General features: G+C 39.2%; 1 protein-coding gene across 1 annotated transcript; it reads right to left on the reverse strand.

Annotated features, from left to right (window-relative positions):
* Positions 1-4,435: 4,435 nt before the first annotated feature.
* NXPH2 (neurexophilin 2) lies at positions 4,436-117,707 on the reverse strand. The gene is made up of 2 exons (XM_082690253.1): positions 117,001-117,707; positions 4,436-5,338 (listed from the first exon to the last, which is right to left on the reverse strand). Exons 1-2 carry the CDS (start codon positions 117,049-117,051, stop codon positions 4,595-4,597), a joined length of 795 nt encoding a protein of 264 aa, XP_082546379.1. The 5' UTR covers positions 117,052-117,707; the 3' UTR covers positions 4,436-4,594.
* Positions 117,708-144,179: the final 26,472 nt, after the last annotated feature.

Below are 144,179 nucleotides of genomic sequence, written 5' to 3' on the forward strand. Positions count from 1 at the left end.
GACAATCAAACGCATTACATTTCCATTCACTGAAAGTTTTGATTAATTAAGCTGGGGTTAACTATAGCTTTACTGCAAGTAAAAATGCATGACTTCATTCTCTATTTTATAGACCAATTAATTTAAGATTCTTTGTAAGGTAAAATTGGACCTCCAGGCAATTAAAGTATTTCACACAATTTACCTAGTTCTATGAAAATATATTTTCAGGTGTTATAATCACTGGAAAATTCTGCCAAATGTGGTGTTTTACCGCTGTTAATTCTTAGCCAGTCATACCTCTAATATATCCCAGGGCTCTTATCTTTGGATATAATGACTCTATCTTGATTTTATTTTTCTATAGTGGTTAGTTTTTAAAAATTTTATGTTCGTAGGGAAATTATAACCTCGAAGGTTTTGGAGGGAGAGCATTTCATGTTTAGTTTGCCTTCTGCATCATGTCTTGTTATACAACCACTACAGTTTTTTTTTTTTTTTAAAGATTTTATTTATTTATTTGACAGACAGAGATCACAAGTAAGCAGAGAGGCAGGCAGAGAGAGAGGAAGGGAAGCAGGCTCCCTGCTGAGCAGAGAGCCCGATGCTGGGCTCCCAGGACCCTGGGATCATGACCTGAGCCAAAGGCAGAGGCTTTAACCCACTGAGCCACCCAGGCGCCCAGACTGCAGTTATTTTTGTTTCATCTTGAAAATCTGTCCCAATTTACTTTTCTTATGTAACACAAAGCCTGAGATTAGGAATCAGGTGACATGCATTTCAGTTGGGTCTGCCGCTTGCTACTGGGCATATTCTTTTCTATGATGGTGCCTTGGTCTCCTTGTCTGTCCAATGAGGGAGCTGAACTAGAAGATAGGTTGCACTCTCTTTGAAGTTCTACTACTCTTCTATATCTTAATATTAGGCTATCACTTTTTATTTGATTATCAACCTATTATTTTAATTTTTGTTATTAAAAGGGCCTGTTCCTTTATTTATTTATTTTTTTGTTTTGGAAAGTATTTTCAGAAGCTTACTTGAACCAGCATAACCTAGGATGCTTATTAAGATGTAGATTCCTCTAGTCAATGATACCGTAATAACATTGTATGATGACAGATGGTAGCTACAGTCATAGTGAGCATAACATAATGTATAGAGAAGTTGAGTCACTATGTTGTACATCTGAAACTAATGTAGCACTGTGTGGCAACTATACTTAAATTAAAAAAAATTAAAGGTTAACAAAATGTAGATTTCCTATAAAAAGTATATGATCCCTGTAGCACATTCACTAAATCGGGCTTCCTAGGTAAATAGTTCTCTTAGTCGTTAAATGTGTATACGGGCCACATGGGGATCTTGTTAAAAAGGAAAACACCTAATTCAGTGCGTCTGGGGGTAGGACGTGGGATTCTGTATTTCTAACAAATTTAGAGGTAACACTGCTGATCTGTCCACCACACTCTGAAAGGCAGGGCTCTCAGAGCTGGGGCTGCCCCTCCAACCTGGCAGAACCACGTCTTGAGCGAAGACAGAATTAGCCAGATTGTGGAATGTTTAAAATGTAGCACTCATGCCTAAATTGTAGCATGTAGCATCCAAGTCATATAAAGTAAAGTAGAAAGGTGTTGCAGAATAAAGATGAAAGACTATAATGCAATATGCATCAGGTGCTCTTATGGGCGGTCATATCAGAGAACTATACCCTTTGTTGCTGTTATTGTAATCATGAGAATGCACTGAAATTCCAAGTACCCAGCAGTAGGAAGGAAATTGTTCCCTTTTTACTGATTGCAGCTTTGCTGGATGCTGTCCATAGGCTCTTTCTCTCATTGCCCTTCCACAGAGCTTACAGAGTCTGTGGCTGATATGATCACATTGTTCTTAGTCTTGGAAATATGGTTTCTTTCCTGATTCAGTGTGATGAGTAAAAAGATTGGTCATGCTGAAGGGGAAAAGGTCTTCAAACTAATTTGCTTTCTAGTAAGCAGCAAGCCTGCAGAGCCCCTGGAAAGACGCCTAACATCTCCCTGAAGATTAAATTTCTGCTAAGTTTTTTTTTTTTTAACTTAAAACATGTTTATTGAATTATAATTGACATATAACATTATAGTAGTTTCAGGTGTACAATGATTATGTTTTCGTTTTTAAAAGTGTCTATTCTTTAACTTTTGAAGAATTTGTAATTGTGTGTACAGTTAGCTTACATGAATGTCCTTTCCCTCAACTGTAATATTCAAAGGCAAAAATGGTTTTGTAGAAATGTATGCATTTGCATGTTTAAATGGGATCTGATTTATATTGTGCCAAGTACCATTACTGGCAATTATGTAGTCTTTGAAATGAAATTATGACTTAAAAATGTATGTGGCATATGTTCTACTCCAATTAAAAAAAATATGCCTAGGGAAACTTTCTTTCCTTTTTTTTTTTTTAATTCCACAAACCCTGCTAAAATCTAAGAACTGTGTAAACCGATCTCCATTTTTACCCTTTGCATAGATATGTTTATATTACTCAACATTTGAACATCAGAGAGTTCTTAACCATATTTCATGTTGTAATAATAATAATGATAATAATAATTAATATCAATCATAATAGAACCTCACACTCGTAGAGGTCTCATCAGGTTTCAGGCTACATGCCAAGTGCTTTATATGAATTATTCTTTTATTCTACATTAATGTCTTCATAGTCAAGGTGCTTTGTTTAATATATACATAAGGAAAATCATAAGGCTCACTTGGGGATCTGTGCGCATGCGCACACGCACACACACACACACAAAACCCTTGTGAGAACAAAACCAATAATAGTCTTAAAAAAAAAAAACCCTGAAGTCATGTGACAGATTTAGCAAATTCTTTTTATTTACATAGAAATGTGTACACATACTTTCTCTGTACACAGAAAATTCTAAGTATATATACATATATGGTTCCCACGTATTTTACAATAAATAGTATTTTAATCCTGTCTATAGATGAAAATAAAAGGATGCCTCAAAATATTTCACACCAACCACAAAATTACGAAAGCACCTGATGAACTCAGAGCAAAAATTTCAAGCCTGTACTACCACACACTAAGCCTAGTACATTTTTTTTTTTTTACAAAAGACAAAATCAAACACTGTACAGAGATCACCAGTAAACAGAAAGGAATGGAGATGCAAAATAGAGAACAGAGCTGTTGGCTCTTCAAACAATGTAGAAAGAGCATTTTTGTTGGTTAGACTTGTCTTCTTTAAGTTTAATGTTTTACTTCAATTGGTATTTTACAGATAAGGGGGCAAAAGTGAACACCTACTGTAAAAAGAGTAACCTTTCCATGAGTCTTAAGAGTTCTAGAAACCTTATTGCTGGCCAGCCAGACCCTCTTTCTGTGTTGATGCAAAGATCATTCACATCTATGTTGCAGGACACCTGTCCACACCCCCGCCCCGCTCCCCCCCAGAGAAGAGAGCAATGCTCCAGCAGTGAAGCCACTTTAATTTGGAAGTGATTTCAAAAGCCTGGTGAGTCAGGTTGTTGACACTTAATAATAATCAGTCATGTTTCAATATACTCTTTATCTCCAGGTAGTGTTTGATCCCCACTCAAATAATTAATGAAATGCAAAGAGGACTTAATCTGGGAGGCTAGAAATAATGAATCCATAATCCTGGAATTTTGTCAATCCACTTCCAATTATTTTCTCTGTTCTTGCCTAGAGAACAAAATTGCTTTCTCTCAGTTTCGGAGTTGTTCTATGTGTGTATATAAACTCACACTATCAAATGAATAGCATGAAGTTATAGGTTATAGGGTAGAATGCAGATTTTATGGTACTTTTGGCAATCTCATGGCATTGAATTTGGCAAAAGAATCTAAAAACATCATGAGCTTCATGACTGTGGGACTGACTTAAAATATACTCGGGTTCGCTTTCCCAATGCCCCATATTACTACTCAGATGAGAATCCTAAAGATGGTGGCCAACCCAGGACTAAGTGTTTAAGTCTCATCCCAGCCTAGCTCAGATAATCATGTGTTTAGTTCCACTGTGGCACTGTAACCTCACACATGGGTTTTGAAACAAATTTTACCCCTTCATCTCTCATATCAATAACAGCACTGATGTGGGGGAAGGACAGATATAAAAAAAGAATTCAATGTCAAAAATGTGATTCATCTATCAAATGCTATCTTTTCAGTTACTTTACTGAATCTGCTAATTTTAAGGTAACCTTCCAAAACAAATTTCAAAGGCAGGCTCATTTCAAGAGCAATGTGTATCACATGCATAATTCGGTTCTTTTTCGTTACATGTTTCTACCATTGATGTTGATTTTAGAGAAACAACAATATTTCTAGGACTTAGCCATCCTACATGAAAGTGATGGCTTCATACACAGTTTGACTTTTCAGATTAAGGTACGAGCGAAACAAACACATGTCACATTTAAAGATGTTTCTTTTTCTTTTTTTTTAATTTGAAAGCCTAATAGGGAACTAAGGTTCACTGCCAGAAACAAAAGGGATCCTTTACCACGAAGAGTTGGCCTTGGTTCTTGGTCATTCTAATGAAATATGTATTCACCCCTCATTTATATCACTGTTGGAAAGATTCAGCCAGAAGATAAATATGGAGTCTCACTATGGTAATTGTAGTCAGGACAGACTTTTTGCACAAGTTTATAATCAACACTGTAAAAGGCAATGTAAATGCAAATGACCTTGAAGGGTTTGGAACACAACCAAGACACATGGCTCTGAGTCTGCTCCTGGTAGCAGATCTTCGATGGGTCAAAGTTGCACAGGGCAGTCTTCTTCGCCCGGTCTGTTTTTTCATATTCAATGCGACAATTGAAAGATTTGGATTCCTTGGTCTCCAAGGTAGACTGCGGGGAAACTTCAAATTCCACCACTTTGGAGGGGGGTACCAAACTCACTGAAACATTGCCTAGGCCTGTGGAATTATGTCGGAAATAAACACTGAAGGTTCCATTTCCATGGTCAACAATTTTTCCTGTGATGAGGAGATTGAGTTTAACAGTTTTAATGTTGGAGTGGAAGTCGCCCCACCCAAACATCTTCTTAAATTTTCCCGTCTTTACTATTGGCCTCCGTTTAGTTCTTGCCAGTGGCTCCTGAACCTCCGTGACATTGGCCAGCCAATCCCAAAAGTTTTCCATGCTGTCCGCATATGCCAAGTGTCCAGGCTTTGAGACAGGAGACTGTTTAACAAACAGGCGCAGAGGATTGATGATCCTTGAGTGCACCACGTTTCCAACCAAGGTCCCGGGAGCATCTTTGTCTTCCCAGTCCAGCCCCTCTGTGGCATGCACTGCCTTCTCACTGTCACAGAATAGCTGTTTGAAAAGAAGAAAGAGAAATAAACTTGAGGTTAGGCTTTGAGCACACACACTAAAGCCAAAGCAAAGGGGAAGTGCTTGCAGTATTATTTCAATTCTTGACAAATAGCATTTCACTCACAGAGCTGGGCTCAACAGCGTAACAAGATGAGCATCTATTCAGGCAATGTAAAATCGTGAGCACAAAATTCAAATTAGGAAGAAAGTATTTCATTTTAATGGGTTAATGTGGTTTTCATCCCTGCTTCCTCATATTTATAATACTATCTTTTGAGATTGGAGGAAGTAATATATTTTGGCATCTCATTTCATAAAAACATTCCATTTGTGTGGTCTTCTCTTTCAGGTAGAAGATGACTCCCCAATGCTGGTTGAAGCCATCTGAATGCAAAATATTGTACTCTTTTAAGTCTTTTAAGTATATTTAAGTCTTTTTTTTAAGTATACTTAAGTATACTTAAGTCTTTTAAGTATACTTGGAAATATTAAGGATATTATTACATTCAAAGGCTTATGTCAAATAATTTCATAGCTTTTAATATAATTCCATCTCAACCTCTGTAATAAAAAAAAAAAGGAGTATGAATAGTAAGAGAAAGTTCTACAAAAGTTTGAGTTGAAAAAAAATTTCAAATTTTGTGGTCCTAACAGAAACAGAAACAAATTAGAAATGTTTATTTTGAATTAATAACAGACCATAGATTATCCAATAAATTTTATTATAATTGAATTCTATACCCTGAAAGGATTGCTAAGAAAGAATGCAAATTAGTTTTATGGATTCCATAGAATGTGGTTCAGATCACACCCACTGAAACATAGTACTTTATCTGGATCTGATGTTTCTTCTTATTCTTTTTGTAGTGCAAGAGTCCCCATAATTTCTAAAAATCAATTAGTTAAGCCAATATTGATTTTGAGGGATGGAGTCATAATATATGAAACTGTTGCCTGGAGTGAATATTTATGGATGAGTTATAAAGTCCGGAAAATAGAGGTTTCTAGTGGAAACACAGATAGCCTCTTATCTCTAATGGCACAAACCACTCTGGTAATGATTCTCCAGAAAACTGTCAGCATGATGAAAAGGATGAGAGAGAAGTGAAGCTGTATTTATGAACTGTTTCCCCAACCCTTTCAAACTTGGCAAAGTGCCTAGTAAAAGTAGTCTCAGATTATTACAGAAATTATTGCTTTCAATCCAATTTTTGAGGGAAAAAAAAAAAGAAGACACAGCTTGGATTATAAATATTGTACTCCACCATATGGTAGAACTTAATAATAACATGAGGTTATCTTCTATAGATTCATGAGAGCTTAGAAGTTTAAGTTCTAATAGAGTTTTGTGAAAAGTGTTTTCAGCTATACCTCAACCCCCTAAGATCACGTTAGAGTCTGAAAGCAAGGACTTCAATGCATGGGTTTTTTCTTTTTGTGTACTTTGGGTGAGGAGGTGGGGTAGGGTGCGTAATATATTTGCCTCTGATTAATTTCCTGATGGCTTTTCTTCTTCATGTCTAGTATTTTTAAAAATTCTTTTCCCTTAAATTACTAAGGTTTGGCAGAAGGGCAAACTGAAACAATGCACAGTCTTACTATTTTGAGAACCTAAATCTGTGCAACCTTCTTAGAGGTTTATGTATCCTGAGTTGATACTTCTTTCCTCTGCTGATGTTGAAAGGTGAGTATATTCACCAGGAAAAGAAGAATCCTTACTCTGGATTTCTGGCTCAAAATATTCTGGGTATCTCTGACAGTGAGACTAGCTTTCTGATTTTGAATATATATATATATTTTTACATTTTTATTTTTTTTTCAAGATTTTATTTATTTTGACACAGAGAGATACAGTGAGAGAAGGAACACAAGCAGGGGGAGTGGGAGAGGGAAAAGCAGGCCTCCCACAGAGCAGGGAGTCTGATGAGGAACTTGATCCCTAGACCCTGGAATCATGACCTGAGCTGAAGGAAGACACTTGAAACTGAGCCACCCACGTCCCTTTTTTATTTATTTGAGAGAGAGAGAGAGAGAGAGAGAGAGAGAGCAGGAGTAGAGGAGGGGGAGGATAGAAGGAGAAGAAGAAGCAGACTCCCCGATGAGGTGGGGCTCAATCCCAGAACCCTGGGATTATGACCTAAACCGAAGACAGAGGCTTAACCAACTGAGCCACCCAGGTACCCCCTATTCTGAATACTCTTACTACGATGTGTAAATCTCATTCAAATCCTTTGGTACTTGCCCATGGGGTTCAGTGGAGGCTTCAGTTATGACTTAAGTTCCCTGAGAGCTGACTGAAGAAGCCTGGTCCAACTGACATGCCACCCTCTCCCCAGCAAGACGTCCAAGGACACATGGGCAGGTAAGAAACCCCTTCCTGATCAAGGTCCTTTTTCTCTTTTCTGTGGTTGTGATTCTTGTTGCCCAGAGTCTACTATCTGTTTTTCATCCATTTCCAGTATTTCATGAGATGTGCTTTGCTTAGTCCATGCTGATAGACCAAGACATATATTTCACTTACTGAGAATCTTGTCTGTAAGAGCTTTACTTCCTGATCTCTACTCCCAGACTTGGTACAGTTTACAAACTTCTTTTCTCACTCCTGCCTTCCTTCCTCTCTTTGATAGAGTAAATCTTTTCCAACATTTTCCCCTTCTAAATTTTTTTTTTTTTAAACTCAGATCTTATCTTTATACACCATGCTGTCAATCAATGTTTTATTAGCAGGACTAAGGCTGATTTTCCATTCAAAAATATTTTTTTTTGCTCATAAGTATGAGCACATTCTTTGCTCCCAGGGGCAACATGATCGTTTTTTAGCTCCCTCAAAATGTTTGTTTTACATTATACATTTTCCTGAATTTTCTACCTGGATCATTTTTTCTCACTTACTGCTTGGCCTGATTTTCTCCTTACTTTTCCATTATTGAAAACTTATAAACATGAATGATGAAAACCTCATTCAATGACAAATAAGTTTGAAAGTTGACTGGTATTGGCCTTTTACTCATCATAGATGCCATTATGAGACAGATGTTAAGAAATCCTCTTACCTCTAGGACTTCTGCTGTGCTGGTTCTGAGATTATTCAATGGTAATAAGAAAAACAAGAATAATAATACTAAAAATTCATTTACTGAGTGTCAAAAAAATATGAAAACTTTCTTTTTAGTAATTTATGTTATACAAATTGACCCAAACATATGTGACTAACCCTAAGAAATTAAAGTGTAAAAACAAAAACAAAAACTAAGTTTATCAAACAGATAACTTATATGCAATTATTTGGTTTTAGAAAGGCTCTTCAACCCTTCAGAAAATATTTTTCATATAAGAATTTAAAATGTAATTTGACTTTTAAAAAGTATATTCTAACACAATACTCTACAGATTCAAACCCATTCAAGGAGCTCATGATTTTAAGGTAGGCTTATATAAAAACATAATAAAATGTAACTAATAGCACAGGCCTGTAATTGGTCCCTGCTCTTGGGAAAATACTAACAGTATTTTAGATAAAAGACATTTTTATATAAAAAGTAGATATACATATATTTTAATTTTTTTACTTTGCCCTAGACCATCACTTTACTTTGACAACAACGTTAAACAAGTTGAGAAAAGCTGTGTATAACTTCATCTCTTTATTACTTAATTTTTTTTAAAGATTTCATTTATTTATTTAAGAGAGAGAGACAAAGAGTATAAGTAGGGGAGGAGGCAGAAGAACAAGCAGGCTCACCATTGAGCAAGAAGCTCAATGCTGGGCTCCATCCCAGGACCCTGAGATCATGACCTGAACCAAAGTCAGACACTTAACCAAGTGAGCTGCCCAGGCAGCCGTTTTTTACTTCAAAATACATGACAGTTATCAAAAATACTGATTTCCAAATCTAAATCCAAATCTCAAAAAGTTATCAAATAATGAGAACAGTGTAATTAAATGGGTAAATATATTGCTAATTGTCCTACAAAGCTGACAACTGTACCTCCTCTCCCAACTTACTGTCCCTTTGGTATAACATGTTCAGCATTCCCCCAGGAATATTTTGTTAAGATGAATGCATCACTGCTGAGAGGGTACCCCCTTCTAAACCAGGTCTGCAAAGATAGGTTGTATGATCCAAGTCTCCAAGGCTCATGCTTAACATCAAAGATCTAAAGAAGGATGACTAGGGGTTGGATGAACTATAACCCTGCCCCACACTCATTCATACACTCCCAGTATGGAAGCAGAACGGTGGAAAAGGCACAGGCATCCGGTGCCTGGTGACCTCACACCCCTTACTTGAGTGTTTGATGTGAGCCCATTTCCTCACCTATCTCTCTCTTGCTGATTGATTGTAAGGACCAAATTTTAAAAATGGATGGAAATTACCGAGCCCTATTTCTGGCAAAAGGCATTCAATGACTGATGGCTCTTGCACGGTCCAATGGATAGTACCATGTTTCCTATTCAAGAACTGTCTTCAAAGGGTTGTATGAATTCTTGCGCCTTCAGGAAGCTGATTAATGGTTAATCAAGCAACTTGTTCGGTGCCATATAATAAATTAGTGACTGAGTAGAAAACACCTTTCTCAACCCCAGAACATCAATCATTTCCTCATGTTTCCACTCTCACTGGCATCTGAGTCACAGCCAGATCATAGGCACAGGTGAGCTCTCTTTGCCAACAGAACCTGTTTGTGGATCTTTGATTCCAACCTACCGAATGAGTCAGCGAAAGGACATGCTGGGAGAGTCTGGAGGTGGTTCTGAATCTGTTGGCTAACACTCTGTCCAAGTCAATGTTGTTAGATGTTATCTGCAAAACACATGGTTGTATCCCTTTGCTTACTTTTCTATTTGCTGTGGCTTTCTATGGCTATCACTGCTTCCTTTGGTCCCATCATATTACAATAATAATGCAAAAATATTTAAGCGCAAGCAAACCCAAAATGGAGTTTCAAAAAGGGAGAAAAAAAGGAATTGCTGTGCTTTATCTGTTTGAACATTCCCTGATTTCCACACATTTATCAAAGTTTAAGTAATTTATGTCTTGGCAGGGTGTATCAATTTCACAAAGCACACACATTAGCGAGATACAATGATATCATATTAGCTTTTTCTGCATCTTACAGAGGAGCTCAGAAAGATTAATAAAAGCTCAAACCTTCATCAATTAAATGAAGCAGGTGGAAGGGAGGGAGTAGAGAAAGAAGACTGTATTTCATCTCAGTTCTTTGTTTTTAGGGGGGGGAAGCTGGCAGGTTCAAATCATTCATCATAACAAGCAGGAGTTGAATTTCGCTGATAATTAAATGCATTTTTTCCCAAGAGACAAAGAAGCTGCAATGAATTTTATAGTAGCAGATGTGAGAACTGTCACGAATTATGGAAATAATTTATAAACTAAAAAAGCATTTTCCTCTGCAAATACTATATCAGAAGATCCTTTTAAAAACTATATCTGTCATATACTTTTCAATAAATGATTTATTTTATAGTAATTTTAGTTTTATAGAAAAATTTTGTCATACAGAGAGTTACCATATACCTGGCATCCCACTGCCTGTACTGCTAACATCTTACGTTATGTGCTTGTAACAACTAATGAACCAACACTGACACATGATTATGAAATGAAGTCTATAGTTGACTCGGATTTCCTTTGTTTTTCCTTAGTGTCCTTTATCTACTCGAGGATCCCATCTAGAACCCCGCATTATGGCCATCATGAATCCTTAGGTTTGTCTTGGCTGTGACAGCTACTTAGTCTTTCCTTTTTTTTTTTTTTTTTTAAAAGATTTATTTATTTATTTATTTGAGAGCTAGCAGGGGGAAGGGAGGGACAAAGAACCTCAAGCAGACTCCAGACCGAGCATGTAGCCTGACACAGGGCCACATCCCATGACCCTGAGATCAGGACTTAAGCTGAAACCAAGAGTCGGACACAACTGACTGAGCCACCCAGGCACCCCAGTCTTTTCTTGTTTTTGATGAAATGGTATGTTTTGAAGAGTACCGGTTAGGCATTTTGTAGGATGTTCTTCAATTTGAGTTTGTCTGATTTTTGTTCCATGATTACACTGGGGTTATAGGTGGGGGAGGAAGTGCCATTTTCATCACTTTATCTCAGGGGCACATGTTAGCAACATACTTTATTACTGTCGAAGTTATTCTTTCTATTCTGGGAGAAAAGATCCTTTTTTCAAAGTTTTCCTTTCAGAATTTTCATAAAACGTGTTCATTTTTGTTATCATAAGCTTAGTTTAATTCACATCTAATTCAGTGGCACTTGGTTTAGGATTATTGTTATTTTTTAAACCGGTATTCTCAAGCCTTTCAGTTTATAACTATTGAATCACTGAATTATCTAAAATAACCTAAGAGTTGTTTAGGAAGTCATATGCTCCTTATAAAGTATTTCAGCAATACTGTATGCTATACATTTGCCTGTCCTCGTGATTAGTTATTTTGTTTTTATTTAATATTAATTTCTTAAAAACTTGGGTCCATTTCAGTAACTGAGAGCTCAGTCAGAAGAGCTTATTCTATCAATATCTTTCATAGAATTAGATGCTGACTATAACAGGGTCAACTGTCCCTTCTCTCAAGTTTGAAGCCGGCCCACCATACTTGTCTCTAGACACCCCCAGTGAGTCTTATCAACTCTTGAGATGAGGCACTCTTGGTGTCTGTTTATCAAGGGGCATGGAGCTAATGAAAGAAAGCCTCACAAAAGAGCATTCTATATTCATAGTACTCCGGGTGCTAAAGGATCATGAATGCTATGTGCTCTCACTTGGGATCTGGGGATAGTGAGACCTTTGGCATAATTATGAGATAACCCTTTTCTCGACGTCTATCATTGTGACAGCTTTGCTTTTTCTCTGTAGCTGCACGCTATAGGGCTGAGGAGAGGAGATTTCTTTACACACAGTGCATAACAGAAAGGAAGTTAAGGGCATTTAAAGCTTTGAGCTTCTGGGGTTCAAATTCCATTCAATCTATACCATGCCACTATCTGTCCAGGTAGTTCTATCTTATAGCATTTTGAGCAGATGGTGTTTTCATTTGAAGAAATGCCAGCAGAAGAGATCTCTCCACCAGCCCTGCGGTCCCGGTCCAGTGTTTAACAGTTACAGCTGACACATTTATTTTGTTCCCACTAACTCTTCACTGACATGACACCAGGGGAGTAGGAAAGGCTTGAATTTCTTAAGTAACTGAAGCTTAGCACTTGAAGCTCGCTGCTTCTATATATAGTTCTCCTGACTTAGCAAGGCCAGACTGGATGACATTAACATACCTTTCTTAAGAAAGTAGGAAGCCTGAAACAGCTTGGAAATGTTTCCACAAAAATTATTTTACTTTTGGAGGAGTAAATTAATTGCCTCACTGGCTTTTGCCTATACCTGCAGCCAGATGAATGTGACTGGACTCCTTCCCACATTGCATTTACAAATGACTGGACTGGGAGACAAAATGGAAAGTCCCAAACAAGTCCGTCCATTGTCGAAAAGAATCTGTCGGCATATCCTCCAGCAGCTGAATTTGCCCAAACAGAAAAACTGTTCCAAGAGTGATGGAATGAATGAAAGAAGCAGACACAAGGAATTCAATCAGAATATGTTAAACACTACAGCAGGGAAGAATGAGGCATGGAAATAGCAGTGCTTTGATTTGCTGCAAGGAGTTGGGGTCAGAGCACTGGGATGGTAATCTGGCATCATCACTTATGATCCCATCATCCTGGGCCAGTCATGACTGTTTTTTCAATGGTAAGAGTAGAGGCAGGGAGGGTTGGAGTTGAACTTGGGAGAGAAGGAGGTCCTGAGGGTAGCAAGTGAATCAGGGTGAGGCCGCTCTGTGGGCAGGACACTTATAATGACGTGAGTTCTATAGTCCAGAGGATTGAGGAGACACAGAGCCGTGGCCAGAGATGTAAGCGTTCATGTTTAATCACTGACTGAACACCTATTTATGGAGTGCCTTCCAGATGTAGCATTTATGCTCTAGGTATTGAGAGAACGTTGCTCAAGGGGCAGATAAAGTTTCTGCCTTCATAGGATTTGTAGAAGAGCAGGAACAAGAAGAATAAATCATACATAAATCTCACTTATTTATGCTTGTCATAAGGGCCAGGAAATTTATCTGTATATCTATACCTGTATCTATATCTATACCTGTATCTATATCTACATATATCAGCACAGCAGGAAGTCAAGAGCCCTAGTCCTCAACAGGGAGAGAAACAGCACAGGGAGTAAATAGAACCATGTAATTAGTACCTTTATTCTGATGAGAGAAATGAAATCCAAGATTTACCAGTTGATGATTGATAATGAATAAATCAGTGACAAGGAAACATATTGATCTTGGTATTTATACTCCTTTTTTCCTACTCTAAATTATGTATTGATTTGTTTATAATTACTAATGAGAGTATGATAACATTATAAGACAATAGTTATATTTCTTCTAGTGAAAGGTTAATTTTTTTTCTTTTTCTTTTTCTTCTGCCCCCCCCCCCAACTTTATTGAGGTATAAATGACGAACAAAATTGTAATATGTTTAAAGCAATCCATGTGAGGATTTGATACATGTTGACAGTGTGAAAGGATCCTCCGCACCCAGTTAATTAACACATCCCTCACCCCAGAGTTACCTTTTTAGGGGGAAGGTGAGTGAACCCTTAAGAAAGGGTTCTTGGCAAATTTCAATTGTACAACACAGTACTATATATTACAGTTACCAAGCCGTACATTAGAACTAAAGAACTTACTTGTCTTATAACTAAAAGTACATGACCACCTCTGTTAACCATAAGTGGACTCCAACGTTCTCAGCACTGAATTCCTGATTAGGAAGTCTAGTACTCTTAGGTAGCAACGCTAGCCAGCCTGGGCTTTCACCCTTAAACCTCCTACGAGATGCTGAAGGTTTATAATACCTTTGACCCTGGAACAACATGGGTTTGAACTCTGCAGGTCCATTTATATGCAGATATTTTTCAATAAATACCATAGGGTACAGTAAATTAACTTTCTCCTCCTTATGATTTTCTTTTTTTTTTCCTTATGATTTTCTTAATAACATCTTATTTCCTCTAGCTTCCTTATTTTAAGAAAGTAGTACACAAGAATATATAACAGTATATAACATACAAAAATAGGTGTTAATCTATTGTTTAGGTTATGGGTGGTAAGTCTTCCAGTCAATAGATTACTAGTAGTTCAGTTTTAGGGGAGTTAAATGTTATATGTGGATTTTTGATTGTGTGGAGGTCAGCACCCCTAACTTACTGTGTTGTTCAAGGGTAACTGTATACATTCTTGGGTTCTGGGAGAGTCAGGCCTTTGCCATGATTATGTTATAGCTCTTTCCTATAATACTATATAACTAATACAATATATATTAATGCTGATTGATAATAAACTAAGTATGTTCTGGGTAAGTATTCTGAAATAAGGTAGGTTTGTCTTTATGTTTCTAGGTGTGTGAAAAGATGCTAGTAGACAATAAATTTGAATGATATCTATGATTTTCACAAGAAATACTGATTGTTCTAAATAAAAGGAAGAACAAAACAAATATTTGTTTTCACAATCATAGCACTGAAAGACATCTATACCTCAAGAGGATGTTTTCAGTTTTCTGTGTTTACAATGAATATATAGTATTTACAGCTCACACTGCTTTACCATGAAACACTTGCCATAATATATATAACACACAATGCACAGATTATATATATTACCTACCATTAACAAGGAAGGCCATACCCTTAACTGTTTCATACTGCACTAAAAATATGTAGTCCTCTGGGGGCACCTGGGTGGCTCAGTGGGTTAAGCCTCTGCCTTCGGCTCGGGTCATGATCTCAGGGTCCTGGGATCGAGTCCCGCATCGGACTCTCTGCTCGGCAGGGAGCCTATTTCCCCCCCACCTCTCTCTCTGCCTTCCTCTCTGCCTACTTGTGATCTCTCTGTGTCAAACAAATAAATAAAATCTTAAAAAAAAAAAAATGTACTCCTCTGTCCATTAAAAGAAAAAAAAATCCGAATTTCCAGGATGAAGCAGAGGGAACCAAATGCTCCAAACTTGTGGATTTGTACCAAGCTGGGAGAGTTGGCTTTTCCTTAATAACAGAAGTGGCATATGCTACAAGAGATAAATTGATACCAATCTGTACAAATATTTTTTAAAGGCAGCTGGCTTGCCCTCCCTTGGATATCCTGGAATCATTCATTAATGTTCTTTTCGAGTGACAATCACTGCTAAGTGCCAGTTTGGAAGGAGAACTGGTTTGTTTAATAGCTCTGTTTATAATGTTGTTCATGATGGAATCCATGTAGCTGGCCATTAATTATTTTACTGAGGGTATGAGTCTACGCCAAGAACCCCCAAAGTGACCCCTGCTATACAACCTACAAGTGGCCCACAGATGCCATTATAGAGCTGTATATTATAGAGCCAATAATGAAGGTGGTCTAAAGCCTTATCTTTGTTGCATATATATAGCTTATATAATTGCACTGCTTTAACAATTCTGTCCTGTATCTTGTGGTTAAAACTAAAATGACAACCAGCTCAGCAGAAAGAAAAAAAAAAATCCCTGTCATGATCAAACTCAGCATCCCATTAAATTTTTTATTTGTAAAGGAATCTTGGAAAGCATTTTTTTCTGAGTAGAAATTTTACAGATTATCGTCACTGCCGACAAAATAGAAGCACGTACCTGATGGACAACACACAATGTTATATTGATGATTAGTAGTGTGGCTGGCCCTAAAGTCATATTTCTGGGGCTCTATTACTGAACTGTCACAGCAGATTAAAAGAAGAATGACATAAAGGGAATGAAGGATGGTAGAATCAAACCTGTATCAATATATTAATTGTGCCTATTAATTTTTTTGTGGCAATAAAGTGGCATTGTTTCAAAATTCATTTTGCATGTTGAAAAACAAATGTTTGCTTAGGAGAAGAAAGCTAAACAGTGGACATCCTTCCTTTCTGCTGAGTGTAGCAAATTCATTTTACCTTCCAGATATCTTTTAATAGCTACCCTTTACATTTTTCTAAATTGATACAGGAACTAACAGGAAACATAAATGTGAAGACAGAAATCTTAGCAATAAGAGCCAAAAAGCTAGATTGCAATGCTTGGCAGTAGTTTTATTGCTAAGGTTAAATATGGCAATTCCTATTTTATCCTGATGACAGTAATCTGGAAAATCAATGACATAACTTCTACAAAAAAAATGCACGCACACACACACACACACACACACACAGATACACAGAAATATCATGTGTATAAACACATGCGTACATGCACGTACCATAATTTCTGAAAACATTTAGGGGAAATGGTGTGAAAGGAAACTTAGATTTCATTTTGTATTAGCAAGCTAAATAAAAGGGGCTCTTAAACAAGCATGAACAGGTTAGAAACAAATGTTGAGGATGTCCTGTGGGAGGGGGCTAAGTGTCACGACAAGACCATGCTTCCAGAGTGAAATGGGGTCAGACTGTAGTCTCCATTACTGCAAGTTTTGCAAAGTCAAACAAGGTATTTATTTATTTTTAATTTTTTTTATAATCTAAGAGAAGAAAAATAGTCCATTTGCAGTTTAAGGAATCAATGCATCAGCACGTGAAGCGGTATTGTTTTCATCCATGTGTCCTTATGAACTGCACCCAAGTTTTTTTTTTTTTTTTTTTTAAAGATTTTATTTATTTATTTGAGAGAGAGACAGTGAGAGAGAGCATGAGCGAGGAGGTCAGAGAGAGAAGCAGACTCCCTGTGGAGCTGAGAGCCCAATGCGGGACTCGATCCCGGGACTCCGGGATCATGACCTGAGCCGAAGGCAGTCGTCCAACCAACTGAGCCACCCAGGCATCCCCCCACCCAAGTTTTTAACGAGAGAGAAAAGCTTCACGTGATAGGAACACATAAATACTTCTCAAATATAATGCCTGGGAAACATGAATCCGTGTGTGTGTATGTGGGGGGGTGTTAAGAATTTATTTATTTATTTGACAGAGAGAGAGAGAATACAAGCAAGGGGAGCAGGAGGCAGAGGGAGAGGGAGAAATAGGTTCCTCGCTGAGCAGGGAGCCGGATTTGGGACTCAATCCCAGGACTCTGGGATCATGACCTGAACCTAAGGCAGCCAGTTAACCACTGAGCCACCCAGATGCCCCATGAATCTGTGTCTTCACCTGTAAATGTTGGCATTTGAAAGGGAAATTTACCACAAAGGGAAAAACAGTCAAAGGAGGAGTGGAAATGCCACATATCGCTATTTCTATCCCTTTAAGCAGAGTTTCGATGAGGGATGAGGAAGCACATTGTGGGGGCTGGGTACAGAGAGAGACAGGAGATGGGGGTTAGAAGTGCACATGTGCAGGGCTGTGTACTTCACCATCAAATCCTTTTGATATTTCAGTCTTGAGGTACAATTAGTCTGGCAATTAGCATGCACTGTCTGTGATGGTTAATTTTAAAATTTCTTCTTCTTCTTCTTCTTTTTTTTTTTAAGGAATCTTTACACTGGTGTGGGGCTCCGACTCACAGCCTCAAAATTAAGAGTCATATCCTCCACGGTCTGAGCCAGCCAGGCACCCAGTGATGGTTAGTTTTAAGTGTCAGCTCCGCGAGGTGACAGCGTTCAGTTATTCACACACTAATCTAGGTGTTGCTGTGAAGGTATATTGTCAATGTGGTTGACATTCTCAATTAGTTGACCTTCTCTTTTTCGTTCAAAATGTTCAGTGTTTATTGGTTTGTTCTTTCAACAAACACATGATATTTATTCATTTAAAATAAATCTTCAAATGGTTTTAGATATATAGTTTGGTATTTCACTTAAATGCAAACATTTGCAGTGTACTGGAGATTTTTACATGATCCTACATAAATGTGCTGCTTTATTATGACACAATATAAATGTTTTAGAAAATCAGTGATAGTTTCCATATGATAAAGTATCTATTTCACAAAGAACACAACTGCATTATTACTCATGTAAATGAAACTGATAACAGTGTTAAAATTATTTTTTGCAATAATCATTCCTAATATTTATACTGAGAATTACGGTCTTCATAAATAATCTCATTTGATTCTTATACCTATTTTGTGAGGTGTGGTGGGCAGAAGATAGCCTTGGAGAGCTTATGAGGGGTTGTCTAAGGTCCAAATGTTGAAAGGCAGCAATAAATACAGAAATCAATTTTTTATCAAGTCACTGTTTTTTTCACACTAATACTCTAATGGGTCTGACACCAAAAAAACAACTTGATCAACATAATACAAATAATATGATATAATATAAACTATCTACCTTACAAATAAAAAATTTCTTTTCACTACAAAATGTTTATTCTAGAAAATAAAACTAAGAAAACTAAAAATTAAAGTCAGGTAAATAAATATTTTAGTATTTATATTTATTTTCTTAATATGTAATACAAATGATACATCAATGTGGAGGTTGAGAAAAATTAAGGCCATCCCACCTCAGGTTTAGCCTTAGCATAAGTACAGCCATCTTAGCTCCAGAAGCCATCTCAGACTCCTGTGCCCAAGGGCTGAACTTTTCCCTACTTTACTTTAGTTCTAAGGACACCCACCCTGCTTTAGTTCCAGAGACCCCCCCACCCTGCTTCAGTAACAGGAAGCCCCACCCTGCTTTGGTTCCAGAGACCCCCACCCTGCTTTAGTAACAGGAATCCCCACCCTGCCTTAGTAACAGGAACTCATAAATACCCCTGGCCTTAACTAAGCTCGGGGTCCAAGTTCCTACTCCTCTGTGCCGGGTATACTTGGGCCCAAGCTTAAGCTTGTCGAAAAAATCCTCATGTGACTGCATCAGTGTTGGCTCCTTGATGGTCTCTTGGATGCGAAAACGGGTACAACAACCTTTTGTAAAGTATCTTTAATTACTTTTAAGAAAATACATTGTATTCAGTTGCATACACCTTAAATGCTTTAGAAGAAAAAAATCTCACTATTGCTAAGAGTAAAAATCTGGGCCCATTTTCTCTAGACCTCCTCCTTAAACCTTCCACACTTTGTTGTTCCATCATTTGTCATCCAAGTCCAAGTCAATTATTTGGATCATTTTGGGCAGAACCAAACTTGTTCTCTGGGATGGCTACATCCTTGAAGCCCAAAGAGGTCTTGTGGGCTCTAGTCTTTGTATCCATGGCTTTGCCTTCCTTCTTCATCTTGACCCTTCCCTCTAAAGTGCCTTAGTCCAAGCTGGTGACATTTCTGGTGCTATGAATTTCTTAAAAACACATCAGTTTCCTGTGTCATTCACTGGGGTCCAAACCATTAACAAGAACGTCCTCCACACATCTTTTCTGGATAACTGTATCTATTCCTGGTTTCTGCTGATGTAGTTGATTGGATCCATGAGTCATAGACCTAAAGTCTTTAGCAAAAGCACTCACACCTTTGGTGTTCTCCCCAGAGTCCATCATTTGACTCTAAGTAAAGGAGATTATTCTTCTTGTTGTGGGTGGGCACTATCCAATCAGTCGAAATGTCTTAAAAACAAAATTGTGGTTTGCCTGAGGAAGAAGAAATTGGGCCTCAAAATTGCAGCATTAACTCTTACCTGAAAGTTTCTGGGGCCTGCCCTACAAATGTCAGACTTGGCACCCCCACAATTGCAAGAAGCAATCCCTTGAAAGGTGGCTTTTTAGGTTTCCATTTATCTACTCATCTACCTGTCTTTTCTTTATCATCTCTCTAGCCTGTTGATTCTGTATCTCTGGCTAACTCCAATACACTACCTTTTAATTTCAATAATTATGTTCATGTGTAAATATCTTATTTCATGACTCATTTATGCCTCTTGCTTTCTTATATTGTCCATCGAACCCAGCAGAGGAGATACTTGATCGTGATTTCATCACAAGTTCAGATTTAAGGTCAAGTGTCTCCATGGTCTCCCAAGAGTAACCTGTGCAAGTTCAAAATCACTTCACCTGCCATGTTGTTTGTTATGATCATTATTATTTATTTTTTACTTGACTCTTCCTCTTGTAGACTCCTTGAAGGCAGCTGCTCTGTTTTGCTTGCCTTTACGTTTCCAGCGCTTATCTCAGTGTTTGATTCACAATAAGCGTCCAATGAAAGCTGAGAACATAAATCTGACCAGCAGTGTGTAACATCCTGGACCTTTCACTACTTTTTATTTCCTTAGGTTTTACTCTTAGGCCACTTTGGAAAATGTTCTAAATCCTAAATAAAATGGAGTCGATAAAGTAGTCAAGTAGAAAAAGTAGGGGAGACAGGGAAAGAAGAGTTACACGTTGGGAGAATGGAACTGAATAAGCAGAAATGATAATGTGGTAGAGGAAGAATGAAAATTAAATAGAAAAAATTCAAAATAATATTTGAAAGTTTTGGCAGGAATTAATGAAAAACTTAATTTAGAGAGTATTATTAAAAAAAAAAAAAACTGAATTCTATTACTCTCAAGGGGTACTTATTCCCGTGACTGTCTTCTCCCTAGAAGTTGAGATTTACTCACAAATCTCTATTGTTAGTCCTAACTTAACCTGGAGTTCAAGATTTATAGATCTAGCTTTCTAACAGACAGGTTCACTTTAAAGAAGGATAGTCAGGAGAAAAGCAGGCAGAGACAGGGGCCCTGTCCTAAAAGTAAAATTACCCTTAAAAGGAAAAGATCTCATCCTGTTGTTCTAGGCTTTACTCAGTGCTACAGCCTTAAATCTTCCTGCTAGGAGGCCTTACAATATGTATTTAAAATAGTGGAAGGGAATGGTTTTGGGTGTTTTTACCCAGGCCCAGGGGCATGCTGAATAGCCAGTCTAATATTTAAACAAAGTGCTTGATTTGGTGGCCTGTGGCTGGAAGGTGCACCTTAGGGCAGTGGGGCCACCACCCCCTTGATCCCAGAGGCTACAGAAACACCACCTTGGAAGGAGCCCCTCCACCTCTCTCACTTGAACAACCACCTGGTAAGTAGATGACAGGGACGTGGAGGGTTAATCAGATTAAAATAGCCCACATCAAAGAGCCCATAAAACATCCTAGATTTAAATATCAAATTGTCAATGTTTCAAGTCCCCTCCCTCTTCTGGAACTTTGTACTCTCAATAAAGTCTGCTTTGCTCCCCACCATTCTCCCTCTGCTCTACCTCTTCGTTCTTCTAAAGGGCACAACCAAGAACCACGGGCACTAAAGGAAAAGAAAGCTTGCAACAAGTTTAGCCATGGAAAGTACACACCAGTTTATAAAACTCTGTAAAACATAGTATGATTCCTTTGTGATAGTGTAAGTAGCAGTTAAAGATAATGCAGATAGAAGGTTTTTTCAATGGGGGGCGGTCAAGGGAGCTCTTTGTTACAACTCAAATGATTGCAACATTGCTTCAGATAGTCTCTACTAGGCTGAAGTTGTGCTCACAGAGCCCTGAGGGCTTTCGTATAATTGCAAACAGACAACTTTCAGTCATCTGATACTGGCTAAGATCACTCATGCCTTCTTTCTTCTCTGTGTCTGAAACCATTTGCAAATAGGATCAAATCAAAGTCTTTTCTGTCTCTCTGGAAAATGCTTGAGTAGCCTTCCCTCTGTTCTCTCCACCTCCTTCTCCCAACATGTGGTTCAGATAGTCCTGGGGAAGGTCCAACAGGATTGTCCTGGGATCAGGAGCTGGTTCAGGCCCACAGACAGTGGCCCTGGCTCTCTCTTGAAACACTTTCGGTCAAGCCACACCCATCATCCATCAGGTATCCAGCCTGGTGCATTTTCTAAGATCTACTGGGATTTGATTGTGAGCCTTTAAAAATCTCCCTGTTACCTAAATTGATGCCTTCACAATTAAAAGCAGTGGAATGTGTTTTTGTTTTTGCTTTGCCTCAAAGTAAGGTTTGGTAGAATTTTAATACATACAAGAGACACCAGTGTTATTTACTAATGCAATTATATGTGAGTTCAAATGTGTAACAATTATTACAAACTTCATGAATGAGAGTAATAAGGATCTTACACATATTACTTGAAATCGGGGAAGTAGAGGAGTACTACAGTCATATGAGCCTCAGAAGAGCTCATGGCAACATCTCCACCGTAGAGTGTCTTCGACAATCAGTGGACTTGGTCATTCCCCACCCCAATTAAGAATAAAAATTGAGAACTAAGTTATCTTCATTCTTTGTTGAGAGCCTTTTCTAGTATCCTTACAGACTATTAAGTGAAGACCCAGAAGTAGTGTAGAGATGGGATTTGGTGGGCCCACCACTCTACTCCTATAATAGTGCCTGAGTTGGTTGGTGTCCCTTCGTTAGGCTGAATTATCTTAAGATACAGACATTTTCTTATCCTTCATTCTATTCTCAAAGCCCCGCATTTATTTTATGTCTAAAGTGCACATGTAGTAAGCATACATTGCTGAAAAAGTGTAATCCTTCATATAAAGTGCCAATATAATTTAAATAGTAACAGAATGACTTGGTTAAGTTTTCCCAGGAGACTTTGTATATTGTAAAATCATTCTTGGGCTGCACCCAAATAACCATGTAACATTTTTAGATAATCGGGGATCAAATTCAAAAAGTTTAACTGTGGTTATTGTAGGGAACCTGGAGAGAAATGCCACACTTACAGAAGGAAGAGAATGGGATGCTACAAACAATGTTTGATGGGATCCTGGCCACTCTGGCCCTTGGAGACTCCAGCATAATCCCAACCTCTGGGATCCAGCAGAAGACAAGTGTTGTTAGGCTTAGCTGAGGAGTACTGTCAGATTAGGAAGGGATCTGGAAAGGGGATGTTGTGGCTTCCTCCATTTGATTAGGGAAAGGGAAAAAGACTTCTGTGAAAAGTGTCCTTTAGTGACAAGGGGAGAATTGGTGCAGCATCCACTGAATTGCTAAGGAGAGAGTATACTTTTCTAGAAGTGTTCCCGTCAAATAAAGGACTAGAGAAAAAGATACTTAGGTAAGTTACAGTGTTGTGGAGAGATCTGATTTTTTCAGACTAAAAGTGTTTTGGACCTGAACCACATAGATAAATGTTCCATTTCTCACTGTACTGCCCTTGGCTTTTGTAGACACCTTTAACAATCTATTAAGTAAGTCAGAATACTTAATAACCAGTGGACACCTTCCTGATGTGTTATTGGGAAAGAGGAACTACCAGTGATTCACTAGGTCTTTACATACAAGTATTAAGAACTAATCAACCTGTTAATTAAACTTGGTTCAGATTGGTGCTTATTGAACAACTATGATGTAAAGACCACTTGGGGAACATTCCCTCATTAAGAACTTGCAGTGAAATGGATGGGTAGCCTGAGGTGGTAGCAGAGGAAGTGGTTAGAAAGCAAATATCCAGAGACTGACAAACTTGAAATGTGAACCTATCCTCAACAGTGCCCATCCCTTATTCAATAACTGGATCGTTGTGCTCATTTCCTTTCTGAGTTCCTTCTTCAAACATATTCTCCTCCCTTTGCTGCCTTATCTTTCCTACCTGGTGCATCTCCCTCCCTCCACAATTCAACCCAGATCCTTGTGTTATGCTTGAAGCCTTCCCCTGTCTTCACCTTTTTCCATCTAATTCATCACTAATTCCTGTATTCTGATCTCAAATCTATTTTATTTTATTTTATTTTATTTTGAGAGAGAGAGAGAGAGAGAGAGAGACAGAGAAAGCAAGTGCACAGTTGGGGAAGCAGAGGGGAGGGAGAGAGAGAATCTCAAGCAGACTCCCCGCAGAGGGTGGAGCCTGACTCAGGGCTCGATTTCACAACCCTGAAATCATGACCTGAGCGACATCATGATTTGGGACATTTAACTGACAGAGCTACCTGGTGCCCCCCAAATCTATTTTAAATATGTATCCTTCCCTTCACTTCTGCTGTCTCCTCCATCAACAAGATGATCTCTCTCTCCTGGACACCTTCAGAATCGCCGGTGTCCAATCTTGACCTTTCACTCATTCTCTGCATAGTGACAATTATACAACCAGGCCATGTTCCTCCACAGTACAAACTTGCCAGCATATTCCACTGCATTAAGAATAAAATTCAGACTTCTCAAATGGTTAGCAAAGTCCTCTGGTTATGACTCCTTTTGCCTTTCCAGTGTGCATTCCACTTTCTCCTGGGCAGACGTCTTCTGTCTACTCCTCGTGAAAACCAACAGAGAACTTTGCTCATGGTCCTTATCGTAAGACATATTAATATTCTGACTCATGTTGCCTTTTCTCACTAGACTGTAAGTTTACTTTGGGTTTCCTCTTACATGTATTCCACACACATTTCAGGAACATCTGCACTGCAGCCACTCGGTTGGGCAATGAGGTGTAGTGGTGAGTAAGACAGTCACAGCTCCTACTTTCCGGAGTGTGGTGTCCAGTGGGGGAAGACTGAGATGAAATTTGTAAGCAAATGCATTTACAAAATAAATGCAAGCTGGGGGGGGCGGCAGTGAAGAGAAGAAAACCAACAGAAGATGCACCAGAGAATAGGATTAAGTGTCTTTAGAGGGGGTGGCATTTAAGCTCACGTGGACAGAATTACAGGGACAGTGCAGAAGGAGTGCTGTGGGCAGAGGGTCCAGAGTCCAGCTTGTGAAAGGCCTTATGACAAGATAAAGCTCGGAGAATTCCAGGAATTATATGGAGGCAGCTAGCGGCAGGAGAAAGGGCATGAGGTGATTTTGGAGAACCAGGCAAGAGAAGGGTCAAGTCATTTGGCATCAAGTTGAGCATCTTGCTTGTAGGAAGTGTTTAGCAAATATTTGTTGAGTTTTCATGAAGTGACTATACACCAACTACAAAATTCTACAGGTTTAAGAAATTGAGATCCTTAAAATTATTAAAAAAATAGAGAACTAAGTTCTCTTCATTTTTTGTTAAGAGCCTTTTCTAGTATCCTTATAGACTATTACGTATAAATGAAGACCCAGAAGTAGTGTGGAGATGGGACTACTGCAGAGGACAATGCCAGCTTCTATCAGGCACACACTGAATGTGACTGACATGCATGAATCAACAGTCTTTTTTCAGAATGTGTGACAGTGAGTGACAGTTTCCCAGAATCTATCCACACTCTTAACGCAAATGCTGTTCTCTGCCTGAAAGCTCCCTCGTCCCTTAATTCCTCTGGGCTCTTTATGCCCTGTGTTTTCTCTATCAGGGAAACCTTTCCCAACTATTGGGCCCAAATTATAACTCTCTAATATATGCACTCTTAGAACAGGCAGGTATCAAGTCGAACTACTCTATTTGAGAGACTGGGTGTAGACATTCTGAAATTACATGGTGAGGGCAAAGAGCCCATTGAGGCCAAACTTCCAAGGCCCTTTCATGTGAGTAAAGCCATCCTGAGCTCTTCAGAGCTGTTCAAGTGCTACGGGGTACCTCCAAGGGATCCCAGTAATTGCCACTCAAAGCAAAAGACTCCATCAACTAGCCCTGTCCAAATCTTGGATCCACGATATCATGATATATAATAAAATGGCTGTTGCCTTAAGATTTCTACAAATTTTGAGGCTTTTAAAAAAAATTTATTCATTTATTTGACAGACAGAGATCACAAGTAGGCAGAGAGGCAGACATAGAGAGAGGGGAAAGCAGTCTCCCTGATGAGCAGAGAGCCTGATGCGGGACTTGATCCCAGGACCCTGAGATCATGACCTGAGCTAAAGGCAGAGGCTTAACCCACTGAGCCATCCGGGAGCCCCAGGATAGTTTTTTTTTAATGCAGTTAATAAGGGAAACATGGAGGGCGTGTCTAAGTCTGTGAGCGGAAGGAGTAGGAGCCACACAGGTGCAAGCGCTAAAAAGATAATCGGAGCTTTGTCCTGCAGATGAGGTTGTGTGTGTGTGGAGCAACCTGCAGCCTTAGCCTGGGTGATTCAGCCGGAGTCAGTCTGATTTATGGATCCCACACCGAGCCTGAGGGCTTCCCTAAACTCTGCTTCCAGGATTTCACAGTCATCATTGGGATGGTTCCAGAAAAGTCCAGACTCAACCCGAAGCTCACCTAAATATGGCTACCTGAGTCCAGAATGCTGGTATGACTTCCATAAGACATGTGCCTACCACCAAGGAACCAATGCCAGCTCCCGCCAGCCAGTGCAGTTTTGGTCAATTTACTTATTTCAAGGATATTCAAGAAACATGTAAGACAAACTCCAATGTTAAGTAACCATCCCTCTGTTTTTTTGCTTATGAATTCCTAGGTAGCTTGGGTCTTAATCAGTCAACTTTTTGCCCTGAAGAGGATTCATAAAGGTTAATTCTGCATGGATATCTAAAAAGAAGAAAATGATCGAGTATATATTGCTAAGCCAGGTCAGCAGAAACCAGGTAAAATTCAGGATCGTTGGTTTTTATTTATTTAATATATACTAACAACAGACATCATTTTTTACAGGGCTTATTTGATCTTTAATAGATCTCACTCCTCATCTTGTTATGACCTAATTCTGAAGAGTGGGTGCTTCATTATATTTGGAGATTTGCAATATTTATAAAGGAATCATATTTATAGAGGGCGCTAGCAGAGGAAAAAACAATTGGAAGAGGACTGGTTTCTTAAGTCAGTTGTCAGAGTCCCAAGAAAGTCTTTTTCAAATAAGCTCAAGTTTTCCCCCTCTTAACAAAGTGTATGTAGGTTGCATTTCCATTTCAGGCATTTCTTAAAAGGCGATTCAAGCAAGGAATTAATGATTAATAACATTTAAAAACCTTCCTGTTTCTTTTCCATTGTATCTCCTTTTTTACTATCTTTGCTTGATTTGGTTTCATGAATGTACTTATGCTTCTCATACTTTGTCTCTCAGCATAGCACACACATATACAGGTAGTTAACAGGTAGTTACCTGCTCTGTACCATGGTCAGCAAAAAGGGGGCTAAAGAAAAATAGAAATCACCCACTTCTTCACCACCTAGGCATCTGAAGGAGAGCACTCACTATTACAAAAGTGTGAGTGGTTCTCTATTACTGGCTTTTGGTCAAGTTAAAAATTTAAGGTAAGGGCTACGCTTGCAAGTACACTGGGTCAAGTATGCTGAAGATTAATTCAGATGCTCAAAGAGCATGCAAATCAGCAGAATTTGAGATTATGCTCTGAGATACCTGGTGAGGATCAGGAAAAGCATATTCAAAACTTACAAGTCCTATGACCTAGCTTATTATGTGCACCTCTGAAGTTTCTTTTACCAACTAGTGAGAAGGTGTTTCCATATAATGTATATATTCTTGATTGTGGCCAATTCTTGATTTCTTTCTCCCTCTCTCTCTCTCTTTTGCATCAAAGGTGTGACTATCTCTAAACAGTAAGCTATGTATGAGGTTTTGGTATATCTGAAGGGCTGTCCAACAGAAGCCAGGTGAGATTTATAGTGGTTTGCCCTAGGTCTATGTATGGAGACAAGAGGTAGGCAGATCATAGTTTGGTAAAAGGAAGGCACTTTTAACCAGAGGACTGCCCACCAATAGAACAGCTCCTATGAGAGTGTTATGGGTTGGACTGTGTCCATGGGTTATGGGTTATGGGTTCAGCATGTCCAGCCCATGCTTAAGTCCTAACTTCTGGTACCTGTGAATGGGATTTTATTGCAAATAGCGTCTTTGCCGATATAATCAAGTTAAAATGAGGTCATTAGGGTGCACCCTAACCCAGTAAGACTGGAGTCTTTATGAGAAAAGAAAAAACACACAGGTAAAACTTGGGCAGACAGAGACACACAGATGCAATCTCTCAAGCTGGAGGCAGAACTGGAGTTCGGATGCCACTGGCCAAGGAACACCTGAAGCTACCAGAAGCTGAAGCAGGCAAGGAAGCATCCTCCCCCAGAGGCTTCCAAGGTGTTGCTCTTGCCAACACCCTGATTTCAGACCTGGAGGCTGCAAAGCCCTACAGAGTCCATTTCCGTTGTTCTAAGCCACCCAGTTTGTAGCACTTTTTTTATGGCAGCCCTAGAAAACCAATGCAGACAGTGGATTCTTCTGTCCTCATCACTCCAGATATTAAAGCAGAATATCTGAGGTTGTAAGGGAAATCCATAAATTAACTAAGCAAACAAACAAACGTTATGATTTTTCTAGTCTCCAATTACCTTCATTTTTAATATGCTTTCTTATGGTCTGTCAATGATACTGGAGGCTCTCAGATTATAAGGCTATATTACCGTTATTATTTAAAATGGTTGCCGAAGTTCTGACCAATTCAATAAGGCATAAGGGAGGTAACTGGAAAAAATCCTGGTAATGAAATGACTACATTATCACTAGTTGTTGAAAACAATAAGTTGCATAAGTAAGGGATCCAAGGGAATCAAATGAAAAGGATTCAAAATTGATACTAGTCCAACAAAGTAGCTAGATAAATGATTAATAACAAAAATAAATAATTTTCTATATTTTAGTATTAAAAGTACTAGAATGTAATTTGCAAAAGATGCTGATCATGGTAGCAACATCAAGTTTGACACATGTAGAAATGGCTTTAACAGGAAATATCTAGGACTTCTATGGGTAAATTTACAGAACTTTACCAAGAGAAACGAGTTCTCTTGTTTCTCTATGTGTCCAAACAAGTGGACACATAACATGTGCTTGACTGGGAAGAATGGATTGTGTGAGGACATCACTTCTGGCCAAGTAAATGTATACCTTTTATGCCATTTGATCTACAAATCCTAATGGGATTTTTTGGAGAATATGAAAAAATGATTTTAAAGTCCACTCAGAAAAAAGTACTAAACACCTCTTGATATGTATAAAAAGTACAGATTAATGAACCTAAAATACAAACACAAACTAATAAATTGCTTTGAATAAATATGGTAGAAAAGAGATTCATATCTTACCATATGAAGAGATTTTAGATATCATTAAGAAAAGAGCTAAGAATTATGATGGAAACACAAAAGATACATAAATTTCACAAGAAAAGATATACAAGTAGCCAATGAATATTAGGATAAACAGGTAAATACCTACTTAAAAGTAATGACAATATTTTCCAAAAGTTAAGTTGGCATGGAGTTTTTAAGGTGACACAATCACCGAAGGTTGGGAACATGCCTGGAAAAATAAATAAGATGTCATCTTTCTAGAGAGAAATTTGGGCACATAAACTAATAGCCTTAAAACCTGTGATACCTTCAAGCCCACTATTTCATGTTTAGGAATTCAGTCCAAGGCAAAATAATGCCCAAAACAATGGGCCAAAATAGAGAGCTCTGAAATAAACCCATATATATATTTGATTCATAACAGAAGTGCCAGAGTAATCGAATCAGAAAAGAGTAGTCTTTTCAACAAAAGGTGCTGAAATACCTGGATATCCACATGGGGAAAATGAATCTCTTACACCAAACACAATAATTAGATAAATCCAATAATTATTGGATCTAATGGATCTTAGATGTAAATGTAAGAGTTAAAACTATAAGACCTCAAAAAAAGGGAAGTAATCTTCAGCCAAGGTTTCGTAGGATATAAAATCCAAGGTTTCTTAGGATATAAAAAACAAAAAGTATAAAAGAAAAAAAATTTAAATTATATGTCACCAAAATTCATATGATCTGTTCTTTGGAAGATGCTGTTAAGAAAGTGAAAGACAAGCCACAGACTAGGAAAACATATTCACAATACATTTAACTTACAAAGGGTTCATATCTAGGATGAGTAAAGAATCCATTCAACTCAATAGTAAGATCAACATTCCATTTTTTTTACAAAGGGAAATGGTTGAGCAAAAGAAGATGTATTTCACTACAGAGACACAAATGGACAATATGCTCTTTTCAAAATGTTCCACCTCCTTAGTCTTCAGGGAAATTAAAATGAAATCTACAAGAGATAGCACTACATACCCACAAGAATGACCAAAATGAAAAAGACTGACAGTATCAGATGGTAGCATTAGTATCAGATGTGGACTCACTAAAATTCCTGTACATTGCTGTCAGGAAAGTAAAATGTAAAATGCAACTTTGGAAGGCAATCTGACAGTTTCATATAAAGTTAAGGACATACCTACACTAAGAATCAGCAATTTTACTCCTATCTATTTATCCAAGAGAAATGAGTATGCAGGCATACCTCAAATATATCGTGGGTCTGGTTCCAGACCACTGCAATAAAGCAAATACCGCAATAAAACAAGTCAAATGAGCTTTTTGGTTTTCTAGTGCATATAAAAGTTATGTTCGAAAAAAGTAATTTTTATACTCTACTGTAATCTATCAAGTGTGCAAAAGCATTATGTCCAAAAAAGGTATATACCTTAATTTAAAAACACTTTATGGGTAAAAAATGCTAACCATCATGTGAACTTTCAGCGAGGGAGGGAGGGTCTTGCCTCAATATTGAGAGCTGCTAACTGATCAGGTTGTGGTTGCTGAAGGTGGGGTTGTCTGTGGCCATATCTTAAATTAAGACCACAGTGAAGTTGGCCATATTGACTGATTATTCCATGAGCAATTTCTGCATAGCATGCAAGCTGTTTGATGGTATTTTACCCACTGTAGAATTTCTTTCAAAATCGGAGTTGATCCTCTTAACCTCTGCCACTCCTTTAGGAACTAAGTTTACGTAGTATTCTAAATCCTTTGTTGTCATCTCAGCAACTGTCACAGCATCTTCCCCAGGAGTAGATTCCATCTCAAGAAACCACTGTTTTTTCACATCCATAAGAAGCAATTCCTTACCTGTTAAAGGTTTATCATGAGATTGCAGCAATTCAAATATAATAATAATGAAAAGGTTTGAAATACTGCAAGAATTACCAAAATGTGACACAGAGACACAAAATGATCAAATACTGTTGGAAAAATGGTGCTGAGAGATTCGCTCAACACAAGGTTGTTGTAAGCCTTTGATTTGTTAAAAAATAAATAAAATAAATTAATTAAATAAATGCAATTATCTGTAAAGTGCAATAAACTGAAGTACAATAAAACGTGGTATGCCTGTGTATATCCAGACAAAGACTTAAACACAAATATTTATATCAACTTTACTCATAACAGCCCCAAAATGAAAACAATCCAAATATCCAAATAATGGACAAATATGAATGATTAAGTAATGGATAATCAAATGGAAAATAAAAAAAAAAACCATTAGATAAAAAAGTAATTCTCCAAGGAGAAATATAAATGGATAATTCCATGCAATGAAATGCTACTTAGCACAAAAAAAAAACAAACTACTGACTAAGAAAATATGAGTCCATATACACTGCATGGTTCCATTGATAAGAAATTTTAGAACAGGCAAAACTAAGCTATAGGCAGGTCAAAGGTTGCATTTGACCAAGGGGTTGGTGGTGGTGTTAATTTCAAAGGGACTTGGAGAGAAGTTTTCCAAGTGATGGAAAAGTTCTATACCTTAATTATGGTGGTAGTTACACATGTGTACATATCTGTCAAAACTTTCAGAACTGTTCTCTAAAAATAGTTAAGTCTATTATGTGTAAATCATATCTCCTATAAGTTGATTAAAAATTTAAAAGAAATGATGCACACAATTTATGTACAAGCCTATCAATTATAGCATTATTCATAATGGTAATAATATACTGTGTATACATTTAATGGAAGTAATAAAATGTAACTGATATGAGGATCCATTAGAGTAATGTAAACAAAGAACATTTAATAACAAGAAAAATGAAATGTTAGTAAGTGGGAAAAAATGACCCATTTTTGGAAGAAACCAATTTATATACACATTAAAAAATTATTGGCAGGACCAAACAAGACATACAGATGGCCAACAGACACATGAAAAGACACTCAACATCACTAATCATCAGGTAAATGCAAATCAAAATCACAAAGAGATCTTACTTCACACCTGAATGGCTAGTATCAAAAAGTCAAGAAGGAACAAAAGCTAGCATGGATGTAGAGAAAAGGGAACCTTCATGTACCATTGGTGGGAATGGTGCTGATGCTGTGGGAAACAGTATGGAGGTTCCTCAAAAAATTAAAAATAGAAATACGATATGATCCAGTGATTGCACTGCTGGATATTTACCAAAAGAAAACAAAACCAGTAATTTGAAAAGACATAATGTGTCTCTCTGCTTATTGCGGCATTATTTACAATAGCCAAGGTATGAAAGCAACAGAAATGCCCACTGATAGATGAATAGATAAAGAAGATGTGGTATATATGTGCCATAGAATATTACTCAGCCGTATAAAAAAGAATGAAATCTGTCCATTCACAACATGGATGGACCTAGAGTGTATCATGCTCAGTGACGTAAGTCAGAGAAGGTCAAATACCATATAATATCACTTACATATGGTATCTAATAAACAGAACAAATGAACAAATAAAAAAAGAGAAATAGATTCATAAATACAGTGAACAAGGGGGCAGGGGATGGGTGAAATAGGTGAAGAGGATTAAGAGGCACAAACATCTAGTGATAAATAAGTCATGAGGATAAAATGTGCAGCATAGGGAATATAGTCAATATATTGACATAAGAACTGTATGGTGACAGATGGTAAGGACACTTAGCACAGTAAGCACTGAAGAATCTACAGAATTGTCAATTCACTATATTGTACGCATTGTACACATATAACATTATATGTCAACTATACTTCAATTTAAAAAATTGGCAAGAGTAGAAAAAAATATTGGCAGGACAAGTCGCTAATTGGTTGTCTCAGGATAATGAATTCTTGGTGCTTTTCTATGTAGTTGCACTATGTTTCATTTTCTACATTAAATCTGTACTACTATTCTAATTCAGAAAGAATTAAAAATGCAAGTATTGAAGAAAAACAAAATAAAAATTATAAACTGACAAAATAATTCTCTTTAGATTAAGTATAAATGGATAATATTAACAATTTAATAAAACATTCAACCTTATTACTAACCAATCAAGTACAAATTAAAGAACAGATGCTTTTATGACTAATGAATCAGCAAATATAAAATGTATGAAAACAGATTATGTTTTTAGAATGAGAATATCTACTGCTGGAAAGGATATTTTCCCTACTTTGTTATGGCAATATAAATTAACAGAGTATTTCTAGAAAGTGATTTACAATATGAAAAAGCCTTAAAATTCCTCATTCCTTTTGATGTAATAATTGCACTTCTGAAGTATTAGCCTTAGAAAATTCTTTCAAAATACAGCTGTGATGTATGTACAATGATGTTCACTACAGTGTTATTTATACTATGATAAACTACACACAACCAAAATCTCTAAAAATTTATGAAAATTGCTAAGTGATTTTGATACATTTATTTAAAAGCTTATTAACTGATTTTTAAAAATGATACGGATTTTAATAATGTGGGGGAATGCTTACTTCTATAATGTTAAGTTAAAATGGCTACAAAATTGTCTATAAGGTATTATTTCAACTATATTATATTAAAAATAAAGGGACAGAGGTTAGAATAAATATCCTAAAATACTTATAGGTTACAACTAGGCAGAAAAGTCACTGATGATTTTCCCCCTATTTTTTAAAAAAGATTTTATTTATTTATATTTGTGCGTGTGGGCACAAGAGAGAGCACGAGTGGGGCCAGGGGGGTGGGTAAAGGGAGAAGCAGAAGTCTGGCTGTGCAGAGAGCCCAATGTGGGATGGATCCCAGGACCCTGGGATCATGACCTAAGCCAAAGGCAGAAGCTTAACAGACTGAGCCAACCAGGCACCCAATTCTCCCCTTATTTTTAATGTATTTGTATATTTTGAAAATATTCAACAATATAAATAGGTATAAATACAACTACTCCCAAATAAAATTCTGAAGTTAAAATATGTCCAGACCAAGATTAACACATTCAGGCAGTTTGCTATCAAATGTAGAAACCTTTAGTCTTCTAGTGTCTGGTGAAATGGAAAAGGGCAATAAATTTTGGGACTCAAACTACTTCAGTGTCTGGACAGAAAACAGTAAGGCATTAAATAAATTTAGATTTGTATCTATGATGCTTAGCATAATTTCTAGGACAAGATGGCTAAATAAGTGCAACTTACAATGAATAGAAATGAAAACAATATTGAAGATGTATATGAATGCGTATGTACATAAATACACGCACGATATAAAGCAATATCCTATATCACTCAACAATATGTAAAAGGTTTAAACCATATATGTAGAAAACACTGGATTGAACATAACCCCCTTCTTCAGCTGTCAATGAAGTGCAAGTTCAATCTTTTGTGGGCAGAAGGATGAAGTGTCTCCTGAAATGCCAGTGCTGCCACATAGCCCTGGGAGGAAGGGAGGAAAGTGCTTTTCCTCATCCCATCAGCTGGCCCACCAGGGAGCTGTTGAAAGTAGAGGAAATCAAGGAACAATACAACCTGGGTTACCAGTTGACACCTTGTGAACAGTTCATTAGGAAGACTCATCCTTAACAGAGCAGAGGAAGAGAGGGCAAATATTCCCCTCTTTGCTTTGTGCTTGATCTAATCTAGAAAGTACTTCCTGTTCCAGCAGCATCCAGTCCTTGGGATAAGAGCTGGCCTAGAAACATGGTGGGGAGAACAGATGAATAGGGTTCAAGATTGAAGTACGCTAAAGGAGCTAGCCTATGGTGCGGTGAGAATGAGGGCAGATATTGCTATGTCCAGCTTCTGAGAAGGCAGATGACGGAAGATGGACGTCAGCACAAGGGGGCACTTATCTGCAGGGGTTAGACAGAGCTTTGGGGGAGCAAGTATCCAACTGATCCCAATCAGTCTTCTGCTGAGGTGCAGAGCAGGAGCTATGGAAATATGTCCATGTATTTTCTTGTTCATGGCAATCTTTAGTCCAAAATTCTACAGGAGACAAAATATATTCAAATGCAAACTGAAGCTTTTGTGGTAGGTCTTGCCAGGGCACACTCTGTGCAATAACCCAGACTGTTCCATGCATATGTGGGAGCGTCCTCATGCGGGCTGGTGCTGTTGGAGAGCATTACTGAATTCTATCTTCCCTGCTTCCCAGTAAGTCATATAGGCAAATGGTAATAGCCTAATTTAAAAAAAAAAAAAATTATTTAACTTTTTTCAGTATTCCAACATTTATTGCTTATGCACCACACCCAATGCTCCACACAACATGTGCCTTCCTTAATATCCACCATCAGCCTCACCCCACCCCCTCAACCCCCCTCCAAAACCCTCAGTTTGTTTCTCAGAGTCCACCGTCTCTCCTGGTTTGTCTCCCCCTCTGATCTCCCCCAACTCACTTCTTTCCATCTCCTCATGTTTTCCATGTTATTCCTTATGCTCCACAAGTATGTGAAACCATATGATAATTGACTCTCTCTGCTTCTTCTCTTCTTCTCTTCACTCAGCATAATCTCCTCCAGTCCCGTCCATGTTGATACATAGTTGGGTATTCATCCTTTCTGATAGAGGCATAATACTCCATTGTATATATGGACCACATCTTCTTTATCCATTCATCCACTGAAGGGGGTCTTGGTTCTTTCCACAGTTTGGCAGTTGTGGCCATTGCTGCTATGAACATTGGGGTTGAGGTGGCCCTTCTTTTCACTACGTCTGTATTTTTGGGGTAAATACCCAGTAGTGCAATGGCAGGGTCATAGCGTAGCTCTATTTTTAATTTCTTAAGGAATCTCCACACCGTTTTCCAAAGTGGGGTAACAGCCTCATTTTGAAGATGAGAGATCAAGGTGCATAGAGTTTAAGCAACTAATCCAAGTGCTGTAAGCAGGTGAGCCCCCCCAAACAAACAGAACCCTGCTTCTCCTGCCCCTACAGGGATGCATCTACTAGTCCATTCCAATCCAGCATTCAAACCATTTTTAACATGATTTATGCCTTTTCTTTTATTTGACTAGGTGGTATAACACCCAAGCCCTTAGTAAAATACATATTCAGCACTATAGACATTTAAACCTTAACAGTCCGATGATCTGTTCACCTACCAACATCTGGTTTCTCATATTTCTATTTTGTTGAAATGGTTTATAATACTGCTAACAGTTACTGCTGGGTATCAGGCCACATACATATTTAATGATGTCATTAATTTCTGAATGAGACAAAGAGAACCTTGACATTAGGCTTAAATGAAGAAGGAATTTATTTCCCTAGATTTTGCACTGATATTTAATTTGAAGTTCTTGGACTGAGGCCTCAGATGTATGATTGATTTGACTTTGACACTACTCCTTAGGTATTTCCACTCACCTTTAAACATGGGCTTTTCCCTGCCTTGTGCAGCACATAAAAACTGGAACGTTCAACCCTCTATCAGACCAGCACCTGCTGACCATCCGTCTGTTGGACTTTTTAGTTAATGTCCTCCCTCCTGCTCGCTTCTTGAAAGCCTGGGAGATTTCACTTCACATTTGCTAAGACTGGTTCATTAAAATACTAATTTTAAACTGTAATTATCTGTTGGTTCATATCGGCGATTGAAACGCAGTGGTGCTATCTCCTAACTGCAGGAGAATTTCACATCTGTTCTCCTCCCCTGGAGCCTCGAGCAAGAGTTACCTTGGCTCTCAAAGAAGGAGGCAGTTTGAAAGAAATGTAGAGAACTGTGCTTTAAGAAAAGCAGCAAAGGCAGGCAGGAAGAATTGTAAATATGCTAAATAGGCTCAATTGTACAACTTTTCATGATCATCCCTTCTGGGGGAAAAAAACACAACAAAACAAAAGCAATCAAATAGGAAGCATAGCAGGTAATAGTCCTGTTGTCAAGTTGGGAGGATTTTAACTGTGCATCAGCTGATCTAACTCCTGAAGGATTTGCAATCTGCTGGCCCACATGGGTGGGAAGCGGGGTGGGGTGGGCTATTCCGCGTTTTGGATGGAGGTCGATGATATCTTTATCCTGGGATGGCATCAGCCAGCCTAGGAAATGCCCACTGCTTGGCAGAACTGAGTGCAATTCTCAGACTTAAGGTATAAAATACACAAGAAAGGACAAAAAAAAAAAAAAAAAAAAAAAAAAAAAGGCAACCTAAGGAAAATAAAACAGGTTTAAGACAACAGACCAGGAACAAAAGATGGACAGCACAGGGGATGACTGTGAGGGGCAGGAGAAGCACGTCCCGAGGAGCTGCTAGTGTTTCTGAGCACCCACTACTTGCAACTCACTGCAGGAGACAGAGCAGAGAGAGGAGCAGTTCTTGAGCATTTATTGTGAGCCTGATTAGGGTCTTTAGGTTAGATAAGACTTGGCTGCATAGTGCTGATGAAGAAACTGAGGTTTGGAGAGATGAGAACCTGCGTTCAAGACCTTGGTTGTCCAATGCCACACTTTATGTGTTTTCCTTTACGTGAAACTAATTTTCATTATTTCAGAGAGAAAGAGATGAGTAAGACACAGATCCTTCCTTAAAGATGTCTCAGCCTCCAGTACACATCAATTTCTTTTCTCCTTTTAAGATTTATTTATTTATTTTATGGGGTCGCCTGGGTGGCTCTGTCGGTTAAGTGGCTGCCTTCGGTTCAGATCATGATTTCTCAGAGGAAGTTTCTTTATCTTTTAATATATTCCAGACTCAGGTCCCAACTTAAGTAAAATTATAAATATGGCCTTGGCATCATATCGTCTCGTGGCTCCTACCCACAGCATCCACTCCCAGAAGAATTTCAGATGATTCAAAATTTTTCTTGAGTTTCCGTTCTTCTCCACCCCCATGCACCCCCAAATAACCTGAATGAATGAATTAACTTGGGGAGTAAAAACTCATGATGGAAGTGCAGTAACAATGGGGCCAGAGGGATCGGTTACTTTCCCAGAGAATATTCCAGGCTTCAGATACAGTATAAAATGCTGTTGCCTTTGTCCACATGGGAGAAGCAAGGTCCCAGGTGCCCAGAACAAGAAATGAGAAAGATCTTTGCACAGACAAATAGGAGCTTTAATAATGGCCAACGAAAGGTAGGACAGAAAAGACTAGGAGGGCAGAAGAACCTCTCCTCGGTCGTGAGCATAGAATGTAAAGCAAGTGAGAGCTAAATCAGGCTTAATGAGAGCTAAATCAAGGAATGTTCCTTTGACAAATTAATTTGGAAATCATTTAAGAAAAACTGTGCCTCAGCTCTTATTTATATCTGCCGGAGAGAATGGGCCATGTTCTCTCCCCTGTGTTAAATAACAAGTATTTAACCTAGGAACTAAAAGTCCATTTTTCTTTTATATCTCCAGGACCCAGGGACTTGGTTGTTAATAATTTAGCTAATTGAGTAAAACCTAATGCTTCAAATCTTGAAGCAGGGAAATAAAAATTCAAGATTTCCTGTAGATATGGGACGCATAATATTTAATGCTTCAGAGATCATTAGTAAAAGAAAATATTACAGCTATACACACCCTCTGAGAGTCTAACTAATGAACGTCTCCCAGCTGCTGTTGGAAAATCAGCAGCAGCATCGGTACCAATTTCAAGACAAAGCACAGCTGACAGATGTTGGGAGGGATAAATCAGGCTGTACAAGGATTAAAATAATAAGTCCCCGGTGCCTTTTAAAGGCAGAGGTGTCACAGCAAGCTATTCCCGGCCACTTGAGTACAACAGAAAGTCGGATCCTGGGGGTCATTATCAAGCAGCCTGGTAGGTGTGTGAGCGGTATGTGACCAAAACCTAGCACAGGTTCTAACCACACCAAGTTTTCAGTGAGAGCAGCTTTTACTGTTACTCCTGTTTTAAGGGAGTCTCAAGGATTCTCCTTCAGTTACGGTGTTTGGGATCTGATGTGACAAATGTGAATAGGGCCGACAGGACAGAACACAGATGACAACGACCCTTCATACGCGTCATAATGGGTGCTTAGCAGGGTGAGGCAGCCGGTGTCCAAAGGGTGGCAGACAACCTCCTAACTGAGAAACACGTGCTTACGGGGGATCTGTTATGTGCCTGTTCCTATTTATCATTTAACAAGGCAGGGTAGGGAGACTTTTGAAAAAATACGCATGGTTAGGCTTCATTCCAAACATGCAGAAGCCTTGGGAGCTATGGGCCTCTCCTACCACACCACGCTAGATAGGACTTCATTGCAACGAGTACTTCCTAGTGCTGCAACGGTGTGAAAGCATGCTAGCTATGTTCCCCTCGAGCACACCCCGTGAACTGACGGCGGGATCTGAGGCACCTGCGTCCCTCAGAGACTTAGACAATACCTGTGATGTAGCATATTTAACAAAGGGCTAGCCTTTTCCTATGTGTCACAACATGATGCTTCATTTTATGGTTAACTTGACTGAGCCACAGGGAGCTTAGATCTATGGTCAAACATTCTGGGCATTTCCGTAAGAGGTTTTGGGATAAGATCAGCATTGAAATTAGGAGACTGAGTAAAGCAGATGTCTCTCCCGAAGGCGAGTGCGCCTCATCCAGTCCACTGAAGAGCTGAATGAAACAAAAGGCTGACCCTCCCATGAGTAAGAGAGAATTCTTTCTGGTTGATACCCTTTGAACTGGAGCACTGGCTTTTTTCCTGCCTTCGGACTTAGACTGGGATGTTGGCTCTTGCTGGGTCTCTCAGGTGCTGGCCGTTGGGCTGGAAAGATATCTTTGGCTCTCCTGGGTCTCCAGCTTGCTGCCTCACCCTGCAGACCTCGGGGCTTGCCAGCATCCGTAACGATGTGAGCCAATTCCTTCTAATAAACGGTCCTGACTAGAACATTTCTTTGGGCTATTGGCGTGCAAAATACAAGTAGATATGTAAGAAGTTATATGGAAGGCAACGGCCGGCCCGCAAGGCAGGCTCTCTAAAACCTGTGGTTCCTTCCGCCAGCCTGGGTTAGAATCCGTGCTTCTTAAAGTAGGAGCCACAAACTGTTACCAGTCCAAGATAAACATTTCAGTGTTTAGAAGCTTTCAGAGCCAAGATGTTGCAACAACATTCAGTCCTACGGTTTTTCATTTTACACAACTATTGGAACTTAAAACAAGCCACAGCAAAAAATCACCACTGGCCATTTACAGAGATGGTCCGAGAAAACTGACCTAGAAAGCTTGTGTCACCTCAGACCAGCTAAATCAGAATGAGGGAGATGCGGAGCCAGAGCGTCACCTGGGTTTTACAACCCTCCGGGGACTCTCAGGTGGTGCTGCTAAATAGATCTAAGGACTGGTCCCACACCGTTCCTAACCGACCAGATCTGAAGCGCCCACCAATTAGAACCGAGCGGGCTGTACACAATCCTACTACCATACCCGTAGCAGCTGAGGGGCAGCCTTTCCTATTACAGGATACAAATGGGATGAATCACGTCATGAAGAGCTCTGAGTTAGTATGACAGGTGCAGCCACGTGTGATGGGAAGATACTTTTCCAGTCCATATAGATGGGCTTTAAAGGGGTTCAAAATTGGAAATTTATAGGTACACACTGGCCGTGAAGTTGAGTAAAAGTCCATTATAGAATGGAGTGAAGATATACTGAGGCTCAAATCGTATCCCTCAAAATGTGACAACCGTTCAGAGTTAGAGACTACCATAATGCTGCTGTTGTGTCTTGTCTCCTAATAACAAAATAAAGGGATGCCTATGCTTTTAAAATTCTATACTCTGGCAGCTGTAACTCTATCAAGTGGATTTTATCCAACAGAGTAGGACCCACCATAGTTTTCAAAGTAAGCATGATTAAGTCTTATTAGACTTTCATATGTCTTTTCAGATTTGTAAGTCATTTTAAATTCATACGACAAATTCACTTAATGTATCTTCATGTAGTGGAGATATAAAACTACCCTGTTCGAGGAAGCAATTATTGTTAATAATATTAAGAAGACCAATGTTTCTTTGTTTCTTTTGCTTTGATTTGAGATATGGAATTCTCATACTGGAAGAGAATATATACACATGTAGACTCATATTTATGTGTGTTTACATATAGGTGTGTATATTCTTAATTATGTTTCTGGCATCTTGACACAATAATCATTCTTTTGAAGAGAAGTTTATTTTTTAAAATTAAGCTGAAGCAGGAACAGTTAAGACTGCCCTTATTTTGGCAATGTAAAAGCTCAAGGAAAGTCTTCTGCTTAATCCTTTTTAGTAGATTGTCCTGAGTTATGACTTCCTGGCATTGCCATTATGATTTGAGAAGTTACCATCATCTAATTGAATTTCCCACACTATCCTGTATTTGTTCCATATCACTGCTGCCAAGATGGTGATCCTGCCTGTGTTTGAACATGTCCAGTGACAGGTATCTCAAATACAGCCTGTGTCATCTTTAAACTCTCTATTAAAATTCATACCAGTATGAGCTTAAGTTTGTCTGCCTATAATGTTATTTGGTGATTTGTGTTCATTCTTTCTTTCTTTCTCTCTCTCTATCACTCTCTCTCTGGAGTCCTAGAGAAGAATCCTCCATCTAATAAACATTCCAACAGCTGAAGACATCTGCGAATCAGCTCCTTTTCAATTTTATTTATTTATTTATTTGAGAGAGACAGAGAGAGAGAGCGAGAAAGCTCAAACAGGGGGAGCAGCAAAAGGAGAAGAAGAAGTAAACTCCCCACTGAGTAGGGAGCCCGATGTGTGGGGCTTGATCTCAGGACCCTGAGATCATGACCTGAGCTGAAGGCAGAAGCTTAACCCACTGAACCACCCGGGCGCCCCATTCAGCCTCTTTTTAGACTAAATGCCTCCACTTGATCAATCATAAGCCACCCTTAGATTCCCATACCCATCCTGGAGACTTCCCTCTGATTATGGTCTTACTTCACAGCACACTGACTGCTCACCCCTTGTGGACCCTTCTCGGGTACCCACCCACTTCTCTTGAGTTGTAGGGGAGACAGCTATTTGTCTCCGTCTTGTTTATGTCAGTCATGTTGGTCATTTTAATTATTTAATAAAATATTACATAAACCGATGAAATATGAGTGAAGAAAGAAAATTATGTAAAAATTAAGTCGACTGCTTGGAGAAACTTTTTGCAGATGAGTCTCTTAAAATATTGCTGCTAAAATAAGTGAAAGCAAGAGAATTGTAAGAGGAAGAAAGGTAAAAATTGCAGAACAATTTGAGTTGATTGAAAGATATCTTTAGGTATGTGCTCTATTAAAAAAAAAAAAAGCAGGAGTTAGGAATCTTAGATAATTCATTAAGAAGGGGGTTTATTTATAATGAGAAAATAAAAACTCCAGTGACAGGACCCATGTTTAAGGGGATGATGTTGCAAATGTTAAAACCAATGAGAACATACACCGAGCCTGTGAGGATAGGAGTCTGCCACCAACCACAGGCATGACCATAGCTGTGTGCACTGGCTAAAGGTACGAGCCACCCCTCAAAGGAAAAGGTTTGACCCTACACCAAAAAAATCTGTGGAAGAATGAACACTCATAGTGTCATTTAAAAAGTTTAATGCACATTTGACATTTTTATGAATCACTCCTGAAGAGCTTCTACTACACCATGAGCCGGAGATGGTATCCGAGAAAACTGTTGTCTGATCCCAAAGAGCATTTGCTTGACATCTGTGTATAGTGCCTGCAAATGCTTTATGCTATCGCTGTTCTCTTACTAAATACCAGAGTCTATTAATATAGTCTAGGATTGCATAAGCATTCTGGAAAGCTCATGCACATTTGAAAAGCATTCACCATATTGATGACTCACAACTTTAGTTTATTTCAGCTAAAACTTTTCCATACTTGCTCACTATACATCCTCCGTCCTCTGGTGGTTGTTCTTTCTATATCCAAGTATCCGACTTCAAAATGGTCCCTCTTAACTTTCTTCCTTGTGGATTTGGCCCATCATTCTAAGCTGCTGAGCTCCATTGGAATCCTGTCAGCCAACACATCTCCCCTCTCTCTCTGAGCCTCATGTCATCAGCTAATTTAATAAGTAAGACTTGCGTCTCCTCTGCCCTTTTAAAATCTGACCTTGTCTGAAGGCTCCCTGGGCAGTCAAGCTGATAACTATAGATACTTCCTCCATTTCTTCCTCACTGGAATAATTTGTGATTGCAGTCACCACGCTGGCTGTCCCAAGACACGTGGTGTCTCGAGCACGAGTGCATGTAGTCTAAACACAGGGCATTTAATAAGTCTGTTTAAAGCAGAGAATTTAACTCTTTTTCTGGCATAGGATGACAAGGAGGGCCTATTTGGGAAAAAGACAAAAAAACAAAACAAAACAATAACAAAAACAGCTGCTAACTTCTCCAGCTGTCATCCACACAAACCACTTTGTGACAATCACCAAAGCCGTGAACCTGAACGCAGGAGAAGAATGAGCATAGACTAATTAAGATGTTTTAACAAGTATCTGAGCATGCAATTCAGGCAGCGCTATTTCTTGCACCATGATTTGAATATTGGAGAAGACTGTATTGATTGCTTAAATCTAAAAATAATTTCATTAATGGAGGCAGATGTAATGTGATTTAATATGCAAATTAATGCTGCACTCACTGAAAAATACTAAATCACCCCATTTAGCAATTTGACTGAAATTAACTTATAAAATTCAAGACAACTTTGTTTTCCTTCATAATCTTACTGAAAACTCTTGAAAGACAATAAATGTCTTTGAATGCTGAATATTCGACACAGCAGTCTAGAAATAGGCCCAAACTAATGTGAGTTACAGTGCTCATTACTCTTTGAATGTTGTTCTAAATTAAGGAGACAAGTTGTAGAAAAGTTAACTGCTGTGAACTGGAAAACCTCCAATTAAGTGGTTGGGTTCCAACCTCTCCTTGACTCAAAGGTTGGAGGACATTTATCAAGGCGCCGGGAAATCAAGACTGAAAACAAGGGCTGGGCTGGATAACAAAAACGCCTGATTCACTCTCTCCATGTTGACAAAATAGACTCTCTGCCCACAAACCTAGGCTGTGTCCACGCACCCGCAAACCAATTTGAAACAAAAACAAGTGAGTATTTAAATTTAAGCCAATTATGACAGCAAAAGCTGTGTTCTCTGGCATTCTACCAAACAAAAGCTGCGGAAACGGGCACTTACAATATTCCACTGGTCCCCATGTGTGTTCTAGCAGCAGGGACTGGCAGTGGAGCTAACCGTAATCAACGATGAAGCTACTGAGACCCCACAGGACTGACTCTGGGAGCCACTGGAGGGAAGCTGGAATGAGGGCTGTCAGTTCCCATCGTGGGTTATGGTGGGGCAGAGGGAGCCTCCCATCCTCTCAGGCAATGGGGGCAACTGTGGGGTGTGGGGTCCGGCATTCCTGAGGCAGGCCCCTCAGGAACAACAAGTTCAAACTGCATTTTCTCTCTCACTCTTCACCCTACAAGCAGCCTTTGCAGCTTCTCTTAAAAAAAAAAAAAAAAGTTTTTAAATTGTGGTAAAATATACACAACATAAGGTTCACCATTTAATGATATTTAAGTGTATATAATTTAGTTGCATTAAGTACATTCACGTTGTTGGGCAGGCAAGCATCACCAGTATGTCCAAAATCTCTTCATTACCCCAGAGAGAAATGCTGTAATCATTAAGCAATAAATCTATGCATCTCAAGACCCTGGAAACCTACTTTCTGGCTCAAAGAATTTGCCTCTTCTAGATGTTTTTTATAAGTGGACGCGTACGATATTTGCCCTTTTGGGCCTGGCTTATCTTACTTGGCATAATGCTTTCAAGATTCATCCATGTGGTAGCATATATCAGAACTGTATTCATTTCTATGGCTGAAGAACATTCAATTGTACCGAGGCACCATGTGTTGTTTATCTATTCATCTGGTGGCGGACACTTGAGTTATTTCCACCCTTGGCTACCATGAATAAATTTTTCAATGAACATTGGTGTACAAGTATCTGTTTGAGTTCCTGTTCTCAATTCTTTTCAATTTTCCTATTTTTCAGTATCTCGAAGTGGAATGCTGGGTCACATGGCAATTCTATGTTTAGCTGTCTGAGGAACCGCCAAACTGTTTTCCACAGTGAATGCACCATTTCGCATTCTCACTAGCAATGTAGAAGAGTTCCAACTGGCTGCTGCTGAGGAGACCCAAGCAGAGGGGTTAGTTCACCCGCGGTTACTCTCAAGTTACCTGGCCCCTTTACTCCACCTCAGATTCTGTAAGATACATTTTTCTATAAATTATTGTCGTTCAACAGCCCCTCACCTACAGCTCTTCCCTGGAAGTCCACTCGCTGAGACCTCCTTTTCTGTATCTCAGATGAATCACTGCTCCATGAACACAGCCTTTATTCCCTCACTCTCCATTTGAAGTGTCTAATCCACCTCGAATGCATCTAAATGGCCGGGGGTTAACACTGATCCAACTTGGCACCCATCTTCCCCAACCCCTCCTCAGGCTTTCCCTGATCTCCCTTGGGCCACTCAGCACTTTTTGCTGAGATGCTCCCTGCTCCTTAGTTCCATTCCTCTTGCTGCCCTCTCCCTAGAGCCAGCTTCTCACTTACTAAAATGAAGTGAGATGCTCCTTTGAAATCTGATATTGCACAATGCTGTCTTATGACTGGCATGATTCTATTTAAAAATCTTAGCCAGAGAAAGGAGGCTGACTAATTAACGAGCCCTTCCAGAGGAATTTCCTCGGTTTCTTCTAGCATTTAGGCTTTCCTTTCAGTCATCCATCTGCCTCCATCCTACCTGAGGCCATAGTTACCTCAAGACAACAGCTTCCAAACTTGTCCCTTGACCTCTAAACTGCACCTCGGTCAGATACACATGACCTGCGCTCAGGGAACGGGTGTGTGTGTGTAGGTATATGTAGGTATGTGCACTGCAGAATGTCGTTACATGAGTTAATTCCGCTGAATCCATCTTGTCGACTGCAATCATAGCATATCTTTTACAGCACAAATTCTTTTACTCAAACTCTTTAATTGTTCCTTAGTTCTTACTCAGTATGATTCAAACACCTAGTTCTAGTGGTTCAGTCCTCCCACAGTGGCCCAACCCACCTTTCTCACACCAGCTTCCACTATTTCCTAACAGCTCAGATCTGCACAGCCCATGCATGTCCCTCTGCAACTGGCTCATGACATGGCCTTTGGGTTCCCATTCACCAAAGCCCTTTGCTTAATGAACCTCTACATTTGTTCAAGGGTTCTGTGGTCATTCTAGTTAGAAGAGAAATGTGTATCATTTTTTAGTCTCGTGTCTAGAGACTAGACATTGTAGCATTTTGTGTATGTTTTAGCTTGATCTGAAGCCTGATCCAGTGAGCTTAGGGTGTCAGTACAGGAGAGCAGATGGCTGTCTGTCAAATGGTTTCAATCAGGAGATCTTGGGGCATGCACCAATGTCAGGGTCTAATTGTTAGTATGGTAGGTGGGGAACCTGACATTGAGCAGTGCATGCTGGGCAGAACTGTTTCTTACAAATGGATGTACACTACCTGAGCTCACGGAACTGGTGTGTGTGTGCAGGTGTGTGTGCACTGCAGAATACTATTACATTATAACCTACATGGATAGAAGCATAAGTCACATAGGTAGGAAGAATTAAACTGGAAGCCAATTTATAATCAGAATATTGAGTACAGAATTATAACAAGGTGCTGGTTCACTGAAGGGATTCATTCCTCTGTCCCAGGGTCTGAACTGCTTATCTTCAGCTGGTGAGCATTGGAATTGGGAGTTCTCTCTCTGAGCTGACGGCCTTCTCTTGATTAAGTTTTACTCTCACCAGCCTAGATACAATTCACCACAGTATCACCCCACCTGTCCTCCTCCTGCCCTCCGTCCTCCATCTTGATATTCAGGCACCTGTGAGTCTGGTTTTACTTTCCCTAAATCCACAGCAACGTCCTATCGTTGGTTTATCCTCAAATCAAGTTCAACCCTGTGAATGTAGCTGAGTGTATCTTCCTTGGTTAACTCTGAGAAAGCAAAGCTTATTTCCCCCATTCTTTATGTTCTTAGGTATTAGTTTACTTTTCTGTTATACATTGACTACTCTGTGCCACTGAGCAGAAAATCCATTGCACTGTAAGTACTTGGGTTCAGCCCTTATTTCCATGTATGAATGAAAAACTCCTTAAAGACAAGGTCAATGTCTCCTGTATCTGTCTACACCCTATATGGCTTACTACATAGCAGGTATCAAGCCTGCTTGATAAAGGAACAACCAGAGACCATCATAGTAAACACTGTGATAAATTCCCTCTAATTCTTCCTTCTCGCAGCTATGCCTACCGTTACTAACTGTTTGGAGACAGTTTTATATGCTGGTTGCTTAAAAAAAATGCTCTGAATGAAAAAAAAAAATTAAATTAATTATCCAATGCTTCCAAGCCTTACATAGTTTTGATTACATACATTATCGCTGCTAATTCCAAAGCGGTTTCCTGCTGGGAAAAAACTGGATTGGGAGGACACTCAGGATTTGCCCCCACCCTCAAGGTGGCTCTTCCTGGGAGCTGCCCCTGACCTTGACTGCTGTGTCCTTCTTCTTCTTCTTTTTTTTAAAGATTTTATTTATTTATTTATTTGAGACAGAGAAGAGAGAGAGAGTGGGGAGGAACACAAGGAGAGGGATAAGGAGACTGTGTTAAGCCTGACGCCGGGTTTGATCCCATGACCCTGAGATAAGGACCTGAGCCGATATCAAGAGGTGGACATCCAACCCACTGAGCCACACAGACCCCCCAACTGCTGCCCTCTTACTGAGGTCTAACCTGCCTCCCTTCAAGTAGCAAGCCTCAGAACATGACAGGAGAGCTTGCTGAATGTTTTTGGCTCTGTGGAGGACCCAGTCTGAAGAGGAACACTTATCCACTGGGAGTAACAGATTAAGTTTGTATTTTTTTTCTTCCGCCATCTTTAGAAGCCTGCAAATGAAGGGAGACAAAATAAAAATGGAGCGAACTCTGGTTACAGCTTTGCTGCCTCGTACTGGGTTATCCGGTGTGTTCAGTGCTCTTCTCCTGATTTCAGTGAGGGAAACGGAATGAATAAGAAATGAGAACATGAGAAATTTAAAAAACCCTTTCTAGAGGGTGGTTTAACTGCACTTAAAGTCAACTATAGAAGCCTTTTTTTTTTTTTTTTTAACTTGCAACATTAGTGCAAGCAAAATCTCCATTTGCCCAGGATCCCAAGAGAAATGTCGTCATAACGTGTGACGTGTTCTGCGATGAGGCTGTGGGTCTGGACAATAGACTAGGACAGGATGGTGGGCCCAAGGGATCCTTTCTGGCCTTTTGTTTCGCACGGACTCATAATGTACTCGCCAGGGGAATCCAATGTGTTTCTTATCAAAGCTTTCTGTTTTCAGTGTGAATTACCAAACAATCCTCCAGATACTGATTTTTATCTCCTCACAAGATAAATGTTAGTTCCTACTGGCACATTCCTAGTCAGTGCACCACTCTCAAATTATGTAAAATCAAAACAGAACAAAACAAAAATGCTACAGTCAGTAGAACAAAATAGGCCAGGAAAATTAGTGAGAAGAGTTTCTTTCTTTTTCGTTGTTTTTATAAAAGTATAGGAGCTTAAATATATGTCTAATGCAATAGGTCACTCATTTGGACTATAATAATTGGTTATTTCCAGCCTCAAAATTCACACTGGAATAAATTAAATTTATTTTCTATCCCTGCTTCTCTCTCTTGCTGTGTGTGTATGTAGGCATGTGGTGGGATGGGATATACTGAATAAAACATCAAATAAAATCTCACCATGAGATCCCTACTAGTAGGATAGTTTGGGATTACTGGTTCCCTATTTTAAAAGACTCCTTCATTCATTTTTTTTTTCATTTGTTCATTCAACAAATAATAAATGTTAAGTGTCAGATACCCTACTCCATGCTGAATATACTCTCATTTAATAAAATTCATATCTTGAATTTTTTTGGCTTCCTAGAAATGGAGCAACCCTTCTCACATTGATACAAAACTCCCCTATTCCCAGCACCTTAGGAAGAAATTTCAAGTCTTTTTGAAGATCACGTGCTAGGAGAATGCCAGACTTTTCTAAATGCAGAGGCAGGAAGCAGGCTATGTTTGCTTCCCCACAAACTGGAAATGACACACTTTGCTGTTAATGGCCTGATAAAAAGCAAGAGGTGAGGTGCTGAAGAACTAGGTCCACCTCTGAAACAATGGTGTTAAGTCATTTGGATTACTTTACTTCTACCATGAGCAAAATAGCACAAAGACAAAGGTCTAGCACTTAGAAGAAATTAGACCATGTACTAAAAGAACCTGACTTCATGCCCCATATTATAACATCTGAAGGCATACACATATACAATATAGACAGATACAAAGGTGAATGCTGATACTTCTCTCTTTTCAAACTGTTGATGTCCATTAGCATAACCTCTATGGTTTCTTTAACCAGAAAGACAGAAAATCAGAGGAAGCATTACATATGTGCCATAAAGTTACTTGCCAAGTCAGCTGAAAGGCTTATTAGCACATTTTTGTCACAGTTTTTAATGAAAATCCATAAGACACTGTGGCCAAACAAATTAATTTAGGAATTAATTAGAGATGTTAGAAAAAGAAATGTTGGACTGATACAAAGACATCAGACAGAAAATTATTTTCACTATATTAATATGATAACCAGCTGATTACAGTTTATCCTAATCACCAAACACATTCTCCCTTGCTATACTGATTTACTTTTGATACAATCATGCTTGGCTCCCCAGAACAGTGCTGAAAATATTTCATCACAATAACTGCTTCCAGCAATATGGTGGACCATAACTTTTGGGAGGGACCCTCCTACTATAGAAATGACCCTAGCTGGGGCATGCTTCCTGGTGGTCATAGAACCCCAAACCGCAAGCAATTTGGGAGTGGGAATGGCAGGGAGGGGAAGGGTTGCCCTGAGGTCTCATGCCATATATTAGATCTTAGGCCAACATCATAGACAAGCTGAGCCTGAGAATCCTGCTTTGAACTCTGACTCTCAGAGGGACCAAGTGGTCCCAGGTTGGTGCAGACCCTTAGTTCACAGTAGAAGCAGATATGGATACTCTCTTGGCCGAAAGCATCCCCACGGGATCCCCACAGAGGAAGTGCAAACAAAAAGCTTAAAATCAAAGAGCTCCAAGCATAAGAGAAAGCAAGCTCCAAGAAAGAGTTAGAGCAAATGACAAGGAACAGAGGTGATCCTCCAGGACTGCAGAGACTGGAACTGTCAGATAAAGAATGTAGAACAGTTACATGTGAACAATTTAAAGAATTAATATGGGGATTAAAAAAAAAAAAAGGCAAGAAAGAAGGAATTACCAGGAATGACTTGGTAGGCTTGTAAAAAAATCAAACAGAAACTCTAAAAATGGTAAGAATTTTTGGGAAGAAAAAGGCAAAAGTGCCATTTGGATAGAGCTAAAGAGAGAAACAGGAAGAGACATCTGAAGAAAGTATCAGCATAGAGAGAAAAAAAAGATAGAAATATGAAAGAAAAGTTTAAAAATATGAAGTGAATAAAAAGTTCTACCCTATGTTTAAGTAGAATTTCAGAAGGGGAGAACAGAAAGAATGGAAGAGAAGAAATATTTGAAGAGGTAATGACTGAGAATTTCCCAGACCAAATGAAAGACACTAATTTACAGATAATAACTGAAAGGAAATGAGTAAAACAATTCCAGGAGTAGACCCATCATAGTGGAATTCCCAAATCAATGACAAGGACATGAAATCTGAAGCAACAAGACAGTTCTCTGAACTCTAGGTATGCTCATCTGAACACGCTAAAAATAATATTTCATTGTAGTCCACTACAGTCACTTTATTTTTAACTAGAGTCTCTGTATTTTGATTATAATTGACTATAAGCTAATAGCTTTCTGGACACAAAAACACTTACCTATTAAGTAGATTTAGGATTTGATTTTTCACTCTAAACTCAATTTCAAAAGAGCAGAGATTATTTTATATTAAACACATACAACTATTCCATTCAGTTGTTTAGAGCAGGGTTTCTCAGTCCTGGATACTACTTAGAATCACTCAGGGAGGTTTTATGAGGTAAACAATATTGCACAAATTCTTGTGCACAGCTGGATGAAGTGTAATAAAGCAACACAGTCCTGGTGCAGATTGACTTAAGAAATGCTTTTTGATCAAAGGGCAGAATTCACCTGTGACAGTGTTCAGGTTTCTGACAGGCTTCCCAGAGGGCATGCTGGCTTGGATTAGGAAGGAGGCTGGGCATCCCACAACAGTCAAGGAAGAAAGTCCTTATTTGGATGGTTAGAGGGTTTTCCTGTTTTTCCCCTTTGCTCTCTGAAGTAGACAGACATGTAGGGTTGCCTAAATCTCCATTTCTGTTCTCTCTCAGGTCCAGTACATATATTAAGACCCTTTCCCAATCCATCACCCACTTGTTCATTAGAGAATAGGGCTTCAGTCCTGACCAGATCGCCCTGAACATACCCAATCTTGTCTGATACTAAAAGCTAAGCAGGGTTGAATCTAGTTAGAACTTGGATGGTCTTCAATATTAAGGGCAAAACATCTCATGCCAGCTCTGGAGGAGCCTCTGTATATTGGGGTAGATTGAAAGCCAGCAAGGCAGCTGAATTGGCTCTTCTAAATTTAGTTCTTAATCTAAAAATCTTGGTGTTTTTCTGATGATCTACTCTTGCCATTGTCCTAATTATCTTAGACTTTCCTTGGAAGCTATCTTCCTTTTTTTCTTTCTTTTTTTGAAACATGTTGCAGCATGCTTTTTTTTTAAAGATTTTATTTATTTGACAGAGAGAGAGATCAGAAGTAGGCAGAAAGGCAGTCAGAGAGAGAGGGAAGCAGGCTCCCTCCTGAGCAGAGAGCCCGAGGCAGGACTCTATCCCAGGACCCTGAGACCATGACCTGAGCCGAAGGTAGAGACTTAACCCTCTGAGCCACCCAGGTGCCCCCCTTGGAAGCCATCTTGAGAAGAACTGCTTTCGTCTCTCGTGTTTCTGGCTATAGTTCTTCCTGTCCTGCTTCCTTACTCCAAAATTTCCTTAAACTTTCCAGTCCACTGTTAACTCCACTTTTATTTTGCTTCACTTTCTCTTCATATCATTTTGCCTTGTTGCATTGTCTTTATATGCATATATCTGTTTTATTATTTCTGTGAGGCTATGGGGAACGGGAGGCAGGTATTTAGTGCTTTTCCAGGCACTGATTCATGATATCTTGGCTAGCCCCTGATGATTAATCAGTTCCACCAAATTGCCTGACATAGCTATAGTCCCTGGTTATAGAACATAGTGAAGGAAGTGTTACACAGTGAAACAAATACTGGACCGAATGTCAGAGGTAATGGTTCTGTTCCCCACCCGAGCTTGAATTTGCTATATACCTACCTATTTTTAAGTCACCTCATTTTTCTGGGGAGGTTTTCTCATGTTTGTTAGAAGACTTATTTATTTATGTTTTGAAGACTTATTTATTTATTTGAAAGAGAGAGAGCTTGCAGGGGAGAGGGATTAAGGGAAAGGAGGAGAGCCTTAAGCAGACTCCTCAGTGAATTGGAGCCCACTATGGGGCTCAGTCTCAGGACCCTGAGATCACGACCTGAGCCAAAACCAAGAGTTGGAGGCTTAATTGACTGAGTCACCCAGGCGCCCCTGTTTCTTCATGTTTAAAACTGAAGGGCAATTTGTCAATATTTTCCAAAATTAAAAATATATTGTTTAAAATATATATATATATATATATATTGTTTTAATGCATTCTGTCTTTAGAGGATTTATTTTGCAGGTATAACTGCACAGGTAAAAAAGTGACAGTTAGATATGATTACTCACTGCAGCATTAAGGAAAGAATTCCTTCCCCTAATATTTGAAAGAACTCAAGTGCTTCAGATCGATAGGGAAATAATTAAATAACTATGGTACATCCACACAGTGGAATACCATGAAGCTCTCCAAAAGTAGGGAGCTTTCTATACATTGATAAGGAAAAATCTGCAGGACATATTATTAGATGAAAGAAGACCAAGTGAAGCAACATGTACATCATCTTACACTTATTAACTGACAGAGATACTCTTAGGTCTCTACCCCAGATAAGAATTGCCTGAAGAACTTCTGAATTACTCACCACACGGCACCTCAGGTCAACCTAAAAGATTCACAAATATAAGCAGATAGCAGAAGAGCAGCAGGAATGTGAGGAAACAAAAGAGATCCAAAATGTCCTTAAAAATTCCAAATATTATCCTCAGAAAAATTAGGGAGGCTACTGTACCTTTAAAACAAGAACTTTTGGAAATTATAGTTTGATGGCTGAAATTTAAAAATCAATGGACCACCGCATTCTAATGGTGTTAGAAACCATGTTATTGATTTGGAAGCACAAGCAAAGAGGTTTTCAACAACCTAAAACAACAAAAAAACAAACAAAAAAAAAAAGACAAGAAAAAAAGAGAAAGTTGACTAAAAGAATTTCCAAGAGAAGACAGAAGAGAGAGGAGATAATGAAAGAAATAATGTAATAAAAATATTCCAGACTGAAGAAGGATAAGTCTCACTGAGGTAAGGCAGATGGAAAAAAATCCATGCTTCAATATGCACTGTTGAAATCTCTGGAAAGAAAATTTTAAAAATTTCCAGAGGGAAAAACAAATGATGTTATTTATAAAGGAAGGAGAATTAGATTAGTAGTAGATTTTTCTATTAGCCACACTGGACACTAAAGCTCACAGGAACAAAGACTGTCCAAATCCTCATTGGGATAGGGACTATGAATTTAGAATTCCATATCTAAACGATTATTTATGTAACATTCTCAGTCATACAAATTCCCACAAAGTTTGTTACTCTAAAAAACTTTCCAAAAGCATTACTCAATAAAGCCCTCCAAAAGATCAAGCAAAAGAGAAATAATGAAGAAAGAGTATGAGATAAGCCATAAGGGTAACAGTTGACACAACTTAGAAGAGAGAAAAAACTCCAAAGAAATTAAAAGAAACCATTAGATCTTCAGGTTTGGGGCATCATGCTTTGAGTGGCTGGCGATTAGTATCTTAACATTATATCTCTCTCTCTCTAAAGCCAACAACATAATTTGTTCTGTAATAAATATCGATAGGCACAGGATCTCATTAATGTCTCTTAAATCTAGGTTAAAAGCTTTGCATTGACTGATAGACTAAACAAGTAATACATAATCATGGTCACAGAACGGCAGACATAAGGAAGTGGAGGAAGTTGGAGACTGAGCAGACTCACTAGATGGTGTAGTTTCTGTATCAGGAAGGCCATAGCTACTCTCTAAAGTCAAGACAACAATAACAATAAATACACAAAAACAAAAAGCAAAGAAAGAAAAAAATGTCATTTAAGCTGCAATGGTAACCTTAGAACTATGACACAGACCCATTTTGTGTTTATCCCTGGGGAAGAATGCTAGAAATAGAGCCATAGGGAACTTGACTTTTCATTTTTGTTCCTTCTGTATGATATGACTTCTAACTATATTAAAGACATCCCTATCGATAAAGGGCTACTTTACTTAAATAAATTGAAGGTAGAATCATATAACGGAATACTGTGTGTAGCCTTTGGAAAGATTGAGATTTGTCAATATATATTTTCACAGAATGTCATCCACAATGATATATTTAATGTAAAAAATATATAATTTGCAAAATATCATGTCATGCCCTTTAAGGTAAAAAAAAAATCCATTTGCATGTGTATAGGTAAATGCACATCAAAGTGTTAGGGAGGAGAAATTATAAACTGAAATTATAAACTTCAGCTTCCATAAAGAGGAAGGAGTCTTTCAGTATTTACTTTTATGATCTCTAAATTGTTTTAATGTTAGGAACATGTAATATACAATATGCAGTATGTAAATACTACTTTTAAGATAAATTCTAATTCTTTTAAATTACTAAGGTAATATGTGTTGTAACAAGTCAAAAATATAAATTTATAAATGTAGAGTGCTATTCTTCCTTTCTTCAATTAAAATGAAATTATTGGGGCGCCTGGGTGGCTCAGTGGTTTGGGCTGCTGCCTTTGGCTCGGGTCATGATCTCAGGGTCCTGGGATCGAGCCCCGCATCGGGCTCCCTGCTCCGCAGGAAGCCTGCTTCCCTCTCTCTCTCTCTCTGCCTGCCTCTCTGCCTACTTGTGATCTCCGTCTTTCAAATGAATAAATAAAATCTTTAAAAAAAAAAAATGAAATTATTAAGATTCAAACTATTTTTTTATTTTGATAACAAAATAATGCCAATATTACTTATTAAATCAACTCTCAATTTCCCCCGGAATGGAAATGCTCTCATTATCATATAGTAACATCCCACATTTACTTCTACACGTTTCTTGATTTGATCCTATTCCATTGCTCTATTTACTTTTTCTTGTGTAAATAGCATTTTTTTTTATTACATTAGCTTTAAAGTAAATTCCAATATCTGGTACTACCTGAGCCATCTCATTATTCTCTCTCTCTCTTACATTCTTGAGAATTCTTGCATTTATTTTTCCATATGAACTTTCAAATCACCTAGTCCCACACACAAAAAATAAATCTGTTGAATTTTGGGAGAATTACATGAAACACACTATCAGTTATAAAAAAATTTAAACAAAAAAAGCAGTATGTTTAAATCAACAGAGGTCATTTGAAAGGACAATGCAAAGCAGGTGTGCTGTTGAGTGTATGAAGAACACCAGCAGTAAGTATTGAAAACCTATCTTCTTACCTAAAACTAAACCCTTAGTAACAGAAAAAGGTATGCCTGTGAACTTCCTCACACCAAGCCGGAGCAAGCATGAGTCTTTGTGGATGGCTGTGTTCATAGACCTGCGGTCATCATCAACCAAAGGAGCAAATTTCCTTGAGGTGTGTGCATTTGTTAGCCATGACTGTGTGGTGAGGGACAAGGCCACACAGTCAAGATGAGGGCTGACGGCCCCAAAGCTGTTGGTGTTCACACGTAATTCCTAGTCATGCTCTTTTTCACAGATAATTAATCCTATTTATGCAACTGCAAAATTGATGACCCGGGTCACCGAGGCACTGTCGCTACAAAGAGAACGAGTCGACTCTGCCAGAAGGGGCCTGCCATCTTAGCAGGAGATGGGATGACAGGCGCAGATGCATGGCACCCAGCACGGTAGAAAGTTGGCACACACTGGGGTCGTGGCAAGAAAGCGGGGCTCGGATCCCTGTTCTCCCATTGCTTAGTCATGGGGACTTGGGCTCTCTGAGCTGCACCTCCTTTATCTGTAAAGTCTGGGCTCAACATGCTGTGAGCAGAGCTGTTGTGAGCAGGAAGCAATGTGTCTCACTTATGTTTATGGACAAACAGCACCTGACAGGTCGCAGGCTCTCCGTAGAGGCCGGTGTTAACGACAACAGACAGGAATCGGGCAGAGCAGGTCGTGGTTCAGAGTGTCCAGAATAGAAGAAAGTGTCTAAATGGGACATTGCATGATGTACGCAGGCCCTTATGGATACTTCTTTGTTGTAAAATTAAAAGTTGCCAGAGGGGGCAAGCCTGGGCAGAGGGCTATGAGGGATGCAGGATTTCAATTAGCAAGGGCCTCCTGTGCTAGTGTGCTAGGTCAAGGAATCATGATTGTAGATGACAGCGGGTTTTTGTTTTGTTTTGTTTTGTTTTTTCCCAAAATGGAATAAAATAGTATGATTCATGTCTTATAAAGACCCTTTTGGCAACAGTACAAAGGATTTGCAGCAATATTGCAGGCAGAAGATTATTTTATTTCAAAAGAAGCATATAGACTTTTTTTTTTTTTAATTGCAATGGGTGAGATATGATGTGTGCAGGAAATAAAGCTTACTAAGAAAAGAGTATGCTGAATAGCTAGATAGGTGACTGACACAGGCTCTGGGAACTAAGGAATCCTGTGTTGTGTTCAGTCATGTTCCTGATCCTTTTTTCCTCTCCTGCAAACCTAACACTGACAAAAGCGTAAACCTCCCCAGGCTGAGTAACCTTTGTCAGCAAGTGGGTAATGCCAGAAGTCTGCAGGATGTAGATGCAGCAGATAGATACATAAGTGTAGTGTGTTCTGAGCATCCTGTCTTTATTGAATGTGCAGACCCACAGGAGCGATGGATGGAGCGTGGCTATTTTTGCTTCAAACTCAGCATCTTCGTGTAGCAGGGAGCACACGGGCTGCAGAGACTGCCAGACTGGACGCTGTGGTCTAGCTGCTCCATCCACACTATGGGTAAGTTCATGGCTCTCAAACTTAATCTCATTTGTTGAGATTAATCTCTTCCATGAAATTTACATACGCGTGAACGTGGATGGATGCAACAAATAAATATACACCAAAGAGAGCATGCGTTGCAAAGAGGAGCAAAGCAGCACGAGGGGCTAGAGGGTAACTGAGATCAGCTTTTTGCAGAAGGTGGTCAACGAAGGTGTCCTTTGCTAAGTTTCCACCTGAGCACACGCTTGCAGGAGGCAAAGAAGAAAGTGTTGAGCCTATTTGGAAAAAAGAGAATTCTGGGCCTAAAAAACAGCAACTGCAAAGGCCTTGGTGTGGAAACAAGCTGGGCACAGGGGCAGGAATGCTGAGGGGGTGAGTGTGATCGGAGTACAAAACCATGGACATGGAGCAAGCAAGGTGGGATGTGTGGGCTGCGTGGAGGGTCGGCCAGTCAGCACAGATAGGCGTTCAGCCAGCCCCCCGCGGAGTGGTTAGAGACAGGGGAAGCTGTCCTGAGCAGAGCAAGGGCATCAACTCACTTTGAGCATCACAAGGCTGCTGGGCTGAGTACGGACTCTAAGCGTGTCAGGAGGAGATACCATTCCAACCACCGGGAGATCTGAGATGGGCCACACACTGAAGATGAGACTAGGAGGGGAAGGGGTGGTAGAGTGGTTATATTCCACTTTTAGAAGTGGAATTTTCTAGAACCACTTTTAGTAGGTAGTTCTGGCAGGATTTGCTGACAGGTGGTTAAGGTGTGATCTTCGGCTCAAGAAATTTTGGCTGGTCTTATAAGAATAAAACAAAGTTAAAAAAAAATTCCTAAAATTCGATAGTTGCTCAAGAACTCAAGTTCACTTCCATCTTCCTTGGAAGTTCTTTAGCGTCTCCAGCTGTTTGTAGGCAGAACATAGTTAAGAGCATCACAAGTCGGGAGGGAGGGAGAGGAAGAAAGAACACTGTGAAATCCCACATCAATTAGATTTGAGTTTGGATTTTTCACTAGAAGTTCTCTCCTCATCAGTAGATGTCCAAATTAAAAATGGCACAGAGAAAGAAAAATACAAGAAAGGGGGGGGGTGCAGGGGAGCGCCATACGGCCCTTCTTCTCTTCTTCAGTTCCTACCTACTGCCTCCTGTGTCTCTGACTGCTTGTTTTCTGGGTGAAGAAAAATGAAGACGTTAAACACCACATTACTTAATATCTATCACTAGGGCAAGCAGAGACAAGAACTGCTCGACGCAAGATACTTTCTTTCTCAGAACAACACTGAGGAAATTCATTACAGACTTTCACATTAAAGCACAGCCAAGCCAACAAACAGTGTTTCTCAAGGCTCAAAGCCTTAATCCAAGTAGCTTTAATGAAGCCTTGAATAGCAACAATTGACAGTGGTAGTGAACTTTGTTCCAGAAGGAACCGATAAAAAAAAGAAACTCATTGAACATTAGAAATACTGGAAAATGGATGGAAAAGCCATGGTTAAGTACTTGGCAGAATACCTGGCATTCAAAAAGAAACCAAACCATTTGGTTCCAGCCTGTCCCTAAAATCTAGTTTTTAGCAATTACGCCATAAGGCTTCTCTTCTACGAGTGAGGTTTTCATGTTAATCCAAGTGAGAGGGGCACAGCCTTGGTATTTCTTACCATCCTAGCTTTTCCTAGCTGCATCTCATTAGAAAACACTGAGACTGGCCCTTTCCTAAGGCATCTAAAAGGCCCCTAGGTTTAATATCCAAACGAGAAACTTCTATTTACTGGGCATCTGCTCCTGTCAGGTCCCGGCACTGTGCTCAGCTCTCTCAGTGCGGCTCTGGGCTGTCTTTCACTGTCCCCAGTTTTCAGAGGGGGCACTCGAGCCTCATTCCAAGCCTCGCAACTCTTACACCATGAAGCTGCACACGGCTGAGCCCACACGGACCCCACAGTCTCTCCTCTTTGGCCTCGCACGTCCTTCTCTACCCATGGTTGGTACCTTCACTTCCCGAGCCCCTGCACGCTTTCACCATCCCTCCTAAACAAACATTTCCTGGCTTACTAATATTTTTATCAGGCACGACTTCAGGTATATAAGACATTTTATCAACTGTAGGAAGCATTGCCTCACATTTAGCATAACTGTTTTCCCTCACGTCTTCAGTTTGTGATGTGTGACCCAGCTACAGCAAGTCACGCACTCAAGCTAGCCCTAACTTCACAAACCCCCCTCTGTCCGATGGGATGAGTGTAGGTGTGTGTCCTTCTGGACGTTGGATATGGCAGTGTGATGGCACGGTGGGACAGAGCTCAGCAGGTCATTGTGGGCTGTTCCATACCTTTCCCTTACATTCTGATTGTTTTTCCCCCCAAACTATTCAATGTTATTTCTACCTTTAAGAAAAGCATAGCCTCCTCAGAGAAAATGGGGGATACCCTGAATTGCTCCTAATATATGACTGCTTCAATACTAAAGGGATTTGATGAAATGACAAAACACCACTCCTGATACTTGTTTGGGGGGATGCGTGTCTGTTTCTTGTCTGAATGAGTCTGTTAGTGGCTCAAGAAGACCAAGATTGTAACTGATGAATTAAACAAACAGCAATGGAGAGCTTATTATGCAGCAGGCATTATGCTATGTGCTCTCTAGGGAACCAGGCGCTCATAACACAATAGGATTACACACAGCTGAAAATCAGTCTGAATGGAAGAAACTACACCAGGGACAGCCTGTTGCCTTGCTTGCTGTCACTACTACTGCCCCCTCCCTGCTGCGTCCCACATTGTGGAGGCTTCACTACTTTTTTTTGTGCTAACAAGTGCGAGCAGTGAAGATGAGCTAAGACATACTGTGGTTAAAATACAATTGGTATTTGCTTTGAAAATGCAGTCTGGAAGATAAACACGGATTAGGTCTATTCCATAACAAAAAAGTGAGAGGACAGTTAATTACTGAATATTTTATCCTACTGTTTTAAACCTCTGCAAGTTTTTTAAATGCGCAGGTATCTGAGGCAACTCACTACAAAAATTTACTTAGTGGTTGCTTTTTAAATTTTTAATCTGATGCTGTGTTAAATAGGCTCTGCCTCCCCAGCGGGAAGAATAAGCCACGCATCTACCCATCTTCTACACGCAGATTTTACGGTAGTTTACTAATGTTCCCATCTGGGAGAGAGAGGAGGTCTGTGAAAGGGGATAGAGAAAGGAGATGAACCCAAAAAGCTACAATTTCTCATCGGAGGGCCCGAGTCAGTAAATGTGTGTTGACCCGAAAGCAAATAATTATTAATAGATGTTAAATTGTGACTCTTTGTTTTAGATAAATTTCATGGAAGCAAGCTCTTTTACATAGATAGTTTTAATTCCAGATTGAGGCAAAAGGATATTCTAGGCTTATGTTACATAATATTTGGCATCGTAGATACATTGCTTTCTATTCTTAAATTTATCCCACATTTGTTCCACCAAGCTATGTATACAGTTGCTTTCTGTATTTCAAAATAGCCTTCTGACAATGAATTGTATTTTCCAGCTTCAATGATCAGTGGCTTTTTCTGACAGTCTCTGTGCTTTTTTTTATTCTCTTGCATTAAAAAACCCATTTACTGTGTGGAACCCATTCTCAAGTGCACAGGTAAGAAGTATTATCATTGTTCCAGTATGCCTGCTTCTAGTGTTTACTGCCATTCACATTATCTACATTTATATTCTTCCATGCATGTATGAGTTTGTCTCATCTGTGCCACAATTTCCTGACTATATCTTGATACTATAACTATTTGCATATTGACTCTCTCTCCAGGACCATTCATAACATCTCCCAAGGTACGGCCAACTGAGAGTTTAATTAACATAATGTTGATATATTTCCCTCTAGATTATTAACCTAGATATAGAAATTGTGTTACTGAAATGGACTATTATTATTACTGCTATACTTAGGATTTCTGGAGATTAAAAAAATTCAATCCATACTGAAGTAAGTTCCTTTTTTGGCATCAATTGGAAAAAAATAAAAAAGACACACACACTATCTTCAACACAGAATGAAAGACCAACTTTATTGGTTGAGTACATGAAACATGTTTTAATGTTATTTGACCTAAATAAATTTCTGCTGATTACATTGCTTCTAATTTTTGTTTACCTGCCAAGGTTTCTGGAAGATAGAGTCAGAGGTTAATATATAAGGCAGAATGAGTGAACATGTCAAGTAGAGCTCTAGAGTCAGACTGCCTGGGTTCTAAACCTGGCTCCAATATTTGCTGGGTATGTGATCTTGGGTGAGTTTCTTAATATTTCCATATGGATTGTACTGGGTTCTTCAAAAAACTCTTATGTTAAAGTCCTAACCCCTGATGTGATTATATCTGAAGATAGGGTTTTCAAAGAGGCAATTAAGATTAAATGAGGTCATAAGAATGGGGTTCTAGAGAGGTGTGGTCAGGGAGATAATTAATGGGAGTAGTATGTTTTTTCCCCAGATTTTGTGATTTTTTTTTTTTTGTATTTCTCAGCATTTTAAAGTAGTAGTTTTTTGGGAATTTTGCTCTGTGAATAAATATTTACTTTTGTGTTAAACTAATCATTTTAATTTGTATTCTCTTTTTAAAATTGCATAAGCTTTGTGGCCCCCCAATACCTGGATCTACGTAATAAATACTTTAAAATATTTAGATACCAAAAAAAAAAAAAAAAAAAAGAATGGGGTTCTACTGGAGGGAACTGGTGTCCTTACAAGAGGAAGGGTCTCTAGAGTTCTCTGTATGCTCACCTTCTGAGGAAAGGCCACATGAGGACAGAGAGAGAAGATGGCTGTCTGCAAGGCCATCTGGAAGACAGGTCTCACCAGAAACCAGCCCCACCTACCTTGATCTAGGACTTCCAGCCTCCAGAACTGTGAGAAGTTAATTTCTGTTGTTTAAACTACCCAGTCTAGGGACGCCTGGGTGGCTCAGTTGGTTAAGCAGCTGCCTTCGGCTCAGGTCATGATCCCAGCGTCCTGGGATCGAGTCCCACGTCGGGCTCCTTGCTCGGCAGGGAGCCTGCTTCTCCCTCTGCCTCTGCCTGCCATTCTGTCTGCCTGTGCTCGCTCTCTCTCCCCTCTCTCTCTGATAAATAAATAATTAAAAATAAATAAATAAATAAATAAACTACCCAGTCTGTTGTATTTCCTATAGCGGCCCCAGCACACTAACACAATCTCTAATACGGAGTTTTTAATCCTCTGGATACAAAAATAGCACATACCTGATACAAAGTATTTAGATGAAAAAGAAAGTCATTTCAGTTACTTAGCATAGTATCTGACGTACAGAAAGGTCTCAATAAACATTAGCTATTATTATTTTTAATGAGCAGTTGCTTAATCTAGCAGAAGTCGAATAGAAGTCTTTTAACAGAAATACATTTTTCCTTAAGACATAAAGAATGTTTATAAACATGAAGGATAAATAAAAACTCTTATGTGAAAATACGGCTGTAACAACAATGTGGGCACACTTAGTCCCTCATAAAAAATGTTTGCCATTATCTAGGCATCAAGCTATGCATAGTGAACAAAACCAAAATTATAGATTAAAATTGGAAAAAAATCAGTAAAAATATTCAGATGTGGCTTTATAAAACATTTTAATTATTTCTGTTTTCATTTTTCAGTCTAAGTGTAGGGATTCAAGTAGACACAAAGTTTCGCTAAAGGGTTTAAGTCATTTCCTCATACTTATAATTAAGGTATTTTATGACTCTGATTAGTTTTCTAAGGTTAAAAAGATCAGAATTTTATTTATATTTCTTTTTTATATTTCTTTTAATGTATATTGGCCCAAATATTATACTAAATTACCTGCTTTCCAAAGAAAGCCATAGACTGTGTCTGAGTCTGTTCTTCTCCCAACGTTCAGAACTCTGTTTATGTTTTGCTAAACATTGCATCATGGAACAGGTGATACCTGTTGTTCTTAAGAAGAAAACATGTTACGGCACCTGGGTGGCTCAGTGGGTTAAAGCCTTTGTCTTGGGCTCAGGTCATGATCCCAGGGTCCTGTGATCGAGCCCCGCATCGGACCCTCTGCTCAGCAGGGAGTCTGCTTCCCCCTCTCTCTCTGCCTGCTTCTCTGCCTATTTGTGATCTCTCCCCCTCTGTCAAAATAAATAAATTAAAAAAAAATCTTAAAATAATAAGAAAACTTTTTATTTCCTCTTTAAAAAATGAGATCAGTACCAAATTCTGCTTAGAGTTTTATTCTTTTCTTGATGTATAGAGAGTTCTAATATATTCTGATTATTTTCCTGGACAAATTGGATTTACTTGTTTCTTAAAAAGTAATCCTTCTTTTATAAAGTGAGGCTGATATTTTTTTACAGGTCTAATCTTTTCCTTTTTTTTTTTTTTTTTTTTTCTAATTACAAGCACAGTTTTTAGTACATGCTTGCATACTTGGAGTTTACCTTCAGCTGGGGATGAGGGCGGGAGGGGTGCTTGGAAGCTGGAGGTGACATTTGTCTTGGGTAGTTCCAGCTAATTTCTTTCCACTCTACTTTTGTTAAAAGAGAGAAACATGAGTAAAATTATGGGGGCTTTTCATTTCTGGATTATTGTTTCTGGGAAGATTTGCTAAATTCCATTTGAAGAAGTTCAAAAGATGCTTTATGTATCCAAAATAAGCCTTTGATTTGCATTCATCTTCCCACCCGATCTGTCTCTCTCTTTTTTCTCATCCCAGAAAATAGCATCATTAGTTTCTCAAGCTGGAAATCTGGTAGTTACCCCTCATGTCTTCAGTTCCCTGCAAACTCACATTGAGTTCCTCATCAAATCTTGCCAGTTTTACCTTCAAATCCTATTTTGTACCTACCTGTCCCTCTCTATCTTCACCCCAGTCCCTTCCTCCAAGTCAATGATTTTGTTCCTCTGAATCTCTCAGTCCATGTAATAATCAGTCACTCTGCTTCCAGATGTGGAAGCTGTGTTAGTGCTTTTAAAAAATATAAATCAAAACATCATCTCCGGATTAACCTTCAAAAACCCCGCTGCATTTAGAGCATGGTTTGAATTCTTTGCCGGAATGAAAAAGTCCTCGAACAGTCAATCCCCCTGGTGTTTACTTCTTTCCGCGTGACACCTTGCCCACCATGTCCAAGCCACACTGGCCTTTAGGTCCTCCAACTGCCAAGTTTTTTCCAACACATTGCAGTTTTAAAACACTGCCCCCCATCTTTCGACACTCATCATGAAGAAATCATGAGGTCCATGTCTCTCTTGTTTGAATCTGGGTGGCTTTGAGACTGCTCATACCAAGAGAGTGACATAAGAAGTAATTGTAACGAAGACCAAAGACTGGGTGGCTTAATCAATGGAAATTGATTTCCTTGCAGTTCTGGAGGCAAGAAGGAAGTCCAAGATTAAGGTGCTGGGAGGGTTGGTTTCTTCTGAGGCTCCTCACCTTGGCTTGTAGACAAACATCATTTCATTGTGTCCTCATATGGTTTGTCCCTTCGTTGATGCGGTCTGTGTCCTAATCTCCCCTCATAAGGACACCATTCATAGTGGAAGCACCAATCACACGGTCTCATTTAACCTTAATTATGTATTGAAAAGCTTTATCTACAAATACAGTTTCATCTGAGGTGCTGGAGCCCAGGATTCAATATATGAAATTGGAGGGATGTATGTCAGCCTAAAACACTTCTGAGGCTAGGTATAGAAAGCTAGAAATCGTCTGTTGTTTACTCTAAAGCCCTAAGCCTCTATGTAAGAAATATGACTTCCCTGGGGCATCATACTGTGTAGAAGTCCAAACCGATGGAGAGGCCACCTGTAGATGCTCCGGTTCATGGCCCCAGCTCTGCCCAGTCTTCACGTTATGCCCACACAAGAGCCAGTCATGGGAATAAAGTCCTAGTAACTCTAGCTGATTTCAGCCCCTAGTCATCCAAGTCACCCAGATATTTTAGTCTTTACAGATGAGACCCCATACTTTGTGGAGCAGGGAGAAGCTATCCTGGCTGCAGCCTCTTCAAATTCCTGACCCACAGGACCTATGAGCACAGTTAATTTTTTAAAAAAGATTTTTATTTATTTATTTGACAGAGATCACAAGTAGGCAGAGAGGCAGAGGGAGAGGGGAAAGCAGGCTCCCTGCTGAGCAGAAAGCCCGATGTGGGACTCGATCCCAGGACCCTGGGATCATGACCTGAGCTGAAGGCAGTGGCTTAACCAACTTAGCCATCCAGATGCTCGTAAATTGGTTGTTTTATGTCATTAAATTTGGGGTAGGGTTGTTACCCAGCAATAGATAATAGTAACACCATCTCCAGCTTCATCTATGTTCTTTTTTCTCCCTGGAATGTTCTTCCCTCTGCTCTTGGTCATTCTCTCTCTCACTTTGAACTTCACCTCCTTAGAAAGGTCTCTTCTGATGGCCAGTATAAAGTGTTCCCCCCCTTTCATTGTCTTAGAGTTCCTTATTGTTCCCCTTCAGAGCATCCATAGACACTTAAATGGCATTTAATCATTTATATTTATCATTCAGTTTCTGCCTTCTCCATAATACTACTTGCTTTTTAAGAGCAAGAGCCACTTTCCATTTGTTTGCCTGGATCAGATATGCTGTATGTGCTCATAATCAGAGGGGGCATGGTACTTGTTGAATAGACAGATGACTATCAGGTCAGCATTACTCTGTTCTTGTTGGAAAAAAAATCATTGAAAGTAAACTGATGGGATTTCGGAAGAGCCTTGGTTAAATGTAAGCAGCACACTTTGATTGAGTACCTGTTCTTGCTGGCTCTAATCTAGGAGCTGACAATGTGATGGTGACCAAGGAAACCCAAAAGCCAAATAAATCCACCTGTGGACAGCACTGTGGCAACTCACAAATGGTTTACTCTTTGGCACAGTCTCCCCAGAGTTTTGGCAACTTAAGATGGGAATCAAAGTGATGCGAGTACTGGCTCAAAATGCCCATGACATTCTGTCATTGGTGGGTGAGGCTGTTTCCAAGTTCTTTGATAAATACTAGGCTGAGTCTTTAGAAGTCTATGCACACATGGATGAACGATTTAAGCAAGTCCGTTGTAGATCTGTTAGAAATCACAGAGGTCAACCCAAGGAGAGGGGTGGAGTGTTAGGGCCAAGGTCAGCATTCTGGTCTTACAGTGAGCAGCGCCACTAAAACCATCACAAGGAGGAGGCAGGAGCATGGCCTTGACAAGCCCAGCTTCACAATTCTTAAAACTCACTTCTTTTTGTAATAGTACCTCTTTGTTGTTTTTGCTCAAAAGTTCTGCATTGTTTCTAGTTATGGTTCTCAGTTCTTATGATTTATACATTGCCTCAACCTCTGATCTGTGTGTATGCACCTCAGCCAAAATCTGAAAATGATATCTGTGTAGGCTGTGTTGAGTAGGCAGGTGTGGATGGATGTGTGGATAAAGAGGAAACAGAAATGAGAAAAATGTGACTAATGTGGCAAAGAAGGTTAAGGAACTAGCTGATTGTTCTCAGACATCTTGGTTTACATCCAAAGTATGTCAAATTAGAAATAAATCATTGCTTTCCAAGTCTGCTGATCTTGTACGTGCTGTGTCAGAAGGGGAAGCTCTGTGATTAGGGATACAATCATCTCAGGCAATTAAAAATGTTTCAAGAATCCTGTACAGAAATTTGGCCCATGAAAGTCCTAGAGAAGAGCAGGGGGTTGAGAAGCTTCTTCGGTGACCTGTTATATACATATGGGCCTGGAGGACAGTCAGATGTATAATTGGACTTTTTAAAAGGCAGCCACATGGTTAGGTAATGAGAAAAAGTTGAACAAGTAACTCTGTTAAACTGTCAAGGTGGGAGTTCCTTTCAGGAGAAGGTCTCATCTAAAGTTCTGTCAGCATCAGACCTGAGGATGTGGACTTCTTTCTAATGAGGGGAGATCCTCAGGTCTGCTGGCCCAGCCTTTTGAGTCATGTACCTCAAAGCCTCACTAGAAGTGTCCTTCTCTTGTCTTGTCACATTGGTTTTACAAGCCTGTGCTGTGATCTCTTTGACCTACCATTCTGAGCCTACGGTCTTCTCAGTGTTCCTTCTGCTGGCATTCTGGTTTTAGCTTGTGCCCTTAAACTTTTATGTGAAGTCCTAATAACTGGCTCTGCATAATTCTGAATAATATGGCTCTTCCTACTTCCATTGCTTATTCTTTCTATTCCACTTTTAAAAGTTTGCTCACTGTCATTGATTGTATGCCTCATGACATATCTGACATAAAGCCTCCAGATTAAATAGAAAAAAAAAAAAAAAAAACCTGAGGCAAATCACAAATATTTGGTATTGTGCAAAATAGACTTTCAAGCAACTGACTACATTTTCTCCTTTTCAAAATGCAGCTTCTGTGCTCTTAAATCATTTCTTGTCCTGTTTAACATGCACAAATGCTTCCAATACCTTACAGGACTTGTTTCTTTTCTTTCTTTCTTTTTTCTTTTATTAAGAATTTGAGAAAAGTGAATTTATTGAAGTAAGCTGTGTTGTATCTTCTAAAAATTCTTTCTCATTCCATGTATCAACATGGCCTATAATGAAATGATTTAAAGGAGAAATTCCCTTAAAAAGATTTTTCTATTAACTGAAAACTTTCTATGAAATTGGTTAGTATGAGTGATCCAGTGATAAGTGTATTTAAAGAAATCAATATAAACAGAAGGCTATTTTGTTAACTGGGGGTACCTTAGAAAGACAGAATAGAACATTACAGAGATTTAGAGAGAATATCTGACTTAAAACAGAGGTAAATATCTAGATATTTTATTTCTGTGTGAATCAAGGGGGAAACCACTTATCAAATCTGCAGTGACTCTAAACTGGAAAAGATTATTTGCCTGTCAGATTACAGAACCGAGAATCTGAAAGATCTTGAAAGGCAAAAAGGAAAGAATATGAAATTAATGGAGAAAAATGGAAGTCTTTGCACTTAAACCTGGAAAAACTTTCTGTGGAAATTGTTGTTTCATGTGAAAAAAATATCTGTATGTTTAGTTGTCCTCCAGCTATACTTAAGCAAGAAGGGGATATAACACCTAAGAAAACTCTCCCAATTTTTGGTCGCATTTATAGAAGGACGTTATATGGGGTGATCAAAGGAGGTCACTGCACTCATGGACTTCAGATCACGTCGTGATATTCACACTTGGTTCTGAAAGGAGCATTAAGTAATGAACTGTCTCCAGAAGATGGGTGGACCAGGATCTGGAAGTTTCCAGAACATAAAGACAGTGGTAATGGAAAGATTTGCAGTTCTACATCAGGAAGCAAGAAGATTTCAGAATCAATCAGAATGTTGTTTGTAAATATTAGATAAAATGTCAAATAAAAGGAGACATTTGGAGTAGTTGTCAAGAGTAGGTCTAAAAGAATGCATGGAAGTTACTGAGAAGCAGAACTCAGCTTGGGGATATTTGATTTAATAAAAACTTAACTACTTATTACAGTCTGAGCATCAGGAATACAAAGATCAATAGGACTCCATCTTTGTTCTCAACTTTGTGTTTTAAAAGGGGAGTAAAGTTCTGAGCACCCAATCTCAATGTGTGGGGGGTTGTTTTCTCCCCATCAATAAGCAATGTTCTGGTACCAGCTGGGTGTCTTTTAATTTAACTCAAAATCTGACATTATTGTGGAATTAGATAAAATTTCAGGGCATGAGAGACTCCATTTAGAGAAAATCTCCATTTTCTTTTTAATGAACTCATTGTGAACTGGGCAAAAAGACCTTTGGACTGGGCCAGAAACAGCAAGCAACTATTTTACAAGCAATTGTTTATAAAGTCAACAGGACAATGGACATCTTCATCATAAGACAATCGGTTGTGGACTTTTTAAAGACATAATAGCTAAACTAATTAAGGTACCCAAGAGTAGTTTCATTTTTTAACATCAATAGAAGAGTTGATCAATGTGTATCCAAAAGCAGCTCTGCCTGTTAGTATCAATGAATACTTTTTTTGTCCTCATTTATTCGAGTCATTAATTGTTCCCCTTCTTTTTTGACTCATAAAACCCCCTGCATTCACCTTGTAGGCAGGACACTTTTCTGGTTACTGCTGGAATCTGCCCTCCCTGAATTACAATTCTGAGACTCCCAGATAAATGTCTTTGTTCTTTTTCAGTTTTGCCTCCTTTATAGGTTGACACTATCTATCCAGAGATAGCGTCACATCCCATAGGTTACGGAGTCAGTCCCATGAGACTGTTCCCATCCCCAATATGGGATGTCAAATGCAAGTCCGGGTCACTGCCTGTGCTTCTGACCAACCACCTACAGGTTGGAGGTTCCAATGACCTTTTTGGGTTCAATTAATTTGCTAGAGTGACTCACATAACTCAGAAACAGTTTGCTTACTAATCACAGATTTATCATAAAAGAACATCACTCAGGATGGTCAGAAGTAAGAGATACATAGAGGAAGGTATGGTGAAGAGGTGCAGAGCTTCCATGCCCTCTCCAAATGGGCCACTCTCCCCAAATCTCCATGTATTCACCCAACCTGGAAGCTCTCTGAACCCATTCCTTTTGGGTTTTTATGGAGGCTTCCTTACATAGGCAAGATTGATTAAATCACTGATGATTCATTAAATTATTGGTAATTGATTCAACCTCTAGTTCCTCCCTACTTCCTAGAGGTCAGGGGCATGGGACTGAAATTTCCAACCCTCTAATCACAGGGTTGATTCCCCTGGCAACCAGTCCCCATCCTTAGGTGCTACACAAAAGTCATCTCATTACCATAAACCCAGTTGTGGTGCAAAGGGGCTTGTTGTGAACATGAGATACCCATTACACCTGTATGGCTCTGAAGTGGTATTAGGAACTGAAGATGAGAAACCAAATATTACAACAAAAGATGCTTACTGTTCAGGAAATTCCAAGGATTTGGTGTGTTGTGAGTCAAGAACCCAAAAGACCAAATATGTAAGAGAAATATATTTTCTCTATATCTATCTGAATGACCAAATATATACGCCTTGTAACTCACAATATCACAGGGAGGCAATGAGATAAAGTATCTATTCAGTGTGATTGGTGGCAGAGAGGAAGAAATGTCCAAACTAGAGAAAGCTTTACAAACATGGTTGTGTTTGAGCTAAATCTTGAGAAGTGAATGTGTGCTTGTAGAAGAACGGAATGTGGAATAGAGGGAGTGAGCACCAGTTAGAAAGGTGACAATCAAAAGCCAGAGGGAGATGCCAGGAGTGGGAGGAGATCTGGATAGGAGGACAGGAGAGAGTAAATATGACCTCGTGCTGGTGGGGGAGACTAAAGGGGGTGAAAGAGAAATGCACTCAGGATGATTCTAGGGATTTGTGTTTGGATGCTTGGATGGCTGATGGTACCATGGTGAACAGAGGCAATATGGTGAGCAGGGGATGTTCAGGGACAGGAAGAGAAAATAGATAATTCAATAAGCTTATAGTAGCTCAGAGGCATCATGGTAAAAATGTAGAATCCAAAGATGAAAATAAGAAAAATGATCAAGGTCAGAGGTATAGATCTAGTAGCCATCAGTTTGTAAGTGGTAATTAGTCTTAATAGTGGGAGATATTAACTGGGGTGTGGTAGAGAAGATTTTACTAAGCGAGAAAGCCAAGAATAAAATCTTGAGAAGTCAGTCTTTTGAGGTCAGGTGGGAAAGGAGTTTGTGGCAGGCAAAAAGCTGTGCTTGAACATAAATATGGTACTAGTCTGGAAACGATATTGGATGTCTGGACTTGGTTTTTATTGATCTAAAAGGTCATAAATCTCATAGGTACTATAAAAAATAGCTTTTGGTTGAGACTGATTTTTGTGGGTTTTAGAGTTAGGATCCCATTATATGGTATTCTTCTTTCTTACTTTCCCCTATCACCAATCCCCACACATTTTACTACATATTTCAGAGCCAATCTGTCTCTGGAATGTCTCGGCCATCCAGGGATATTATCTCTCAAGTCAAGAGCAATGTGTTGGAATTAGTCAGAACTGGATGCCCAGCCCTGCCAAATTGCTGGTATCCTAATCAGTGTCTATAAAATACACAACACACAACTTTCAGGCAACTAATAAGGAGAGTGCTTCTTTGAATCATTATGTGGTGCATCATCCTCTCAAAGTCACTGCCAGTCTAATTTGTGGTTAATAATCCAGTGACCAACACAAAGGAGTTGTTCCATTGTCCAGTTAAGCTGTACATCTTCATTCTCATATATAGATGAAATCCAGTGTAGTAGAAAGAAAGCAGAGTTTGGATTAGGTTTTGGATTCCAAACCACTTTATTGCCTTCTAAAACTTAATTTCTTAAACTGGAAAATGGTAACAATGGTAACAATATGAGGCTTGTTTTTGTAATTAAATAAAATGATGAAGGAAAAAAATACTGGGAATAGCTCACAACAATTAATCGACTCACCTCCATATAGTAATCACTATTTGTAATTTTATTTTGGAAAACATATTTTCATCTTCTCTCATTGTGTGCAAAAATCTTTATCTAACCTTTAGAGATATACCTATTACCTCAGACGACAAGGGATAAAAGACTTTAAAGAAAAAAAAACCACTGTGGTTATTCAAAGGATTTTCATGGCACTGATAAATGGGTCTTTTGTCCAATATAGATTTCCTCGATCACTTCAATGCTCATTATAGAAGCACCTCTGTTCTATTCTCTCTTTTACAGTGTTGTTCCTACAACAAAAGAAATCAAAGCACCCAAGTTCAATGCAATGCAGTGCAACCCTAATCTAACTTCACTGAAACAAAGAGGCAGAACCAAGGGGACTGCCTGAATTTGCTTCCCTTGCTCTGCCTGGTTAGTGCTGCTTGTGGGAAACATGTTATCACACAAGCCACATGTGCTGTAGCATCAAAGGGGGCAGAAGCAGGTGAACTGGGATTTTGTCTCTCATCAGCTTCTTCGGTTATGGACACACCTGTGACACCATCCTCAGAGACCTTATCTGCCTGCAACCCCCAGACTACCCAGTATGATGGGAGCCAGAAAAACCCTCAAAGCCTTCAAAGGCTTCAAAAATTAACAAACTCTTAGGAAACAGGGTCTTATTTTTTAAGAGGAAATACTTCTTAAGCAACAGATTAAAGTTGACACTGGATACAGGATGGTGAATAAGTTAGCAATGATTGCTTCCATAGGCGATGTTTTATTGCCCAAGGAGGAGCAGAAACTACAAAGCACTGTTTAGGCATAGCTCATTTTATTTGCCTTCAGTTTTTTGCGTTTTGCAGATATTTCTTTTTTCTTTTATTTCGTTTTCTTTCTTTCTTTCTTTTTTTTTTTCCTAACAAACAGGAAGTTTGTGGCAACCTTCATTTTTCCAATAGCATTTGCTCATGTCTGTCTCTGTGTCACTCTGGTATTTCTCACAATATTTCAAACTTTTTTGTTATTACTGTATTTGTTATGGGGATCTGTCTTCAGTGATCCTGAGTGTTACTACTGTAACTCTTTTGGGGCACCATCAACCATGCCCATGTAAGACAGCAAATAATATATAAATGTGTGTTCTGACTCTTCCACCAACCATCCAGTCCCTTTTTTTCTCTCTTTCCCTTTGGGCCTCCTTATTCCCTAAGACACAACAATATTGATGTTAGACCAGCCTGTAACCATACCATGGCCTCTAAGTGTTCAAGCAAAAGGAAGAGTCACATACTTCTTGCTTTCAAGCAAAGACCAGAAATGCTTAAGCTCAGTGAGGGAGGTGTGTTGAAAGCCGTGACAGGCTGAAAGCAAGGCCTCCGGTACCAAACAGCCAGCCAAGTTGCAAATGCAAAAGAGAAGTTCCTGAAGGAAGTGAAAATTGCTACTCCAGTAAACACACGAATAAGAAAGGGAAGTGGCCTTACTGCTAAAATGGAGGTTTCCTTGGTTTGGAGAGAAGATCAAACCAGCCACAACATTCCCTTAACCAAAGTCTGATCCAGGAAAAGGTCGTAACTCTCTTCATTTCGATGAAGGCCGAGAGAGGTTGGGAAGTTGCAGAAGAAAAGTTTGAAGCTAGCCAGGTTTGGATCATCAAGTTTAAGGAAAGAAGCCATTTCCGTAATTTAGAAGTAGAAGGTGAAGCAGGAAGTGCTGACAGATTAACATTATCCAGAAGTAACACATTATCCAGAAGATCTAGCTGAGATCTAGATCCAGAAGATCTCAGATCTGAGTTCTGAGAATGAAGATGGCTACACTCAACAACAGATTTTCAATTTAGTCAAAGCAGCCTTCTACTGGAAGATGTCATCTCAGACTTTCATAGCTAGAGAGGAGAAGTCAATGTCTGATTTGAAAGCTTCTAAGGACAGGCTGACTCTCTTGATGGGGCAAATGCAGCTGGGGACTTGAAGTCAAAGCCAATGTATATTTACCATTCTGAATATCCTAGGGCCCTCATAAATTGTGCCAAATCTACTTGGCCTGTGCTCTATAAATGGAACAATAAAGCCTAGATGATAGCACATCTGTTTACAGCACTGCTTATTGCATATTGTAACCCTATTGTTGAGAGAGCTTCTGTTCAGAAAAAAAAAAGATTCCTTTCAAAATATTACTGCTTGGTGACAATGCACCTGGTCACCCAAGAGCTCTGATGGAAAGGGACAATGAGATTAAGGTTGTTTTCATGCCTCCTAACACAACATCCATTCTGCAGCCTATGGATCAGGGAGTAATTTTGACTTTCAAGCCTTATTATTAAAAAATACATATATTTGCAAAGCTGTGGCCGCCCTAAATAATGATTCCTTGGATAGATCTGAGATCTGGGCAGAGTCAATTGAAAATCTTCTGAAAAGGATTCACCTTCCCAGATGTCATCCAGAACATTCATGATTCATGGGAAGAGGTCAAAACATTAGGCATCCACTGGGTTTGGAAGAAGTTGATTCTAACCGTCCTGGATGACTTTGAGGGGTTCAAGACTTCAGTGGAAGAAATGACTGCAGATGGGGTGGAAACAGCAAGAGAACTAAAATTAGAGTGGAGCCGGAAAATGTGACTGAATTGCAATCTCATGATAAAGTTTTCACGGATGAGGGATTGCTTCTTATGGATGTGCAAAGAAAGTGGTTTCTTGAGATGGAATCTATTCCTGGTAAAGATGCTGTGAAGATTGTTGAAATGACAACAAAGGATTTAGAATATTACATAAACTTAGTTGATAAAACAGTGCCAGTGTTGGAGAAGACTAACTCCAACTTTAAAAGAAGTTCTATTGTGGGTAAAATGCTATCAAACAAAGAGTGTCACGTGCTACAAAGAAATTGTTCAGGAAAGGAAGAGTCAATTAATGTGGCAAACTTCTCTGTTGCCTTATTTTAAGAAATCGCCACAACCATTCCAACCTTCAGCAACCACCTTCCTGATTATTGAGTAGCCATTAACATCTTGCTAAAAGTTCAGATATGGTTAGCAATTTTTTACCAACAAAGTTTTGCATAGTTAAGGTATGTACATTTTTTCAGACATAATACTAGTACACACTCAACAGACCACAGTAGACTGTAAACATAACATTTTTCCCCCAAGATTTTAGTTTTCAGTCATCTCTATACCCAGCATGGGGTCAAACTCACAACCTGGAGATCAAGAATTGCACACTCTACTGACTGAGCCAGACAGGCACCCTGAAACATAACTTTTATAGATCCTGGAAAACTAAAAAATTATTTGACTTGCTTTAATATGATATTTGCTTTATCGCAGTGGTCTGGAACCGAACCCGCAGGCTCTCTGAGGTATGTCTGTATCAGTGATAAAAATAAAGTAACAACAATGATAGGCAACATCACAACCACAATCACAGTAATGTGCTTTCATTTATGCAACAAGTAATCATCGAATGCCACCTCAGGTTTCAGATCTGACTGCTGCACCAGGACGTGCGGTGGGGAGAGAAGATGGGCCACAGCCCTCGTGTAAACAAAATGAGGTAGACACAAACAAACATTCACAATATTTATCCCCTCAAATTTTACACACACACACACACACACACACACACACACACACACACATTCAGAAGAGGAAGAAGTAAGTATTGACCCCGACGATCAGAAAAGATTTCCTGTAGTAAACAGAAATGAAATGTGGTGAGGAGCTACTGTGGAAAGAGAATACGGAATGAGCCAAGGTATGCAGGACGAGAGTGGCCGGGAGGAAAGGGCAAGAAGTCCCAAGTTCCTGTCACCCTCAGTGGGGGTCACATTAGGCGAGGCCAGAGGACTATGGTGGGAGCAGGTTACAGAGGGACATGAGCACCGGGTTGAAGAACTGTGATTTTCTTCCTCTGCAGTTTAGCTGATGAAAAGCCATCTGCTCTCAAGTAGGGAAATGACATATGATCAAAGATGCAGTGTAAGATTAACCCAGCAGTAGTGAATCTGCCTCAGGAATGAGGCAGAAGCTGTACATACATATAAAGAAACAAAAAGATATATAATATATTATCTACTGGCACTGTACGGAACAGATTAGACTATGGGGGGGGGGGGCACGAGCAGGGAGAACAGACCAGAAGCAGGTGAGAAGATACAGTTCTTGACTCTCTAGAATTATTTGGATATGCGCACTTTGAGTTGCTTTTGTAACAGCCATGGCAGTTTTTCCCTAATCCATCCATATCCCTAAAATCCTCTTTTGCTGAAATGGTACAAATTTGCACACTGGTGTTCTCAGTCCACAGAAAAGAACCGTGCACACTGGCTCATACTGGGCTCAAGTTCATGTTCAGTTCTTCACCTTAGTGCCCAGGGGGCACAAAAGGCTTGCCCCGCTGGAGATCATGACTGCAGTCTGTGGCAGAAAAAGGAAGGACAAGTCAGGAGTAGACTTTAGTTCCTAAGTTAGGAAGAGAGGGTTCTAGGACCGCAGACATCTTTGAGAAAATCTGTCCATTGGAAAAAAAAAGAGTTAAGAGCTTGAGGTAAAGTATTACTTTTCATCTCTCTGGCAATAGGTACTCCGCTACTCTATTTTCCCCCTATTTTCTCTCTTAATCAACATACCACACGGGTATCCGATTGTTCTTGAACTTTGCTTGTTTGCCCACACACCTTTTCAGAAGATTATCAAAGTGTGATGAGGGGTTCTAGTCATCCTGAAATGAATCAGCTAATTAAATTAATTTTATCTCGAGTATATTGCTTTAGTCCAATTAAGTTACTAAGCCAATCACATCAGAATAAATCAACCATACTGTTACATAATTCTTTTTAATAAACAGAGTTATAATTATATGAAGGCAATTCTGAGGATACCATATGCTACAAAGCAGGGAACCTAATTTATTTCCCTGATTCGGAGAGACAAACTCACTCATGTGTAGTAACTTTTATCATCCAAATTTAAATTCTTATTGCATTATAAAGTTTAGAGTCTCTTGCTTCCTTTATAGATCACAGTAAGAATGTGTTCAGGATGGGGCTTTTTGGGGGGTGGGGGTGGGGGAAGGAGGCCTCACCACAGATCTGAAAGGATAAGCATGAAGCCATACAGCAAATTCGCTAAGGCAGTGTCAGAAACCAGTGCTGGTGCCTCCTGTACTTTTGAACAGTCAGTGTAAGGAGAGATGTGAGTGGGGGTTGGGTGGGAAAAAAATGCATTGTGAAACAGATCCTTAGAGAGAAGAGTCATGTTGGGACAATCCCCTTGCTTCCCACTCCCCCTCCGCATTTTCCTGGCAAGTCTGAGGCGTTATATCAACTCCTAGTGAAAATCACTTATTTTAAAATACAACAAAACAGAAATCCACTTAACAGATCTGAGAACAGGAATGAAAACACCTTTGTCTGACAACTTGGCCTGATTCTCTGCAAGGCCAACGCTGTTGATGGTTCGCCTTTGTTGTGCATGGAAATGAGGGAAATCGGTCCATGGTAGCATAGTGTTCAAAGATAGCTACCGTCTCCAGCTGAGATGGTGTTGGCAGAGCTGCGGAGGCCACTGGCCCAAGGGATGGATGGCCTGCACAGCCATGCACACCCGCATTCGTGCAGCTACTCAGGGATGAGAGCTGGGGAGCTCAGAAATAATAAAGACACGTTAGGTCAGGGTCTCTGAGAGCTACCTTTGCTTACCTTCTGTTTGACGTGATTTTTGAGAATGTTAGAAAAACAGGAAATCATCCCCCATTTTTTGGTTCATATTTCTCACTATTGAAGTTCTGAAATTATATGATCCAAATCCCAGTTATTTCTGGAAGAGATAAACGAATTTCTCTACTGGGGACGGTACCTCTTGTCATCTAATTTCCCTATATGGGGAACTTGTACCACTTGTAAATTACTCGGGGTCCTGAAATGAAATAACCTCGACACAAATATCTTAATTTCACAAGAAAAAAAACCCAAGTTAATTGAACAAAAGTAGCAGAAATTGATGTGAAAGCAAGGTTTAGTGCATTATATACTTTCCATAGTGGTTACATCTAATTCCATTCTGGATTGCTACTAGAACTGTTTGGATATTAACTACATTTGTTTCTGCTTCCCCAGATCTGATATAATTACCTAGATGCAGAACAGAGAGAAGTAGAGGATCCCCGAAGTACAGAAAGCCCTGTATTGCACTCGATTTAGGCATTAATGGGTAGAATGTTACCATGGTAAAATGCACTATTGCTAATTCATGGTTACACGTTCTGCAGAAGCTAGCATATTGCTCTCTATTTATGAGCCTGAAAAGTCAATCCCATGCCATCATTAGCCCATAATTCCAGCCAACTGTCAGCATTCCAAATGAAAGGGAGAAACATAAAATTTGGCTCGAATTGAACCAGTTCATTACCAAGGTATTAATCCCAGGAATAATGAGTCCTGGGCTCAAAATTCAGATTGTTTTATTTCTCCTCCACAACTTCTGAGTTAGGTATCTCATGTATCAGAGACACGTGAGACGTCTCTGAGCTAACACTTGAATCTGTCTTCAGGTAATCCTCTTGGATGAGGGGCTGGAGCCTGAAGGAGGTGTGGATGTTTTTCTGGAACCTACCTAGGTTAAAATACTTAGAAATCCTGGAAGAAAGTGAGTGATCTCCAATAGAGCACAGTGAGAAAAAACAAAAAACAAAAAGCAGTTTTTTTTTTTTTTTTTAAATAATGAAGGGATGAATTTGGATCTTATGGGAAAGTACTGATGCACTTTTGACAGGATTTTTCTTACTAATATTTTTGCTGAATATTCATTTCAAAAACACTTTGGTATGGTATTGTAATAACAATGTAGAGTGACAAGTGGTAGCTATGCTTGTGGTGAGCTGTGCCTAGCGTAACAGATAGAAATTCAAATCACGGAGTCAATCCCATTTACAATTGCACCCCAAACCATAAGATACCTAGGAATAAACCTAACCAAAGAGGCTAAGAATCTATACTCAGAAAACTATAAAGTACTCATGAAAGAAATTGAGGAAGACACAAAGAAATGGAAAAATGTTCCATGTTCCTGGATTGGAAGAATGAATATTGTGAAAATATCTATGCTACCTAAAGCAATCTACACATTTAATGCAATTCCTATCAAAACACCATCCAATTTTTTCAAAGAAATGGATCAAATAATCCTAAAATTTATATGGAACCAGAAAAGACCTCGAATAGCCAAAGGAATATTGAAAAAGAAAGCCAACGTTGGTGGCAATTTCGGACTTCAAGCTCTATTACAAAGCTGTCATCATCAAGACAGCATGGTACTGGCACAAAAACAGACACATAGATCAATGGAACAGAATAGAGAGCACAGAAATAGACCCTCAACTCTATGGCCAACTAATCTTCGACAAAGCAGGAAAGAATGTCCAGTGGAATAAACACAGTCTCTTCAACAAATGGTGTTGGGAAAATTGGACAGCCACCTGCAGAAAAATGAAATTGGACCATTTCCTTACTCCACACATGAAAAATAGACTTAAAATGGATGAAAGACCTCAATGTGAGAAAGGAATCCATCAAAATCTTTGAGGAGAACACAGGCAGCAACCTCTTCAACCTCGGCCGCTGCAACATCTTCCGAGGAACATCGCCAAAGGCAAGGGAAGCAAGGGCAAAAATCAACTATTGGGATTTCATCAAGATCAAAAGCTTTTGCTTTTGAAACAGTTAACAAAACCAAAAGACAACTGACAGAATGGGAGAAGATATTTGCAAATGACATATCAGATAAAGGGCTAGTGTCCAAAATCTATAAAGAACTTAGCAAACTCAACACCCAAAGAACAAATAATCCAATCAAGAAATGGGCAGAAGACATGAACACATTTCTGCAAAGAAGACATCCAAATGGCCAACAGACGCATGAAAAAGTGCTCCACATCACTTGGCATTAGGGAAATACAAATCAAAACCACAATGAGATATCACCTCACACCAGTTAGAATGGCTAAAATTAACAAGTCAAGAAATGACAGATGCTGGTGAGGATGCGGAGATAGGGGAACCCTCCTACACTGTTGGTGGGAATGCAAACTGGTGCAACCACTCTGGAAAACAGCATGGAGGTTCCTCAAAATGTTGAAAATAGAACTACTCTATGACCCAGCAATTGCACTACTGGGTATTTACCCTAAAGATACAAACGTAGTGATCCGAAGGGGCACGTGCACCCGAATGTTTATAGCAGCAATGTCCACAATAGCCAAACTATGGAAAGAACCTAGATGTCCATCAAGAGATGAATGGATCAAGAAGATGTGGTATATATACACAATGGAATACTATGCAGCCATCAAAAGAAATGAAATCTTGCCATTTGTGACAACATGGATGGAACTAGAGGGTATCATGCTTAGCAAAATAAGTCAATCGGAGAAAGACAACTGTCATATGATCTCCCTGATATGAGGAAGTGGTGATGCAACATGGGGGCTTAAGTGGATAGGAGAAGAATAAATGAAACAAGATGGGATTGGGAGGGAGACAAACCATAAGTGACTCTTAATCTCACAAAACAAACTGAGGGTTGCTGGGGGGAGGGGAGTTGGGAGAAGGGGGGTGGGGTTATGGACATTGGGGAGGTTATGTGCTATGGTGAGTGCTGTGAAGTGTGTAAACCTGGCGATTCACAGACCTGTACCCCTGGGGATAAAAATATATTTAAAAAAAAAAAAAAAGAAAGAAATTCAAATCACTATGTTATATACCTGAAACTAACGGAACATTATGTGTACCTATATTTCAACTTAAAAAACAAAAAACGAAAAACTCAGACATTAATATATAATCACATAAAATGAGAATAAAGATTTCTTCCCAAGATTCCCAAAACATCAACATTGTGGATGTCACAATGTATGAATGTGACAGGAGTGTGTGTAAAACAACAGCAGGACACACCAATGAGCAATGCAGATCCCTCACTTGGTTGACACTGTATTCACTCCCAGCAAGCTGGCACTGCCTCCCTTTCCCTCCAACCTTTCCTGGGTCCAGAGCAAGCCAGCTTTATTTACCTATTCATTTATTCCATGAATTCAAAGAAAATGAAATAGTGACTTAATTTAAATCTCGACTCAAGTTTTGCCGTGTCCGAAGGTATCTGGGAGGCATATAGACTGACCTGGAACATTACAACATTACTACTACTATTATTATCAACATCATAATAGAGACTAGAGATATGGTAGTGGTTTAAATGTAACAAATATTGCTTGGACATGGATATGGCAAACACAAACAGCAAAAATATTTTTTCATGACTTTTCACTTCTATTTCAACATGTATTGGTGTAAGTCCATGAGATCACTTCTTATTTGCAAGACTATTTCTTCTGGTTAATATAGCTAATTCACATTTCAAAGAGCTGGCCAAAAGAAAGAATTCTCAAATATATTTCAAGAAAGTTGCCATTGCAACCATGTAGTTGTTTTGAGTGCTTGTGACTAAGGCCGTGAGTCTGCACCCAACATAGGAAGAAATGGATTTACATATGCCATGGGGTATCACTTTGAGGTCATAGTTATCCAGACATGAACCACTTCTAGTTGAAAAAGACAAACTTTTCAAACTTCTAGTTGAAAAGACAAACCATCAACTGGTAAGTGGGTAAACAAATTGTGGTGTATCTTGATAATGGAATATTATTTGGTCATGCAAGGGGATGAGGTACTGATACCTGCTATAACATAGATGAACCTTGAAAACATTATGCTAAGTGAAAAAAGACAGTCATAAATGACCAGGTAGTATGTGATTCTATTTGTATGAAATGCCCAGGATAGTCACTCCATAAAGAAATAACTTGAATTGTCTCTGGCTGGAGGAAGTAGGAGATGAGGGTGACTGCTAATGGGTAGGATATCTTTTGGGGATAAAATGAAAATGTTCTAAAATTAGATAGTGACAATTGCACAACTCTGTGAATATACTAAAAACCACTGAACTGTACATTTTTGAAAGGGTCAAATTTATGGTCTGTGAATTACATATTAATGAAACTTATAAAAATGACTAAAGCTAGGAGCACCTGAGTGGCTCAGTTTGGTGGGCCTCTAACCCTTGATTTTGGCTCAGATCATGATCTCAGAATGGTGGGACTGAGCCCTGTGTCATCAGCTCCACGTTCAGCTGGGAGTCTGCTGGAGATTCTCTCTTCCTGCCTCTCCCTCCCCCCACCCACTCTGTCCTCTCATCGTAAGTAAGTAAAAAAACAAATAAAATCTTTTTTACCCACTGAGTCACCCAGGTGCCCCTAATAAAATCTTTTTTAAAATGACTGAAGCTACCCTGTTATTTTATTTTTAAATCCATAGCTTTAAACATCTTACTCTCTCTTTATGATCATTACTAGTAGAAGAGTGGCTTGGCCATTAAAAACAAAACAAAACAAACAAAAAACACTGTGTGTTTTCTGCAGGCATATAATGTGGTTTGGCTGTGACTATCAGAATATACTGTTCTAAGAATTTTGTCTCCACCAATAAAATATATGAGAGCATTTTTCCCCTAACAAGTACAGACCAATAATATGTGAATTGATGACTGGCTTAAGAATGGATGTCTTTTCTGTCCAAAGAAAAGAAGGTGAAGAAAAGAAAAGGACAAACGAAGGCTCTCAGAGAGGAGGAGGACTTCACTGTCATCCTTGGCACTGGTCCTACTATGTCCCATCAGTCTTCAGAGGCCTGTATCCTATCAGTGTATACCACCACCTCCTAGACCAAGCTTTGCTTTGATGAGCTCAATGTTTTGACATTGGGTGGGTGTATCTGATCCCCCCTGCAGTTACTGATTCCCTCAATCTGCTACTCCACCATCATCTTCCCTGTCTCCCTCCTTCTGGTGTCCAGACCTCCCTCCTCTTCATAAGCCTCCCTTCTTTTATGGACCACCTTGAATCTGCTTCTTGGTCACAACTCTGGTCCTTTTTGTCTGGCTTTTTCCACTGTTGTGAAGGGAGTAGTTCTTCCAGGCTCTAGTCCCACCGTGCAAGGACCGAGTCAGACTCATTCTCCCCAGGTTAGGTGGGCATCTCTGAGTTCAGGCTGCTGCTTACAGAGACTTCCTCCCATCTCCATGTCCATGTCCAGTGGACAAGTAAGTGGTCACCTGCTCCTCAAGAGTCGAGGACCTCAGCCATGCAACCTTTAGGGTGCAAATGCAGACATGTGCCTCAGGCTCTCACTTTTCCTTGTGTGGTTGGCAAAGCTACGGAAACAGCTGCATCTGCTTACTGTCTTCCTCTGTCCTGACTTAGACTCAATTTTGCCTCCACACCCCTAGCCGTTATTGCTCTCACTTCCAGGCTGTCCTTGTTCCTCTCGCTGTTCCTAGGTGATGTTAACAGCTTCCTTCCGACACGGTATACTTGAGGTTAGGTGACTGGGTTTGGAATCAGAGGCCATGGATCCCTTTTGGCTTTGACACTGACCAGGGCAAGTGACTTCATGAAGTCATTCATGCAATGTTGCAGGGATGTTGCTAGGTGCCTGCTCCCATGCCACGTACTAGTGACCCTGCCGTGTGTCAGGAAGGATGAGGAATGACAAACAATTAGTTTGTTTAACCTCGCCAGTCTGTTTCCTCCTCTGTGACATGGGAACAAAAGAGTTATATCAATCTCTGAGGACTGCTGAGAGGAGGACTGCCAGGAAGTTCTGACTTAGCTTAGTGTTTCAGAGTGGCCGCTCATTAAAAACTAGCTCAGAGTCGTCATTTACAGCCTTTACAGGTCTGCATGGCATGAGTATCCACTGGTCCAGCGGGGCCACTCCCCATCGTGGTCCAGTCCATAGCTGGACAAGAATGACAGAACAAACAACACAAAGGTGTGCAAACGTTATGGTGTCCGCTAGAAAGATTTATTACTATAATGGATAGAAATGAGCTGGAAATGGAAAATGTCTGCCTTTGAGATGTATGGTCACATGCACGCACACACACACGGTAATATACTGTGGAAAATGTATTAGGAGAGCAAGGAGAAATTGACATATCTAAATAGCGGAAATGAAACTTCTACTTACTATTAGATTTGCTTTTAGAAATCAAAGATGGCATGTTACTGCAACCCTAAGAATAAGGGGAGGCAATACATACAACAGAGCAGTTGGAGAAAGGAGTTTTTTTAGAAAAAAGTATGCATTGTGGTCAGCAAACTTCAGGATTCTTCTGTGATTATATAATAAAGTGGAATAAAAGAAATGTAGGTTTGCATTCTTGCTCCTGCTTCTTCTCCTACCAAAAGGCTGAAATGCATGACTTCATTCATTCAGTCCTGAATCTTCAGATTTGATTTAGTAAAGTTATTATTAATGATAATACTTTATATGCTCCTTTATTTTTATCAAATTACTTTCATATCTTTGCCTTATGTTATTAATATGCTTTTGTATTTTCTAATGATGGATCCTGCAAAGAATAAACTTTTTATTCAGAAAACAGAAAATCTAAAACAAATTCAAGAATTCGATGTTTCTCTATACCTTACCTTTCACCTGCCTCTTTATCCCAAGCTGAATTCTTAATTTAAAAAGTAAAACAGCAAAAACATTCAAAGTTTTGAGGATAGTTGCTTGAACTACAGAGGTAAGAAATGATAAATTTAAATCACAAATAGTTAAGAGTACAGTTTATAATATCAGGATGCAATAATAAATTTTACTGACAGGAAAGGTTTCTCTTATGAAAACACTACATTTAAGTTTTGTTCCTCATAAGGATGAATTTAAATGAGCAAACATTCCTCTATCAATTTAATTTAAGACCAGTGCAAGCGCTTTCTGGTATCTTAAATCAAACCAATAGCAGGGACTGTGTTGCTTCTACAAAAGACTTGTTTTGTTTTTTCATTTCAAAAGATGCTTACATGTCAGGTTGAAGCCAGAAACCTAGGGGGCAGGCGTCCATTCCTTTGAATCTCAGGGAAGATAGGGAAATGGTAGGCATTTTAGCTCCAACATTTTTTTCCTTGTGATCTTAACCAGAAAACACAAGTGATACACACACAATGGGGTGATGTGAGGCTCCTACAGGATGAAAATAATAATGCAATCTTTTGTTTTATCCAAAATATAGGTCTTATTTTATTCTCCTCTATGGTGAGGACTGAAATGTTTCTTTTTATAGTTCACCATTTACTATTTTCAAAAGAAACATTTTGTGAATGTGAAAGTCATCCATGTATTCTGCTTTTAGTATCTCCCACGGAAAAAAGATTTTAAAAGCCCCAAACTTGGAATGTATGCAAATGATTTAATTCTAAACATTAATATACAGTCCAAATTCAGCCAATGACATAAGCAAACAAAGAATTAAATAATTCAATGTAGGCATTCAAATAAAAGAAGCTCATGAAGTAAGGAGAAAATCTATTTGGAATATAGTCTAGATGTCACCAACATCATGGCTCCAGCCCAGCCAGCAGAGCTGTAGCTGGGTAGCGGCAGAGTGGAGACTCACCCTGGTGTCCGTTCATTCATTCACCAAACATTTACCGAGAACTGCTACAAGGATAGGAGCTATGCTTAGGTACTAGTGACACAAAGGTGAATAAGAACCAGTCTTTACCTTCCAGATAAGTGAATGAAGATACTGTCCCCCAAATCTACTGGGCAATAGTATGACTTCAAAAATGAAATTAAAAGTAGGGGCACCTGGGTGGCTCAGTGGGTTAAGCCTCTGCCTTCAGCTCAGGTCATGATCCCAGAGTCCTGGGGTAGAGCCCCATATCGGGCTGCCTGCTTAGTGGGGAGCCTGCTTCTCCCTCTCTCTCTGCCTGCCTCTCTGCCGACTTGTGATCTCTGTCTGTGTCAAATAATTTAAAAAAAAATTTTTTTTAAATGAAATTAAAAGGAAAAAGAGATGTATGCATAGCCCCAGCCATGTTAAGATAGCCAAAATTAAAAATCTAAATATTACAAGCTATAGTAAAATCAGAAATGTTGAGGCACTCATTCCAAGTTACAAATGATAGCTGTGGTTTCTAGTGCCAGAGGCTATTTTGTGACTTCTCACGTGGTGTGGTATGGACAGATCTTCCGGCTGAAGGATCTGGCAAGACTGAATGAGAACATTCTGTAGCCAAATGCACTCCCCGAACATGATCATACATTTGTAGATTATTTTAAAAGCATTCAGAAGAAACTAACCGAAAGTGAGCTGACTGTACTGAGTTAAACTAAACAAAGAATTTATTTTATTCAGTATTTTCTATCAAATAGTTTGTTACTTTAAAAAAGTATATAAAAAAAAAGTATAAAATAAACCCCTATGGGAGGCCCTAAGCTTAATGCTTAGAATTGTAATAAGTTTGGGAATGTATTTACTTGGTGAATGGTGTGTAACATAACCTTAAAGTAATGACATAAAGCTCTTTAATTCCCGGAAATATGCTTCAAAATCCATAGTCCTAAGCTTCTCGTTCGATTAGGCAAGAAGACCTCGTTAAATACTTCTTTCTGCTAACACCTACACTCCTCTATTGGCCACTGGCAGATCATTTTCCCCATTTTACCCTTTAGTTCAGAGATAATTCCCTGACATAAATTAAAATTATAATTAAAATGACCATACAGTTGGTGTTTACAATGGTAGGCCCATCAAGTTACTAGAGTCTTTCAATACTAGATTTCAGTATTATTCCAGTTTTAAAAAATTTATTTTTAATAAGCAGCAAATTTATGTCTCTTGATCCAGTATACTTTTTTTTTTTTTTTTTTTTTTTAATGAAGAAGCAAGTCTGTCCTCATTAAAATCTTCCTCATCTTATGGAAAAATATTCCAAGAAAAATTTAAGTCTATTTTCATCTTTCAAGGACACAGTCTCCTGTTTTATTAAACTTTTTCAAAAGCTGCCTTGTGATACCACCACCATCATGGGAGGCAAAAAGGCTTCCTGCTGAACCAGATAATGTGAAAGGTGAAATGCCAGAAGGAGCCTATGCATCCTTCATTTAACATTTATAATTGACTATTTAAACCTTGTTGTTATGTAAGCTATTGATGCCTACAATGGGCAAAAATGAGCCAAATAGGCATCACTGCATCTTCTGTTCCCTCTTTCTGGAAACAGATTCTCTTTCCTCAGGTATTCCATGTCTGGCTTCTTTATTTCCCCTCTGACCTCAGGTCTACTGTTGAGCCTGAGAAGCCTTGGCTTACTACCTTCTATAAAACTTTTCCACCTGTTCAACCCTATATGCGTCCCCATCATCACCCCTCATCCCACCTCTGTCTCATTACCCTGGGTTTTTTCTTCCATAGCACCCCTTACTGTCTGTCCATCTCCTAATGGCTTATTTCCTTGTTCTCTTGGGTCTTTCTCACTAGAGCATATGCTCAGGAGACAGATGTCTGTTGTTAGATGAACCAGGATATCTTGGGACACAGAAGCTCCTCGGAAAGAAATATTTGTGCAAGAAATCAATGAACAGTACAGATCACGTACTAGAGAATATGCCATGCTCTCTATGAGACCCAGCTACTCCCAGAAACCCAGAGGAGAAGGATAATATTTAGAAAAGATCATTTTAGGAACAAGCTATGTATATACACTCTTACTTGTCTAACGTATCCTCAAAGTGAATTAGAATTTGGAATTTCCTACAATATACATGGACTACATCGCAATATCCTCTCAAATAACTATGAGCATTGAATTGCTTTTTATTGTTACGACTTCAATCTTTTAGTCAGTTTTTATGAGAAACAATTATATAAATTTTATTTTCATAATGGCTGTGAAACTATTGTGAACAATTTTTTTGTTTTACCCCCTCGAAATACCCTAAATAATAAATTCTTTCAGAATCTGAACTAAGGGAAAGTTTTACTGAAAATCTGGTATGTTCCCTCTTCACAGGAGAAATATAACTTAATATTTCCTTCTTTTTCTTGGCCACCAGATAAAACAGTGGCAGCTTTCATGATGAATTTTAACAACTGTATTAGCTTTTATGGCTAAAGTATTTGTTTATCCCCCTCATAACTCTGTTTAGATTTTTCTTAAATTAATCTTACTATATTCTTCTTTCTAGGGTAACTTCAATTCTTATTTTAAAGGTTGTGGGGAATACTGAATTTGAATTGTAATGCTAAATATTAAATTTAATACTCAACACTAAATACTCCATACTAAATTGAGTAACAGACATCATTGAGATTATAGGGCGATAACTTCAGGAATATGTGAGAAGCCTAAATTACTTTGTGTTTGGTCTCAAAGACACATTAATGAAATGGAGGCCTGAAGGGATTAAAAAATAAATTTTGAGAATAGAGCAATAGAGAATGATTTAATTCTAGCTAACAACATGGCTTTGAAAGCTTCCTATATCTAACAGTGTGAAAAAGGAAATGTAAAGCGGAAAAGCCCACAGATGAATTCTTTTCCACTCAAATCTTATTTGTTAGAAATAGAATTCTGACAAGCCCCCCATTTCCTCTCAGCATCAGGCTCCTTATTCAGAAAGCTGAAGAAAAACACCATCCCCACAGTGTTGCGGTAGGGACTGAATAAAATAAAAAAGAAAGGCATCGAGTGGAATTCCCGGTCCTGAATTAATGGTAGAGCTTTCTGGAGAATGCCTCTGATCTGATGAGATTGGGCCCGACCCTCGGGCCTTGGCCAGTTGAAAAGAGATGGATATGTACATTACACATCACACATACCTTAAACGTGTTTTAAAGAAACTTCAGTTTATAAGTTTTTAATTTACAGAAAATCATGAATATAGTAGTACAGCGCTCCCATTTACCCTCTCCCTGATTTCCCTATTATTATCATCTTCCATCAGTATGGCATACTCGTTGAAATTAAGAAACCAATACTGGTACACTATTATCAATGAAAGCCCATACTTCACTCAGATTTCTTCACAAATTAGTTTTTCCCCTTTCCATACAGTACTACTTAGAAGGAAGTCACTATGCGCAGACCAAGCTTAAGGAGAAGAGCCACACTTCACTCCTCCTTGAAGGTGGCGTATCTATATAAAATCATTTGGAATCCTTCCGTGTGGAGATTTGCTTATTTGGTAATTTGTATCAATAAAGACTCACTTATTTTAAACCTTGGGTTACAATTCATCCCATAGTGATTTATCTTGCTGCTCACATTACCCAGCTTTGGCCACTGGAAGCTCTTTCAGTTGGCTCTTGTGTCCTTTTGACATTTGTCATCATTTGAGGATTTCTTTTTTTTTTTCTCTCTCTTTTTGAACTATTTCTTATTCTCTGACACTGCAAGATGCTCCAGACATGAACTGTGTATCTCTTGCCTTAGTTCTAGAACTGGTTGTTTTTCTAAGGAGCTCTGGTTCCTTTTATTGAAAAAATGGTGTTAGAAACTAAGATGTGGTTGATGGGTGTGCTCATTGCTACTGGGGTGTTGTTGCTGCAAGGTCCTCTCAGCAGGCAGAGCAAGGAAATACATGGGTGTGTGCTAACTTGCATATATACACACATCTATAAATATTTTTAAGTACAACCATCTATATTTATCCTAAACATGAGCTTGTATTGGTGACTCCAAGTCTAACCCATTACCACATGGATCATTATAGCCTTCTCCTTTCCTTATCTGTAGATTCCAGATCCAAAGTAAGAAGTCTAGCTCCAACATGCACCACGCACTTACTTGATTGATTGATTCCAATGTACATGTATAGTGATGTAAGGACTAGTGACTTGGACCTCCAGGGGAAAATTTTTATCAACTCAAGTACAGTGCTTATGTACAGATTTTTGCCTTTAGTTTTGCAGACCCGACTCATTTACAGTTGCTTAGGTCAGCAACTCCCGGACCCTATCCTCTTCAGTGAGGTCACTTCATACATTTGTAGTGCAGTTAGACTGTTTTGTCATATTCTGCATTCCAACCTAGAATCCCCTGCGCTCCTAAACTCTTTTTTTTTTTTTTTTAACATGCATTAAGATTCGCTTTTTGTGCAACAAAATTCTATGCATTGTAACAAATGCCTGGTGTCATATATCCACCATTATGGTATCATGCAGAATAGCTTCACTGCCCTAAAATGTCTCCTATGCGTTGCCATTCATATCCTTCCCTGCACCCTGAACCCTTAGCAATCATTAATCTGTTCAGTCTCTACAGTTCTGCCTTTTCCAGACTGTCATGCAACCATGAAGTGTAGCTTGACCACTCATGGTTTTTTTGTTTTGTTTTGTTTTGTTTTGTTTTTTTACTGAATAATATTCTATTATACATATGTACCAATATCTGTTTATCTGTTCACCTATTAAAGGACATCTTGTGTGCTTCCAGTTTTTAGTGATTAAGAATAAAGATGTCATAAATATTTGCATGCAGGGATTTGTGTATAAATATAAGTTTCTAATTCTATTGGATAAACATGTAAAAGCTCAATTGCTGAATCTTGTGATACAACTATGGTTAGCTTTGTAAGAAACTACCAAACTGTCTTCCAAAGTGTTTGTACCATTTTACTTTCTCATCATCAATGAAGGAGAGTTCTTGTTGCTCCACATCCTTGCCAGCAATTGGTATTGGAAGTTACTTGGCGTGTAGGTATTTTAACAGGTGTGTAGCGGTATCTCATAATTGTTTTAATGCTCAATTTATCTATGACAAATGATACTGAGCATCTTTCCATATGCTTATTAGCCATTTATATATCTTCTATGATGAGATTCACATCTTTTGCCCATTTTAAAATTGTTTTTATTGTTATAAGAATTCCTTGTATATTCTGGATTCAATTCCCTTATCAGATACACACTCAGCATACATTTTCTTTCAGTCTGTGGTCTTTCTTTTCATCCTTTTACTACTGTTTTCACCAAGAATTTTTAAATTTTAATGAAAACCATATTATTACTTTTTTCTTTCCTGGATTGTGCTTTTGGTTTTCATTTAAAAATTCATCAATAGTCCCAAGATCACCCAGATTGTCTCCTATTTTCTTCTAGAAGTTCTATAGGTTTGTAATTTATATTTAGGTTTATAATTTTGAGTTAATTCTTATGATAGATGTAAAATTTGTGTCTAGTTATGTATTTTCCATATGTATAACCAATTGCTTCAGCATCATTTGTTGAAGACTGTCCTTTCTCTATTAAATTGCCTCTGCTCCTTTGTTAACGATCCGCTGACTAGATTTGTGCAGGTCTATTTCTAGTCCCTTTATTCTATTCTATTGATCAATCTTTTACCAACTCCACAATGTCTTGATTACTATGGCCTAATAGTAAGTCCCCAAATTAGGGTAGTTTTCCAACTTTGTTCTTCTTCTTCAGTGTTATACTGGTTTTCTGGGTCTTTGCTTTCCATATAAACTTTAGGACCAGTTTGTCAATATCTACAAAATGGCCTTCTGGTTTTTGTTTTTGTTTTTAATAGTATTGCATTAATCTGTAGATCACGTTAGTAAAAAGTGACATCATAACAGCACTGAGACTTCCAAACCATGAACACGGCCTCTCTCTCCATTTATTTAGCTCCTCTTTGTTTTCTTTCATCAGTGTTGTGTAGTTTTTCACAGATAGATCCTGACATTTTTTTTTCAGATTTCTTACATAAGTACCTCATTAATTTGGGTGTTGTTCTAATGCTATTATTTTTCAAATTTTCAAGTCCAGTTGTTCTTTGTTGGTATATAAGACAGAAATTGACTTTCGTATATTAACCTTGTATCCTGAGACTTTGCTAAGCCCACTTATTAGTTCTAGGATTTTTTGCTGTTACTGATTTTGGGGGGTTTTCTAGTTACACAATCAAATCACCCATTTTATTCATCCTTTTCTAATATGAACACTGCTTACTTTCCTTGTGTTAATGTGTTAGTAAGGACTTCTAATATAAACATTTTTTTATTTTGATCAAAATGTAAATATGTCCATTTTTGTAAGATCAAAAGCTTCTCTCTGGGAATGGGCCCATGATCGCAGTTACAATGTCATATTTCTTATGAAAACCATAATTCTCTACGATTTACTGTATCAATTCCTTTAAGTACCTCCCAAATGAACATACTTGTAAAGTAATCTGGATACAGAATCTGCCCAGAGTTTTAGAAAAGTGTTTGTCTTTTTTCCAGTTGTCTTGCCCATGCCTAATTTTCCAGCAATTAGAAAAATAATTAGCCCTTATTTAATCTTTCAAAGACACCTAACTGAAGTTTTATACATGACATTATCTTTCTCTTCAGAAAGAATTTTTATCAATTCAAAATAATAACTATGTTACAGAATCACAATAACAATTGAAGGTGGCATGAATAAACTGCGTGAGAAAGAAAATGGGTTCAACAACAGAAACTCTGTCTCATCATCACTTTCTGCTTCGAAAGTGCTCAGGAAGGTATCTAATGAATTCAAACTCTCACTGTTCCCTAGGATTTGTCAGTATGACAGAGAGAGTTAAAGCCACTAGTCTGGCTGTGGGTTAAAAGGTAATTTATTAAATTATAACCTTAATTTAGGATCAGTGGATAGTGAACAATGTGTTCACACACATATATGGCTAGATAGATATATATGTATGCATGCACGTATGTGTGTGTCCCTATCTATCTATCTATCCTCTCTCTATTCATCTATCTAATCTCTCACTGGTTCTGCTTGCCTACTTGAAGCCTGACTAAGGCACACACTAATGAACTTTCTCCCAGCATCATACTTCTGAGTGACAAGAGTGGTGGTCCAAGGAACACCACTGTTATGATGTAGTTTTCAACAAGATGTGTGATGAGAGAAGGGAGAGGCACAGGCTGAATCAGGGATGACTCCCAGACGCAACTTCTTAAGGAAATTTCTATCTCGTATATTCCACAGACTAGATCTCAGAAAAGAGGCCAAAGCTCTTTTAACACAGAGAACTCCAGAAGAATGAAAAATCATAGCTGAATAAGACTGCACTTCTTTTGAAAAAACTGATCACTGAATTTTTAATATTATTACCTGGGTATTTTGGCCAAGGAGCTACTCAGGTATGTAGGAGGCCTGTGCTTGAAATCTGCTCTGACACGAAGGACCTGTTCCCTCTATCCTTGTGAAATTACTGTAGAATCACAGAATTTTAAGCCTAAGCATAACTTTAAAGTGTATATAACATTTTTCAGGGAAAAATACCGAGGTTGAGTGATATGACTTACTCTGAGTCAAGCAGCTAGTTAACAAGAATTTAATTTTCAAGTTCACATTCATGTCCCCAGTTGAGAGTTCCTTACACAATACTATTTTTGTGCTTGACTCATGTCTCCACTTGATTGAGCCCCATGAACTCCTACATAAGCCTTCTGGTTGAAACATGCCCCATCTCACTATGAAACATCTCAAGTTTGTTAAGTCACATGATAACCTTTCCACATTCCATTTCTCAAAATTGAAAGACTCATAATTAGAGATGTGGCCTTGCAGATCTAATTCTCTGACTGGTTTACCAAGTCTGGAGAATTCTTAAGTACTCAGGTTTTATTTACGCCAACTGTCCCCCACCAAGAAACCCAGCAAAAGTTCACTGAAGAGCTGTACTGAAACATTCCATTTTCTGTCTCTGATTTTGAGGGGATGAGAGCTGGTCCAGTTCTTACACCGTAATATGCTTATGTTATGAAAGTGTTTCCTCTGCTACTTTATAAGATGCAGAACTCACCATCTCAGATCCTGAGATATTCTGTAGCCACTACCTCAAGTTACAAAGTAATTTGCCATCATGTATGCTGTTAAGAGGAAGAGACTGTCATTCGAAACTCCTTGTAATTCTTTCTGAATCCCACCAGGCTCTAATAAATGACCTGTAAGACATTTTTCTTTCTTCCTTTCTTTCTTTTTTTTTTTTTTTAAAGATTTTATTTATTTATTTATATGACAGACAGAGATCACAAGTAGGCAGAGAGGCAGGCAGAGAGAAAGGAAGGGAAGCAGGCTCCCTGCCGAGCAGAGAGCCCGATGCAGGGCTCAATTCCAGGACCCTGAGATCATGACCTGAGCCGAAGGCACAGGCTTTAAACCACTGAGCCACCCAGGCGCCCCATCTTTCTTCCTTTCTTTTTAACGAAGATATCTGTTCATAATGGTTTGCAACTATGTTTGATAATGGGTATTTTAATTAAAAAAAATTTTTTTTAAAGATTTTATTTATTTAAGAGAGAGAGAGTGAGAGCATGCACGTGAGCTAGGGGCAGAAGCAGGGGGAATGGGGAGAGGCAGACTCCTACGCTGAGCATAGACAAGGGGCCCAAAGTGGGGCTCTATCCCAGGATCTCAAGATCATGACCTAAGCTGAAATAAGATGCTTAACTGACTGAGCCACCCAGGTGCCCCAATAATGGATATTTTTATTAAGGTAGAACATGTCACAAAATGTTTTAGCATCCTGTATCAATTAGGACAATATGTGGCTTAAATAGTCAGGTACTCAAGAAACAAGAAGCCCTAAGACAGGCAGGCAACTGCTGACACAGATGTGCCACAAAGCTATAAAAGACCCAGGTTTTGTCATCATTCCTCTCTGTTGTCCTCAAGATGTAGCTCTCTGCCTGCGTTTGCTGCCTCATGTTCACAGGATGGCTGCTGCACCCCCTAGCTACAATTCTACAATCCAAGTGGAAAGGAGGTAAAGTGCCAAAGGGCAAAAGGCATTCCAATCAAATATATCCTTATTTTAATCAAAAAAGCAAAAGGTTTCCTGGAAAATTTTTACTTGTATGCCACTCTCCCTAGTAATATCTTCTAAGAATTTTACGAATTTTACAATTTTACTTGTGCCAGAATTTTACAAAGAACAAAGAGTCTGTTGATGGTGATTATGACAGCCAGCCAGTAGTATCTGTCACAGACACTTATACCACTATTCTTCAATAAAGTATTTAAATTAACAATCATTCCGAAAAAGGCTTCAAAATCATAAGCCATTATGAACTTTTTTTTTTTCCAAATTGAAAAGCTAAAATTTACCTGCAATTTGTTCATTCTGAAAGACAAGTGAGGAAATTAACAAAGCCAACCCTAAATTGGATAAATACCATATGTCTAAGATACACAACGGTAAAATAAATGGGCCTCCAGTTCCCCAATTACCAGTGAATAATAAATCTATCTGCAAGCCACTCTCCTATTTGCTCCGTTGCATATTCAGAGTCTGTCCACATACTCAATATCTGCTTAAGTTTTAAGATGACTCAACCTGACCCTTCAGAACGAAAAAGACTGTGTGTTAGAAACACGCTTAGCAATGGTGAAATCCTGGGAAGGTGTAATGAGTAGGAACTACATTTCATCTGTTGCAGAGGGTCCCTGCTTTGGAGAACAAATTCAGTCAGGGTCCTTAGAAATGCTCAGTCATTAATGGCCCTAGAGCAACATTTTTTCTAAAATAAAGTAGAACCAGCTCCCTTTAGACTAGTATTTCTCCAATTATCTCTAAATCTTAAGGGCTTAGAAACCCTTTAAATGCTGCTTAAAATCCAGGCTCCTGGGCCTCACCTTACACACCTGGTATCTATCTCCTTGAGCAGCAGCTAAGACCCTGCAGTTTTAGGCAGCTTCCCAGGTGGTTGCAAATTAAAAGTTGAAGACCAGTCTCTTAGATTAATATGCCAGCCTCAGGGCAGAGTGGACAGGCTGGCAGAACTGTCAGTCAGACCAGACATGGACCTTCCTTCTGAAGCCAAATTCTGAAAGAACAATAATTTCACTTTTTTACAGGAGCAAGGCTGAGGATAAAGTCCTGAGCTCCCTTTGCTAAGCAAATGTCAGGGCATGAGCAGCCCCCAGATGAAACCAGCCTATGGCACATACAAGCCTCCAACTGAATAACACTGCCACCAAGTAGATGCCTGTCCTACAGAGATGTTCAGGGTGCCAGAGCTAACTCTACCTGAAACTTAGAGACCCATCATGGACCAAATCTTCTGTCTTTGTGCCTGACCTACTGCTGCCACCTGCCCCAACCCTTCCCTCAATTTGAACCTCTCCAGATCTTTCCAGTCTTCCCTGCCTATGCCCTGCCTAACCTCAGTCATTTTGCCAGTCTCGAAAACGTTCTGTGGCCGCCCTTGGCTAACCCCCATGCCTCACATTTTTTCTGATCTGTAGTACCTGATCTCACCACTCACCTATGGCTGATTGTCCTAGCAATGGGACAACCTTAACACCCAGTTTCTTGGCCAGGTCCTCAACAGTCAGGGGCCACAATATACTCCCAGTCACATTTATGCAGCAGAGCTTTTCAGTGTCCTGTGGCTGTATTTCTTCATAGTTTTGTAATTTCTGTGATTTACTAATACATCTGCTGTGCCTCCTGTTGGCTCTCAGCAAGAAGCCAAAGCATGTTCTGTGGCAACAGGAATGAGTGCTATTCTGGGACAGCATGCTGGAAATCTGATGGGGGTTTCCTGTGCCATTTGAAGCTGAGAAAGGAGGATCCTGGCTTGGGCTTTAGTACCCAAGTACATCTTCCTCTATCCCCTATATGTCACTAAAATAAAGTTGGGAAAGTGGTTTTCGGGCCACTTGCTGATACAAGAAAATTTAACTTTCAAAGATTCTGATTGAAGTACCTATCTAAAGCAAAATACGTTTCATCATGTGCATTCAAATGTATGGATTATCTGAAGATAAAAAGGAAGGTTGGCAGATTCAGCTAAAGAGAAACCTAGGGGCTCTGAGATTTAGAAAATTAAAAGCCAGGCATCTGAAGCTCACCATTTAAGATGCTTGTAGGTGTTCATGAGGGTGACATGGGAGTAGAGCTAACCATACAAAACGTCGTCCCATTTCACAGTACACGGTTACAAAGGCTGAAATCCTAGATTAGGCTTATTAAAATCCAGCGTAGTGTACAGGTTAGGCACAATTGATATTTAGAGAGCTTTTTTTCCTGTCTTAGAGAATTACGGTATATACAGAATTGGGAAATAGCCAGGACCACATGGGTCCCCAGAGAAAGAGCTTAGTAGAAGTTTCTGTTAGAAAGCATATTAAGTAGATTCAAAGCTGGGTGTATGTGAGGCGAGAAGAGGCAACAGATGTAAAGTGAAAAAGCATGACTTTTGCTTCTGTTACAAGCACACCCTGTAACCTCTCTCTGACATGTCTGGAGACAAGAGCCTTGAACTACACTGTATTATGTCATCAACAAGGTCAGCTTGAGATAATGGGAGTCCGCAAGCTATGACATGTTATCACATCACTAAAGGAACCAGATTTCACACCAATACTGGCACATCTCCCCCCATGATTCACACTTTACCCAGCAGTCCCTAGCACCCCAGAATTCTTAACAGAAACTTTTAAGTCTCTCATTAATAACATTCAAAGATGACAGCTTTTGCTCACTGCAGGCACTCGTGAACTACTGTTCTTCGGCTGCAGGCGTGTCATTTCATAACCACTTGGATACATTTGATTTGGTTCTACCTCTCTCCAGTATAAACCCAAAGACAAACAAATCAAAACTAAATATTATAAAAGGAATTTGCTTAATGATCTGGTCATATGCCTTTGTTGAGTCAATTTTGATGTGCTAACTTAAGTGTGGTACAATGTATTAAAAGGGCTTCTTATACCATAATATTTTGTTGTTTTCAGAACCCAGAAGAAAAGCTGGTCCCGAATGAAAATGCAAAAACCTTCCCTGACAGTCTGTGTTGCTGTGGGTAAACAGAGGATGCCTTTATCACCCGGAGCTGCTGAGCTGTGTCCTGCTTAAACCATAACTGTCTACACATAATAATCTTCAACTGAAAGTAGACCTGCTCCCTTATCTGCTAGAAATATGCTTGTTTAGTATAATGAAAAGAGGCACCATTCCCTACAGAGCCATGCTTGGCTCCTCGGGTCAGGCCATGCTTACTTACATGAGCCATTGTGTTGCATTACATCTACTTATACATAAGGTGGGAGAATTGGGGCATAGCTCATTGTTACAAGGAGGTTGCGGTGCTTACGCATAGGTAAGGTGATGATTGCTAAAACCACATGTGGCCTTTGAGATTTTTTAAAGATTCAACGAGGAAATAATCACCTTAATTAACGCTAAATAAAAACCTGATATATGATTACAATCTAAAAAGGGGGTAAATTAAGCTATACCAAGAAAGTGGCCTTAGTATATAAATATCAACAGATTAAACCTGCCGTCTCAGAAAATAATAAATAGCTGAAATAAGGAGATTTGTGTGGAAAAGCACTAAAATATCAAAATTTAAAACCAGATCAGAAAACTTGATCGTAAATTTAAAACTGTTGGATGTGTGTGCCTGGGTGGCTCAGTGGGTTAAGCCTCTCTCTGCCTTCGGCTCGGGTTGTGATCTCAGGGTCCTGAGATTGAGCCCCACATGGGGCTCTCTGCTCAGCGGGGAGCCTGCTTCCCCCTCTCTCTCCACCTAACTCTCCTACTTGTGATCTCCCTCTCTCTGTCAAATAAATAAATAAAATCTTTAAAAAAAATAAAACTGTTGGATATCTAAATCATATTTTCATGATTTTTTTTCTATCAAATGATTGACTCTAACCTTTAGAAATATGTGAATTGTGTAAGACTGTTGATTCACAGACCTGCACCCCTGAAGCAAATAATGCATTATGTTAATAAATTTTTTAAAAATTTCCTATATTATCTATTTCTCTAATTATTTAAATATTAATATATTAAGAAGAACAACAGCAAAGCATATTTTACTAAAATCATGAGTCTATGATAATCATGGGAAGAGATTATAAAGCATTATAAGGTGCATATTTGCTAATGAACAACAAATTTTAATTGTGCTTATCTATATTGCCTTATAAAAGAGTAAACAATGGAATCAATCAGTTCCTTGACTATTGAGAATATCCTTTCTTCATTCTAGTAGAAGATAACAGACACAACAAATAAATCTATTTTTGTATGATGGTGTAACCTAGGTGTAAAAGTTCTGTCCCAAAGGATCCTTGTAATACTGTTAAGAAAAGTTAAGAACCCTCTCCTATAGAAATCCAGAGCTCCAAAACAAAGAGGGTTCAGGTACGCTTTGAAGGAGGTCAGGGACGCTGACATCTAAAGGCTTAGATTTAATTTGCCACTGAAATTTCTTCCGTGTGATCTGTCACCCAGGTGGTTTTCCATTAGCTTTGAAGCACAGCTTAACAGGGGGCTCCTGGCTGATTTCTCTCAAAAGCTCATTCATTCAGTCACCTGAGCATTTACTGGATGCCTACCGGTGGTTGGCTGTGGCATTAGAGATGGACAGCCATGCTCTCTGTTTGCGGACTGCACTTAAGTTCAGTGGGATATACAAAAGTGCACATCTGTAAATACCATCACATACACGCTCCAACGCAGGTGTGCCCTGTGTGCAGTAGCCCAGAGAGAAGCACTTCAAGTGCCTCGGGAGGAAAGGTCTGCAAAAGCTGGGAAGAACACTGTTGTGTGACCTGAGGGTCTCCTTCCTGTAACAATGGCAGTGTAATCAGGAGAGTTAGGCTCCTTCCCTGGGGCTGGCTTACATTCCACCCACTGGGGGTCAGGGCTCTCAACAGCATTGTAAATTCATAAACCCAAAGAGCATCTAGGAGACCATCTGGTCTAGGGGTTCCTAAACCTGGTTGGGCCCCAGCAACACCTGGTGCCTTGGCCCCAACCCAGAGACGCTGAGGTAACACGCCCAAAGGCCCTGAACAGGCTTTCTCGCTGTGGCTGTCACGGGGGCCAGCATACAAGGACAGTGGAATCGAACCACCTCAGTTTTCACAAGGAAAACTTTTGAGGAAATTCGTACCTACAGAAGTGAAAAGACCCCACCAAATTTCAAGAGCATCAGAACAGCAATGGAGAAACATCTGGCAAAGAAAATTTCAGCTCAAATACTTTCAAAAAGTATTTTCAAGGCACGTGACATAAGCTATACATAATAGGACTATTATGTATGTAATAGAATAGAAGGTCAAGAACTATATAGTGGGAGAGAAAAACTTGAAGAAAGTTGGGTTTAGTAAAAATACGTGTTGCAATGAGCTATAAATTAGCTCTGCTCTTCCTGGTAGGAAAAGTTAATAGGAAACACTGAGTTGAAAACTTTTCATTCTTTAAGGATTCTTGACTTACCAGGAAAAATACTTTTGTCCCTAGGAAAATATTCTTTTTTTTTTTTTTTAAAGATTTTATTTATTTGTCAGAGAGAGCGAGCGAGAGCGAGCACAGGCAGACAGAGTGGCAGGCAGAGTCAGACGGAGAAGCAGGCTCCCTGCGGAGCAAGGAGCCGGATATGGGACTCGATCCCAGGACGCTGGGATCATGACCTGAGCCGAAGGCAGCTGCTTAACCAACTGAGCCACCCAGACGTCCCCTAGGAAAATATTCTAAAGAAAAGTTTGGCAGAATACTACGCCTACAGTAGACCCTTAAACTGGCAAACAAAGCAGTGAATGAAAATATGAATATATGTGCTACCAAAAAAATGTTTTTCTATGGCTATTTCTTACGCTAACCTTTGAGGGAAGCTAAGAGTGTACCAGTAACTCCTGGCTTGTTTGGGCATTTGCAGAGAGTGACATTAGCACAATATAATCAGGTCTCTAACTGCCGAAGTAGAGACTAAATATCCTCCCTGCCAATCAAAAGATACCACTTTTGAGGCGGTGGGAAAAGTTCAGTCGGAGAGTATATCTGTGTGCATGTGTGTGTGTATAAGGGCAGGAACAAGGATGTACTGGCCTGCCCCGGGGGTGAGCAACACACTCACTCCAGAGGCTATGGGAGCCTATGCAGAGGCTTATCCACCAGACAGAAAAGCATAGTGCATAGCCCACTGTGGTTCCCAGACTTTATCCCAATAAGGAAAGTCACCATTTATACATATCTGTAATTTCATGAAAATATACTATATTTCAAATTTTAACACCAGCCAGGGTCTATTTACTTGTTTCTTACCATGTTTATCTCTAGGGGAGAAGATGCAACTTCTAGTATACCTTCATAGATACATTTTTTTTTTAAGAATTGCCTTAAGGAAGAAATTTAATTAAAAAAGCATTCCATTGTAGAAGAAAGTGATTCATACTATTTATAAAAATAGAGTACCTCAGCGTTTACATTTCAGCAAATTTGAAATCCCCCAATTTTTCAATAAAAAGGAAACATATTCTAGCTCCTAAGAGTTGAATTTAATAGTTTTAAGCTACTTTTTAAAAATCTCAAAAACACTGAAGCAAATTTTCCATTCAAAAGTGCTACTCTTAGGACATCTGGGTGGCTCAGTCGGTTGGGCCACTGCCTTCAGCTCGGGTCACAATTCCAGAGTCCTGGGATCGAGTCCCACATTAGGCTCCTTGCTCGGCGGAGAGCCTGCTTCTCTCTCCGCCTCTGCCTGCCACTCTGCCTGATTATGCGCATGTGCACTTGCTCTCTCTCTCTCTCTCTCTCTCAATCTGAGACAAATAAATACGTAAATAAAATCTTTTAAAAAAAGTGCTACTCTCTAGTTCTGATGTGCATAATGTAATCTAGGTTTGTGATAAACTCTTGAAGACTGTAATCCCACTACATTTTAATTGTAACAAATACATACATCAAGTGTGATTTAGTTCACTTTTTTATTAGCCAACTATCATTGATGATCACCATTTTCATTTTTATTTGCTGTCTTTAAACTTCTTATTACCACATTTTAAAATATGGAAATTCAAAGGCTTTACTAAAACTCTCTGAGCAGCCCTAACAACTGGTAAGAGCTGTACTTGAGGCAAAATGAAGCATGTGAATTTCTACTAAGAGGGAAATCTTATCCAGGAGGGCAATATCAGAGGAATTACTTATCCATTTGCCTTATAAATGAAAATTTGTTAAATAGAGGTGGGTACCCTGGGCAGAGTGTCTGACAGAGCTGCACTCAAAAACAGTTTGAATTGAACTGACCTGAAGAAAACTGAACTGAAGGAAACTGAGATGGGGTTAAAAAAAAAAAAAAAGTGTTAAGAAATTAGGTCTATGCAACATGTTGATCCCTTCCCAATAGCGCAAAGATAGAGTATTTAATTGGCAGAGGCCAAAGAGGTCACGTGGCTCTGCTTCTCACAGCCAGGAATCTCCTACCATGGTGGGCCTCAGTCCCGGAGTGTCTGTCCTCCAGGACACATTGGTCAGTTTCTGGAGATATTCTTGGTTGTCACAGCTGGGAGAGTGTGCTACTGGCATCTAGTGGGTAGAGGCTAGGGATGCTGCTGAACATCCTACAATGCCCAGAGCAGCCCCGTTTTCACTACCCCAACCCTTCACTCAAGTACTTACTTGGCCCAAAATGTCAATAGTGCTGAGGTTGGGAAACCCTGCCCTATGGCAAGACCCAAGAGATGACCTCTGCTTACCCCTTTTTTCAAATCCTTTATTGAGGCATGATGGACATACAAAAAGCTATACATTTATCACATATACACTTGGAGATAAGTATTCACTCATGAAAATATCACCACAATCTATGCCATTAACATACCCATCACATCCCTGTTGTAAGCACACATTACCTCACATGCATGTCTTTACAACTGCTCCCTTTACGAAGAAGACCTCCCTTATTTTGAAATTCATAGTGATAATATTTGTCAAAAACACTACACAAAAAGAAGTGCACTCATACAATCACATTTGAAGGTCACAATCCCATCTCCTGATGTTACTATTAAATTTAGTATTCTAATCTGTTTATATGACAGGAAAAAATAAAAGCGCACTGTAAATAAATTCACATGAGAATTTTTGTTGGTTGTGCTATTTTTAATTCTTCTATTGTTTGGTAGCTTTTAACACTTGAATTCTATTTCTTTTTTTTTTTTTAAGATTTTATTTATTTATTTGACAGAGAGAGATCACAAGCAGGCAGAGAGGCAGGCAGAGAGAGAGGGGGAAGCAGACTCCCTGCTGAGCAGAGGGTCCGATGCGGGGCTCGATCCCAGGACCCTGGGATCATGACCTGAGCTGAAGGCAGCAGCTTAACCCACTGAGCCACCCAGGTGCCCCTTGAATTCTATTTCTTAATTTTTTTTTAACATTAGACAGCTCCTCTTAACTGCTTCCTATGAAAGATAAGGAAACTGGCATGCTTGCTTATCTTCACCTGTGTCTTCCATTTACCTCCAAATTTTTAAAATATTCTGTTACTTAAGTTCATTAATATTCATTGCAGTTACATTCCATTCTTAGACTATATTTCAATCATTCATGCTTTGTGTGTAAATCCATTCTAAATACTAAAAAACAGCATTTAGAGAACTGAAACGGTTGAAATGGAAATCCCTGTAGAGCCACAGTGTGACTGAACTAGAAAAGGAAATGGAACCCCATACCTTTCCAAGGTCAGAGGCTAATGGATCCTTTTCCAGTTTCCTTCACTTCTGACTCATATTCAGACACCACTATATCCCACATCATCCCCCCGTTCTATATTTCCACTTGCTTGGCTGAGGTATTTCTTTGAAAATTGTTCCATATGGAGTGAGTAGCAATTCCCCTGAGATCCTTGCATGCCCAAGTCATTTTTTATTTTCTCTGCTTTTTCTTTCTCCTTTTTCCTTCATACTTTATAGTTTTGCTATTGGTTCAATACCCCTTTCCTCTCAGAACGATGAAGGCATTATTCCTTTGCTTCCAACATCCAGTGTGGTTAATGAGATGTGTCTGTGTGTGTGTGGGGGGGGGCGTAATCTCGTTTCTCTGAAAACTCTCAGGATTTTCTATTTTCTCCTTCAAGTTCAGAAATTTCACCAGATTTTTTTTTTTCTTTTTAAATCAGCCCCTTCAACACTGTTTGTTGTTGTTGTTGTTTTGTTTTGTTTTGTTTTGTTTGTTTGTTTTTAAATTTTTTACTATGTTCCCTCCCCTCACAGTGCCTGTTTCTGGAGCATCTTACTGGATTTTCTGAATTTGTCTTCTGTGTCTCATCACTGTTAACTCCTATTTCCTATTTTGGTCTTTTAGTTCTGTTGTGGCTGACTTCCTCTTAAGAGTTCACCAGCATGGGTGCCTGGGTGGCTCAGTCATTAGGCGTCTGCCTTCAGCTCAGGTCATGATCGCAGGGCCCTGGGATAGAGTCCTGCATCAGGCACCCTGCTCAGCAGGGAGTCTGCTTCTCCCACTCCTACTCTCCCTGCTTATGTTCCCTCTCTCTCTCCATCAAACAAATAAGTAAATAAATAAAAAATCTTAAAAAAAAAAAAAAGAAAAAGTAAAAAGAGTTCACCAGCATAAACTTTAGCCCTGTTCTTTTCAATCTTCTCCTCAACTTCTAAATTTCATCTGTTATATGTTTCATTTCCAGGAATTCTTTTTCATTGAGTAATTGATCTTTCTTCATAGCAGTCTATTCTTATTTTCAGGATGTAATAACCTCTTGAGTTTCTGAGAATACTAATTAGGAATCCTTCAAATTGAAATCTATCCACTATATTATTTGTTTCCTGCAGGGTAGCTCCTCTTCTTCTTCCTCCTCCTCCTTTTTGTCAATGATTTCTCTTAAATGTCTGGTGATCTGTGGTTTTTTAAATCTATGAGTCAAAAAAAATCACACTAATCAAGATGAAGAGCTGTAGGAGTTTGGGTCTCCTCCTCTGATAGAGTTCTTCCTTTAGCAGGAGTTCTGATCACAAGCTCTCTCTAATGGGAACACGGAGTGTTGATTCCTTAGGATGTGTAGAACTGTTGGTCTAAGCAGCCCAACTTTTTCAAGTCTACCAGACGCTCTTAACCTGAACATGACATCCTAAATGAAGCAAAAGAAGGACTGGAGGAAAAAAAAAAAAAGTTGGCATTTATTCATCCTCTTGTCTAAATGATACTTTCTTGATACCCAGATCCTGGATTCTGCTCTAGACATGCCTGGTTCTCCAAATTTTCCCGTGAGTTGCCCTGTTCTCATGAATTTCTTCTCTGCTTAAGTTTGTCAGAGTCAGCTTCTGTTGCTTGCATTCCAAGAAGCTAAGATGTTGCCGATGGAAAGGAACGCTGATCTTTTTTAAGCTAATACTAGGTACTAGGCATTTTACATTTTTTAGACAATCATCACAACTTTATGAAATAGCTATAATTGACATTATTTTATGAAGAAACTGACATTGAGTAGACGTATTGGCTTGTCCAAGATGCCAAAGAAAGCACTGAATCCAAATCATTCTGTCATCAAAACCTAAGCTTTCCCTCTACTCTAAAGGATCCATAGAATATTAAGGATGCAGACCTGGCTGCAGTTTGTAGCATGTGATGAATATTGAACAAGAGATTAAAGGCTAGAAACCCAGGCCAAAAAAACTTAGATACCACATGTTAGGAAAACGGGAATCACAATCTCATTCTTAAAAGTAGAATGACAGGGACACCTGGGTGGGTCAGTTGGTTAAGTGTCTGCCTTTGGCTAGGATCATGATTCCAGGGTCCTGGGATCAAGCCCCAATGTTGGACCCCCTCTTCAGCAAGGAGTCTGCTTCTCCCTCTCCCTCTGGCCCCTGCTCATGTGCTCTCTCTCTCTCTCACTCACTCTGTCTCTCAAATAAATAAAATCTTAAAAAAAAAAAAAAAGTTGAGTGATACAGTAAATTCAAAGAGGATTTAAGAAAGCTGATTCTATGGCATGTGGAGTGAATTTAGAAGGCTTGTTTTGGAATAAAGTAGACCAGCTAGAAGCTGCTGTAGTGATGAAATGGCACCAGGTGGAGAGGAAGAGACAGTTTACAGAAGGATTTGGAAGGAAATTTCGTAGGATTTTGTGACTGAATGGATATTGTAGGGGATGAAGAAAAATGAGCCAAAAACGACTAAAAGATTTCCAGTTGCAATGGGGAAAGCTGAGTGAATGTATTTACCTTGCCTCCCTCCCAGATTTCCCATGACATGAACTAGGAATGCAAAAACAAGAATGAATGCATAGTGGTGCTAGAAAGAGAAAAGGAGGCCAAGAGTCCACAAGATGTGAGAGCCTCGAGAGGAAGAAGAGTGGATCAGAATGATGCAAAAGCCAGATGTGCTGAATAGCCCGTACTCAAAGACAAAGGAGAACAACACCTGAGCAGTAAACTGGGGTTTACTCCCAACCACCCCTCCCCATCGCTCCCACCCACGAATACCCTCTTCCCACCACCAAGCTCAGCCCAGGGGGAGCTGGGAGCTCACACAGGTACCAGGGCTGTTCCTAGAAGGCTGCAATGTCTGTCCAGTGAGCAGAAAGAGGGCTGAGGCTCTAGATGCTCACCCTTTAACGTGAGGCTTCATTCATCTTGGACAGCTTACAGAATTAACTCTGGAATCTGCCACAGAAAGTTTCTAGTTACAGCCATAGATCTACAAAAAGAATGAAGGCCGTCCCCCAGCAACGGCTGTTCCGAAACACACAAACTTGGTTGGGGCAGGGGGATCGGGGGGATTTGGTGTAAATTCACAGATATGAAGTTAATTTTTAAAAATTAAAGTAATAGCGTATATGATATTATGCTAAATAAATTTGAAGATGTGCAAAGATGCATACTTTTCTTTTAAAATTAACAAAAGGAACTCAATAAAGTTTTTAAGAAAAAAAATCTGAGGGGATAAGTAGTCATAATGGCAATTAAATGTTTCCAATAGATCTCTCCTGAAACAAAAAGCCTCAAGTGGATTAAAATGATTCCCAACAACTTCCAAGGCAGAAGCAATTCTCATCTTAATTTCTCCCAGAACTAAGGAAAAAAAATAGAAGTCTTTCTAATTATGATCTTAGAATAATCCTGATGTAAAACCAATTTTGTTGTATTTTTCTTATGTATTATTATCAATGTTCCTAAATAAAATACTAAGAAGATAAAAACACATGTACCAGTATATTAAAATATAGATCATTTAACTTGGTTTAAACAGCTTAATATTGGGAAAATTTTAGGAAAAATATTGGGAAAATTATGTTATATAAATAAGAAAAATATAGAGGTTAGCATTTTAAAAATATATGATCATTTTGAAGGATGCTAAAAACATATTTGAAATCGACCTCTGAGATCAACAATTTTTTTTAATGTAAAATATAAAAGTATATTCTTAACTTGATAAATTACCAGAAGCTAAAAGTAAACATATTGAGTGAAGTGTTCACTGACGCTGGAAATACAAGAACTCTGTCTTTCCCAGTGTTAGTCAACAGTATTCTAAAGGTTTTACTCAGTACACTAGGAGAATAGATTTTAACTCAAGAGGCATCAATGTTTACTAAAGAGACAAATGTAAGATTATTTATAGGTAATAAAATTATCTATATGTAAAATCCAGGAAAATCGAATTAAAGGATTATTAAAAAGAATCTAGTTCAGAAATAGAACTCATACAAACATAAATACACTAAAATAAATATCTTTCCTTCTATGCCAGCAAAAAATAATTTTAAAATGTCAGGCATAGAAACAGTATCCACAACAACCCCATAATGTATGAAATATCCAAGGAGTAATAAAATAAACAACAAGGGCACCTGGGTAGCTCAGTCCTTAAGCGTCTCCCTTCAGCTCAGGTCATGATCCCCGAGCCCTGGGATCAGGTCCCACATTGGGCTCCCTGTTCAGTGAGAGCCAGCTTCTCCCTCTCCCCCTCCCCCTCCCCCTGCTTGTGTTCCCTCTCTCCATGTGTCTCTCTCTGTCAGATACATAAATAAAATCTTTAAAAATATATATATAAATAAAATAAAATAAACAACAATTGTGCAAGAGCAATATAAAAGACATATAAATTTAAAGCTGTAGAAAAAAAGAATGGAAAAATTAAGAAAATTAATAAGAATAAGAAATACAATGGTTAAATATGAAAACACACTTCACCTTCACTATGAACAATGAAGTTCTTTCCTCTAATAGATTGGAAAAGTTAAAAAAAAGAGAAAACACTATCCAGATAGGAACGCACATGTGCCAATACACTGTGTGTGGTACTCTATTTTGGTATTGTTAGGGGACAATTAGGGGACAATTTATATTTATCAAAAATCATATTGTACATTCCCAGCATTGAACCAGAATTTTCAACTCTAGGAATTCATTTGACATATTTACAAGTATATACAAAAACTTCAAAACAGTTAAAATATTAATAAGGGATTGATCAAATACATTAATGGTATGTCAATGCTATGAAATACTATGAATCCTCAAAAATATAAGCTGTTCTATATTATATAAAAATGGCCATAATATATATTCTATAACAAAAATGTTATAGCACATTATGTTGTGTTGATATAATTATGATAAAAGCATACATATCCATAATTTCTGGAAAAATACACAATTATTCATAGTGATTATCTCTTACTGTGAGATGGCAGAAAGGAATGAGAATACCTATTTTAAAAGTTTCTGAATATTTAAAAAAAAAATTTAAACAGAAATCTTAGGTCGGTTTCCCCAGAAGCAGACCCTGAGCCAGTGTTTGAATGCGAGTGATTTCTAATGAAGAGGTTCCAGGGAAGTCTGGTAAGAGCGTGGAGCTGCAGGTCAGAGAGTGGAAGGAAGCCATGGAAATGTATGATGTCAGGCAAAATCCACTTGAGGTAGATTCAACCTGCTGCCTTAAAGGAAACTCTGGAATATTCCGCCAAGTCTCCAAGCAAGACAACCCTGGCACCTGTGAGTCATTTGTTAAAAGCTGGCTGAAGGGGTAGGGAAGAGAACAGAAGGACATTCTGACTCTGAGTGCTTCCTGGCAAGGTGCATCCAACACCAGCACCTGGGGGTACTTCTTTGCAGATTTACCGTTGCTCAGAGTTAGAATGGAAATCAAAAAGTGGAGGGGAGGGGGTTGTGCATAGAAATGTTAAAAAGAGATCCAAAGAGATCAGGATGGAGAGTCAATAATATACTACCTTTACAAATGTAAGAAAGGGAAGAGAAAACAAGAGGAAGTTTGCTACTGCTAAAGAACAATCATATACGGATGCTCCCAAGTTCTGCACAAGGGTAAGTACCTACTGTGTAGCCCGGCCCCATCCTCCAGGCTCCTTCTCACATTGCGACCTTCTCCTTAGACACCTGGGATTAAGTGGCCCTTAACAGAAATTAAGACCGTTTGCTCTCTTCCTGTTCATCTTTTTCATCTCAAGTGGTGCAGGTTGAGATCTTGAGAAATTAGAGGAACTCTTAGATCCTCGGTTGATCATAGCTGGAGCTACATTTACTGGCCAAAGTACTTGGCAAACTGGACTCTGGGAGATTAAATTCTAAATGGAACTGCTGACCAAAGGACATGATCCAAGAACCTGTTTGTTGTGTTTACCTTCTTTGACTTTATGACAAACTTGTTTAAAACTTTCCTAAAATGAATGAGTTGAGGTTTCTACCTCAGCATGGACACTGAACAGAGTGAGGCGTTCTGGAGGTCAAAGTCAGATCTCATGACCTTCTGCTGTGAGTGGATACTGCCCTGACCTTTTAGCTGAACTATCTTTTTCTGGTCTACAGCCCATTTCTGAAACCTTCAACGCTTTTGTTTCTTCATCTGCAAAGTGGATGCACTAAAGTCATTACTGTTCTGCTTACCTTTCACAGCTGATGCGAAGATAAAACACAGGATCACATATGGGAAAAGAATCTAGTAAACCATGTAGCGCTTTATACCGAGTCACTTGTCTCCACAGTCTGAACACAAAGATACCAGACATTAAAAAGGGGGAGGTTGTGACTTGAAGATCTGAACCCATGAATATTAGAAGGCACTTGTTCAGGAAAGATGTGACTTTGAACATGGTGAGTGGGTGTGAGTTGGTAATAAAACATCCAAGTCAAAATGAACAGGGAGCTATGGAGATATGGTCTTGGAGTCTGAAGAGCAGGTCAGGGACCGAGGTGCAAATTTGGGAGTCATCGACATGGGATTAACAGGTGAATTCACAGTTATGGAAAACACACGTTTGAAAACTTCACCTCCCTTTCTTTTTTACTGATCCCAATTGTCTTCTGTTTGGGTTATTAAAAGTAAGACTTTGTTAATAAAAATGATTGTTATCACTACTGCAAAAGGTTAAATAGTTCTTTAGAGTCCCTATTCTCTTATTGTATACATTATCCATTCAAAATGTCATGAGATTGTCATACTCAATCGAACACTTTCAGTAGTTAAGTCTGTACACATAAACGAGGGGTAGAATTCTGGAATGGGAATAACATGGACTTTATATAAATTAAACATGCGGTCTCCCTCTGCAAATAATCTAGACTATTTCTTAAGTTACTATTGTGAATGAATAAATATACATCTATGTAACTTAAGGTAAAACTGATAAGGTTTTTATATTGTCAGTATTATACTACAATGCTTGAAAGTCATAATCTTGCATATTCTTACATGAAGAGAATTAAACAAGTGTTTTTATGACCATAAACTTACCTTATCTGGCCCAAACAGTAATATCACAATGTCAGGGTTCTTTTTTCTTTTTTATTTGACAGAGAGAGATCACAAGTAGGCAGAGAGGCAGGTAGAGAGAAAGGGGGAAGCAGGCTCCCTGCTGAGCAGAGAGCCCAATGCAGGGCTTGATGGATCCCAGAACCCCAAGGTCATGACCTCAGCCAAAGGCAGAGGCTTAACCCACTGAGCCACCCAGGTGCCCCGTCAGGGTTCATTTTTAAAGACATTTACATTGTTTAATATGTAATTGGAGTGAACCCCAGGACTAGTAGGTCTGTTTCAGATGGCTCGTTTCCTAATGTTAAGACCACGAACATTTTCTCCACCTTTGATAGGGTCTCACATGCCAGTTCTTTGTTGGTTTTCTTTTAAAATTTCCATACCATTTACATCTAAATTCCTGAAAACTTTTTAGTTAGTTAAAACTATTTCTGATTTAAATAGGCTGGATTCTACTGAGGTGTACAAAAGTCACATGATCATTTTCTGGTTGAAGTACAGTATTACAGCGTTACGTTGTTTATCTTAATTATTAGAATTTAACTCAGCATCAATTTACTTTTATTTAAATTAAAGCAATAACAGGATTTTCGTAGTTTACAATTTAAAAATAGTATATATGGGGAAAAAAGCCTGAATACACCATTTTAATTTAAATTTTATTGATTTTGTGATTATATGGGTTAAATAAATGTTCATCAATTCCCTTTGCCTACTTTCACTAATTTTCTCTTCCCATAAACAGTGATAACATTAATCAATCTTGCAGTGTTTTAAATCTACTTCTAAATACACATATCATTTGTGATGTGGCTACACAGCATAAACTCCATGTAAAACTTATCTTTAAAACAATTATGTTTGTGTTAAGACATACTTTAAATTTTACAGTAATTAAAGATGTAATTCATAAAAAGAAAAATCCAGAAACACTGTTACCATATGATAAAAAGGAAAGTGATGCAAGAAAGCACTTTTCATCCACTTTATCATTAATGACTTCATTTATAGATGAAGGGTTGAGGTTGTTAAGGGACTTGCACAAGACACATACACACAAATGTGTGGGCAACATCCACACACTCACACTCTCAGAGCAGTCCTACTCTGCTTACTGGTACATCCCCAATGTCTCCTGTCGTCTTGGTGTGGTTGTCTGGGTCAAAACAGCCAGTCAGTCAATATTTGTTGAGTGTGCAATTTATTTAAAAATGGAACATTGTCGGGGCGCCTGGGTGGCTCAGTGGGTTAAGCCGCTGCCTTCGGCTCAGCTCATGATCTCGGGGTCCTGGGATCGAGTCCCGCATCGGGATCTCTGCTCAGCAGGGAGCCTGCTTCCTCCTCTCTCTCTCTCTCTGCCTGCCTCTCTGCCTACTTTGTGATCTCTCTCTGTCAAATAAATAAATAAATAATCTTTAAAAAAAAAAAAGGAACATTGTTCATTCCAATACACAAATGGAGACATTTAAAATGCCCCTCTTGATCTTATAGTTTTATTGGGAGAACAGAACATGATAAACTGTATGGAAGAAACTTGAAAATAGTAAGTACGTGCACCTTTAAGACAGCATTATTATTGTAATTTAAGTATACAAAACTTCCCTTGTCCCTTATCGTACGTCCATAAATCAAGGACAGACAAAATTAATAAGAACGGCAAGTTTAAAGACATTATTTTAACTTCTTAAATGATCTGACAAAGAAAAAAGGAAAATACGATTTGTAGCTTTTGGGTTTAGATAATGACATTTTAATTTTTAATGGTCATTCTACAAAGAAACAGAATCCCTTATTATATACTGATCTTATAGCACAATGAACCAAACAGTTGTTTGAAGGCTTTTATCTAGATTTTCATAAATTAAAAATAACCTAAAATGAACTTTTTCAATCATATCTTGGAATTCCTTCTATAATATGAAAATCTATGCTGTAAATTGTTTTAAATCCTTTTTTTTAATGGAACAGGGTTTTGAAATAAGGAATGGAGTTGTATTAACACCATTGGTCATTTCAAAAATAATTTTTGAAAAATCAAGTAGATTGTTAGCAAGTAAAAACTCATAAAAATAATCATTAGAGCATCTGATTTTGGCACGGTAAAAAACACTTATGATGAAATAGTGTTTCAAAGTCTTACAACAGTGCAATAAATGGGCTAATTGGGAAAGGATTATTTAAAATAATTTAAACATTATAATGTCTATGCCAGACTAATACAGAAATTAGTTTGTTAAATCATGGTCTTCCGTACTGTACGAATACTGCGAGAGTAACCTCACATGGATGAGTGCTCAAGATCATTTGGACCAATTTTTTAAAGCAGCTTTAAAATAATTGACTCCCAGATCAAGATATTAAATGCCAACTTCTTACCAGCAATAATGCTTATGGCTAAGATAGAAATGAGATTCTCTACAGAAACGCTGACACAGCCCTAACTGTAGGCACTTGAGTGTGCAGCTGTAATTCTTTTTTCAAATCTTACCCAGCAATGCTTCAGGTAAAGGAGTCCACAGAATATGTAAACAGTAAGAGACAGTCAGAGCTTTTACAAAATCACAAACCTGTGACACATTTATATTCACCTTTGATTGCTACTACCAAATGTCTAAATCATTCAAAGTGTATTGATTAGCTCTTTAACAGGTAAAAGGTGAACAACATATTATAAAATCAACATTTCTTAATTCATTCGATTTGCAAGAGCTACACATTTTAAGCTGACAATGTAAAACCTCTAAAAGGTTTTCCAAAAAGCCTTCTGCCTTATTGAGCATTTTGATCATTAATCAAAAACAATACAAAAAGAATCTTAAAGAAAAACAAACAACAACGAAGATTAAGAAAGCTTTTCTTTTTCATTTGGAAATCTATTAAGCTATAAAATAAGTTCCCAAGAGGAGTCAATCTCCTATGTGGAAGGCATTTAAAACTGAACCAGATAACATAAATCTCAGAATAGGCCAAGGGAACACAACATGCACGGAGAGATGAATGGCGAGAATAGAGGACTTAGCTGTCTAATCCTAATTCTCATTTTTAAGAACGTCTAAGATAATGGTGTTTTTAATGAGGAATTAATTGTAATGTCCCGTCAACTCTTAAGTCGTAGCCATGATATTGCAGTATTTTTACGGCTGTGCGTTATCATCATCTCGCCAAGAGACTATTGATCCTACACTAGAAAATACTGTTTTGATGTTTATTGATCAGAACTGTATGAGGGAAATTACGATTTTTGAACGGAAGACAGTCATGAGTTACCACTTTTTGTAAATACGAAGCTGAGAATAATATATGTTATGAATATCATAGTAAACAAATCCTAAAATTACTAATTTATTAAAAGATAAACAAAGGAAGTTCATGTGGGAAGATACTACACAATGAGGATAAACTTAAAATTGTAACACCTTTCCTCACAAGGGTTCTGATTTTATAGAATTCTAAAAATTCGCTATCTTACATCACTTCTAATTTATATTTTACTTTATAAAATCATTGTAACACAGAAAAACAAGATGAAATGTATGACAAACTTATTTTAAAAATCATCACTGAATTTTAACTTAAACTCAAGCTAATAATCTATTTAAATTCAAATTTAATCTTTTACAATCTGCATTTTACTTAAAGGCAAAAATCACACTTATTATGAGTCCTAAATTATCATGTAAATCTGTAAGAAGTTGTCATCTGGAGAAGTCTTTACTTTGCATCATGTCAGGAAATAACCCTCATTATATTATAATATTAATTTCAAATGCTAATTTTCTCATCATTAGATGGCAGAAAAGAAATAATGTGTTGTTAATACAATAATAAAGAATGGTTGCTGAATAAGGATTTCAGAAAAAATAATACATTCAGGATTGATATTTAAATTTTGCAACTGCCTAGCAATCCTATTAATTAGGTGAGCAATCTATCTGTTAAAACACTGGACGCAGGAAGGAGAACTGGACAAGGGCATCTAACACGCACGTACTTCATAGGCTACCTGCAATATTTACCAATTCATCCGACTGTTTTCTTACAAATTTTAAGTATTACAAAAACAAGTAAAAACATTCTAGTTATTGTACCAGTATCATGTGGTTATTTGGACCCATTGACTTATTTGGACCCAATTCCATGTGACTGTTTTCGATGAAACAGACCATTTTCTTAAAATTCCATTTCAAAATCCCCAAATGAATCCACTACTGGTTTAAAATACTTAGCGTGTTTTAAAAAGTACATTCTTCAGGTTGCCCAGGTGGTTGAAAAAATGAAATTTAATTCCAGCAATAATCCAACCTTGCCCCCACTTCTGCACTCCCCCCATGGCAGATCTACTAAATACAACTATGTCTAGTTCCTAGAAATTTAAAAGTCCAGTTTTCACATCTAGAAAACACTTTATCCACTTGCTGTTGGGACTGAGCAAGTAAGTCCAATATCAGCTTGGAAAAGGTAGAATAAAACTGTGAGTCATCCAAAGGGTCCAGTTATGACCTGCCCTCCTTGATACCTGCCAGGGTGGGGTACATGGTGGGCCTGGGGAAGGTTTCATTTAGGTTTACCTTCCTCAGTCACTCTGTTTTCAGCTCACATCCTAACCCCCTTGTGTTGTGTGGCTGGAAACAGCTCTAAGAATGTGGAGAATGTAAACAGCCTTTTATTGTCCAAAAGGATGGCAGAGTAAGGAATGTGTGCTTATCACACAGCTGCAGCTCACACCTCACTTACCATGATAAAGTGCTCCAGGAAAAAAACATTACAACCCAAGCACAATCCAAAAACGGATTAGAATTTGACATAAGCTTCCTTAAAAATGAATCAATCAATCCATGCTGTAATATTAGAATCTAGCTCTTAAGGAGGGTATATAATCCCTTCAAGATGTATTTCCTATTTCTTATTGACTCTGGTGGTGTGAAAAAAAAAATGTAACATTTCCAATACGGTGGCTGATGGGAGAACTTTTTCCCATCATATGCCCAAATATATTTCCTTATCTTTAAGAGTCTTACACAGTGGAACAGATACACAGTTCATGATCACTGAATGCAAAATTAAATTAACGAAGAGATTCATGAAGATATCCTGGAAATCTTACTTAAGAACCTGATTTCTCTAGGCCTTTGGAGTTTTATTTATATACACCATACAAATGCTGCTGGTTAGACCATCTTTTATTGGAATCCAGCTTAAACATTTTAAAAAAGCAAGTGATACTAAAGTCTAATGTGGCATATATGTTGCATGCACAATGCCTTAGATGCAAAATTTATTTTAATATGCAATACTGTATATAGGCAGGATGTGATGGTTCCATGAAGGACATTTGGAAACATCACTGCATTTTCCTCTTGGTGTCACTGAAGAATTTCTTACCCAATGCTGTGCAAGTAAAGCTAATCTCTGTTGTAACCAGAATGGACAGCCTTTCCTTATCCTCTCCCCTTCACTAAGACCTTTTAGAATCCCTTCCATCCTCAAAATTTGCAAGTACTTCGGCATCTACAGTATCACACATCTCACAGAGAAACTTTCTTAAGTTAGTTATCTTTCCCTCTAAAAGGAAATAATAGAAGAGAAAGAGAAAAGAGAAAGAGAAGAGAAGAGAGGAGAGATGAATCATTCTCTGAGAGCTTGGTTTCCTTAACCTTGTTTTAACAGCCCAGAGCTAACTGAGCAAAATCTTAAGTGTAAGGACCAAAGAAACCGTGGAACCTGGAGAAAACCCTTAACAGCGCTGTATCAAGGTTAAGTGCCTAGAGAACAATTGAAATCCACAGGCGAAAGCAGTCCCTTTCTCTATTTCACTTTAAAAGTTGTCTTCTGGAAGGTTTTACTTGGGATCTTAAGTATAATTAACTAACAGTATATATATATATATATATATATATATATATATATATATATATATATATATATATATATTATGGAGGCATATTTCGGAAGGAGGAGAGCGCGGCGCCACGCGGGAAAACCAGGGAGAGAAGATAGTTAAAGGACTAACATCACCTAACACCAACAGTTCTCGCCGGAGAACCCTGAACCACCCTCTAACGGCCTTCATATTCCTCAGAGCCCCCTCAGACAGACGAGGTGGGAGAGGTCTTTGGCAGCAAACTGCTTAAGAGATTCCCGAGAGGGGGCTCCAGCGTGGAGTTGGGCGTGAAAGTTATATCCCGCAACCCCACCGGCGCAAAACCCCATCCCAGTCCCCTGCGCCAGACGGAAAACGAAGACAAATCCAATCTCCCCCCGATTCCCAAATCTGTCTTTTGCCTAAGTTTCCCCTAGCAAGGAGCTACTGACTGACACTGAGAACAAGGATGCACGATGCCCGGTTTGAAAGGAGTGTCTGCAGGCATCCGGGCAAAATACCATGTGAAACACAAAAACCACCAAGCCCCTCAAACTCTGGCCTGGAGGCAAATCTTGCGGATCATCCTCATCGTACCCCTCTACTCTCAACCCCTCTCGCATATTCTTCCCCGGTCACTTTCTGCCTACTTTACCCTAGCCCTCAAGTCCCAATCCTTGCTAAACCCTCCAACCGCCTCAAGGTCCCCCCGTTAAATTCCGCGATTCTTCCCCTCCAACCCCTAAAGCAACCCCAAACTCCTTCCACCCCGCGTACTCCCAGACCCGAGGTCCCGTGCAACCTCAGTCTCCGCTTCTGAGTCGGCCACGGACGCGGTTTTCCCGCCGAAACGCTTCCCCCGCGCGCTAGGCGCGCGGCGGGCCGGACACTCACCAGCTGCAGCAAGCCGGGGACCACGACGAAGGGCAGCGGCCGCAGGCGCATGGTGCCGGCTGGCGCGGCGTCTCACGAGCTGCGCGCCCTCGCCTGCCTCTCGCGCATCTCCACTTCGAGGGGCAGGACTGAGGACGCCAGGGACACCGCGCGGCGCTTTCCTCCCGGAATCCGAGCGCAGCGCCGCGCCGCGCGGACCCGGTGCGCGGGCGGGGAAGAGGGAGGGCGGGCTGGCGGGAGGTGCTTCTGGGGCCCCCCGCGCGCCCCTCCTTGTTGGGGGCCTGGAAAAGAGCGCGCTGTGCCGCTCGAGACCCGCACGCTGAGCGGGGCTTCAGGGGCGCCCGAGGCTCCGGCGTTCCGGAGTCGGGGTGAGCGCGGGGGACGCCCGCGGGCTGGAGGCAGTGACTCGGGCGCTTTGGTGCCGGGTTCCCGCTCCAGGCTGCTCTAGTGATCCGGACCCGCGGTGCGGCTGCCCGACAGAGCTCAGCGCTCCCTGGAGTCGGAGGAAGGCCCGGAGCCTTCTCTGTCCCCGTCCCCGCCCAGCGGAGAGCCGGTCCGGTGACTCGGCTGGGCCAGCCGCCCTACCCACTGACCCGCTCCCGTTTTACTGGGGAGGTAAGGGCGGGGAGGAGTCTCCCTACAAGGATGCAAGGAAAAGGGCTCCGGGAGAACACACAAGGAGTTTGGAGGGAAGGCAGCAGGGGTCTGGGCGGGGCGTGGGGGGCAGCGAACAAGAAAGGCTGCTGTGGGGAGGTGGAGGTGGAGCCCGGGACGCCCCGGGAGAGCGCCCCACTTCACCTCCGCGCCTAGCTCCAGAGCCTCAAGCGAGGAGTGCAAAGTGTGGCTGGTGTGGCTGAAGGGATTTCTGGAAGTGCGAAATAGTGGGAACCGAGAGGCACCTGGAGGAGAGGGGTAGTGGCAGAACCGTGAGAAACCGAGCTAGGTGTGCGGTGCGGGCTCGACTGGGTTTAAAGATGGTATAGACAGCTGGGTGGCCGGGAGACCGACAGAGCTGGGCCACACAAACCTTCCGCCAGGACGCGGGAAAGAATGGAGAAGACCCGGCAGCAGCTTTACACTCGAGAATCTTGGAGAGGGGTGTCTTTGAGCCACGGAGAGGCTGCAAACTTGCAGCCAGTGAGCCTCACCCCCATGTTAACCACATGGCATTGGAGAGATCCTTAACCTTCAGCTACCTCTGTGCTGGACATTCCAGGAGAAAAGTCAACTGGCAGTGGGCCTCAGACTCCTCCACTGTTTATGGTGGATGAGAATTTAACCATCCCTCATCAACCCTTTTATTGAGCAGGTGGGAAATTTAAGATCCAGAGAGAATAAAACTACTTTTCCAGGGATGAGTCTCGAAGCAGCTGCTTCAAAAAGAATGAGCAAAATAAGGTTATTTCCTGCTTCCAGAAACGCAAAACTCTTACTTATGGAAGAAAAACATGTTGAGGCAAGGGAGAAGAACTGCAATTGGTTTCCAGTCTTCAAAAAATAAAACAACAAAAATGAAGTTTGGGCTGAAATGTTAGGGGAAATTCCTAGGGGAATTTTAGGAAAACCTTTCTTCTCCGCTTACAACCCACCTCCCATCCTAAAATAGAAATGAAAAGGGAGTCTAAAAGTCTTTGAATGGTCCAGGACCGCGCTTGAAGCAGGGGGGTCTTGCAGGTAGGTTCCAAGAATAGTAGGATTACCTTGGGTGCGGCAAGATCCCACCTTTTCACTGGGTGTGCCAAGATTATACAGGCGAAGAGAGAGAGTATTCTGGGATCCCAGTGTGACTTTAAAAGCATGTTGTTTCTGAGGCTACAGGTGGGGTATCTCTCTAACATAACTCCATTCTGTGTATGGAGAGAGGAAGGTAAAGGAGGGCCATGTGTTCTTCTTAACCCCTTGCCAAGTCTGACTGGGAGTTCCAGAACCCAGTAGCAAAGGATGCACCAGCTCTGTCCCACTTCTTCTTGTCCTCAGACTCTTACTATTCCATGCAACTGCCTCTTAGACACAATCATTATTTACATATCTAAATCTATAACTCACCTCTTATAGCTAGCCCTCAGGTCCATAAAAATTCTCTCTTCACGAAGGCTTAGAGGCTGCTTCTAGAAAGCTTTTCTATCCTAAAAGCATAAATAAGATCATTTCAAAAATTGGAAGAGATCTCTATGGGTTGATCCTTTTGTCCAACTTTAGGTCCCTGTGTAAGGCTGCATGCTATTTATAGACAGTCTTTGGGAAACAAAAAGGACTAAATGGGGAAGGGTTTGGCAGACATAGAGGAACCCCTTTTTAGAGACATGCTGCTAGAAGAGGAAGGGGAGGGCAAAGGACTTTGCAAGATTTAGATTCATTTAGACTTGGTGTCTGAGCCTCAGCTGACTCATCTATAAAACCAGAAGGTGGGCTCCCTTCCTGACTTAGTAGTTTCTAATTTTGTTATCCTTAACTCTCTAAATGATGAGTGGTTGACTTAACACTCAACTGAAAGAAATAATTAAGCGATTTAATTACTGTAATACTTAACTTTTTAAGGTGGTTCATATTTCTTGGGACATTTCTATACCTTTGTGGACACACCATTTAAAGGGACCTAAACTTGGAATGTGTCTGAGTAGTACAAAGTATACTCACCAAGGAATACGCTGAAAGGTGTCGAATTCCATGCTAAAAGCTAAGGGACGTGAGTGAACTTTTGTATTCCATTGATTGATTAAGGTCTGGTATTACTGTGTTGTTTCTTTTTTTAATAAGGTGACTACTGATAATTTATTGTATTCCGCTGTGCATACTATGGGAAAGTAGGAGAAAGGAAGGAAGGAAAGAAGGAAGGAAAAGAAGGTAGAAAGGACAGAAGAAAGGAGAAGAAACAGGCAGAAAGTAGCATTTAATGTGTTGCTTTGTCCTTCAGAATATACAGTCTAATCAGGAAACACACAATAAACAACACAGTAGACATTACAGGAAAGTGTAAGCTTAAGTGCTGCCTCGTACAATTTGAGGGGAGAAAGGTCATTCTAAACCAACACAAAAGCTTCATGGCAGAGATGAAATGGGAGCTGGCTCAGTTGCCAAGAATGCCCGAGATGAGTCTATGTGGGAGAAAATGGGAAGAGCCATTCCATGTGGGAGGAAGGGCTTGAGCAAGGCAAAGTGCAGGGACTTCGTATGCCATCACTGATAGATGGACAATAAGTAGAGCAAAGTGGCTGGAGGAAATATGTTGAAGAAAAGTGAGAGGAAAGTTAGGTTATGAGATCTGAGAATGCCAAGCTGAACAGTTTAGCTTGATCTGCAGGAAATAAGGAGTCTTACAACTTTTTGGAGGAGGAAGGTCACATCAAGTGGCAAAGATGTACATGAAGGGTGGTCTTGAGAAGGAGGTCACATGATGAGATGGCCATGGTCATTGGAAAGACAAGAATGCAGAGATGTGGGTGCATGAGCTGCTGTAAAGGAACAGTGAGCTGAACTTGGGGTTGGAATATTTTTAAACTTTCCTGGCATATTGGAGGAATTTTTTTTTTCTTCACTTTAAACATCACCACTTTCTCTCGTATAGGCAATTTAACAGCTAGAGAATCAGATCATTGCCTTTTCATTTTGCAAGGGTGGTTTTCACAGTGTGAGGGGAGTGAAAATTGTCTTTTCATACAGACAAGTGGCAGAAAGTGGAACCTAACAAATTTTACTGCCTTATGACTCCATTGTAGCCTTTCAAACAGGCGACTTACAGGGATGCCAATGCTTTGAGAGCAAATTTGTCAACTTGTTGCTCATCTGGACCATTAACTTTCTTCTTAGGCTTCTCTGTACTTACTTTCTCGCTCTATTGTCCATTGGCACCATCACCAGCACATGGATAAGAACATTCTATGCAGAGTCGCATTTCAGAGTCGCAAGAGATAGTAGTCATTAACCAACTTTCTCACTTTATGTTTAAGGAAACAGACACTCCAAGTGTTACGTGACTAGCTGCAGGTCATCGGGAGACGGATCTGAAGCTTGATTCAAGGCCTTCAGCTTCCTATGCGGTGGTGATCTTTCCAATTCATCACTCTGCCTCAGGTCGTTTTCAACTGGCCGGCAGTTATAAAAGTTTTGATGTAGTGAATGAATGAACCTTTAGTTAATAAGAGTTGTGGGAATGATCTATGGATGCTAAAAGCCCCAGAGTCTGTCTTATTATTAGGAAAAGATGTGTGACTGGACTGAGCCTGAAGCATCGATCTGGCAACAATTTTAGAAGAGTGAGACATGGGGAGAATTACAAGGTGTGGGGCTCCTCTGCAGCCCTCAGAAAGTGGGGTTCAGGACTCAGGAATATGGCAGTACCTATCCCAAGGAAAGAGAGAATCCTCTTTGGAACTCTTAGACCCCTGTAATAAGCAGGTGGGCTTTTAGTAGCAATTCTTAACAACTTAAAATCTGTTTTAGTTCCCACTCTTGTTGAGTAACTGAATATTATTGAGTCGCTATTTAATAAAATATGATGCCACATGACATTGATTTTAAACCCTGAATGCACATGGAGTCACTGGGGAATTTTAACATCTCCCACATGGGCTTGAGCTCTGCTATTTTTCACCCAGTTTTCATTATACAGTCATGGCTGAGAAGTACTAGTCTACCAGAAATGTATTTTTTCCTTCCTTCCTTCTCCCCATTCTCCTTCTGTTTTTCTTCCCTTCCCCCTTCTTCCTTCCTTCTTTCCCCTACAGAATTGTAGCCACCCCTCCAACTTTGGAATGCATTGAGGTTTTAATGGAATATTGTTTGAACCTATTTACATTCTTAGTTACATAGGACTTCCAGGAGAGAACTAGAGATCTTCTGTGTAGATATTTGCACCATGTCTGGGGAATTTATAAAAGTTTTATCACATAAACATCTCAGTGGCTCCTGGTTCAGACACAAATCAAAGGATTCCTCTGTAGTGAAATGTTTTTTTCTCCACAGTTGGTGGCCACAACAGTATGTCTTCACCATCTTGTCCATGGATGTTAGAAGGTGCTACCAGGAGTGAGCTGCTGGTTGATGCCACTGTCGGTAGCCAAAAGGAGAGGTAGTGGGGAGATAGGTGACCTGGGGTTCCCAGTGGGTCCTGTGATGGGAGGGCTGCTGGGTAAAGAGAACATCAATTCTTACAAGGCAGGAGAGAGCCTCTCCCTGAGTGCTACATCTCACTACGTCTCTACAAATAGGAATGGGTTTTTTTTTTATAAACCTTTCATTATTGTTCCGTGTATGTTTCCATGCATTGTCCATATATGTTTGATTATTGGACTGAATAATCACCTTTTCCACTTATACATTAAATATGATGGGTATCACAACTAGAAAATCATTTAGCTTGTTTTGAATGTTGCTTCCTAGGTGGTGTGAAGGCAGAAGAACAGAGCATAGAAAGCTAAAATTATAACATCTTGCTTAACCCCTCATAGAAAGATAGATAGATAAATTGATAGATAGATATCCTTATAGATAAGGAAACTGAGGCTCAGAGAGGGAAAGCAATATTCCCAAAGTCATACAGCCAGGCCATGGCCCGAGAACACCAGATCCAGATCAGTTGCTCTTCTGACCAACTATGCTAGGCTTATTTTGGCATGGGATGGAGTGCCTAGCCGATCCACAATGATTAAGAAAGAGACAGCAAAGGAAAAACACACTTGCACAATACTATGTTGGGTAATCAAATGGAAATGTTCCAATTTGAATTGAATGCTTAGGGTTCAGAAATCTGGGATGCAGAAAGTTTTGGGAGGACTCCCTCCCCCCTTCATATTAACAAGGCACTCTTGGTTGCTCATGCCCAAACCCAGACTTAAATCAAACAATGACAACAGAAGCCTGTAATGGCTCCCATGAATGGAAGTTCGGAGGTTGAAGGGGTTTCACTCAATTTGAGGCTAGATTTAGAAATTTTTGCGCAGAGTATTGGGTTGGCCTTCTTGAGTGTGTAAGTGCATTAAAGTGGGCTGGGGGTAGCAGTTGCAGACAGCTTGAGGTAGGTCTGGCCCCTGAGAGGAGGGAATAAAACCAGTCCTCCCAAGAGCTGACTTTTGTAATAGCCTGACACTTGCGACCACCTCCAATTTTCTGCAGAAGGAAAGTGAAGTTGTTTCTTTAGTTTCCTCACTGATTCTTTTCAGATGTCTTTTTTTTTTTTTTTTTTTCTTTTTTTTCTTAACATGGTCTTTTCTTGCTCCAAAGTGCCTCCAGTTTTCTCTGGTAGATATCTGAATGACTCTCATCTCCTAACTGCTCACGCTCTGGGTTTTCTGTGTTGGCCTGGACAGAACCTCAATACCCATCACCTCATTTGTAAGCACAGACCCACACTTGCTGTATCGGAAGAACTGGGCATGCAAAATCACAGCAGCAGCTAGCTTTACTGCTTCCTGCCTCTAAAGAACAAGAGCTCCTCCTTATGCACCACGGAGGCCGTCACTTACCAAGGCATAGCCACAGCCACACTTACTAGTAGGTGTAACCACACCAAGGCACTGTGCATGGGCTTCCAGCAATTATGAGTCAGTTTTTTGTTTACAGCCAGGTTCTTAGTTATTCAAACGTTGCATTCAGAAATACACGTCACTTTTGAACTGTGCTCTTTGGCAGGACGGATGTCTACTACATTTTGAGTCTTTTTTTGTGAAATGCAACTGCCGTATTCCACTCTGTGGTCCCTCTGAACCTGGGCATTGCTATTCAAGTGCTGCCTTCCTGTTTTATTTCAAGCTGTGTCAAATGAATGGTAGTCTCCTTGCCTTCAGACAACAATTGTCTTAGGAAACAAGTGGGCTAATTTTCCTACCCTAATGAAGTGCAGATTTACATTAAAAGGCTACTGGGATTTGGTACAAAAATCCCAATTTTTAAGCATTTGGAGGTATCTATATTGCCCCTTCACTGATCTAAAATGAACTTGTATGATGTTTCCCTAGCAGGGTTCATAATCGCACGGAGACTGTCTCTTCATTTATTGAAATATCTTGAGTGCTATCTACTGGCCAAATGTGGCATTGCCTCATAAAGCATGAGCTGCTGGCAAACTGTCATGACTCTTTTAAGTGTGACTTTGTTTAGGGACTGAATACAGACCATACTCTTTAGCACATATTGACACACACTGAGGACCTGCATTCTTGAGTGATTTCATTGCTAGGGATCACTCATTGTCTTCTAGATCAGGGGATCCCTCAATTAGGAGTCATACAAGTGTAACGTAAGTGAAATGTAACAGACAGGCCCAGGCCTGCTTGTCCCTCCTTTAAATGGATGACTATCAGTAGCCTAAATCTGATTCTCAACTTTCCTGAGTAATGTGAATGGATAAATATAAGCCATTAATTTAAAATGAGCTATACGGAATCAATCAATGTTCCCATGTCTTCATGTGTATGAAAAGGAAGAAGAGAGAAGTTAATAAAAAATCCTTTCCAGTTAATTTGCACTGTTACTAGGTAAAAGGCACATGCCAATACTAATAGTATTGATCAGAACACTTGAAAGCTAAGAGATAGCCAATATTTTGTGTGAGTTAAAATTCATCTGATTTATGCTCACGAAACCATATTTTCTGTCCAGGGTCTTTCCTTTTTAAGAATCTTATAGATTATCTATAGATGTACATTATGCTTTAATGAGGATTGCAGAAAAGAGCACATCAGGAGGGCGTGAAAAACAGTGAACAAGTAAGAGTCAATGTCAAGTGATTTGAGAGACCCAGCCAAAGAGCCATGAGATCTTACTTACTATAGCAAAATGAATGATTGTCCCATTTAGGCAAATAGCTATAAAGGAAGAACCAAGGACAGGAGATCGCTATTGATTATCAAGAAAAAATAAAGAGAAAGAACTAATGGGTTGACATATACTTAGGCAAAGATCCAGATTATGAAGCTGTAGTTATAACAGTATACAGGGCTATAGAGTGTCTTATCTGAATTTTTAAGTTATTAAAATACAACTTGTTCTGCCTTTAACTCAATTATTTTCAATTGTTTATTCAGTAATTTGGAGTTGTACATGTCAGTTCATACCTATGTGTTCTGCTTCTAACTAAAGTTAGAAATTAAATGTCCTGGATTCTGGGGTTGTATGATATATGCAACATATTGAGTTATCTGTATGTTATTAAATAATACATATCAGCATTTTGATTGATAGCAAAAAAGAAAACATATGTTATAAATATATAGCTATAAAACCATTCTGTTTCAGCAATTGAATATTTAAAAAATTATTTTTATAGGCATAAGCAGGGATCTTACTAATACTTATTTTTAATCATTCCTAAATTGGACTTTCTATTTTTTTTAACCCCAGGTGCTGTACATATATTATCACATGTAATTATTATAACAACCCTGTAAGGCAGGTATTATCTGAAATTTGCAATGATAAAGCTAAGTAATAGAGAGAGGAACTGAGTATTTTGCCAAAAATCATTTATCTCTTAGATGACAGGAACCAGGATTTAGACCCAGACGATCTGGAACTTTCTATCCTAACCATCACACAATATTATTTCCTACTGTTGTTTACATCTTGGTAAAGTTCCAGATCTGCCCCAACTCTTCATTTTTCTTATTTTAAACAACAGAAATGGGGAAAAGTAGCATATAATTTGATACCACTGAAGAAGTTATGTGTACATGTGTGTTTGTGTATGTATGTCAATATCTGCCACAATGTTGACTTTGAGTGAGAATCACCCCAAAACTTGTTAAATCTGAATCATGTAAATGCTGTTTTCAACTAGAAAGGAGAAGTTTTACTTCTTTTCATTTCATTAATAACCCCTGATTTAGGTTGTTCTATGAGATTCCATCAAGCTAGGAACCACATTCCCCAATGTCCTTTCTCTTGTGTTGTGTGGTAGATCTGGCCAAAGAGATCTGTGTCTGCATGAGATCTGAAAGCTCACAGCCATTATTCTTTCAATGTCTTCGATTTTTAGCAGAGGGACACATATGGGACCCACGAGTTCTAGCCTGCTCTCTCTCTCTCCTCCACCGTATCCTACTCTTCCCAAGGGCTCTGCCGCTGGCCAGTCACCGCCCCAGGCCCCTCTCTAGATGCTTGGTGTGGATCCACAGAGTGATGGTCATAAGGACATCTAATGGATTCCCCTTTATGACCTTACTTGGCTTCTCAGAATAGCCTGATATCCTGATGGAACTTTTTTTTTTTTTTTTAAGATTTTATTTTTAGATAATCTCTACACCTATTGTAGGGCTTGAACTTACAACCCAGAGGTAAGAGTCACATGCTCTTACCTGACTGAGAAAGCAGGGCAGCCATCCTGACTGAACCTTGGTTGACATCGTCTCTCAGTTTTATCTTCCTTTTGTATTTACCCAGCTGAAAATAGGCCACAGTGGTCACAATTGGTTAATAAGCACTGAGGTGCTCAGTTCCCTGATATTGATTGCCTGATTACTGACTGCAAAAAAGTCTTTCTCAAGGAGTGCTATGCTCCTCTTTTAGCCTTTAATGGAATAAATAAATTAATTAAGTATAAATAAATAAATAAATAATAAATAAATAAATAAAATATTACTACTGAGTATTTCTTGGCTTTTCCTTCCTCTGCCTGCTAAAGAGGGTTCTTCTTGGGCCTGCTGATTGTTTCCCCCTTTCTCCTCCGGGAAGAAAGTCCTGCCTTGCGAGACTGGACCTAAGTGGCACTTCAAGAGTAAATGTTGAGAGAAGCAGAACTGAAGGAGACATAGGATAGTGAGGTTGGAGGGGTTTTCCAGGAGTGGTTAATAGGAGAGAGGTGAAAATAGTTCTAGTATCTAAACACAGTGCGAAGGGAAAAGGGGGGATTCTAAAAATGTTACATGGACTAGATTACTTTTTCATGGTATTCAAAAAATTAAGTTAATATTAAGTAAATAGGTTAAGTAAAATGAAATAACTTATTAAGTAAATAGCTTGAGTTATTTTAAAATGAGTTTCAGTCCCATGGATTGGGCCCTTTAAACTATGACCCCTCTGGGGGACTGAAGCACGTGGCTGTGACTTTGTAAGGGTTATAGGCATATAAATGGGCTTCATAAATGCCTCATGGTCTCTAAATTGTCAGTCAAAATAATTCACTCAAATCTTTCAAATTTCTCAAGAACCTCAATACTTTTTCTGAATCCAAAATTAATCTTTTAAGTGTTACCCAAAGTGCAAAATGTATTTCAACATCTATAAGTGTTTCTCAAAGTATATTTCACTGAAACACCTCCAAAGAAAGTTAATAGATATGAAGAAAAAATTCTGAGTTCAACCAAGTTTAGGGAAGACTAGATGAAATAAAATTAAACTAATTTATTCAAAGACTATTTAAAGCCCTTAATTTGTTTTTCTTGGAAGTTTTTGAGTGCCTCTCTTGTGACTACTGTAATGAAACATGTATTTTGGGAAACACAAAGAGAACCATATAAAAGCCTTGTCTTTCTGCGCACAAGAGGGATTTAGTGGGTCATGTACAAAGTCAAATATGTCTGGATTTTTGTTTCTGCATTGATCCTGGGGAAGGAAAAAATGAGAGCAAAGGTTGTGAGTTAACCTTACATATTGGACCTGGTAAGAGACCAGGTTTTGTAATAACCAGTTTTATCCCTTAATAATAGGTAACGTATTTCTGCTCTGAGAAAATTAAAATTAGTGTAGAATAGAAGTGGATGCTTTTTGTTTTTGTTCTGCATACAGTAAAACTCTTTCTTTCTCGTGTATGGTTTCCTGGACTTTGGCAAATGTATAGTTTCAATTTCCTTACAAACGTCTTAGCTATTCCTTTGTACTTAACCCACAATCCCAAACCCTGGCATCTACTGATTTATTTTCCATCCCAATGGCTTTCCTTTTTTCTGGACAACAAAAAATATGTAGCCTTTGGGGTCTGGCTTCTTTTACTTAGCAAAATGCCCACATGTTTCATCCATGTCATTTTGTGACTAAATAGATAATTTCTATGTTGTGTTGGACAGATGTTTTGGAGTTTGTTTCTCCTATGGAAGGATATCAAGGTTTTTTCTTGTTTTGAGCAATTATGAATAAAGCTGTGTGAACTTTTGTTTTTTAGTATAGCTCGGTATAAATACCTAGTAGTGGGATTACTGGATCATATGTTAAACGTATGTTTAAGTTTAAAAAGGAACCAACAAACTATTTTCCGGTGTCTGTACCATTTTGAATTCCCACAAGAAGTGTGTGACAATTACAGTTGCTTTACATCCTCATTTACATTTGACATTGTCAGATTTTAAAAAACAATTTTAATTGGTAGGTGGTAAATTCTCATTGTGTTCTTAATTTGCATTTCCCTAAAAAGTAATGATGATGAGGGTGCTTTCATCTGTTTCTTTGCTATCTACATATCTTCTTTGGTAATGTGTCTGTTCAAATGTTTTGCCCATTTTCTTTTCTTTTTAAAAAAATATTTTTGGGACGCCTGGGTGGCTCAGTTGGTTAAGCAGCTGCCTTCGGCTCAGGTCATGATCCCAGCGTCCTGGGATCGAGTCCCATATCGGGCTCCTTGCTCCACAGGGAGCCTGCTTCTCCGTCTGACTCTGCCTTCCACTCTGTCTGCCTGTGCTCGCTCTCACTCGCTCTCTCTGACAAATAAATAAAAAAAATCTTTAAAAAAAAATTTTTTTATTTATTTGTCAGAGAGAGAGAGAGAGGAGAGAGAGCACAGGCAGGCAGAGTGGCAGGCAAAGGCAGAGGGAGAAGCAGGCTCCCGCTGAGCGGGGAACCCAATGTGGGACTTGATCCCAGGATGCTGGGATCATGACCTGAGCTGAAAGCAGCGGCCTAACCAACTGAGCCACTCAAGCGTCCCTGTTTTGCCCATTTTCTATCTGGTGTTTTTGTTTTTGTTTTTATATTATTGAGTTTGGGGAGTGTTTATATATCCTCAATACAAGACTTTTATGAGATACATGATTTACAAATTTTTTTTCCTCTTCTGCGGGTTGTCTGTTCACCTTGTTAACAGTGTCTTCCACAGAGAAAAGTTTAAAATTTTCAAAGTCCAAGTAATCAATATTTTCTTTTATGTGTTGTGTTTTTAGAGTTGTATCTAAAAACTTTTTGACATACTCAATGCAATGCAGATTTCTTCTAGAAGAATTTTTATAATTTTACATGTTGCCTTTAGTTTATGATCCTTTTAAGTTTTTTGTTGGTTTGTTTTAAATATCCCAGGGGGTAGAATCAAAGTTGTTTGTTTGCTTTTTGCATGAATGTCCATTTATTCTACCACCATTTGTTGAAAGCCTTTCTCCATTGACTTGCTTTCAAACATTTGTTAAGATTCAGCTTAACTTGGGCACCAGGGTGGCTCAGTGGGTTAAGCCTCTGCCTTCAGATGAGGTCATGATCTCAGGGTCCTGGGATCAAGCTCCATAGCGGGCTCTCTGCTCAGCGGGGAGCCTGCTTCCCCCTCTTTCTCTATCTGCTTCTCTGCCTATTTGTGATCTCTGTTAAATAAATAAATAAAATCCTTAAAACAAACAACAAAAAACCTGGAGATTGGAGATTGGCTGTCAGCAATCTGATGTCTCCTTTTGGTTTTGTGTTTACCTACTGAACGGCTATAGCTCCTCCCTTTGAAGGGAGATGAAAATCATGAAGGTCCTTAAACCGTTGTTAGGCACCCAGAGGAAAGCTTGGTAAAAGATAAGGAACATTTTTGTTAGTAGAGAGAATCTTTAAATTTATTGATCATTTCTTGACTAAGAAAACAAACAAAACCCAAACTTTAAAGGCTCCTTCCTATAGCCTGAGACCGGAAGTCATCTATCCTTCAGCAACAACTTTTTTTTTTCTCAGCCTTATATATTATAAATTTTCAACCTAGATTCTCATCTCCAGTCAAAGCAAATCACTAACAGCTCTGAGTTCTCTGATGTACAGTGCTATCCTCATGCCCATTAATTTATTCCCTTGCCTTTTCCAAAATTCCACCTCCCCCTTTATTTCAAATCCATTTTCAAAAGTTTAACTCAAGTGAAACTTTCTCTGGGTTACAAAACTGGTGGTCATATCTTGGCATCTGCATTCCTTCCATATATATTTGTGAGCACCATTCATTAGACGTTTCTCAAACCTGTGGTGTCTGTTAGTGCCATTTTTATCTGAGATTCTCTTATCAGAAGCACCACCTGGCAAACTCCCTAAAGGGAGAGACGGTATTTATGTTCTTCTCTATCTCTACAGAATGTGAGAGTATGCGGTGTACAAGACTGATATCTCTAAGTATTAACAAATTTGAATGAACATTCAGTGTTTGATATTATAATAAAATATTAAGATGCCTAATATGACTCCAAATTTAAGTATTTGGCCTGGTAAGTGTTTGGATTTGGGTAGGTCTGTTTATACAGTTCATCTTCCTGGTTCTAAATTGTCTCTTTCATTTTCTCCTCATTCCTCTTCATCTCCCCTACTCCCTTGGCATCTGGGTGAGTTCACATGGTACTGGGGGGGGTCCCCTGTGTTAGATCCTCTATGGAGGGGCCAAATTTATGAGACTATTTATTCTGTTCTTCTGATCAAACATTCCTTCTCAGCTGTACCATTTCCACACAGGTACTGTCTTTTCCAAGCGATGTGTGGAGATCAGAAAAAGAAAAGGGATTCTGATCTGATGATATGCTAACAAAATTCGGGTTGGGAATTTTGGTGAGAAGGGCAAGGTCTTTGATGTCAAATAGTTCTATATTCAAATCCAAACTCTACTATCTTTGTGATCTTGGGTGAATTGTGAAGTTTAACAAAAAGCATATATAACTAAAAGCATATATAGTGCTGAGAAGCACACTCCACATTAGTTTCCTTGTCCCTGTTTTTCTGTAATCCTTCCCTGAGAATATAGTAATGGCTATTATTTATTTAGCATTTTCCGTATGTCTGAAACAGTGCTAAGTGATTTACGCACATTTTCACATAGTCCTTAAAACAATCTAAATTTCTGGTGTTACTATACTGCTTTTCATAAGAACACGCAAAGACTTCATTTAAAGAACATTTTGTAAAGTCGTAAGATAGGGAAGTAGTCAATTTGGCGTTTGAACCTCAATCTGATTACTTCTAAGAACCTGGACTTTTAGTTACTATACCACATCTCACTGGCTATAAGCGTTGTTTCTCTTTAGAAAGGTCACTTGTGGAGTCAAGAATGGGGAATATTCCACATGGAACAAGATTATGGGAGATATATTTTAAGTTGTGTGGATTTCTCATTGGTCCATCAGATACCACAGGAAGCATTTACATGTAACATCTGGTTATAATTTGTTCAATGTATTTTAGTTGGACAGGATGTCTTTATATGGTCACAGCATTCTGCTGAACTTTGTCTACCCTGATTCTTTATACCCAATTAATCAAGAAGCACCATGGAGCCTTTTTTTTTAATAAGATTTATTTATTTATTTGACAGAGGAGAGAGATCACAAGTAGCCAGAGAGGCAGGCAGAGAGGGGGGGGAGGGGAAGCAGGCTCCCCACTGAGCAGAGAGCCCAATGAGGGGCTCGATCCCAAGACCCTGAGACCCTGAGACCATGACCTGAACTGAACTGAACTGAAAGCAGAGGCTTAACTCACTGAGCCACCCAGGTGCTCCACTGTGGTGTTTTACAATAACACCATTGTTGGTGTTATTTCCACTGACACTTAAATATGGTCCAGCCTGACTCACAAGAGGTCTACCTCTCTTCTAGTTATGGTGGGGTGGGAGGTTACAGGAGAGGACCCATATTCACAATCAGAGATACTGCTTGCATGTCTGCAGCTGTCCTTCTCAGGGCTCTTCTCCGGTTTCCTTTGGGGAAACCATTACAGCTGTGCTTCCCATAGCCCCTTGCAGCAGTCAGCCTCTAGGATCTGGCCCTTCTCGGCCAGCAGGAAAATAATTTTTCCTTCTTGTGTCCAACTTTCCGTGAAATTTTCAGGGAAAGGCAGTGGGGGTTCCTAATGGCACGATTTTCTCCCTCCTCCACCTTCTCCTCCTCCTTTACCTCTTATAAAATTTAGTTTTTCTTATTCTGCTGAGCTCAGCCCCAGTCTCATCCCAACCAGTCCATATCCTATCAGGTAAGACATTTTCATATGTGATGTCTTTATAATTACTAGATTTACCACACATTCCTTTCTTTAAATTATTTTCTATTTTGGGGGCAGGGAGGGAAACCTTTTCTACTGCTGCCCTTTCATCTCTGGTCAATATCTCATTTCCCAAATAATTATTCCTTTTGCAATTCTAGCACCTTACTGTATTTATATATTATTTTAGGGCTGGGTAACCAATTTTTGTGCATGTAGCACAGTGTTTAATCTTAAAATTTATTAATATTTCCTAATTATAAAATTGATGTATATTCATTATAAAACATGAATTTCAGTGAGGTTATGCAATTTTCCCAAAGTTGTCTAATTACCTAATGTTAAATCCAAAATGCTTACTATATCCATGCTATTAACTAGTCTGCTATACTTTTTGATTAACCTAAGGTGTCTTTTGCAATGAAAGAACTATGTAAATGATAATCATACATATCTTATTATACAAATCCATCTAAATTATTCTCTTTTGGTCTTATTGATATTCAAGCTCCAAGTCTATTAGAGTATCAGCAAGCATTTTCTCAGAAGTAGTTAACTTATTTATGAATTAATTCACCATTCAACAAATAAGCACCTCCTATGTTCCAGTTTGTGTTTGATGTTGGGCGATCATTGGTGAACAAATAAAAATTGGAGGATGAGAATTTTTTCACGTTTTCCCCCCTATTTTATTTGGTTTAGGGTGAGAAATTCTTGATTTCTCATTTTCGATTTTGCACATTGGTTTATCTTTACTTTTTCTCCTCAACAGAGAGAGTGTTGAATGCCAAGAGCTAAAGTCTTTTAGCTCCTTTAGCTGTGACACTGAGAGACAATTAGTTTTGCCATCTTCCTAGTCTTGCAAACTCAGGCCAGGCATTCTACCCGCAGGCATCCCACCAGCTAGGTCTGGCTTAGGAAATAAAATATATACCTTAAATCACAAGTTTTTGGCTGATTCCCGGCTGTAATAGGACTCGTTCCAAATCCTCCTCTGTAGTCACCAGTGAAAAATCGATGAACAACTTATGGGGATATGTAATGGGGGAACACGCATACACTGAAAGGACAATGAACAATAAAAAATATTCTAAATTAGATATCAAAGAAAAGCAACCACCTGCAATGTAATCAGCTATTTTTATTCTCAAATTTATGCACCATCTTCATATTTAAATTGCTGCTTCCCTTAAAAACGAAAGTAGCAAGATACTTCTGAGTTTGGCAGATTTTGACCTCAGGGCATAAAGAAGTAGGCTTTGTTTGTGTTGTTGTCTTTTTAGTTTTGCCCCCATAGGAGAGGGGCTCCTCCAGGGGTAAACATGTTCTTTCCTCTTCTTTGTGAAGCCACAGAAATGGCTAACTGACTAGTTTTTGTTTGTTTGTTTCTGTTGAACAACTGTGTCAGTGTTCTATTTCTCTCACACATCAGTATTTGGGGAAGGTGGCTTGAAGCAGTCATTTGTAACTGATTGTGGCACAGAATCATCCATGGTAGGTTTGGAAACTTCAGCTGCCTGGGCTCCTGAAAAGCTTCACGCGTGAGCGATTCAGTTGGGCCATCAGAATTGGGAAGCCCTGGCGGCAGCCTGAGCTTGGAAGGGCTTTCCATGCATGAACGAAGGTTGCAGAAGTTAAAAGCCTTGTGTGTGGAGGTGATATTAAACAAACTAATTTGGCCAGAAGGGGGTTATGTTAACATGTTTATGAAGAGATAAGACTGATGGATATTTCAGGTAAATTTCAGGGAGACATCAGTGCCAGTTTGTTTTCCTGGCCAACTGCAATGAATATCAGATTACCCTCTGAAACTGTTTTAATCAACAACCTCCTCTAACTCTAGAAGCCACTAAAAATATAGAAGAAATCTCCCCTAAAGGTTCCCAGCCCTCCTTTCCGTTGTAACACAATTGCTGAAAGTCTGCGGGCAGAGATGTGGAGATGCTGCCTGTGTTGCGTGGCCTGGTGCCATGAAATCTTCCTGCCCAGCTGGGGAGCCCAAGTCAGAACAGATCGCCTTTAAATGCACAATCAAAGCCAGGTCAAATGTTCCAGAACAGACTGAGAAACGTGAAGCCAAATATGATGAATTGTGGGGAGTAGTTGGCTGTCAGAGAATTTGGCTCTGTGTGCTTCAACACACGTTGCTCAGGGAGGGGTTTGCTTGTTGATTGTAGAGTGCATTTTAAAAGCAGAACTCTGTCCCCTCCTACAAATATGGCCAATAATTCTTCCACGTATGCTGCGTTACTCCCTAGCTGCAACAAGGGGCCAATTAGCATAAGCATTCGGTATTGCCTGGATTGGTCACAATTAGGTGATATTAGCTGGAAATAACTCAATTATCCTTTTACCTCCTCTAATTCACTTTATCAATTTTCTTTGTATTTCTCTGCTGTGATTTGATGTCCTGAGTTTTCTCTTACATACCATATGCTTCCAAAAATCTTACTTCTATTTTTATAATCATAACTTTATTCATGTGTATAAGTACCTAAAGTAGCCCTCCATTTGAGTGGCAGAATGTGATTCTTACACAGATCATTCTGACTTTCTATTGTATCTAGCCGTTGGTTGGGTTGTTGTGTAAAACTAAATATAAATGAACATACTATGTTTAAATTATCAGGTACTTCAGCCCCAGTGACATATTTCAGGCTGTGCTCTAGAGAAAGGAAATTTTATTTTATTGAAAAAATATTTTAATCTAACAGTAAGTTGATTTGGGATACATGAATTCATAAACCTGGCGTCTACCTTTCTTAACAGCTGGAAGACTCCGGCAGGCCTACATTTGGATCATTAGAAGTATTTAAATATACAATGATGCCAGATCCTAGCTGTGCTTCTCTGCCCCGATGCTAATAAATGGACATTTTGGACAGCTGCTCTTTTGGTAGTAGGATTAAAAAATTACACAATATTTTAAATGCAGAGACAGAACAATTTAAAATAAAAGAAGAGAGAAAACTTTGAGAACACAGAAATATATGTGAAGACTAGGAAAGGAAGGGAATAAGCCTCAAAACAGTATTTAGAATATTTAGTTTTTTAAAAAAATGAGTATGGCATCATTTGTAGTATTTTAAAAAAATATCTCTGGTTGGGCGCCTAGGTTGCTCAGTAGGTTAAGCCTCTACCTTCGGCTCAGGTCATGATCTCAGGGTCCTGGGATTGAGTCCCACATTGGGGGGTCTCTGCTCAGTGGGGAGCCTGCTTCCCCCTCTCTCTTTCTGCCTGCCTCTCTGCCTACTTGTGATCTTTCTCTGTCAAATAAATAAATAAATTCTTCAAAAAAAATTTGTGGTTGTTTTCAGTAGTGATTTAAAAAATTTTTCCTACATGTATTTCTAGTTTTTTTCACATTCTCTTCCATAAGATTATATTCTATTACATTTGATTTTACTATTTTTTTTTAAGTTTTCTTATTTAAGCAATCGTTACACCCCACCTGGGGCTCAAACTCATGACCCTGGGATTGAGATTACATTTTATAATCAGAAGAATGCAATATTAGGTAAGTCATTAGATCTGTGAACCTTTTGTTAGGTTTGGCAATCTACATTAACACCATTCCTTACCCACAGTGTTAGGGGCAGGAATGAAGAGTCTTGATGGCCTAAGACTGATCATGGTTAGATGACCTCGGCAAGCTGTTTAAACTTCCTAAAGGAGAGATTCATCCACTCCAGTCACCTAGAGCGCCACTGTCCAGTATAGTAGTCACTAGTCACATGCATCCGATGAACACTTGAAATGTGGCTAGTCTGAAGTGAGATGTGTTATAAATGTGAAATGCATGCCTGGTTTCAAAGACCTAGTACCAAAAAAGGGTAAAATATTTCATCAATAATTGTTTTTATGTTGTTTACATGTTGAAATTATAATATTTGATATATTGGGTTAAATAATACATTAAAGTTAATTTCATGTTCTTTTTAACTTTTTAATATGACTTCTTGAAAATTTACATTTGTGAATTGCATTATATTTCCACTGGGCAACATTCATTTAGAGGATGTAGGTGTTTAACTTAATGATCTTTAAAATCCTTCTGCCTCAACCCTTTTTTGAATTGAGAGAGCTTGTGAACTATGTGTCAGTACCTCAGAGAGGATTAGGATGGAACATATCATATGTATCATTTTGGAGTTAGTGCAAAAGCAATCCATGAGTTAAGTTTTGGGGAATAGAAATAATGTCACGTGGCATAGATGCTTGAAACTCCCTGAGGAAAGTATTTGAAAAAAAAAAATTAAGCAAAATTATGGGGGAAAAGTTTAAGGAAAAAAAAATGAATAGTGATACCTCATATCTAATACAGTAGATGCTCTCTTACCTGACTTCTGTTTAACCCATTATGTTGTTTAACTGACCAGTTTCTCTTTTTTCTATGACATACATTATATTGGCTGGGCCCACAAGTGTATGACTTACATATCTCATGGCTAATCAGGTACCCTGAAATTATGTACCCATCTACTGAGTCATATTCTTACCAACGGTCACTTGTGTTGGTTCCCAAACCTGTTATGCCTGTTGGAGTTGTTATTGTGATTATATAACTTGTTATTGTAATTACATGACTAAGTGATGAAATACAAGTGTGAAAGAAACTTCTTTTTTCTATGAAAAATATGTTTAATGCTTTGGAATTAATAAGGCCCAGTTGTTAGAGTATGATGTCAAATTATATCTAAAAGTTTCTTGGGGAACTGTAAAAATCTACAATGACTCTGTACTCACTTTGCTTCACAATGTTATTAAGACCTGTGAAAAGCCTGGAAATTATAGATGAGGCATTTAAGAGGTAGTTTATACAAGAGAGAATGAGGAATTCTTACCACTATTTGTAAAAGGATAATGCATCTGTCTACTTTGATACAATTGAGACACATGTTTAATGCATGCTTGTAGTGTGTTAGATAATCCCCATTATGGCCACTTCTAAAATGTGAGTAGGTATTGGTCCTGACCATCTAGTAAGATGTCTTCTAACTTGAATTGCTCTCCTTCCTCTAGATTATATTTTTATAAATGATTACTCCCCACCTCCTATCCTCTTACTCTCCCAGGCCGAAATCTGTGGCATGTTCCACAATCCTGTCAAGAGACAAACTAAACTTCCAATTCTGCAGGCTGGGATTCATCCATTCTATGTAGGATCCAGCCTGGGCTAACCCAGCAGCCTTATTCCTTCCTAGGATCCCAGTGTTCCAGAGAAACTGAAGTAATTACTGGTGCGGAAGAAAAGTGCAATCTCCTATCTTTACTCATCTAGTCATGCTTCTTTTGGCTAGAATATTCTTATCCCTTCTTTCGTAATCAGGATTCTACCACTTATCCACTGTGTAATTTTGAAACCATTACTTACCGTATCTGGTAGGATTGTTATGGGAAAGAATGAGGTCAAGTATGTAATTCACCTAGCACAATACCTAATAGATAGTGGTATTCAGCACTGTTATCTCCTTTCCTTTTAGATGAAGGTTTCCCGTTGGAAGTCCCTTAGCTTTTTATCTGCATTTCTTTCATGGCCTTTAGATGGTACATTAATTTTATTTATTGACATGCAATTTGTAACTTACTGAGAGTGACAGAGTTAGTTTAGTTTCTGATCTAGCATTTATTCCCTCTTCCCTTTTTTAAAAATAGATTTATTTATTTATGGGGGGAGGGGCAGAGACACCCAACTAAGCATGGAGCCCCCCTCGGGCCTTGATCCCACAACCCATGAGAATATGACCAGAGTAAAAACCAAGAGTCCGATGCTCAACCAACAGAGCCACTCAGGCACCTTTCCCTGCTTTGCTTCTGAGTAATAGAATACCGCATTAGTGAAAGCCCCCTTTTGCAGTAACTGATTATTTGAGTAAGGTTTGTCCAAAGATACATACGCAGAAATGTATGAGACATCTAGGAATCTATATAAAAGTTGGGAGGCAAGCCATTCTTTTCTACTTCATTTGTGCTATCTGGAATGCAGGTAGTAGCTGAAATGCACCAGCTAGTCTGGGCTGGGAAATGGTCTTGAGACCTATTTTGGTTTAAAACACAACTGTTTTGGTTTTGTTTATAAGCAAATGAACTTTTTTTCTTATTGATAGGTCCATTAGACTCTGCTGCAGGAAAATTCTTGTCTAACTTACCTTTGTATACATAACCCTAGTGTTTCCCTAATTAACTATGCTAAAACACCAGCCTCCCATCTTAAGCCACTGGGGTGGACACTTTCATAAAATAAACTAAAAATTAACTACTAGAATAATGAAATAAATAAAACTACACATGCAAGTCTCAATTCTTTATTTTTAGATTTAATAGGCAAAATTACAGTTTAATAAATGTAATTAAGAAAAAGCAACATATGAAAAAAGAATGAAAAATTGAAAACAATACACATTGTTCTTTCCAGGTGTGAATATAAGACGATTAATATAGAGAATCACTATTATACTCCTATCTTTGATCATTCTGCAGTATAATAGAACAAAAGCTTGTGAGTGAAATACTGATTTCATATATTAAATTCCTATTGTTAATTTTGAATGAACACCATGTACATCAATATTGAAAGTTCTTTATATGATGAATGATCTTGCTTGTTAATTTATTTAATCTAGATTGGGTTGATAACATTGCTATTTTCAGGGGATAGCACACAGAGGATTATTGAAGGGAATGATAGCAGGGATTTTAAAGCCCACATTTCACTTCAACTCCCAATCTCTATATATTTGGGCAACTTTGCTGTTGCCTGCTTCTTGGTGTAGTTAGAAACATGGATTCAGGGATTGATCTCTTGGGTTCAAACCTTCGAACATTGTTTACTAAATATCATGCATTAGGCTACTTAAATTATCTGATTTTTATCTTCCTTGTGAATAAAGTGGGGTTTTTAATGTGCATCAGTGCATCAGGTGAGGGTTGTTAATACATAAAGGGTTTCATAAGTGCTCCCCTCCCAAATCCTTACCGTTTATCAGAGACTAAAAGCAGGAAATTGCGTTTGGTGGCATCAGAGAAAAGGGCGGGCAGGAGGGAGAAGCTGTTCCTTCATGAAGCACCTGCAGTGCCTTGTAGGCATGGTGGAGAAACCTGCTAGAAAACTTTCCTTCTTTGTCCAACCTGCACTTGCTGATCATGGGAGGACCGTGAGGTCAACTGTCCGTCAATAAAGGACAGTGGGAGGACTGGGGATGTCTGTAGGCCCTAGCTGAGATGGTGCTCTCCCCGGCATCTTTGGCCTGGATCTTCTCCAGATGTCTTTTAGCTCCAATTCACTACACTCACCGGGAAGCCTCTGGCTTTATTTCGGTTTGCCTGGAATGTCTTAAAATATGGTTTACCCTCGGGGCCGCCTGGGTGGCTCAGTGGGTTAAAGCCCCTGCCTTCGGCTCAGGTCATGATCCCAGAGTCCTGGGATTGAGCCCCACATGGGGCTCTCTTCTCAGCAGGGAGCCTGCTTCCTCCTCTCTCTCTCTCTGCTTCTCTGCCTACTTGTGATCGCTGTCTGTCAAATAAATAAAATCTTTAAAAAATATATGGTTTACTCTTGACGGAAGTTGAACCACTCTGTCCATTTTATCAGGCCTTTCCATCTTCTGTTTAGCTCACTGAGCTCTCTGACGACTGGTGATGATAGACTCAGCTCTGGAGCCCTGAGAAGTGTTGGTGAACTTCTCATTTTCTTCTCCCACCTGGGTGAACTCTCCCATCTGTCAGGCGTCTGCTTCCTCCATGTGTCCTGGGCACCTCACTGGAGCACTCCGCCAGTGGGCTCCGAGCCTGAGCGCCTCACCGTGGCCTTTCCTCATCATTCCGTTGAAGGGGCTCCTGATGGTTCCTTAGGCTCTGATCTCCTGATAAGTAACAAGAAAGAAACATTCCAGATTTGTAACATCTGACAGGTAAGTGGTCCATTTCTTCATTGGCATGGCTTAATTTTGGAAACCTCTGGCAGATTTATGGAGTTGATTTTGGGGGGAGGGGAGAGTAAATGGTACAAATCTGTATTCTCTGACTCTCCAGGATAAGCCATGGATGAGCCAGGGCTGACATTCACGGAACTACCGTGAAGGGTCTAGCAGAGTCTTCTCTAGTGTCAGTGTCAAATGGTGCCTGGCTCTGAGGTTTCTTCCCCTCAGGAAACACCTGCAGCTCCTCAAGCCCTAATGGCCCAGCGTTGGCCAGCATTCCAGGAACGGTTGCTACTGGTTTGCCCTTGGCTTCCATCACCTATTTAACAGCCATCAAGTATATGATTGTATTCTGATTACCTGGAGCCCTATTTATAGACCATGGGAACAAGCCTCGGATTAACTCAGTCCCCAAACCTGGCCACTTCCATGAAAACACCTGTCAGCTGAGTTTATCTATTTCCTTCAGAGTTCCACTTAGGTACTTTTTTTTTTTTTTTTTTTAAGATTTTATTTATTTATTTGACAGAGATCACAAGCAGGCAGAAAGGCAGGCAGAGAGAGTGAGGAGGAAGCAGGCTCCCTGCCAAGCAGAGAGCCCGAAGCAGGACTCGATTCCAGGGCCCTGAGGTCATGACCCGAGTTGAAGGCAGAGGCCCAACTCACTGAGCCACCCATGCACCCAGTAAGGGTATTTCTTATTTATATGGTGCTTTTCAATGTACAAATACATAATATGTATTTGAAACAAATGTGGTTAAAATCCAACTTTTTATATTACAATGGGAGTCACTGAGGCTTACTTAGCTTGAATAATTTGTCCACAGTTGAATGATTAATGGTGTGACTTTGGGTTGAAGCCCTTATAGGGGGCTGCAAAGCCCACAGTTGTATTCCCAGATTCTGCTGCCTCAGTCTACCCCGATGTCTGGTACCATGGTACTAGCCTCCTCCAGTCCCCATCACAGCTCTATAGGGGAAGCAGAGAAGGTCCTATTATTGCAATTTGGCAAGTGAAAAAATTGAGAGTCAGAAAAGATGGCCGACAGGGAAAGAGCTTTAAGTTATCCCCAAGTCTCCCTGCAATAAGTCTCCAGGGCTTTTGTTATTTCCAGGAAGACCGATGCTGTTCAGCCCTCAAGCACGGTAAGGGGATGAGTCTCTCTGCATCCTACGCTGGCGGGTCAGGCAAGTTTCTGATGGCTGGGGACCCTGTGTCCTACCAGCAGCTAACTACCTTTAATCAGTCCTGGTAACAAAGTAATCAGCAGGAAGCACTTAGGCTTCTAGTTTGTTTCTCCTAACTGACCAATAAAGAATATTCAAATTCATAAATGTTCTTTTTACTGCCTTCCAAATGATTCCAGTGAACCAGCCAGCATGTAAGAAGTATATTTGTTTTCCTTTTATTTGCTATTTGCAATATGATAGTTTTCACTCTGAAGGCTCATTGGATGGTGCACAGGAAATTTGGGGATGTTATATTTGTCACTTGGGTTGGACTTGGCTTACACACTGAGCTCACATTCTGTATCTGGGACTCACTACTGCTAAACAGTCTTGATTCTGCTCTGCAGAACTGAGGGCGCATCCCAGTTGGAACAATAGCTCTATGCTGCCATCTGCTGGAACTCTAGAGAATATGCTTTCCTTGTCTATCAGAAAATGTAAAATAGAATTAGCAGAGAGCTAGAAAAACAGAAAGAAAAAGAAACGTAACAGATGTTTGTATGCTGGGAAAGAAGGTCTGAAAAGATTATTTCAAGACCAAAGTGACTGTAAATAAAAATAATGAAGTTATACTATACTTTCATTTTCTTTTCAACATTTGTTATACTCGCTGTTAGAAGTTTTGGCCTGAAATCAAATACCTGCTGTAGAACTGAATCAGACTGCAGCGGAGCTGTATCTCCTGCAGATGTGCAATTTTCTTCTTGGCTAAAACCAATTTAGAAATAAGAAAGGCAATAGGGAAAAAATCCCCCAAGACTCAGCAGACAAAGATCACGGTAAAAGGAAATTCCTGAGATAAAATGGTGTTTGTAATCCTTAAGAATGGTTCACAAAACATTGTACTTGCTATGAACTGTGATTTTCCTAGAGTTGTCATCTAGGACACTTCAGAATGAGGAACTTAACTCTTCTGAGTCCAAGCCACTACATCCAAGGCTCTTTGGAAGCCCTGTGTCTTAAGGTTCAAACCTCAGGCATCTGAAAACTAAGATAATCAGAATTTTATTTTTCTAATATTTCTTTGTAAAGTGCAATAAGATGGCAAAAAAAGTTTAATAATGAGAAAATTGAGGTATGAACCAGATCTATGAACTAGAAGTCTCAATATAATAAAGATGGCTATTCTTTTTTTTTTTTTTTTTGAGTTTTTATTTATTTATTTGAGAGAAAGACAGTGAGCACATGAGCAGGGGTGAGGGGCAAAGGGAGAGGGGCAGATGGAGAAGGACAAGCAGATTCCCTGCTGAGCAAGGAGTCTGATGTGGGGCTCCATCCTAGGACCCTGGGATCATGACCAGAGATGAAGACAGATGCTTAACCGACTGAGCCACCCAGGTGGCTCTAAAGATGGCATCTAAAGATGGCTGTGCTGTCACTCCAGTTCAGTATGATTGCAATCATAATCCTAATAAGGAGATTCTAAAGCTCAGATGTCAGAATGAAGGGACAAAACCCCCAAAATTCTTTTTAAATAAACAAAGTTGGGGAACAACTCTTCTAGATAGCATGACTGGTTATAAAACTGTAGTATTTAGAGGTCATGAGGTAAACAAATGGAAATAAAGGGAGGTGGGCAGATTAGAGAGCCCAGGAACACTTACTGGAACTCGGTAAATGACAGAGGAGACAGTTCAGATCAATGAGGAAAAATATTTTCTTTCTTTCTTTTTTTTTTTTTTTTAAGAATTTATTTGTTTGACAGAGCACACAAGTAGGCAGAGAGGCGGGCAGAGAGAGAGGGGGAAGCAGGCTCCCCGCTGAGCAAAGAGCCCGATGCATGGCTTGATCCCAGGACCCTGGGATCATGACTTGAGCCGAAGGCAGAGACTTAACCTACTGAGCCACTCAGGCGTCCCAGAAAAATGTTTTCAATAATGATGCTGTGGTGATCGGTGTCCTGTCCACAATAAAAAATAAATAAAACAATTTGCTTTATTCACACCAGACAGCACATTAAATGTAGAGCAATTGTGAATAGCAAAATCTGAAAGGTTTATTTAAAAATGTTCAGAATACCTTTACAAGCTGAGAGTAAACGATGATATCTTAAAGCCTAAAACATGCACAATTTAAAGGAGAAGATTGTTCGTGTTGACCAGGTTAATATTAAAAAATCTCTGCACAAGGTAAAAGCCTGTGAGCAGAATGGTAACACCAGAATCAGAGAGATTTGCAGTGTATAGACAAAGGGCTCATCTCTGGAACAGGGGAAGTCACCCAAATCAATAAGAAAATGACAAAATACAAAAGAATGGATGAAGGATATGATTAGGTATATCCAGAAGGCAAAATCCATGTGGCTAATAAATATTTGAACAGATGCTCAGCCTCAAAAACAATAAAAAATGCAAATTAAAGCAATTATGATATTTGCAAATACATTTTACTAGTAAAGTGTGCTATTTGAGTACCATATTCAACTATGGAAGAAGATACACTGATTTTCTGTATATTGTAGTTTTTTGCAGCTTATTTTAAAAATAGTGTAAAATAACAGAAATTTGCTTTAAAAATAATTGTAAGTTCTCTTTCTTCTGCTTGGTTTTAGGTTAAACATCAACTCCTCAAGTAAGACTTCCCTAACTACCAGGGCAGGAATTACAACATCCCCTTGTAATTTGTCAGTTGCTCACTGCTTCTATAGCATTAAACACAGCTGGCTGTGATTAAATATTTATTTGTGAAATATTTTGTTGATTCCTCCCCTTCCTTTCGGGCGTATTTGCCTGACAGAGAATAGAAATTGAATAATTATTTGCTTAATGAATTATGTCTTTTGGTATATGTCCTGGGGTCAGTATTACTCAGCTCCAATTCCTCACCTTCCTCATCCATTACCTACTGACAATTCAAGTGTCTGTGCCAAGCCCCTATCCACGGCTTCAGTCATGTTCAATGTACTCCTAAAAT

The sequence above is a fragment of the Mustela nivalis genome, assembly GCF_964662115.1.
Source record: "Mustela nivalis genome assembly, chromosome: 11".
In the NCBI taxonomy this organism is placed as follows: domain Eukaryota; kingdom Metazoa; phylum Chordata; class Mammalia; order Carnivora; family Mustelidae; genus Mustela; species Mustela nivalis.

What these genes read in the sequence shown, in the direction of transcription:
- NXPH2 (XM_082690253.1), bottom strand. Translation starts at nt 117,051, where the DNA reads ATGCGCCTGCGGCCGCTGCCCTTCGTCGTGGTCCCCGGCTTGCTGCAG. An exon ending in TCCCCGGCTTGCTGCAGCTG is followed by an intron (nt 5,339 to 117,000) that starts GTGAGTGTCCGG and finishes CTTTTCAAACAG; the next exon opens with CTATTCTGTGACAGTGAGAA.